Source organism: Pristiophorus japonicus, chromosome 9 (assembly GCF_044704955.1).
Source record: "Pristiophorus japonicus isolate sPriJap1 chromosome 9, sPriJap1.hap1, whole genome shotgun sequence".
NCBI classification, from domain to species: domain Eukaryota; kingdom Metazoa; phylum Chordata; class Chondrichthyes; family Pristiophoridae; genus Pristiophorus; species Pristiophorus japonicus.
In genome coordinates, this window is record NC_091985.1 from 177997321 (window position 1) to 178141499 (window position 144179).

Below are 144179 nucleotides of genomic sequence, written 5' to 3' on the forward strand. Positions count from 1 at the left end.
CGTCTCTCTTTTTCTCTCTTTCTCAATATCTCTCTCTCTCTCTCTCTGTATCTCTCTCACTGTGTATCTATCTCGTTCTCTCTCTCTCTCTCTATATATATATATATATATATATATATATATCAGTCTCTCTCTGAATCATTCTTTCTCTTTATCTCTCCCCCTCTCTCACTCTGTCTCTATTTCTCTGTCTCGCTCTCTCTCCCTCTCCCTCTGTCTCTCTCTCTTTCTATTTCTCTCTCTCTCTATGTCTCTCTAACTCACTCTATTTGTATCTCTTTCTGTCTGTATTTCTCTCTCTCACTCTATGTGTATCCCTTTCTCTCTCTGTTTCTCTCTCTCTCTCTATATATGTATCTCACTCTCTACCTCACTCTCTCTCTGTTTCCCTCTCTCTCTGTCTTTCTCTCTGTGTGTATTTCCCTCTACGTGTATCTCTCTCTCTCTCTCTTTCTTTCTCTCTCTCTCTCTCTCTCTCTCACTCACTATCTCTCTCTCTCTATCTATTTGTTTTTCTCTCTTGCGGTGTCTCTCTCTCCCTCTCTCTCTCACTCTCTCTCTGTGTTCTCTCTCTCTGTTTCTCTCTATCTATCTCTCTCTGGATGTGTATCTCTCTCTCTCAATGTGTATCTCTCTCTGACTCTCTGTCTGTCACTCTCTCTATGTGTACCTCTCTCTCTCTCTATCTATCGCTCTATTTCTCTCTCTCTCTCTCTCGCTCTATCTCTCTCTATCTGTATCTCTCTATCTCTCTCTATGGTTATCTCTTTCTCTCTCTGTGTAGCACTCTCTCTCTATCTGTAACTCTTTTGCTCTCTCTCTCTCACTCTCACGCGCTCTGACTCCCTCTCGCTCTCTCTCTCTCTCAGTATCTCTCTCTCTCTCTCTCTCTATCTCTCTCTCGCTGTGTATCTATCTCGTTCTCTCTCTCTCTTTCTCTCTATCTCTATCTATCTATCTATCTGTCTATCTATCTATCTATCTATCTATCTATCTATCTATCTATCTGTATCTCTGTCTCTCTTTCTCTCTGTATCTTTCTCGCTATGTGTATCTCTCTCTCTCTCTCTGTCTCACTGTCTCTCTATGTGTATCACTTTTTCTTTCTCTCTCTCTCCCTCTCTCTCACTCTCTGTCTCTCTCTCTGACTCTCTCTCTCGCTCTCTCTCTGTATCACTCCCTCTCTATCTCTGTCTCTCCGTATCTCTGTCTCTCTGTCTCTCTCTCTCTTTTTTCACTCCCTCTCTATCTCTGTCTGTCTCTCTCTCTCTCTCTCTCTCTCTCTCTCTCTATCTGTACCTCTGTCTCTCTGTCTCTCACTCTGTATCTATATCTCTCTCTATGCGTATCTCTCTCTCTATGTGTATCTCTCTCTCTGTATATATCTCTCTCTGTTTATCTCTCTCTCTGTATCGCTTTCTCTCTCTGTATCTCTCTCTCTATCTCTATCTCTCTCACTCTCTCTCTCTCTCTATCTGTATCACTCTCTCTATCTCTCTCTCTCTATCTATATCACTCCCTCTATCTCTCTCTCTCTCTCCATCTCTAGCACTCTCTCGCTATCTCTGTGTATCTCTCTCTATCTCGCTGTGTATCTCTCTCTCCCTCTCTCTCTGTATCTCTCTCTGTCTCTCTCTCCCTGTATCTATTTATCTCACTCTCTCTCTCCCTCTCTCTCTCTCTGTATTTCTCTCACTCTCTCTCTCTCTCTCTCTCTATTTCTCTTTTTATGTCTCTATCTCTCATTGTATGTGAATCTCCTGCTCTCTGTATCTCTCTCTCTCTCTATGTGTATCTATTTCTCTCTCTCTGTTTCTCTCTCTCACTCTCTCTCTCTCTGTATATCCCTCTCTACATCTCGCTCTCTCTGTTTCCCTCTCTCTCTGTCGTTCTCTCTGTGTGTATCTCCATCTACGCGTATCTCTCTCTCTTTCTCTCTCTGTCTCTCTCTCTCTCTCTCTCTCTCATCTCTCTCTCTCTCTCTCTCTCTCTCCCTCTCTCTCTCCCTCTCTCTATGTACTCTCTCCCTCTCTCTCTCTCTCTCTCTCTCTCTGTATCTCTCTCTCTGTTTCTCTCTATCTGTCTCTCTCTGGATATGTATCTCTCTCTCTCAATGTGTATTTCTCTCTCTGACTCTCTTCTGTCACTCTCTCTATGTGTACCTCTCTCTCTCTCTCTCTATCTCTCTATTTCTCTTGCTCTCTCTCTCTCGTTCTATCTCTCTATCTGTATCTCTCTCTCTATCTCTATGGTTATCTCTTTCTCTCTGTGTAGCACTCTATCTCTATGTGTATTACTTTTTCTCTCTCTCTCTCACTCTCTCTAGCGCTCTCTCTCTCTGACTCCCTCTCGCTCTCTCTCTCTCTCTCTGTATCACTCCCTCTATATCTATTTCTGTCTCTCCGTACCTCCGTCTCTCTTTTTCTCTCTCTCTCAATATCTCTCTCTCTCTCTCTCTGTATCTCTCTCACTGTGTATCTATCTCGTTCTCTCTCTCTCTCTCTCTCTTTCTCTCTATCTCTATCTATCTATCTATCAGTATCACTCCCTCGCTCTCTGTCTCTCTGTATATCTGTCTCTCTTTCTCTCTGTATCATTTCTCGCTATGTGTATCTCTCTCTATATAGATATATATGTGTGTATTTCTCTATCTCTCTCTATGTCTCGCTCTCTCTCTATGTGTATATCTGTCTCGCTCTCTCTCTCTCTCTCGCTCTCAGTATCTCTCTCTCTCTCTCTATGTATCTCTTTCTCTCTCTGTCTCTCTCTCTATGAATATCACTCTTTCTCTCTCTCTCTCTCTCTCTGTCATGTATGTAATCTTCATGTAACTGTAACCCTCATGTAACAACACTGTACACTGTATAAACCTAAGAAATGCATATCTTGACCACAGGGGGTGAACTTATGAGAGACGCTCCTCACCTGGTCATCCAGGTAAATAAAGGGAGGTCCCATTTAGGGTCACCATTCCTTGGTCCTGTGAATAAAGGTACAGGTCACAGAGTGCCCTTTTCTCCAGTATGTGCCTCGTGTTGATTTACAGTAGAGTGTAAGGACATAACACTCTCTCCGCCCCCCCCACACCTCTCGCTCTCTCTCTCCCTCTCCCTCTCTATGGATATAAAACATTCTCTCTCTACATCTCTATCTGTCTCTCTCTACATCTCTATCTGTCTCTCTCTATCTTCGTGTCTATCTCTCGTTCTATGTGTATCTCTCTCTCTCACTCTCTCTCACTCTCTCTCTCTATTTATATATATATCTGTCTCTCTCTTAATCATTCTTTCTCTTTATCTCTCCCTCTCTCTCACTCTCTCTCTATTTCTCTGTCTCGCTCTCTCCCTCTCCCTCTCCCTCTCTCTCTTTGTATTTCTCTCTCGCTCTATGTCTCTCTAACTCACTCTATTTGTATATCTTTCTCTCTGTATTTCTCTCTCTCTTTCTATGTGTATCCCTTTCTCACTCTGTTTCTCTCTCTCTCTCTATGTGTGTATCTCACTCTCTACCTCCCTCTCTCTTGTTTCCCTCTCTCTCTGTCTTTCTCTCTGTGTGTATTTCCCTCTCCGTGTATCTCACTCTCTCTCTCTCTCTCTCTCTCTCTCTCTCTCACTCACTATCTCTCTCTCTATCTATTTGTGTATCTCTCTGATTCTCTGTCTGTCACTCTCTCTATGTGTACCTCTCTCTTTCTCTCTCTCTATCTCTTTTTTCTCTGTCTCTCTCTCGTTCTATCTCTCTATCTGTATCTCTCTCTCTATCTCTATTGTTATCTCTTTCTCACTCTGTGTAGCACTCTATCTCTATGTGTATCACTTTCTCTCTGTCTCTCTCACTCTCTCTCGCGCTCTCTCTCTCTGACTCCCTCTCGCTCTCTCTCTCTCTCTGTATCACTCCCTCTATATCTATTTCTGTCTCTCCGTACATCCGTCTCTCTCTTTCTCTCTCTCTCTCTCTGTATCTCTCTCACTGTGTATCTATCTCGTTCTCTCTCTTTCTCTCTCTCTTTCTCTCTATCTCTATCTATCTATCTATCTATCTATCTATCTATCTGTATCACTCCCTCGCTATCTCTCTCTCTCTCTCTCTGTATATCTGTCTCTCTTTCTCTCTGTATCTTTCTCGCTATGTGTATCTCTCTCTCTCTATATATATATATATATATATGCGTGTGTGTGTATCTCTCTCTATCTCTCTCTCTCTCTCTATGTCTCGCTCTCTCTCTATGTGTATCTCTGTCTCTCTCTTACTCTCAGTATCTCTCTCTCTCTATGTGTATCTCTTTCTCTCTCTGTCTCTCTCTCTATGAGTATCACTCTTTCTCTCTCTCTCTCTCCCTCTCTCTCTATCATGTATGTAATCTTCATGTAACTGTAACCCTCATGTTACAACACTGTACACTGTGTACATCTAAGAAATGCACACCTTGACCACAGGGGGTGAACTTGTGGGAGACGCTCCTCACCTGGTCATCCAGGTATATAAAGGGAGGTCCCATGCAGGGTCATCACTCCTTGGTCCTGTGAATAAAGGTACAGGTCACAGAGTGCCCTTGTCTCCAGTATGTGCCTCGTGTTGATTTACAGTAGAGTGTAAGGACATAACACTCTCTCCGCCCCCCCCCCCCCACCTCTCGCGCTCTCTCTCCCTCTCTATGGATATAAAACATTCTCTCTCTACATCTCTATCTGTCTCTCTCTGTCTCCGTGTCTATCTCTCGTTCCATGTGTATCTCTCTCTCTCTCTCTCTCTCTCTCTCTCTCTCTATATATATATATATATATATATATATATCTGTCCTCTGAATCATTCTTTCTCTTTATCTCTCCCTCTCTCTCACTCTGTCTCTATTTCTCTGTCTCGTTCTCTCTCCCTCTCCCTCTGTCTCTCTCTCTTTGTATTTCTCTCTCTCTCTATGTCTCTCTAACTCTCACTCTATTTGTATCTCTTTCTCTCTGTATTTCTCTCTCTCGCTATGTGTATCCCTTTCTCTCTCTGTTTCTCTCTCTTTCTCTATGTGTGTATCTCACTCTCTACCTCCCTCTCACTCTGTTTCCCTCTCTCTCTGTCTTTCTCTCTGTGTGTATTTCCCTCTGCGTGTATTTCTCTCTCTCTCTTTCTCTCTCTGTCTCTCACTATCTCTCTCTCTATCTATTTGTGTATCTCTCTCGCTGTGTCTCTCTCTCTCTCTCTCTCTCTCTCTACCAATCTCTCTCATAGAAACATAGATACATAGAAAATAGGTGCAGGAGCAGGCCATTCAGCCCTTCTAGCCTGCACCGCCATTCAATGAGTTCATGGCTGAACATGAAACTTCAGTATCCACTTCCTGCTTTCACGCCATACCCCTTGATCCCCCGAGTAGTAAGGACTTCATCTAACTCCCTTTTGAATATATTTAGTGAATTGGCCTCAACTACTTTCTGTGGTAGAGAATTCCACAGGTTCACCACTCTCTGGGTGAAGAAGTTTCTCCTTATCTCGGTCCTAAATGGCTTACCCCTTATCCTTAGACTGTGATCCCTGGTTCTGGACTTCCCCAACATTGGGAACATTCTTCCTGCATCCAACCTGTCCAAATCCGTCAGAATTTTAAACGTTTCTATGAGGTCCCCTCTCACTCTTCTGAACTCCAGTGAATACAAGCCCAGTTGATCCAGTCTTTCTTGATAGGTCAGTCCCACCATCCCGGGAATCAGTCTGGTGAATCTTCGCTGCACTCCCTCAATAGCAAGAATGTCCTTCCTCAAGTTAGGAGACCAAAACTGTACACAATTCCAGGTGTGGCCTCACCAAGGCCCTGTACAACTGTAGCAACACCTCCCTGCCCCTGTACTCAAATCCCCTCGCTATGAAGGCCAACGTGCCATTTGCTTTCTTAACCGCCTGCTGTACCTGCATGCCAACCTTCAATGACTGATGTACCATGACACCCAGGTCTCGTTGCACCTTCCCTTTTCCTAATCTGTCACCATTCAGATAATAGTCTGTCTCTCTGTTTTTACCACCAAAGTGGATAACCTCACATTTATCCACATTATACTTCATCTGCCACGCATGTGCCCACTCACCTAACCTATCCAAGTCACTCTGTAGCCTCATAGCATCCTCCTCGCAGCTCACACTGCCACCCAACTTAGTGTCATCCGCAAATTTGGAGATACTACATTTAATCCCCTCGTCTAAATCATTAATGTACAATGTAAACAGCTGGGGCCCCAGCACAGAACCCTGCGGTACCCCACTAGTCACTGCCTGCCATTCCGAAAAGTACCCATTTACTGCTACTCTTTGCTTCCTGTCTGACAACCAGTTCTCAATCCACGTCAGCACACTACCCCCAATCCCATGTGCTTTAACTTTGCACATTAATCTCCTGTGTGGGACCTTGTCGAAAGCCTTCTGAAAGTCCAAATATACCACATCAACTGGTACTCCTTTGTCCACTTTATTGGAAACATCCTCAAAAAATTCCAGAAGATTTGTCAAGCATGATCTCCCTTTCACAAATCCATGCTGACTTGGACCTATCATGTCACCATTTTCCAAATGCGCTGCTATGACATCCTTAATAATTGATTCCATCATTTTACCCACTACTGAGGTCAGGCTGACCGGTCTATAATTCCCTGCTTTCTCTCTCCCTCCTTTTTTAAAAAGTGGGGTTACATTGGCTACCCTCCACTCGATAGGAACTGATCCAGAGTCAATGGAATGTTGGAAAATGACTGTCAATGCATCCGCTATTTCCAAGGCCACCTCCTTAAGTACTCTGGGATGCAGTCCATCAGGCCCTGGGGATTTATCGGCCTTCAATCCCATCAATTTCCCCAACACAATTTCCCGACTAATAAAGATTTCCCTCAGTTCCTCCTCCTTAATAGACCCTCTGACCACTTTTATATCCGGAAGGTTGTTTGTGTCCTCCTTAGTGAATACTGAACCAAAGTACTTGTTCAATTGGTCTGCCATTTCTTTGTTCCCTGTTATGACTTCCCCTGATTCTGACTGCAGGGGACCTACGTTTGTCTTTACTAACCTTTTTCTCTTTACATACCTATAGAAACTTTTGCAATCCGCCTTAATGTTCCCTGCAAGCTTCTTCTCGTACTCCATTTTCCCTGCCCTAATCAAACCCTTTGTCCTCCTCTGCTGAGTTCTAAATTTCTCCCAGTCCCCAAGTTCGCTGCTATTTCTGGCCAATTTGTATGCCATTTCCTTGGCTTTAATACTATCCCTGATTTCCCTAGATAGCCACGGTTGAGCTACCTTCCCTTTTTTATTTTTACGCCAGACAGGAATGTACAATTGTTGTAATTCATCCATGCGGTCTCTAAATGTCTGCCATTGCCCATCCACAGTCAACCCCTTAAGTATCATTAGCCAATCTATCTTAGCCAATTCATGCCTCATACCTTCAAAGTTACCCTTCTTTAAGTTCTGGACCATGGTCTCTGAATTAACTGTTTCATTCTCCATCCTAATGCAGAATTCCACCATATTATGGTCACTCTTCCCCAAGGGGCCTCGCACAATGAGATTGCTAATTAATCCTCTCTCATTACACAACACCCAGTCTAAGATGGCCTCCCCCCTAGTTGGTTCCTCGACATATTGGTCTAGAAAACCATCCCTTATGCATTCCAGGAAATCCTCCTCCACCGTATTGCTTCCAGTTTGGCTGGCCCAATCTATGTGCATATTAAAGTCACCCATTATAACTGCAGCACCTTTATTGCATGCACTCCTAATTTCCTGTTTGATGCCCTCCCCAACATCACTACTACTGTTTGGAGGTCTGTACACAACTCCCACTAACGATTTTTGCCCTTTAGTGTTCTGCAGCTCTACCTATATAGATTCCACATCATCCAAGCTAATGTCTTTCCTAACTATTGCATTAATCTCCTCTTTAACCAGCAATGCTACCCCACCTCCTTTTCCTTTTATTCTATCCTTCCTGAATGTTGAATACCCCTGGATGTTGAATTCCCAGCCCTGATCATCCTGGAGCCACGTCTCCGTAATCCCAATCACATCATATTTGTTAACATCTATTTGCAGTTAATTCATCCACTTTATTGCGGATACTCCTTGCATTAAGACACAAAGCCTTCAGGCTTGCTTTTTTAACACCCTTTGTCCTTCTAGAATTTTGCTGTACAGTGGCCCTTTTTGTTCTTTGCCTTGGGTTTCTCTGCCCTCCACTTTTCCTCATCTCCTTTCTGTCTTTTGCTTTTGCCTCATTTTTGTCTCCCTCTGTCTCCCTGTATAGGTTCCCATCCCCCTGCAATATTAGTTTAACTCCTCCCCAACAGCACTAGCAAACACTCCCCCTAGGACATTGGTTCCGGACCTGCCCAGGTGCAGACCGTCCGGTTTTTACTGGTCCCACCTCCCCCAGAACCGGTTCCAATGCCCCAAGAATTTGAATCCCTCCCTGCTGCACCACTGCTCAAGCCATGTATTAATCTGCGCTATCCTGCGATTCCTACTCTGACTAGCACGTGGCACTGGTAGCAATCCCGAGATTACTACTTTTGAGGTCCTACTTTTTAATTTAGCTCCTAGCTCCTTAAATTCTTTTCGTAGGACCTCATCCCTTTTTTTACCTATGTCGTTGGTACCAATGTGCACCACGACAACTGGCTGTTCTCCCTCCCATTTCAGAATGTCCTGCACCCGCTCCGAGACATCCTTGACCCTTGCACCAGGGAGGCAACATACCATCCTGGAGTCTCGGTTGCGTCCGCAGAAACGCCTATCTATTCCCCTCACCATCGAATCCCCTATCACTATCACGCTCCCACTCTTTTTCCTGCCCTCCTTTGCAGCAGAGCCACCTATGGTGCCATGAACTTGGCTGCTGCTGCCCTCCCCTGATGAGTCATCCTCCCCAACAGTACTCAAAGCAGTGTATCTGTTTTGCAGGGGGATGACCACAGGGGACCCCTGCACTATCTTTCTTGCACTGCTCTTCCTGCTGGTCTTCCATTCCCTATCTGGCTGTGGACCCTTCTCCTGCGGTAAGACCAACTCACTACACGTGATACTCACGTCATTCTCAGCATCGTGGATGCTCCAGAGTGAATCCACCCTCAGCTCCAATTCCGCAACGCGGACCGTCAAGAGCTCGAGGCGGACACACTTCCCACACACGTAGCGCCCAGGGACACCGGAAGTGTCCCCGAGTTCCCACATGGTACAGGAGGAGCATATCACGTGACCGAGCTCTCCTGCCATGCCTTAACCTTAGATACCCTTAAATTGGTAATAACAATAAAAATAAAAGAAAAGCTACTCACCAATCACCAGCCAATCACTTACCCCATTGGCTGTGACGTCACTTTTTGATTACTTTCTACTTCTATTTTGCTTTCTCTCCCGCTGTAGCTGCACCGGTACGCCTTTTATAGGCCGCTCCGACACTGCTCCCGCCTCTCCCCAACTGCCGCTGGCTCTCGAGATCCCGCTGGGCCTTTTATCGGCCGCTCCCCTCTCACCAACTGCCGCTGGCTCTCGATCTCCCGCTGGGCTTTTGATAGGCCGCTCCCCTCTCACCAACTGCCGCTGGCTCTCGATCTCCCGCTGGGCTTTTGATAGGCCGCTCCCCTCTCACCAACTGCCGCTGGCTCTCGATCTCCCGCTGGGCTTTTGATAGGTCGCTCCCCTCTCACCAACTGCCGCTGGCTCTCGAGCTCCCGCTGGGCCTTTTATAGGCCGCTCCCCTCTCACCAACTGCCGCTGGCTCTCGATCTCCCGCTGGGCTTTTGATAGGCCGCTCCCCTCTCACCAACTGCCGCTGGCTCTCGATCTCCCGCTGGGCTTTTGATAGGTCGCTCCCCTCTCACCAACTGCCGCTGGCTCTCCATCTCCCGCTGGGCTTTTGATAGGTCGCTCCCCTCTCACCAACTGCCGCTGGCTCTCGATCTCCCGCTGGGCATTTGATAGGTCGCTCCCCTCTCACCAACTGCCGCTGGCTCTCGATCTCCCGCTGGGCTTTTGATAGGTCGCACCCCTCTCACCACCTCTCTCTCCCTCTCTCTATGTATCTCTCTCCCTCTCTCTCTCTCACTCTCTCTCTGTGTATCTCTCACTCTGTTTCTCTCTATCTGTCTCTCTCTGGATGTGTATCTCTCTCTCTCAATGTGTATCTCTCTCTGACTCTCTGTCTGTCACTCTCTCTATGTGTACCTCTCTCTCTCTCTCTCTCTCTCTCTATCTCTCTATTTCTTTCTCTCTCTCGGTCTATTTCTCTCTATCTGTATCTCTCTATCTCTCTCTATGGTTATGTCTTTTTCTCTCTGTGTAACACTCTCTCTCTATCTGTATCTCTTTTTCTCTCTCTCTCACTCTCTCTCGCTCTGTTTATCTCTGACTCCCTCTCGCTCTCTCTCTCTCTCTCTCTGTATCACTCCCTCTATATCTATTTCTGTCTCTCCGTATCTCAGTCTCTCTCTTTCTCTCTCTCTCAGTATCTCTCTCTGTATCTCTCTCGCTGTGTATCTATCTCGTTCTCTCTCTCTCTCTCTCTCTCTCTTTCTCTCTATCTCTATCTATCTATCTATCTATCTATCTATCTATCTATCTATCTGTATCTCTGTCTCTCTTTCTCTCTGTATCTTTCTCGCTATGTGTATCTCTCTCTCTCTCTATCTATCTATATATATATATATATATATATATGTGTGTATCTCTCTCTCTATCTCTCTGTCTCTCTATGTGTATCACTCTTTCTTTCTCTCTCTCTCTCTCCCTCTCTCTCCCTCTCTCTCTCGCTCTCTCTCTGTATCACTCCCTCTCTATATCTCTGTCTCTCTGTCTCTCTCTCTCTGTCTCTGTCTCTCTCTCTTTTTTCACTCCCGCTCTATCTCTGTCTGTCTGTCTGTCTGTCTCTCTCTCTCTCTATCTGTACCTCTGTCTCTCTTTCTCTCACTCTGTATCTATATCTCTCTCTACACGTATCTCTCTCTCTATGTGTATCTCTCGCTCTCTGTATCTCTCTCTCTCTCTCTGTTTATCTCTCTCTCTGTATCGCTTTCTCTCTGTGTATCTCTCTCTCTCTCTGCCTCTCTCTCTCTCTATCTATCTATCTCTTTCTATCTCTCTCTCTTTCTATCTGTATCACCCCCTCTATCTCTCTCTCTCTCTCTCTCCCTCTCTAGCACTCTCTCGCTCTCTCTGTGTATCTCTCTCTATCTCGCTGTGTATCTCTCTCTCCCTCTCTCTCTGTATCTCCCTCTGTCTCTCTCTCCCTGTATCTATTTATCTCACTCTCTCTCTCCCTCTCTCTCTCTCTGTATCTCTCCCTCTGTATCTCTCTCTCTCGCTGCCTCTCTCTATCTAACGTGTAACACTCTCTCTCTCTGTCTCTCTCTCTCTATCTCTCTCTCTCTGTATCTGTCTCTCCCTCTCCATGTATCTGTCTCGTTATGTGTATCTCTCTCTGTATCTCTCATTCTGTGTTTATCTCTCTCTCTCTCTATCTCTCTCTCTCTCCCACTCTCTCTCTATGTGTGTATCTCTCTCTCTCTCTCTCTCTCGCTGTGTCTCTCTCAATCTCTGTATATGTGCATATCTCTCTCTCTCTTTCTCTGTATCTCTCTCTTTCTCTATGTGTATCTCTCTGTCTCTCTGTCTCTCTGTCTCTCTCACTCACTCTCTCTCCACTCTCTCTCTCTCTGTATCTCTATCTCTGTCTCTCTGTATCTCTCTTTCTCTTTCTCTCTCTTTCTATGTGGAGCTCTCTCTCTTTCTCTCTCTCTCTCTCTCTCTCTCTCTCCCTCCCTCTCTCCGTCTCTCTGTGTATCTCTCTCTATCTCGCCGTGTATCTCTCTCTCTCTCTGTCATGTATTCAACCATCATTGTAACCCATGTATAAACTGACCGTAGTTGTGCACTGTGAGAACAATGACCACTAGGTGGTGAACTTGTGGGAGCCACTCCTAGCCTGGACTTTCAGGTATAAAAGGGGAAGCTCCACCCACCTTGACTGCGAGTGAATAAAGGTTACTGGTCACAGGGTGACCTTCTCTCAAGAATGGGCCTCGGGTGCATTTATACTGTATAGCAAGGACGTATTCTTGGCGACGGGAAACTGGGATTTAAACCACATGAGCATGGCCACCAGCAGCACAGACGAGAGGTACTGTGTTGGTGATGATTGGGATGATTGTTTTGAGAGACTACAGCAAAGTTTCGTCACGAAGGAATGGTTGGGACAGGATTCGGCCGACAAATGCAGGGCTCATCTCCTGATGGTTTGTGGATCCAGGACATACTCCCTGATGAAGGACCTTCTAGTGCCACAGAAGCCGGTGGACAAGGCGTTTGAAGAGCTCAGTAATTTAATCGGGGAACACCTTAAAGTGGTGAGCAGCATGCACATGGCGAGACACCGGTTTACAAGCACCAGCGGCGAGAAGGGCAAAGCCTTCCAGACTTCGTGGCAGACCTCTGGTGACTGGCGAGCCTATGTAAGTTCCCAGATGCATGCAGAGCGGAGATGATGCGAGTCTTTTTTATTGAGGGCATCGGGCACGCTGGGGTTTTCAGGAAACTGATTGAGACCAAAGACTTGACCCTGGAAATGGCGGCCTTGATGGCCCAGACTTTTAGCTCAGGGGAGGAAGAGACCAGAATGATGTTTGACAAAAATCTGGCTCAAATGCAGCAAATGGACAGGGAGTCAACATTGTTAAAGCGGCACACAGTTCTCCAGGCAGACAAGGCAATCGGACATGCCCCAACATGCAGTCGAACCCAGAGGGGTAATTCATCAGAGACAATGGATAGCTGAATGGTGATTCATGTCATCGCAAGGGACAATGCGGCCAGTAATGGGGCCTGCAACACCTGTTAATGGTGTGCTTCAGGACTGTTACAGAGATAGTCAGAGACGATCCACTGGTAATGGACCTTTTGTTTCCAACAACGGCTCATGTTGGAGGTGTGGAGGCACACACCCAGCCAGAGTTTACAGGTATCAGCAATATATCTGCAGAAATTGTAACATCAGCGATCACTTGGCCCGCATGTGCAGGAAGCCTGCAGCCAGGCTCATGTATGAGGAAGACGGGCCCGATGTAAGCCTTACAAGGCCAAATGAACACTGGGGGAAATCGCTGGAAGCTGAAGTTCAGCGAGTTCATGTGGAGCACATATACAGTTCTTACACCAGGACACCACCCATAATGATGAAAGTGTTCCTTAATGGCATCCCAGTGTCAATGGAGCTAGACATGGGGACCAGCCAGTCCCTGTTGAGTATCAAACAGTTCGAAAAGTTGTGGGCGTCCAAGTTCAGGAGGTCAAAATTATCGCCGATTGACGCACAGCTACGGACATACAAAAAGGAGATCATTCCAGTGCTAGGCAGCGCCACGGTAGTTGTGACCCACAAAGATTCGGTGAACAGGTTGCCACTCTGTATTGTCCTGGGGGACGGAGAAGTTGGCTTGCTGTCATGAACTGGAAATGGGGCGATGTCAATGCAAGTTCTTCTGTAGCGCGAGTATTATGCTCACAGGTCCTGGTCAAATTTGATTTACTATTTCAACCTGGAATTGGCACTTTCATGGGGACCAAGGTAGTGATTCACATAAACTCGGATGCCAGGCCAGTACACCACAAGGCCAGAGCAGTGCCGTACGTGATGCGGAAAAAGATAGAAGGCGAATTGGACCGCATGCTGAGGTAAGGCATCATCTCGCCAGTCAGATTCAGTTATTGGGCGAGCTCGATTGTGCCGTTACTCAAGGCGGATGGGTCGGTCAGGATATGTGGTGATTACAAGGCCACATTCAATCGGGTGTCACTCCAAGACCAGTACCCGCTACCGAGAGTGGAGGACCTCTTTGCGATGCTATCCGGTGGCAAATTTTTTTCAAATTGGACATGACCTCAGCTTACATGACGCAGGAGCTGGCGAGTGAGTCGAAGAAGCTGACCACCATCATGACACACAAGGGGTTGTTTCAGATGCCCGTTCGGGATTCGTTCGGCCGCTGCGATCTTTCAACGAAATATGGAAAGCCTCCTCAAGTAGATTTCAGGGATCGTGGGTTTTCAAGACGACATCCTCATCATGGGTTGCGATACTGAAGAACACCTCCGCAACTGGAGGTGGTGCTACACAGACTGGACCGGGTAGGGCTGCGACTGAAAAAGGCGAAGTACATCTTCCTAGCTCCAGAGGTAGAATTCCTGGGGATGAGGGTAGCAGCAGACGGGATCAGACCAACTGCGTCCAAGACGGAAGTGATCCAGAGAGCACCCAGACCCGGTAACACGACGGAGCTGCGTTCGTTCCTGGGGCTCCTAAACTATTTTGCTAACTTTCTACCCAAATTGAGCACGCTGTTAGAGCCGGTACACGTGCTCCTAGGCAAAGGTCGCGAATGGGTCTGGGGGGACAGCCAGGAAAGGCCTTTTAATAGAGCACGCAATTTGTTATGTTCCAACAATCTGTTAACGCTATATGACCCATGTAAGAAACTTGTTTTAATGTGCGATGCATCATCCTATGGGGTCGGGTATGTGTTGCAGCATGTTAATGCCAAGGATCACTTACAGCCCGTAGCTTATGCCTCCAGAAATCTGTCCCAGGCAGAAATGGGCTACGGGATGGTAGAAAAGGAGGCGCTTGCATGTGTATATGCAGTAAAGAAAATGCACCAGTACCTGTTTGGCAGGAAATTTGAGCTGGAGACAGATCACAAACCCCTAACGTCCCTTTTGGCCAACAACAAGGCCATAAATGTAAAAGCATCGGCCCACATACAGAGGTGGGCACTCACGTTTGCCACCTATGACTGTACAATTCGGCACAGACTGGGCACTGAAAACTGCGCCGATGCATTCAGCAGGCTCCCACTAGCCACCACTGAGGAGGCTACAGAGCATGCTGCTGAGATGGTCATGCTTGTTCAAGCTTTCGAAAGCGAAGGCTCACCCGTGACAGCCCATCAGATTAAGGTCTGTAAATATAGAGACCCACTACTGTTTTAGTCAAGAAATGTTTCCTGAATGAGGACTGGGCAGCCACGTACGGGGCATGCACTCAGGAATTTAAACCATTTCACAGGCGCAGGGATGAATTCTCATTCAGGCCGATTGCCTACTATGGGGAAGCCGTGTAGTCATGCCCCAGATGGGCAGAGAGGTGTTCATCAGAGAACTCCACAATGAGCACCCGGGCATTGTCATGATGAAGGCAATTGCTTGGTCACACGTTTGGTGGCCAGGGATAGACGCAGACCTGGAGCTTTGTGTTCGCAGGTGCAACACGTGTGCCCAGCTGGGCAATGCGTCCAGGAAAGCCCATCCTTAGCCTCTGGTCCTGGCCCGCCAAGCCATGGTCATGCATCCATGTGGACTACGCAGGTCCTTTCATGGGAAAATTGTTTTTGGTTGTAGTAGACGCCTACTCCAAATGGAATTAGTGTGACATTTTAAATTCAAGCACATCCTCTGCCACGGTAGCAAGTCTACGAGAAATGTTCGCTGTCCATGGTCTACCGGATGTCTTGGTCAGTGACAATGGCCCGTGCTTCACAAGCACTGAATTCCAGGATTTCATGGCAGGCAATGGAATTAACCATGTCAGAACGGCACCGTTCAAGCCGGCCTCAAACGGCCAGGCGGAACGAGCAGTGCAGATAATCAAACAGGGGATGTTCAGAATCCAAGGGGAAAGCCGCTTATCACGCGTCCTGTTGGCCTACTGATCCCGACCACACTCGCTCACAGGGGTTCCACCCGCAGAGCTGCTAATGGAAAGTACGCTCAAAACCTGGTTATCCCTTATACACCCCACCATGAAAGAAATTGTCGAGAGCAGGCGTCAGTCACAATGTGACTACCATGACAGGAATGCGAGTGCACGAGGTATCGATGTCAATGACCCTGTCTTTGTCTTCAACTACCCTGCAGGGCCTAAGTGGCTCGCAGGCATTGTGATTGTCAAAGAGGGGAATAGGATTCCGGTAGTGAAACTGACCAATGGACAAATCTGCTGCAAACACGTGGATCAAACAAAAAGGAGGTTCAGCAACCCCATAGAAGAAGCAGAGGAAGAACACGATGTAGAGTTTACTCCACCACAGGTGACCGAACACCGGAACCAAGTGGAGGAGAGCCCAGTCACTGTGGGCAGTCCAGACAGGCCTGAGGCACTGCAAACAGCAGACACTCAGGCCAGCGCCCAACAACCGGAGCCCCAACTCAGGCGCTCTACAAGGGAGCGTAAACCACCAGAGAGACTCAACCTGTGTTCCCAATAAGACTTTGGGGAGGAGGTGATGTCATGTATTCAACCATCATTGTAACCCATGTAAAAAGTGACCTTAGTTGTACACTGTGAGAACACTGACGACTAGGTGGTGAATTTATTGGAGACACTCCTAGCCTGGACTTCCAGGTATAAAAGGGGAAACTCCACCCACCTTCTTGACATGAGTGCTAGTGAATAAAGGTTACTGGTCACAGTGACCTTCTTTCAAGCATGGGCCTCATGTGCATTTAAACCGTATAGTAAGGATGTATTACTCTCATATCTCCCTCTCTCTCTCTCTCTCTGTTTCTATTTATCTCTTTCTCTCTCTCTCCTCTGTATCTCTCTCTTTCTCCCTCTCTGTATCTCTCTCTCTGCTTTTCTCTATCTAATGTGTAACACTCTCTCTCTCTCTCTCTCTTTGTCTCTCTCTCTCTCTCTCCGTGTATCTGTCTCGTTATGTGTATCTCTCTCTCTGTATCTCTTATTCTGTATTTATCTCTCTCTCTGTGTATCTCTCTCTCTCTCTCTATCTACGTGTAGATCTTTCTCTATGAGTATCTCTCTCTCTCTCTCTGAATACTCCCCTCTCTCTCTCTCTGTATATATATATGCATCTCTCGCTCTCTTTCTGTATCTCTCTCGCTCTCTCTGAGTATCTCTCTCTCTGTGATTATCTCCCTAACTCTCTCTCTCTCTGTATAGCTCTCTCTTTGTTTATCGCGCGCGCTCTCTCTCTCTGTCTATCTATGTGAATCCCTCTGCCTCTCTCTATATGTGTATCTCTCTCTCTCTCTATATTTTTCTCTATGTGATTCTCTCTTTCTCTATCTGTATCTCTCTCACTCCCGGTCTGTGCATCTCTCTCTCTCTATGCTTATCTCTCTCTCTCTCTCTCTCTCTCTATCTCTATCTCAGTATATATCCCTCTCTATGTATATCTCTCTGTGTCTCTGTCTCTCTCTCTGTATCTCTCTCTCCGTGCTTATCTCTCTCTCTCTGTATCTCACTCTGTCTATCTCTCTCTCTATGTGTATCTCTCTGTCTTTCTCTCACTCTCTCTCTCTATCTCTCTCTCTCTCTCTCTTTCTCTCTCTGTATACATCCCTCTTTTTCTATATCTCTCTCTCTCTATCTGTCTCTCACTCGCTTTATATGTATCTCTCTCTCTCTCTCTCTCTCTCTCACTCTCTGCATCGGTCTCTCTGTATCACTCTGTCTCTCAGTATCTCTCTCTCTGTCTCTTTCTCTCTCTTTCTGTGTGTATCTCTCTCTCTACGTGTAACTCTCACTCTATGAGTATCTCTCGCTCTCTCTCCCTGTATACCTCTCTCTTTGTTTATCTCTCTCTCTCTCTTTCTCTCTCTCCATGTCTCTCCCTGTCTGTCTCTCTATGTGTATCTCCCTCTCTTTCTCTCTCTCTTTCTCTCTCTCTCTCTCTATGTGTATCTCTGTGTGTGTCTATCTCTCTCTCTCTGTGTCTGTATGTGTTTCTCTCTCTCTATGTGTATCTCTCTCTTTCTCTCTCTCTCTCTATGTGTATCTCTCTGTCTCTCTCTCTCTCTGTCTCTGTCTGTATGTATCTCTCGCTATGTGTATCTCTCTCTCTTTCTCTCTCACTCTCTCTATGTGTATCTCTGTGTGTCTCTCTCTCTGTCTGTATGTATCTGTCTCTCTCTATGTGTATCTCTCACTTTCTCTCTCTCTCTCTATGTGTGTGTATCTCTGTCTGTCTCTCTCTGTCTGTCTGTCTCTCAGTCTGTGTGTGTGTGTTTGTTTGTGTGTGTGAGTCTCTCTCACTCTATCTCTCTCTCTATCTCTGTCTCTGTGTCTCTCTCTCTGTTTCTCTCTCTCTCTCTCTCTCTCTGTATCTCTCTCTCTCTACCTCTATCTCCATCTCTCTCTCTCTCACTCTGTCTATATCTCTCTCTCTATGTGTATCTCTCTCTCTGTAACTTTCTATCTCGCTCTCTCTCTGAGTATCTCTCGCTCTCTCTCTCTATCTCTATGCATCTCTCTCTCTCCATCTCTCTTGTTGTGTATCTCTCTCTCTCTCCCTATTTGTAGCTCTCTCTCTATGTGTGTCTCCCTGTCTCTGTGTTTGTCTCTCTCACTCTCTTTCCCTTTCTCGCTGTCTATTTCACTCTCAATCTGAATGCGTGCATCTCTCTTTGTTTCACTCCAAGCTATCTCTTCCCCCACCCCACCCCCCCACCCCAAGCTCTCTCTTCTCTTTCACCTCCAAGCTCTCTTCTGCGCCCTCAAGCTCTCCCCTCCCCCCGCTAGCTCTCTCCTCCCTTACCAAGCTCTCCTACCCCCCCAGCTCTCCTATCACCCAAAGCTCTCTTACGCCTTCCCAAGCTCTCCTAACCCCCCAAGCTCTTCTTCCCCCAAGCTTTCCTGCCCCCCAAGCTCTCCTACCCCCCAAGCTCTCCTATCGCCCAAGCCTCCAACCCCCACCCCAAGCTCTCCTACCCCACACCCCAATCTCTGCTACCCCCTCAATCTATCCTACCTCCCCCCCCGAAGCTCTCCTACCCCTCAAGCTCTCCTACCTCCCCAGATTTCTCTCCACCACAGCTGTCGCTCTCCACCCAAGCTCTCTTCCTGCTCCAAGCTCTTTCTCCCCCCCATGTTCTCTCCCCCAAAACTCTCTCTCTCTCCCCCCTCATCCCAAGCTCTCTCTCTCTCCCCCCACCACCCCAAGTTCTCTCTTCTCTCCCCCACTCCAAGCTCCCTCCCTCCCACCCCGCAGGCTCTCTCCCCCACAAGCTCTCTCCCCCCCAAACTGTCTCCCACTTCCCCCTCATCCCAAGCTCTCTCTCTCTCCCCCCACCACCCCAAACTCTCTCTTCTCCCCGCCTCCCCCACAAGCTCTCTTCTCCCCATGCTCTCTTCCCCCCCCAAGCTCTCTCCCCCCCAAGCTCTCTCCCCCCAAGCCCTCTCCCCCCAAGCTCTCTCCCCCCAAGCTCCCTCCCCCGGCAAGCTCTCTTCCCCTCCACCCAAGCTCTCTTCCCCTCCTCCCAAGCTCTTTCTCTCCATGTGTACTTCTCTCTCCCTCTTTTTCTGTCTTTGCCTCTCTCTCTCGCTTTGCTTATATCTGGTTGTGTGCCTCTTTCCCTGTCCCTCGTTTTGTCTCTGTGTATCTGTGATTCTATTTGTTTCTGTCTCTCTCTCTATGTGTAGGGACATCGGGAGAAAGGGAATGTTGGCCTTTATTGCAAGCGGAATGTAGTATAAACGCTGGAAAATCCTCCTACATCTGTGCAGTGTGTCTTATGGGGAAAGGTTGAGTAGGTTCAGTCTATACTCTGGAGTTCAGAAGTATGAGAGATTATCTTATTGAAACATATATGATATTGAAGCGACTCGACAAGGTAGGTGCAGAGAAGATGTTTCGACTCGTGGGGGAACCTAGAACTAGGGGGTATCGTTTCAGAATAAGGGGTCACCTATTTGAAACTGAGATGAGGAGGAATTTCTTCTCTCAGAGGGTAGTAATTCATTGGAATTCGCTTCCCGAGAGCTGTAGAGGCTGGGTCATTGAATAAATTTAAAGTGGAGATAGACAGATATTTGAACGATAAACGAGTCAAGGGTTATGGGGAGCGGGCAGGGAAGTGGAGCTGAGTCCATGATAAGATCAGCCATGCTTTTATTGAACGCCGGAGCAGGCTCCAGGGGCCAAATGACCTACTCCTGCTCCTATTTCTTCTGTTCATATGTTGGAGTTATCGACAGTGCACAGGCCAGCCCGTTATCCTGATTCCGGGCACCTGTTCCAGTGGCACTGATGCTGAATATGACGATGTCCACACAGTTTGCAATTGGTGTTGGACTAAACCTGGAGATTTGGCAACTGGGTCTTGGCCACTGTTTGAAAAGCTCACTTCTTTTCTCCCATGGCTGGTCCCTGGAATTAATGGATGGTCTCCCATCGGTGGATGGAGGAATGTAAGAGCGAAAAGCAGAAAATCTCTCGGAACAAGCTAGTGAAATACATTTTAAGTCGCTCTTTATTTCTGGGTAAAACGGCACGTTACATTTCAGAATAGCCGATTTCTCCCGCAGCCCTGACTTCGAAAGGCAGAGAGGTTGTTGTGTACAATTCTGCGGGCGGATTTTCCTTCGCCTTCTCGAGGGTCCGGTCGATGAGTGGCCTCACTCCGTTAGACTGGCTCTCTCCCTGCTGGGCGCCCCTAGCTCAACCATGCCTCCCCCCTCTCAATGCCCCGACATCCCCTCCCGAAATCCTCCAACTCCCACACCCGCAACACCCTCCCCCACCACCTCCCACCCCCTCCCCTCCCAACACCCTCCGTCTCCCGCACCTCCTCCCGCCACCACCCTGCACTCACCCCTGCTCCTCCCCTCTCCTGCACCCCCTCCCCCTGTAAACCCCAAACGCTGCTGCAATCTCTGTGTCCCATGTACTTCCAAAGCAGCTGTACCCCAGTTTTCCTGTAAACCCCCAGTGCCCCTGAACCCCAGTGCGCCTATACTCCCCCAGAGATCAGCCGTGACCCCTATGCCTCCCGTACCACCCGTGCCTCTTGTACCCCCGGAACCCCCGTAGCCCGAATGCGGTGCTCCCCTAGTTGGTTGTGGAGAAGCACCCCTGGGAGTGCCAGTGTTGGTCACGGATTCTCCGCATGGACTGGATCTGGGGCCGGCGAGCACCCCACTCGTTCCAGTGTCTGTACTCTCCCTTCTCCAGCAGGAACTGGTAGCCACGGTACCCGGGGTACTCATACCCCACCCACCTACCGGGAGAGTGAGAGAAAGAGAGGGGGTTAAACAGTGATCATGTAAAGGAGACAGTGCTGCATGTAAACACACTGGGAATAAAAAGGGGCACCATTTGTCCCTCTGCCCCTGTTTGCGGTGTTACACCTTGTCCATTTTCCTCTGCCTCTGTTTGGGGTCTTATGCTTCACCAATGACCTACCCTCCATCATAAGATCAGAAGTGGATTTGTGTATTGACGATTGCACAGTGTTGCATTCCATGCACAACTGCTCAGCCCGCATGCAGCAAGACCTGGACGATATTCAGGCTCGGTCTAATAAGTGGCAGATAACATTCGCGTCACTCAGTGTCAGGGAATATCCAGCTCCAGCAAGCCAGAGTCTGACCACCCCCGCATGACTTTCAATGGCATTACCATCACTGAATTCCCCCAACATCAACATCCTGGAGGTCAACATTGACCAGAAACTTCATTGGATCAACCACATAAATAACATGGTAACAAGAGCAGGTCAGAGGCTGGGTATTCTGCGACGAGTGACTCACCTCCTGACTCCCCAAAGCCTTTCCATCACCTACAAAGCACAAGTGAGAACTGTGATGGAATACTTGCCACTTGCCTGGATGAGCGCAGCTCCAACAACACTCAAGAAGCTCGGCACCATGTAAGATAAATCAGCCCGCTTGATTGGCACCCCATCCACCACCTTAAACATTCACTCCCTCCACCGTGGCTGTCGTGTGTACCATCTACAAGATGCACTGCAGCAACTTGTGATGGCTTCTTTGGCAGCACCTCCCAAATCCACGACCTCTGCCAGCCAAAAGTACAAGGGGAGCAGGCGCATAGGAAGAACACGACCTCCAAGTTCTCCTCCAAATCATAAACCATCCCGACTTGGAAATATATTGCCGTTCCTTCATCGTCGCTGGGTCACAATCCTGGAATTCCATTCCTAACAGCGCTGCGCGAGCACCTTCACCACACGGACTGCAGCGGTTCAAGAAGACGGCTCACCAACACCTTCTCAAGACAATTAGGGATGGGCAATAAATGCCGGCCATGCAGCTAGAGCACTTCAGTTAGTCCCACTGCCCCACCCTTTCCCCATAGCTCTACATTTTATTTTCCTCAGGTACTTATCCAGCTCCCTTTTGAAATAAGTGGTTGACTCTGCCTCCACCACCCTTTCAGGCAATGCATTCCACATACTAACTACTCGCTGTGTAAAACGTGTTTTCTTAACTTTGGTACTTTTGCCAATCACTTTAAATCCGTGTCCTCTGCCTCTTGATCCTTCTGTCAATGAGAACAGTTTCTTTCTATCCACTGAGTCCAGAACCCTCAAGATTGTAAACATCTCTATCAAATCTCCTCTCAAACTTCTCTGCTCCAAGGATAACAACCCCAGCTTTACTAGTCTCTCCACCTAACTGAAGACCCTCATCCTTGGGATAATTTTCGTAAATCTTTTCTGCATCCTCTCTGAGGCCATCATATTCTTCCTAAAGTCCGTTGCCCAGAATTGGATGCAATACTCCAGTTGAGGCCGAACCATTGTTTTATAAAGATTCATCATAACTTCCACGGTTTTGTATTCCATATCTCTATTCATGAAGCCGAGGATCTGGTATGATTTTTAACCACTTTCTCAACCTGCCCTGCCATCTTGAATGATTTGTGCACATACACCGCCAGGTTTCTCTGTCCATGCATCCCCTTTTGTTTATATTTCCTCTCGATATTATTTCGACCAAAATGTATCACATTGCACATTTAGCTTTATATTTCATCTGCTACGTGTCCACCCATAGAAACATGGAAACATAGAAACATAGAAAATAGGTGCAGGAGTAGGCCATTCGGTCCTTCGAGCCGGTACCGCCATTCAATAAGATCATGGCAGATCATTCACCTCAGTAACCCTTTCCTGCTTTCTCTCCATACCTCTTGATCCCTTTAGCCGTAAGGGCCATATCTAACTCCCTTTTGAATATATCAAATGAACTGGCATCAACGACTCTCTGCGGCAGGGAATTCCACAGGTTCACAACTCTTTGAGTGAAGAAGTTTCTTCTCATCTCAGTCCTAAAAGGCCTACCCCTTATCCTAAGACTGTGCCCCCTGGTTCTGGACTTCCCCAACATCGGGAACATTCTTCTTGCATCTATCCTGCCCCGTCCCGTCAGAATCTTATACGTTTCTATGGGATCCCATCTCATCCTTCTAAACTCCAGTCTATAAAGACTCAGTTGATCCAGTCTCTCCTCATATGTCAGTCCAGCCATCCCTGGAATCAGTCTGGTGAACCTTCGCTGCACTCCCTCAATAGCAAGAACGTCCTTCCTCAGATTAGGAGACCAAAACTGAATACAATATTCCAGGTGAGGCCTCACCAAGGCCATGTACAATTGCAGTAAGACCTCCCTGCTCCTATACTCAAATCCCCTCGCTATGAAGGCCAACATGCCATTTTCCTTCTTCACCACCTGCTGTACCTGCATGCCAACCTTCAATGAATGTTGAACCATGACACCCAGGTCTCGCTGCACCTCCCCTTTTCCTATTCCCCATTCCACCAGCCTCTTGAATGTCCTGACTGTTCACTATCCTTCCAAGTTTTGTTTCATCTGCAAATTTTGAAATTGTGCCCTGTACACGCACATCCACGTCATTAACATATTTCAAATGAATAACTTGTCCCTCCAGTCCGAAAAACAACTACTCTCTGTTTTCTGTCACATAGCCAATTTTGTGTCCATGCTGCCACCCTCCCTTTTATTCCATGGGCTTCAACTTTGCTGGCTAGCCTATTATGTGGCAATTAGTTGAACGCCTTTGGGAAATCCATGTACACCATGTCATGCACAATGCCCTCATTAACCCTCTATGTTACCTCATCAAATACTCAATCAAGTTGGTTCAACGCAATTTGCCTTTAACAAATCCAAACTGGCATTCCTTAATTGATCCACACTTGTCCAATTGACTGCAATGTTGTCCCTGATTCGCTTCCAAGCATAAATTCACTGTCCTGTAGTTTAGACCTACACTCCTTTTCTAAGGCTGTAACATTTCTAACTCTCCATTCCTCTAGCACCTGCGCAGGTACCGGATTGGTTGGTACTCACGTTCCACAGGTCACAGTGATGCTGCCCACTCGATTGGTGAAACCATAAGAATAGAGACTTGGGACATCATCATCCATGATTTCCATCTTCCGACCCTCATACGCCGGCATTTCAAACAGGCAGATCTTGTGCTGTCGCTGATCCTGGAAGAAGGTGGGAAAATTGAACTGGTTAAGGGAATTCGCCTCCATTCTCGGTGTGTGAACGGTCAGTGTCCTAACCACTGCCCCAGAGAGAAAGGGAGGGTTGTAGGGGCTGGAGGAGCTTAGAGATAGGGAGTGGTGCAAAGGCTGTAGGGTGTTCCAGAGATAGGGAGGGCTGTAGGGGCTGGAAGAGGGTAGAGATAGGGTGGTTTATATGTCTGGAGAATTTTACAGAGATAGGGAGGGGTGTAGGGCTGTAGTAGGTTACAGCGATAGGTAGGGACTCGAGGAGGTTGCAGAGATGATGACGTAGGGCTGGAGGAGGTTACAGAGATGGGAGGGTTGTAGGGGCTGGAGCAGGTTACAGAGGTAGGGAGAGTTCTAGGGTCTGGATGAGGTTAGAGAGATAGCGAGGGTTGTAGGGATCGGAGGAGGTTACAGAGATAGGGAGGGTTGCAGGGGCTTGAGGAGGTTACTGAGATAGGGAGGATTCTAGGGATTGGAGGATTTTACAGAGATGGGGGGATACAGGGCTGGAGAAGGTTGCAGAGATAGGGAGGGCTGTAGGGGCTGGAAGAGGTTACAGAGAAACGGAGGGGTGTAGGGGCCGGAGCAGGTTACAGCGGTAGGGAGACTTCTAGGGTCTGGATGAGGTTACAGAGATAGGGAGGGTTGTAGGGATCGGAGGAGGTTACAGAGATACGGAGGGGTGTAGGGGTTTGAGGAGATTACTGAGATAGGGAAGGTTGTATTGGCTGAAGGAGGTTACAGAGATAGGGAGAGTTGTAGGTATTGGAGGAGGTTACAGAGATAGGGAGCGTTGTAAATCTGGGGGAGTTTAGAGAGATAGGGAGGGGTATCGGGCTGGAGGACGTTTCTGAAATAGGGAGAGTTGTAGGGGCTGGTGTAATGTTATGGAGAAAGGGAGGGTTGTAGACTCGGAGGATGTTACAGAGATATGGAGGCTTGTAGGGCTGGAGGAGGTTACAGAGATAAGGAGGTTTGGAAGGTTGGATGATTGTAGGATGTTGGAGATAGGGAGAGTTGTAGGATCTCAAGGAGCTTACAGAGATAGGGAGGTTTGTAAGGGCTGGTTTATGTTACTGAGATAGGGATGATTAGAGGGGTTGAAGGAGGTTACAATGATAGGCGGATAGCTGCTGTTGAGGCATATGAGCAGAAGGTGGGTAGGTTAGGTTAAAGGATTAGGGAGAAGGTCGGTAGGTGGGATTGAGAGTTTACGAGAAGGTGGGTAGGTGAGGTTGAACATACCATACGGATGGGTCTGAATGACATGATGTAGTCATTTCTATAGCTGTTGGACCAGGAGTCCCATCGAGGAAATTCGCCCTTCTCCAAGATAAACATCTCACCAGAGAACTTGCATTTGTCATAGAGAACCCACCTGCAAGCAAAGTAGGAATTCGTGCTAAATCGAATATCTTGCTTCTCACAACACAAGTGAACAGGTGGGGTTGAGGGATGTGAGAAGAAGGTGAGTAGGTGGGTATGAGGGATTGGGGAGAAGGTAGGTAGGTGGGTTTGAGGGATTGGGGAGAAGTTGGGTAGGTGGGTTTGAGGGATTGGGGAGTAGGTGGAGTTGGGGAGAAGGTGGGTAGATGGAGTTGGGGAGAAGGTGGGTAGGTGGAGTTGGGGAGAAGGTGGATAGGTGGGGTTGGGGAGAAGATGGATAGGTGGGGTTGGGGAGAAGATGGGTAGGTGGGGTTGGGAAGAAGGTGGTTAGGTGGGATTCGGGAGAAGTTGGGTAGGTGGTGTTGGGGAGAAGGTGGATAGGTGGGATTGTGGAGAATGTGGGGATGGGGAGAAGGTGGGTAGTTGGGGTTGGGGAGAAGGTGGGTAGGTGGGGTTGGGGAGAATGTGGGGTTGGGGAGAAGGTGGGTAGGTGGGGTTGGGGAGAAGGTGGGGATGGGGAGAAGGTGGGTAGGTGGGGTTGGGGAGAAGGTGGGGATGGGGAGAAGGTGGGTAGGTGGGGTTGGGGAGAAGGTGGGGATGGGGAGAAGGTGGGTAGGTGGAGTTGGTGAGAAGGTGGGTTGGTGGGATTGGGGAGCATGTGGGTAGGTGGGATTGGGAAGAGGTTGGGTGGCTGGGATTGGAGAGAAGTTGGGTAGGTGGGTTGAGGGATTGGGGAGAAGGTGGGTGGGTGCGGGTGAGGGATTGGGGAGAAGGTGGGTGGGCGGAGCTGAGGGATTGGGGAGAAGGTGGGTGGGTGGGTTTGAGGGATTGTGGGAAGGTGGGTGGGTGGGGTTGAGGGATTGGGGAGAAGGTGGGTGGGTGGGTTTGAGGGATTGGGGAGAAGGTGGGTGGGTGGCTTTGAGGGATTGGGGAGAATGTGGGTGGGTGGGTTTGTGGGATTGGGGAGAAGGTGGGTAGGTGGGTTTGAGGGATTGTGGAGAAGGTGGGTAGGTGGGTTTGAGGAATTGTGGAGAAGGTGTGTGGGTGGGTTTGAGGGATTGGGGAGAAGGTGGGTGGGTGGGTTTGAGGGATTGTGGAGAAGGTGGGTGGGTGAGTTTGAGGGACTGGGGAGAAGGTGGGTGAGTGGGTTTGTGGGATTTGGGGAGAAGGTGGGTAGGTGGGTTTGAGGGATTGGGGAGAAGGTGGGGGTGTAAGGTATTGGGGAGAAGGTGGGTAGGTGGGTTTGAGGTATTGGGGAGGTGGTGGGTTTGAGGGATTGGGGAGAAGGTGGGTAGATAGGGTTGAGGGATTGAGGAGAAGGTGGGTGGGTTTGAGGGATTGGGGAGAAGGTGGGTGGGTAGGTTTGAGGGATTGGGGAGAAGATGGGTGGGTGGGTTTGAGGGATTGGGGAGAAGGTGGGTGGGTGGGGTTGAGGGATTGGGGAGAAGGTGGGTGGGTGGGGTTGAGGGATTGAGGAGAAGGTGGGTGGGTGGGTTTGAGGGATTGGGGAGAATGTGGGTGGGTGGGGTTGAGGGATTGGGGAGAAGGCGGGTGAGTGGGGTTGAGGGATTGGGGAGAAGGTGGGTGGGTAGGTTTGAGGGATTGGGGAGAAGATGGGTAGGTGGGGTTGAGGGATTGGGGAGAATTTGGGTAGGATGTTAGTGCTACCTCAGACATCATTGCATCTCCCAAAATAAGAAATATGAGGTTTAGGAGGCCAGACAACCATCAAGCCTGCATCACAGAACATAAGAATGTTTGCAAAACGTATTCGACCCTATAAGGTTTATGACAGAACTCAACCACAAATAGGCTCCTTCTCACAATATCCATTAAACTCACCTATCCAGATTATCAACTTATCTCTCAATTTCACCTAACCACCATATCCCATATCCTCCAAATCCACCACCTATCTTCACTCCATATTCCACATCCCCACCGACCTATCTTCTCCCCATATTCCCCCAAAATACCCACTTATCTCTCCCCATACCCCACAATCCTAGCCACCTATCCCGATGTCCCACAATCCCACCTACCCATCTTCTCTCCATATCCCTCAATCCAATTTACCCACCTTCTCCCTATATACTGTCGGAGGGGCACTACTGAGGGCACACCACACTGTCAGAGGGGCAATGCTGAGAGCGCTGCGTTGTCAGACGAGCAGTGCTGAGGGAGCCCCACATCGTCCGAGCGACAGTACTGAGGGAGAGCAGCACTCTCAGAGGGGGTGTACTGAGGGAGTGCTGCGCTGTCCGAGGGGATGTATGGAGGGTGTGCTAGACTTTCGGAGCGGAAGTATTGAGGGAGTGCTAGACTGTTGGAGGAACAGTACTGAGGGAGTGCTGCACTGTTGGAGGAACAGTACTGAGGGAGTGCTGCACTGTTGGAGGAACAGTACTGAGGGAGTGCTGCACTGTTGGAGGAACAGTACTGAGGGAGTGCTGCACTGTTGGAGGAACAGTACTGAGGGAGTGCTGCACTGTTGGAGGAACAGTACTGAGGGAGTGCTGCACTGTCGAAGGGTCAGTACTGAGGGAGCGCCGCATTGTCAGAGGGGCAATACTGAGGGAGCACCTCACTGTCAGAGGGGCAGTACTGAGCATGCGCTGCACTGTCGGAGGGGCAGTACTGAGCATGTGCTGCACTGTCGGAGGGGCAGTACTGCAGGAGCGCCGCAGTGTTGGAGGGACAATACTGAGGGAGCGCAAAACTATCAAAGGGTCAGTACTGAGGAAGCGCTGCACTGTCGGAGGTGCTGTCTTTTAGTTGAGATGTTAAACCAAATCCATGTCTCTGCTCTCGGGTGGATGTTAAAGATCTCACAGCCACTATTGGAAGATGAGCATGGGGAGTTCAGCCCAGTGTCCTGGGGCCAATAGTTATCCTTCAAACAACATCTCTAAAACAGAAGGCCTATTCATTATCACATTGCTGTTATTGGAATCTTGCTGCGTGCAAATTGGCTAGCGTAATTCCCTCGAAAGTCTGCACTTCTAAAGTAGGTGGTTGGTCGAGAAGCCCATGGGAATACGATAGGCGCATTATATGTGGGAAGACTTTCCCAGCAAACAGTGCATCCCCGGGTCCCTCCCATGCAATCCCAGAGCGCAACGGTTCAGAAGAAGATGTGTCCTTACGGTCCGCAGTCCACACGGACAGATCGCACGTGCTCGAAGCCCATGTCGCAAACGTTCATGCACTCGCCCGAAACTTCCATGCAGCGACCTTGGAAATTCTCCTGCTCAAAGATGAGCATCTAGGGAGGAAGAGAGAAGTCAAGTGATGGTGAGCCATTAACGGAAAATGCAAAATACAGGGCGGGCTCTAGGGGTTGAATGGGCCTCCTCCTGTTACTGTGTAACAGACTGGAGGGGCTGAATGGGCCTTCTCCTGTTCCTGTGTAAGAGGCTCGAGGGGCTGAATGGCCTACCTCCAATCCTGTGTAACAGACTGGAGGGGCTGAATGGGCCTCCTCCTGTTCCTCTGTAACAGGCTCGAGGGGGCTGAATGGGCCTCCTCCTGTTCCTGTAACAGGCTCGAGGGGCTGAATGGGCCTCCTCCTGTTCCTGTGTAACAGACTGGAGGGGCTGAATGGGCCTCCTCCTGTTCCTGTGTAAGAGGCTCGAGGGGCTGAATGGGCCTTCTCCTGTTCCTGTGTAAGAGGCTCAAGGGGCTGAATGGGCCTTCTCCTGTTCCTGTGTAAGAGGCTCGAGGGGCTGAATGGGCCTTCTCCTGTTCCTGTGTAAGAGGCTCGAGGGGCTGAATGGGCTCCCCCTGTTTCTGTGCAACAGGCTCGAAGGGCTGAATGGCCTACCTCCAATCCTGTGTAACAGGCTCGAGGAGGTAAATGGCCAACTCCTGTTCCTGTGTAACAGGTTCGAGGGGCTGAATGGCCTCCTCCTGTGTAACAGGCTTGAAAGGCTGAATGAACTCCTCCTGTTCCTATGTAACAGGCTCGAGGGGCTGAATGGCCTCCCCTATTCCTGCGTAACAAGCTCATGGGGCTGATTGGCCGCCTCCTGTTCCCATGTTTTACACTGTATCTAAGCCGTGCTGTACCTGCCCTGGGAGTGTTTGATGGGGCAGTGAGGAGAGAGCTTTACTCTGTATCTAACCAGGTGCTGTACCTGCCTTGGGAGTGTTTGATGGGGCAGTGAGGAGAGAGCTTTACTCTGTATCTAACCAGGTGCTGTACCTGCCTTGGGAGTGTTTGATGGGGCAGTGAGGAGAGAGCTTTACTCTGTATCTAACCAGGTGCTGTACCTGCCTTGGGAGTGTTTGATGGTACAGTGTAGAGAGAGAGTTATTCTGTATCAAACCCCGTGTTGTACCTGCCCCGGGAGCGTTTCATGGGACAATGTAGAGGGAGCTTTACTCTGTATCTAACCCCGTGTTGCACCTGCTCTGTGAATGTTTGATGGGACAATGTAGAGGGAGCTTTACTCTGTATCTAACCTATAAAGACAGATTGGGATTTTAAATTTCGCTGCTTGAGGGTTGAAGTTTTGAGATTGTGGGATCAGTGCCAGACAGACATTGAATGTGCGGAGGTGCAAAGCCAGCCGCTGCCCAATGACCTACTCACCTTGTAAGGCACCGTTTCAGTCTGGCTCGTTTTCAGTGGAGCCGATTTGCCGTCGGTCTTGCTCTCTATGTCAGCCATGATTGTGTGTGGTTCCTGAGAGGAGAATGAGATTGAGATTATCGATGCTGTTTAATAATTTCACTCTTTCCCCGCACATCAATCCCCTCACCCCCAGCCACTGCCGATGTGTCTTTACGTGAGCCTCGGTTGGTTTGAATGGTGCCTTCACACCTCTGCAATGCCGGAGACTGCTCACATTCTTCACTCAGTGAGAACATAATATTTAGGAGGAGGAGTAGTCTATTCGGCCCCTCGAGCCTGTTCCTCCACTCAATAAGATCATGGCTGATCATCGTCCTCAACTCCACTTTCCCGCATTACCCCCACATCCCTTCAATCCCATAGTACCGAAAAATATATTGATCTTAATCCTGAATATTCAACGACCGAGCCCCACAGCTTCTTGGGGTAGAGAATTCCAAAGATTCACCATCCTCTGAATGAAGAGGTTTCTCCTCATCTGAGTTATAAATGGCCGACCCCTTATTCTGAGACTGTGGCCGCTGGTTCTAAACTCCTTAACCAGGGAAAACAACGTCCCTGTATCTACCCTGTCAAGCCCCGTTAGAATTGTGTCTGTTTCAATGAGAGCACCCATCATTCTTCTAAACTCTAGAGAATATAGGCCAAATCTATTCAATCCCTCCTCATAGGACAATCGCCCCGTCCCAGGAATCAGTCTGGTGAACCTTCGTTGCACTCTCTCAATGGCAACTATATCCTTCCTCGAGCACAATACACCAGGTGTGGTCTTACCAGGGCCCTGTATAATTGCAGTAAGAAGTCTTTACTCTCATACTCAAATCCTCTTGTAATAAAGTCCAACATACTTAATTGCTTTCTTAATTGCTTGCTGTACCTGCAGGTTATCTTTCAGTGATTCGTGTAGAAGGACACCCAGGTCCCTCTCAACACCAACATTTCCCAATCTCTCACCACTTAAAAAAAGAACTCTGCTTTTCTATTTTTCCGCCCAAAGTATATTATCACATTTCTCCACATTATATTCCTGCTCTGTATCGGGGTGGGACGTGGGCACAGCCTGGGCCTCAATCCCACAACAGCAGTCGGTTTACCGCAGGAGGAGCCCCGAATGGTCAGTTGGCCCTCGGAAGTGGTCGCAGCCCTAAACCTTGTTGTTTGCGAAGAAGAAGAAGGCGGTAGGAATGTCAAGCGGTTACCAGATCTGGTGCTGCAGATTCCGAGTGTCCTGGCGTGGCGATGGGTGAACACAGTAATGTGGACACAATCGCTAGCCGGCCTTTTATTCACTGGCTCGCAGCTAGAGAGAGGCCACGGGATTAGCAGCAGACAAGAGGATTTGCAGAATCGACAGTGCGAGAGAGTGAAATGTGCCAGTCATCAAGTAATGAGAGTGAGTGATTGGCTGGAGGAAGAGGGAGAGAGAGAGAGATAGGTAAGCAAAGAGAGTCAGCAAATGCTTGCAAAGCCCTGCTTCAACACATTCCAGGAGAATGGCATCTGGGATATCGACTCTGGTATAAAGGAACATTAATAATTTGCAGAAAATGGATCTGGGCAGCAGGCACTGCATAAAACAAGTAGCCGGCCACATACAGGCCATTTGAGATCATGCACTGAGACTAATCGAGGGGGCTATGCACTGAGGCGTGTGGCTGATTGGGCAGCACCTTGAGTCATAAGGTTGTGGGTGCAAGTCACACTCCAGGGACTTGAGCACGAAAATTTAGGCTGGCACTCCAGTGCGATACTGATGGAGTGTTGCACTATCAGAGGGGCAATACTGAGGGACCGCTGCACTGTCAGAGGGGCAGTACTGACTGAGCGCCGCACTGTCAGAGGGGCAGTACTGAGGGAGCGCCGCACTGTCGGAGGGGCAGTGCTGAGGGAACGCCGCACTGTCGGAGGGGCAGTACTGAGGGAGTGCCGCACTGTCGGAGGGGCAGTACTGAGGGAGTGCCGCACTGTTGGATGGGCAGTACAGAGGAAGCGTCAGACTGTCGGAGGGGCAGTACTGAGGTAGTGCTGCACTGTCGGAGGGGCAGTACTGAGAGAGCACTGCACTGTCGGAGGGGTATTACTGAGGGAGCTCCGCACTGTCGGAGGGGCAGTACCGAGGGAGTGCCGCACTGTCAGAGGGACAGTACTGAGGGGGCGCGGCACAGTCAGAGGGGCAGTACTGAGGAGTGCTGTACTTTCGGTGGTACTTTCTTTCAGGGTGAGACATTAAACCTTGGCCCCGTTTGGTCTCTCAGGTGGACGTAAGCGAACCCATGTCAATATTTCGAAGACGAGCGGGGGTTGTTCTTCCCGCTGTCCTGGGACCAATATTTATCCCTCAATCAACATTACTAAAACAGATTCTCTGGTCATTATCACCTTCTTGTTTGTGGGAGCTTGCTGTGTGCAAAATGGCTGCTGCGTTTCCAACATTACAACAGTGACCACACTTCAAAAGGTACATCATTGGCTGTAAAGTGCTTTGAGACGTCCGTTGGTCATACATGGAGCTACAGAAATGCAACTCTTTCTTACTTTAACTTGTTACTGACAGATTGACGGACCTCGTGTAGCTCGCCTTTGAAGACAAGGCAGGAGCTCAGTGGCCAATGTGCGAGTTAATTAACTGGCAGCTAGAAAAAAAAACCTTGGATCCACACACATTATGCCTGCTCCTTGCCTCAAGGAAAGGCTCTTTCTAACACAATTTTGTGCAGAGGTTCTGCTTTCGGGAGCTTGCAAGTGATTTCTGCAACCCCTGGAGCGACTCTCACCACATTGCTAGTTGCCCTCACTACATTGGAGGATTGCGTCTCTGATCTCCACTTTACCTGGCTTCTATCTGATCAGCATGAGTGCCGCTTATGCTGCCCTGGCTGGCTGGCCTCCCACATTCTACCCGACGTAAACTAGATGTAATCCAAAACTCGGCTGTCCTGTGACCAAGTCACGGTCACACATCACATGCTCGCTGATCTAAATTGGCTTCCATTTAAGCAAGACATCGATTTCACATTTCTCATCCTTGATTTCAAATCACTCCATGGTCTCCTCGCTCCCTCCCTATTTCTCTAAACTCCTTCAGCAATACAGCAGTTTCTATCTCTGTAATCTCCTCCAGCCTTACAATCCCCTGAGATGTCTGCGCTCCCTTAATTCTGCCCTCTTGAGCATCCCTGATTATAATCGCGCAACCATTGTTGGCCATGTCTTCTGTTGCCTGGGCCCCAAGCTCTGGAACTCGCTCCTTAAACCTCTCTCTCCTCCCTTAAAACCAACCTCTTTGACCAAGCTTTTGGTCACCTGCCCTAATTTCTCCTTACGTGGCTCAGTGTCAATTTTTTTATCTTATAATGCTCCTGTGAAGCGCCTTGGTATGTTTCAGTACATTAAAAGTGCTATATAAATACATGCTTTTGTTTTCTCAGCTTGGATTTCAGGCTCAGGACAAGCACCAGCTTGGGCCCAGCACCAACAACACCAGCAGTCTTCTCCTCCCCAACTAAATGATCCACAGGAACATAAGAGTATAAGAATTAAAAAGAGTCGGAAATTTGGCCCCTCGAGCCTGCTCCGCCATTCAATAAGTTCACGGCTGATCACGGTCATCAACTTCCTGTTCCCGCCAGATCTCCATATCTCTTAATTCCATTAGTCCAAAAATCTATCAATCTCAACCTTGAATATATTCAGCGCCTCAGCATCCACAGCCCTCTGGGGCGGTGAATTCCAAAGATTCACAACCGAGGAGAGAGGGGGTCAGCACAGGGCTTCACCGTGCCGGAGGCGATACCCCCAACACAGGATATACAGGCAGAGGATGAATTTCCTCAACATGACTAAGCAGCAGTGCCTCTGAAGGCTCAGGCTATCGCACGAGGTCATGGCGGACCCTTGCAGCTCGCTGGACCAGATATACTGCCCAGAGGACCTCATGAGCACTCTTTGCTGGTGGCTGTCAAAGTCACCACCGCCCTCAACTTCTTCCCCTCGGGCTCCTTCCAGGGATCTGCAGCAGTCATTTGCAGCATTTCGCAGTTCGCCGCCCATAGAGGTATCACCCAGGTGTCCGATGCCGTGTTTCACAAGTCAGCAATTAAATCAAATTTGCCACTAATGAAAGCAGAGTTACTGAGCGGGACTCAGTTTTGCGGCTCTGACTTACTTTCACACAGGTGCAAAAGGCCTCATTGGCTGCACATATATGACCATGAAGGCAACCCGCAGATCATCCAAAAGGGCTACCACACCTGTCAAGGTGCAGCTGGTCTGCAAACATAAAAAGATCACCGTGCATGTGCGTGTGGCAGATTTCTGGAGAGCTGTCATGACTCTTTCATCCCATGCCATTCTACCCTCCCTCAGTGCCTCCAAACACTCTAAGCAGCTGGCTGCTTGGAGACAAGGGCTAGCAACTGAAAGCGTGGCGAAGGACACCCTTGAGGTCGGCCAGGCAATAAACCAAGGAGCGTTATATTGAAAGCCATACGTCGACCCGATGTGTCACAGAGCAAGCAATCAGCTCGGTAGAAAGTTGGGAGGAAGAATAGAAAACCTGAATATATTTTAAATGCTGAGAAACGTTTAAATGTGGCTGTTCAGAGAGATTTGGGGGTCCTTGTGCAAGAAACACAAAGCGAGCATATAAGTACAGCTAGCAATGAGGAAGCTCAATGGCATGTTGTCCTTTATTGCAAGGGTGTCGCAGTATAAGAGTAAGGAAGTCTTGCTACAATTGTTCAGGGCCTTGGTGAGACCACACCTGGAGTACTGTGCACAGTTTGGGTCCCCTTATCTAAGGAAGAGTATACTTGCCTTGGAGGCTGTGCAACGGAGGTTCAGCATATTGATTCCTGAGATAGCAGGGCTACCTTACGATGAATGATTTTGTAGAATATACTCTCTGGAATTTAGAAGAATGAGAATTAATCTCATTGAAACATACAAGCTTCTGAAGGGGATTGACAGGGTAGATGCTGAGAGGTTGTTCCCCCGCGTTGGACTGCCTAGAACTAGGGGGCACAGTCTCAGGATAGGGGGTAGACCATTTAAGACAGAGATGAGGAGAAAGTTCTTCTTTCAGAGGGTTGTGAATCTTTCGAATTCTATGCATCAGAGGGCCGTGGAGGCTGTCTGAATATATTGAAGGCTGAGATAGATTGATTTTTGGAGTCTAAGCAATTAAGGGATATGGAGATCGGGCGGGAAAGTGAGGTGAGGTCGATAATCTTAAGAGCATGCTGGAGGGGCCGTAGGGCCTAGTCCTACTCCTGGTTATCATGTTATTAAGCTGAAGATGCGCTTCAGATGCCTTTGACAGATCTGGAGGAGCCCGTCAGTACGCATCAGCCAGGGTCTGTAGAATGATAATCGTAAACTGCACATTGCACAAAACAGCGCAGAAGCGAGGATCGGAGCTTCAGGAGGAGCAAGGTAATGAGTGCACAACCTCTTTGGAGGAGAGGAGGAGCAGGTGGAACACGAGGAGGAGAAGGAGGAGGAACGTGAAGTGGAGAGGGCACCAGCAGTGGCTCCCACTGCTGCCTGGGAGGTTCGGGATAGCTTCATCATGGCTCAATTTAGTTAATTGCACCAGTGCAACCATCTGGCTCCCAGATGCCGTACACGCGTCCCACCTCCCCCGTCAGAACCACACATCAATACTACAATGACCAATCCATTCCTATCACCTCAAACCCCACCCAGTGCTCAAGGTTAAGTCATGTCTCTCCATTCACTCCACGTGAGAAGGCCACTGTCAAGGTAACCAACGATAATGGATAAGAGGGGAACTTGCTGCAAAGAAATACATTTATATGCATCATAAATCTAACTGAAACTTAACATAGGGCTGGATTTTCAGCGTTTAAGATTTCTGGGCGTTATTGACGGCGGGGCGGTCTTGATACCGCTTGGAAAATGTTTGTGCCTCAGTCAACAAATTTGGGCAGCTGGGCCCTGAGTGTGGGGCAGAGCGCTGAGGGAGGTGTTGTATATATCTCTCAGAGCACTAGACAGGCTGAGCATGCGAAAATCACCAGCTAACCTGACGGCCTGGGAGCCCATGAGAGAGGCCTAGGGTGGAAAAATCCCCACCAAAAACATTCCCAATACATAGCCAACGCCATAACATTAATCGCAAAAAGTTAAAAGAAACCACAATCCCACTTCCCGCAGTTGGACATTACTTATCTCACTGCAGCCAGTATAGGTTGCTGTGCCCATTTTCACAGGTGTTTCCACCAGGGCGCTCTGTGGAGCGCTACAGGAGGGGCGGGAGTGAAAAATCGATCTGATGGCACAACCCAACAAAAGCGTTGCATAACTTCTCGCCTCTTCTGGGCGGTAATGCTCTGCGTCCGGCCGAAACCGGCACAGAATACCCCTGCGGGATGCTGGAAGTGCGCTGCCCACCCAGAAGAGCTCATCGCCACCATTGCCGCCCTTGCGGGACAAAAAGAGAATTAAACATCACTGGAAAATCCAGCCCAAACATTTTGGGAAAAACCTATGTGCCTCTCCGGTTCTGTCACTTTTCCTTTCCGAGCGCTTCTACCAAGTGCAACTCCTGTGGCTACAGCGGAGGTGGAGACAGATGGCTCGTGTTCCTGCTGACTGATTCGACACTTTTGGTGGACGTCCTCTGTGTTTTGAAGCCTGTGAGGGCCCCGCCAAGATTTGCTCCTCCTGAAATTCTGCAAGGGCAGTCACGAGGCAGCATGTGGGGCTCTGAATGAGGGGAAGGCAAGGGGGAGAAGTGGGAACGCTTTCAGCAGAGCCTCCACTTCGATAACCCCCTCTCACCATCATCCCTCTAATGGGCACTTCCCTGCTAGCAAGGTGCTAGAGAGCAGCTTGCTGCACAGCATCATCATCATCATAGGCAGTCCCTCCGAATCGAGGAAGAAGACTTGCTTCCACTCCTGAAGTGAGTTCTTTGGTGGCTGAACAGTCCAATACGAGAGCCACGGACTATGGCACAGGTGGGACAGACAGTCGTTGAGGGAAGAGGTGGATGGGACTGGTTTGCCATACACTCTTTCCGCTGCCTGCGCTTGATTTCTGTGTGCTCTCGGCATTGAGACTCGAGGTGCTCAGCGCCCTCTCGGATGCACTTCCTCCACTTTGGGCGGTCTTGGGCCAGGGACTCCCAGGTGTCGCACTATATCAGGGAGGCTTTTGGGGTGACCTTGTAGCGTTTCTGATTCCCACCTTTGGCCTGTTTGCCGTGGAGGAGCTCTGAGTAGAGCACTTCCTTTGGGAGTCTCGTGTCTGGGGCATGCGGACAATGTGGCCTGCCCAGTGGAGCTGATCGAGTGTGCTCAGTGCTTCAATGCTGGGGATGTTGGCCTGAATGAGGACGCTGATGTTGGGGCATCTGTCCTCCCAAGCGATTTGCAGGATCTTGCGGAGACATCATTGCTGATAGCTCTCCAGCAACTTGAGGTGTCTGCTGTACATGGTCCATGTCCCTGAGCCATACAGGAGGGCGGGCATTATTACAGTCCTGTAGACCATGAGCTTCGTGTCAGTTTTGATTGCATGGTCTTCAAACACTCTTTTCCGAAGGCTGCACTGGCTCACTGGAGGCACTGTTGGATCTGATCGTCGATGCCTGTTGTTGTTGATAGGAGGCTCCCGAGAAAGGGGAAGTGGTCCACGGTGTTCATGGCCACGCCGTGGATCTTGATGACTGTGGACAGTGCTGTGCGGTAAGGACAGGCTGGTGGAGAACCTCTGTCTTACGGATGTTTAGCATAAGTCCCATGCGTTCGTACACCTCAGTAAATATGTCAACTACATCCTGGAGTTCAGCCTCTGTATGTGCGCAGACGCAGGCATCGTCGGCGTACTGTAGCTCAACGACAGAGGATGGAGTGGTCTTGTATCTGGCCTGGAGACGGCGAAGATTGAACAGGTTCCCACTGGTTCTGTAGTTTAATTCCACTCCAGCGGCGAGATTGTGAGGTGGAGAATGGTGGCGAGAAAGATTGAAAAGAGGGTTGCAGCGATGACGCAGCCCTGTTTGACCCCAGTCCCGATGTGGATTGGGTCTGTGATGGATCCGTTGGTAAGGATCACGGCCGGCATGTCATCATGAAGCAGGCGAAGGTTGTTGCTGAACTTTTGGGGGCATCCAAAACGGAGGAGGACGCTCCAAAAACCCTCGCGGTTGACAGTATCAAAGGCATTTGTAAGGTCGAAGAAGGCCATGTTTAAGGGCTGGCGCTGTTCCCTGCATTTTTCCTGTAGCTGTCGCGCTGCAAATATTATGTCTGTTGTGCCCCGTTGGGGATAAAATCCGCACCGTGACTGTGGGAGGAGCTCCTTAGGCACAGGGAGAAGATGGTTGAGGAGGACTCTAGCGATGACTTTCCCAGTGGCTGATAACAGGCAGATTCCTCTGTAGTTGCCGCAGTCGGACCTGTACCCTTTTTAAAGATGGTCACGATCGCTGCACAGCAATGGGGCCATGAATGTCAAAGTCAAGAGAATCCTAGAAATGTATAGCATGGAAGGAGGCCATTTCAGCCCATCGTGTCCGTGCCGGCTAATAAAGAGCTATCCAGTCTGATCACAATTTCCGTCTTTTGGTCTGTAGCCCTGTAGGTTATGGCACTTCATGTGTACATCCAAATACTTTTTAAGTGGTGAAGTTTCCTGCCTCTACCATCCTTTCAGGCAGCGAGTTACATACTCCCACCACCATCTGGGTGAAGAAATGTCTCCTCAAACTCCCTCTAAATCGCCCCCAATTACTTTAAAGCGATACCCTCTGGTTGTTGACCCTTCTGCTGAGGAAAACAGGTCCTTCCTATCCACTCTATCCAGGCCTCTCATCATTTTATACACCTCAGTCAGGTTTCCTCTCAACCACCTCTGTACCAAAGAAAATAGACCCAGCATCTCCAATCTTTCCTCATGGCTAAAATTCTCCAGTCCAGGCAACATTGTTATTAATCTCTTCTGCACCCTTTCCAATGCGATCATATATTTTCTGTAATGTGGAGAACAAAACTACATACAGTACTCAAGCTCTGGCCTAACTACTGTTTTATACAGTTCAAGCATAATCTCCTTGCTCTTGTATTCTATGTCTCGAATAATAAAGTAAAATATTCCATATGCTTTCTTAATCAACTCACGTGGCAGACAAAAACGCAGGAATCTATAGATCAGTTAGCCTAACATCTGTGGTTGGGAAAATGTTGGAGTCCATTATTAAAAAAGCAGTAGCAGGACATTTGGAAAAGCATAATTCGGTCAGGCAGAGTTAGCATAGATTTATGAAGGGGAAGTCATGTTTGACAAATTTGCTGGAATTCTTTGAAGATGTTACGAACAGGGTGGATAAAGGGGAACCAGTGGATATGATGTATTTGGACTTTCAGAGACATTTGACGAGGGCTACATAAAAGGACCCTGCACAAGATAAAAGTTCACGGGGTTGGGGATAATATATTAGCATGGGTATAGGACTGGGTAGATAACAGAAAACAGAGAATCGGGATAAATGGTTCATTCTCGGGTTGGCAATCAGTAACGCGAGGGGTGCTGCAGGGATCAGTGCTGGGACACTATCTATTTATAATCTATATTAACCACTTGGAAGAAAGGACCGAATGTAACGCAGCCAAGATTTCTGACGATACAAAGATGGGAGGAAAAGCAATGTGTGAGGAGGACACAGAAAATCTGCAAAAGGACGTAGACAGGCTAAATGAGTGCGCAGATATTTGGCAGATGGAGTACAATGTTGCAAAGTGTGAGGTCATACACTTTGGCAGAAAAAAATCAAAGAGCAGGTTATTATTTAAATGGAGAAAAATTGCAAATTGCTGCAGTACAGCGGGACCTTGGGGTACTTGTGCATGAAACACTAAAGGTTAGTATGCAGATACAGCAAGTGATCAGGAAGGCCAATGGAATCTTTGTCTTTATTGCAAAGGGGATGGACTATAATAGCAAGGAGGTCTTGCTACAGTTATAGGTATTGTTGAGGCCACACCTGGAATACTGCGCACAGTTTTGGTTTCCATATTTACGAAAGGATATACTTACTTTGGAGGCAGTTCAGAGAAGGTTCACTAGGTTGACTCCGAAGATGAGGGGGTTAACTTATGAGGAAAGTTTGAGGGGGTTAGGCTTCTACTCATTGGAGTTCAGAAGAATGAGAAGTGATCTTATCGAAACATATACGATTATGAGGGGGCTTGACAAGGTGGATGCAGAGAGGATGTTTCCACTGATAGGGGAGACTAGAACTAGGGGGCATAAACTTAGAATAATGGGCCGCTCATTTAAAACTGAGATGAAGAGGAATTTCTTCTCTCAGAGCTTTGTAAATCTCTGGAATTCGCTGACTCAGCGTGCTCTGGAAGCCGGGACATTGAATGGAATTAAGAGAGAGATAGGCAGTTTCTTAAATGATAAGCGAATAAAGGGTTATGGGGAGCGGGCAGGGAAGTATACCTGAGTAAATGTTCAGATCAGCCATGATCGTATTCATCAGAACATAAGAACATAAGAAATAGGAACAGGAGTCGATCCTGCTCCGCCATTTAATACGATCATGGCTGATCTGATCATGGACTCAGCTCCACTTCCCCGCCCGCTGCCCATAAACCCCTGATCCCCTTATCGTTTAAGAAACTGTCGCTTTCTCTCTTAAATTTATTTAATGTCCCAGCTTCCACAGCTCTCTGAGGCAGTGAATGCCACAGATTTACAACACTCTGAGAGAAGAAATTTCTCCTCCTCTCCGTTTCAAATGGGCGGCCCCTTATTCCAATATCGTGCCCTCTAGTTCGAGTCTCCCCCACCAGTGGAAACATCCTCTCTGCATTAACCTTGCCAAGCCCGCTCATAATCTTATATGTTTCGATAAGATCACCTCTCATTCTTCTGAATTCCAATGAGTCAGGCCCCAAATTTCTCAACCTTTCTGCCTAAGTCAACCCCCTCATCCTCGGAATCAACCTTCTCTGAACTGCCTCTAAAGCAAGTATATCCTTTCGTAAATATGGAAACCAAAACTGCACGCAGTATTCCAGGTGCGGCCTCACCAATACCCTGTACAGCTGTAATAAGACTTCCCTGCTTTTATATTCTATCCCCTTTGCCAAAAATGGCAAAAATCCATTGGCCTTCCTGATCACTTGCTCTACCTGCATACTATCCTTTTGTGTTTCATGCACAATATCCCCAGGTCCCGCTGTACTGTGGCACTTTGCAATCTTTCTCCAATACTAAATGGCGGGGCAGGCTTGAGGAGCCTTATGCCTACTCCTGCCCCTATTTCTTATGTTGTTATGTTCTTCTGCTCCTCTAAGATCGGCCTCCGAGGTTCAGCGTCGTATCCAGCTGAGCAGAGCTGGCAGGGTCCCACAACCTCCGCTGAGGAATCTCCACTGCCGCCCCTGTCTCCACCACCTGCTCTTGCTCACTCGTAATGTGTGAGACACCAGGTGAACATACAAACATAAGAATTAGGGGCAGGAGTCGGCCATTCGGCCCATCCAGACTGCTCTGGCATTCAATGAGACCACGGTTGATCTTCTACCTCAACTCCACTTTCCTGCATTATCCCCATATCCCTTGATTCCCTTAATTTCCAAAGATCCATCAATCTCTGTCTTGAATATATTCAACAAATGAGCCTCCATTTTCCTCTGCAGTAGATAATTCCAAAGATTCACTATCCCATGAGTGAAGCAGTACCTCCTCATCTCAGTCCAAAATGGCCACCCCACTCCAAGTTTGCAGATGACACTAAGCTGGGTGGCGGTCTGAGCTGTGAGGAGGACGCTAAAAGGCTGCAAGGTGACTTGGACAGGTTAGGTGAGAGGAAAAATGCATGGCAGATGCAGTATAATGTGGATAAATGTGAGGTTATCCACTTTGATGGCAAAAACACGAAGGCAGAATATTATTTGAATGGTGGCAGGTTAGGAAAAGGGGAGGTGCAACGAGACCTGGGTGTCATGGTACATCAGTCATTGAAAGTTGGCATGCAGGTACAGCAGGTGGTGAAGAAGGAAAATGGTATGTTGGCCTTCATAGCTAGGGGATTTGAGTACAGGAGAAGGGAGGTCTTACTGCAGTTGTACAGAGCCTTGGTGAGGCCTCACCTAGAATATTGTGTTCAGTTTTGGTCTCCTAATCTGAGGAAGGATGACCTTGCTATTGAGTGATTCCCGGGGTATCAGGACTGACATATGGGGAGAGACTGGATCGACTGGGCCTGTATCCACTGGAGTTTCGAAGGATGAGAGGGGATCTCATAGAAAGATATAAAATTCTGACGGGACTGGACTGGTTACATGCAGGAAGAATTCTCCTGATGTTGGGGAAGTCCAGAATGAGGGGATATAGTCTAAGGATAAGAGGTAAACCATTTAGTACTGAGATGAGGAGAAAGATCTTCACTCAGAGAGTTGTTTACCTGTGGAATTCCCTACCGCAGAGAGTTGTTGATGCCAGTTCATTGTATATATTCAAGAGGGAGTTAGATATGGCCCTTATGGCTAAAGGGATCAAGGGGTATGGAGAGAAAGCAGGAAAGAAATACTGAGGTGAATGTTGGTGTGGGCTCGATGGGCCGAATGGCCTACTCCTGCACCTATTTTCTTTGTTTCTATGTTTCTCATTACACAATACCAAATCTAGGATAGCCTGTTCCCTAGTAGGCTCCTCAACATACTAGTCTAAAAAAAACATTTCATATACACTCCAGTATTTCATCTGCCACAGTATTATTACTAATTTGGTTTGGCCAGTCTATATGTAAATTAAAGTCACCTACGATTACTGATGTACCCTTGCTACATGCATCTCTAATTTCCTGTTTGATGCCGTTCGCTACATGGCCACTACTGTTTGGAGGCCTATAGATAACTTCCACCAATATGTTCTGCCCTTGGTGCTTCTTAGTTTCACCCAGACTGATTCTACATCTTGATTTTCTGAGCCAATATCCTTTCTCACTAATGCTCTGTTTCATCCTTTACTAACAACACCACACAACCCACTCTTCCTTTTTACCTGTCCTCCCTAAATATCGAATATCCTTGGATATTCATCTCCCAACCCTGGTCACCCTGCAACCATGTCTCCATAATTGCAACTATATGTATCTGTTTACATCTATTTGCGTTGTTAATTCATCTACCTTATTACGGATGCTCCGTGCATTCAGAAAAAATGTTTTTAGAATTGTCTTTTTAACATTATTAGACATCTTAATATTATTTTGTACTACAGCCCTTAATTGTCCAGGTATTTTGTCTTACCTGGACCCTATTTGCGAGTGCACTCTTTTGTTTTTTGTATGCTCTGTCCCTTCCTGACATAATCTGGTTATCCTTACTTCAATCACTTTCTGCATTGCTTCCTTTTCTTTTCTCTTTAGCGTTCTCGATTGCTCTCTACTGCGACCTCCCTCCCCACGGCCCACGCACCCCGCCCCTACACACTTATTAAGTTTAAAACCCAATAAACCACCCAATTATTTGGTTCGCTAGAACTCTGGTCCCAGCATAGTTCCGGTGTAGTCCATCCCCATGGAACAGCATTCTCTTTCCCGAGTATTGGTACCAGTGCCCCATGAATCGAAACCCACTTCTCTCACACCAAACACTGAGCCACGCATTCATCTCCCTGATTCTGTATTGACCTTATGCCAATTTGCTTGTCGCCCAGTTAATAATGCAGAGGTTATTATCTTTGTGGCTCTGCTTTTCAATGTAGTCCCTATCTGTTCAAACTCTCTCAGCAGAACCCCTTCCTTATTTCTACCTTTGCCATGGCAACTGGATCCGCCCTCGCCCACTCCAAGCTCTTCTCCAGCTCAGGTAGGCACCTGGTGGGCAACACAATCTTCGGGACACACACTCTTGAATGCAGAGAAGCCTATCTGCCCCCCTAACTTTACTGCTCTCTATTACTACCACCTGCCTCTTTACTCCTCCGACGTGAATGGCTTTCTGCACCACAGTGTCTTGGTCAGTCTGCTCTTCCATTCTGCAGTCTGCAGACTTGTCCTCAAGGGTTGCAAGAACCTCAAATCTATTGGACAAGTACAGGGTCTGAGACTCCTGCAATACTACCTCCGGGATCCCCGTACCTGCTTCACTTGCAGTCACACCCTCCTGTCCCTGACCACGTGTCAATTCTAAAGTATTTAATCCAGCGGGTGTGGCTGCCTCCTGGAGAAAAAGTTCCAGGTAACTTTCTCCCTCCCTGATGTCTCGCAATGTCTTTCGCTTGACTCCAGCTCCTCAACTCGGAGCTGAAGTCCGTCGAGCAACAGACACTTACCACAGATGTAGTCGCCCTGGACCAAAACGTCCAGAAGCTACCATGTATTGCAGCAGCAACGCATCTCCTGTTTTCCAATTATATTACTTAATTAATTAGTTTAGCGTTAATCAAGTATTAGTTTATTAAATTAGTTCAACACATAAAGTTTCGTTTTTAGTATTTAGTTATATGCTATATGTTAATTTAAAGAAAAACTTAGCCCACAATCACTACCAATAACTTACCTGCCTTACCTGCGATGTCACACAGCAGAGTTCTCCTCACGTGGAGCCGTGCCTTTTTGAGAGAGACAAAAACCAGACAAAAACCCAAGCCAATTGTGGAAAAAATCTGGGGAAATTCCTCTCCGACCCAACCAGGTGATGGAAACTAGTCCAGGAGGCCACACTGGCCGTATGCTGTGGTCTGCTGTGGCCTATATCCCCACTCTCAGGCCTCAATCTGCTCCCGCACAGGTGTGCCGCTGCTCTGCAGAAAATGTTAGGAAAAACAACGCAAAGCAACACCTCCCTTCCCCACTTCACCGAACTCTCCCACTTACCAAGCTCTTCTTTTCTCATTCTGAGCTACCAGCACTAGCTCTGGGTTGTTAAACTGCTTGTTTGTCAGATGAGTCACCACTCTTCAGTTGTTCAAAGAACCAATTTTAATCAGTTTTAATTAACTGGCTACTTAGCAAGCTGCTGGACAGCTAGCCAGCTAGTTTGTTTCTACTTCAGCCTGAAAGAATCCTAAATATTTAACTGTTAATTTTACTAAGAAGCTACTAGCAATTGCCACTCGCCTCTAAATGGTTTAAAATAGATAAACCTTTAAGAATCTTGCAGTAGCAAACTCTTGTTTTCTCACTCTGAGCTGAAACACCCCACAGAAGGCTGAGGTATGACCCAATCATGAAAGGCTTTCATGGAGCGGGTACAGAGAGAATGTTTCCAATTGGGGCGGAAGAGCATAACGAGAGGCCATCAATATAAGATAGTCACCAAGAAATCCAATAAGGAATGCGGAAGAAACAAGAGGGTGGTGAGAATGTGGAACTCGCTACCACAGGGACTGGTTGAAGTGAATAGTAAAGATGCATTGAAGGGGAGGCGAGACAACTCATGAGGGAGAAAATGAATAGAAGGTTAAGTTGATAGATTTAGACTAGGAAAGACGAGTGGAGGCTTGAATGGATTATAATGTGTGAGTGAGTGTTTAATTATAATGTGTGAGTCAGTGTGTAATTATAACGTGTGGGTCAGTGTGTAATTATAACGTGTGAGTCAGTGTGTAATTATAACGTGTGAGTCAGTGTGTAATTATAACGTGTGAGTCAGTGTGTAATTATAACGTGTGGGTCAGTGTGTAATTATAACGTGTGGGTCAGTGTGTAATTATAACGTGTGAGTCAGTGTGTAATTATAACATGTGGGTCAGTGTGTAATTATAACGTGTGAGTCAGTGTGTAATTATAACGTGTGAGTCAGTGTGTAATTATAACGTGTGGGTCAGTGTGTAATTATAACGTGTGAGTCAGTGTGTAATTATAACGTGTGGGTCAGTGTGTAATTATAACGTGTGAGTCAGTGTGTAATTATAATGTGTGAGACAGTGTGTAATTATAATGTGTGTGTCAGTGTGTAATTATAACGTGTGGGTCAGTGTGTAATTATAACGTGTGGGTCAGTGTGTAATTATAACGTGTGAGTCAGTGTGTAATTATAACGTGTGTGTCAGTGTGTAATTATAATGTGTGAGACAGTGTGTAATTATAATGTGTGTGTCAGTGTGTAATTATAATGTGTGTGTCAGTGTGTAATTATAATGTGAGGGTCAGTGTGTAATTATAATGTGTGGGTCAGTGTGTAATTATAATGTGTGAGTCAGTGTGTAATTATAATGTGTGAGCAGGTCTGTTAGTATAATGTTTCAGCTAGTGTGTCCATGAATTATCAATAGTGATCTCTAAATTGTCCATCTCCCACTGGATGTGCCGTGAAGAATGGAGAGATTGAGTAACACATGAGGCGAGGCAGGACTTTGCTGAATAATAACTTTTGATGCGATTTTTGCTAACTGTGTGTCTCTCAGTGTGTTGTCTGGGGGTGGGGGATGGGGCGAGGTCACCCAGCATAGATAATACATTGTGCTGACTGCACGGCTGACCTTTGGGGCACCAGGGGTCAGAGAGCCCAGTATAAGTAAAGCAGCAATTGCCCAGAGGCAACGTACAACGTTTACTCGATTCGAGCCAATACAGGGGTAAGCGTTAGCCACCATGTACAGCACCGGAGTCCGGTCAAGTCCGTGTCAGTGCAGCACTCCAGGGCAATCTCGAGGGATTGCAGCGAAGGAGACCAATACCGGTGGTACTGAGCCCCCCACACACAGAGCAGGAAAGCCCTGGAGTGGGCTGTATTTGCGGCCTGTGAAACCCACACACACAGAGCTAAACTAATTCTTATTTAAGGAAGGATATATTTGCCTTGGAGCCGGTGGTTCGCTCGATTGATTCCTGGGATGAGAGGGTTGTCTTATGATGAGAGATTGTGTAGAATGGGCCTATACTCTCTGGAGTTTAGAAGAATGAGAGGTGATCTCATTGAAACATACAAGATTCTGACAGGGATTGACAGGGTAGATGCTGAGAGGTTATTTCCCCCGGGCTAGAGAGTCCAGAGCTAGCGGGCACAGTCTCAGAATTTAGTCGGCCATTTAAGACTGAGATGAGCAACGTTAGCACGTTGTGAATCTTTTAAATTATCTGGCCCACAGAGCTGTGGATGCTGAGTGATTATCTTCAAGGCTGAGATTGATAGAATTATGGGTCTAGGGGAATTATGGGATGTGGGGATAGAGCGGCAAAGTGGAGTTGAGTTGATGATCAGCTTTGATATTATTGAATGGGCAACATCTGCTGATATTTCTTATGTTCTTATGTACTGAGTAGCAGGAAAACTCCAGGCTCCATCCTCGGCCTGTGCTGAGTGAGATGATCTCACCCGGGTCAGACAGTGAGGATACTCGATCTGGCCTTAGCCAGCTAAGTGAGTGTTCACAAGGCACACGGGCAGGTGAGTTAGTGGTGAGCAGCTGGGGCTTGTGGAACTCGACCAGCAATGCTAGGTTTGCTCCCCTCGCGAAAGGAGAGTAGGAGAAGGGGAGAGAAGGTGCTGGTTCGTCACACCTCCTACAGCTGATTTTCTCCTTCTTTCCCTTCAGAATCTCTCTCAACGTCCGAAGAGAATGCAGAAATACAACGGCCCCTTGAACCAAGGCTATCCTGGCTACTGGAAGGTGAGATTCGCTTACTGGGACATTACTTGGGAGATAAACACAAACCCTCCACACTCCCATCTCCTACACAAAACTAATGCTAGCAACATTGGAGCAAAAGGAACAGGAGGAGCCCATTCAGCCCCTCGAGCATGTTACACAGGAACAGGAGGAGGCCCATTCAGCCCCTCGAGCATGTTACACAGGAACAGGAGGAGCCCATTCAGCCCCTCGAGCATGTTACACAGGAACAGGAGGAGGCCCATTCAGCCCCTCGAGCCTGTTACACAGGAACAGGAGGAGGCCCATTCAGCCTCTCGAGCATGTTACACAGGAACAGGAGGAGGCCCATTCAACCCCTCGAGCCTGTTACACAGGAACAGGAGGAGGCCCATTCAGCCCCTCGAGCCTGTTACACAGGAACAGGAGGAGGCCCATTCAACCCCTCGAGCCTGATACACAGGAACAGGAGGAGGCCCATTCAGCCCCTCGAGCCTGTTACACAGGAACAGGAGGAGACTATTCAGCCCCTCGAGCCTGTTACACAGGAACAGGAGGAGGCCCATTCAGCCTCTCGAGCATGTTACACAGGAACAGGAGGAGGCCCATTCAACCCCTCGAGCCTGTTACACAGGAACAGGAGGAGGCCCATTCAGCCCCTCGAGCCTGTTACACAGGAACAGGAGGAGGCCCATTCAACCCCTCGAGCCTGATACACAGGAACAGGAGGAGGCCCATTCAGCCCCTCGAGCCTGTTACACAGGAACAGGAGGAGACCATTCAGCCCCTCGAGCCTGTTACACAGGAACAGGAGGAGCCCATTCAGTCCCTCGAGCATGTTACACAGGAACAGGAGGAGACCATTCAGCTCCTCGAGCATGTTACACAGGAACAGGAGGAGACCATTCAGTCCCTCGAGTCTGTTACACAGGAACAGGAGGAGGCCCATTCAGCCCCTCAAACCTGTTACAGAGGAACAGGAGGAGGCCCATTCAGCTCCTCGAGCCTGTTACACAGGAACAGGAGGAGGCCCATTCGGCTCCTCGAGCCTGTTACACAGGAACGGGAGGAGGCCCATTCAGCCCCTCGAGCCTGATACACAGGAACAGGAGGCCCATTAAGATCCTCGAGCCTGTTACACAGAAAAAGGAGAGGCCATTCAACACCTCAAGCTTTTTACAAAGGTCCAAGAGGAGGCCATTCAGTCCCTATGAGCCCGTTAGACAGGAACAGGAGGAGTTCATTCGTCATCCCCGAGCCTGTTGCACAGGATCAGGAGGAGGCCCATTCAGCCCCTCGAGCCTGTTACACTGGAACAGGAGGAGGCCCATTCAGCCCCTCGAGCCTGTTACACAGGAACATGAGTAGGTCATTCAGGCCATCGAGCGCATTGCACAGGAACAGGGTGATGCCATTCAGCCCATCAAACCTGTTACATTAGGAACATGAGGGCATTCAGCCCCTCGAGCGTGTTATTGTGGAAAAGGCAGAGGCCCATACAGCCGCTCGAGCCTGTTACATAGGAACAGGATGAGTCCATTCTGCACCCTTGGGCACGTTACACAGGAACAGGAGGGGGCCATTCATCTCCTCGAACCTGTTACATTTGGAACAGGACGAGGTCATTCAGCCCTCCGAGCCTGTTACAGAGATACTGGAGGAGGCCATTCAGCCCCTCGAGCCGGTTCGACTATTCTGTCTGATGGATGGTGAGTTGTGAAGGTCGTTAAACTGTGGAGACCAGCCTAAGGACTCGGACTCGAGCTACGTCTTCCTGTGATGTTCACAGTGAACAGTCCATCAGTGTGTAACCTTTCTCGCCCTCTCTTTCTCTGTCTCTCTGTCTCTCTGTCTCTGTCTCTGTCTCTCTCTCGCACTCTGTTTCTATCTCTCTCTTTGTCTCTCTGTCTCTCTCTGTCTCTATCTCACTCTGTTTCTGTCTCTCACCCCCGTCTGTCTGTCTGTCTCTGTCTGTCGTTCTGTCTGTCTCTCTCTCTCTCTCTGCCTTTCTCTCTCACTCTCTTTCTCTGCCTTTCTCTTTCCGTCTGTCTCTCTCTGTCTCTCTCTGTCTCTTTCTGTCTCTCTTTGTTTCATGTCTCTCTTTCTGTCTCTCTCTGTCTCTGTCTCTGTCTCTCGCTATCTCTGTCTCTCTGTCTATCTCCCTCTCTCTTTCTATCTCTCACATTCTCTTTCGCTCCCTGTCTTTGTCTCTCTGACTATCTCTGCCTCTCTCTCTATATCCCTCTCTCTCTCTCTCTCTGTCCACCTCTCTCTTTCTCTCTATCTACATGTTTTACAGGTCGTTGTGTGGGAGCGGGAGAATTTCCAGGGCCGGAGGCAGGAATTCACCAGCGAATGTTTCAACATCTCTCAGTGTGGGTTCGACAACGTCCGCTCCATCCGTGTGGAAAGTGGAGCGTGAGTGAATTATCCTTCATCCCTCTATCTCACACTTTCTCTCTTCCTCTTTCTCTCTTGCTCATATTCTCTCTCTCACATTCTCTCACACTATCTCTCTCACACACTCTCACCCTGTCACACGCACTCTCTCTCACATACTGTCTCCCACACACACACTCTCACACACATCCTCACACACAATCTCACATTCTTACACATTCACACACAGTCTCATATACACATATGCTCTCACACACACTCACTCTTACACACACCAATGTATACACACTCTTAAACACACACACTCACACATATGCATACTCACTCACACAATCTCACTCACACACACTCTCACTCCCACTCTCTCACATGTATACTCCCACCCACATTATATCACACATGCACACATGCTCTCACACTCACATACTCTCACGCACACTCTCACATACAGACACACACTCACAGACGTGTGCTCTCACACACAAGCTCGCGAACACACGCACTCTCACACACTCATACTGGCACATACAAATATGCTGTCACACACAAACGCTCTTGCACGCACATGTTCTCACTCACACTCACACACACACACACTCACACACACACTCTTTCTCAAACACTCCCACACACACAGACATTCTCACACGTGCACAATCTGTGTCACACACTCTCTCAAACACACTTGCACTCTCGCCCACAAACACGCTCACACACACGCTCACACACACGCTCACACACACACACATACTCTCTCACACACTCACACACACACAATTACACACACTCACAAAAACTCTCTCACACACACATTCTCTAACACATACTCTCTCTCACACGCACACACACACACACACAGACACACTCACACACATGCACACACTCACAAACACACACACACTCTCATGCAGACTCTCGCACACACATACACACACATGCACTCACACACACACTCTCTCCACATATATACACACTCACACTCTCACCCACATACACAAACTCTCTCACACACACTCACACATACTCTCACGCAGATTCTCGCACACACATAAACACATACACACTCAGACACACACTCTCACTCACACACTCACTCACACAAACTCACACACTCACGCACAAATACACACACTCTAACATTCTATCTTTCACACACTCACACATGACCACAGTCACACAAACTGGGTGGGATATTAAAGCTTATGGTGAGTGAGCAGGAGAGTTAGATTGGACTGGGTGCGATATTGAAGTTCATGGGTAGTGAGCAAGAAAGTGGGATTGGACTCGGTGGGATACTAAAAGGTGTGGGGAGTGAGGGGAGAATGTGATTAGACTGGGTTAGATATTAAACTGTGCGAGGAGTGAGGGGTGAGTTGAATTAGACTGGGTGGCATACTAAACGGTACAGGATGTGAGGGGAGAGAGGGATTAGATTGGGTGAGATATTAAAAGGTTTTGTGAGTGAGAAGGAAAGTGGGATTAGACCGGGTGGAATATTAAAGGGAGCGGAGAGTGAGAGGGAGCATGGGATTAGACTGGGTTTGATATTAAAGGGTTTTGTGAGTGTGAAGGAGAGTGGGGTTAGACCGGGTTTGTATTAAAGAATGTGGGGAGTGAGGGGAAATTGGGATTGGATTGGGCGGAATACTAAAGGGTTAGGGGAGTGAGCAGCAGAGTGCGATTAGACTGGGTGGGATATTAAAGGTTAAGGGGTGTAAGAGCGAGAGTAGGATTAGAATTGTGGGATATTGAAGGCTATCGAGAGTGAGGGGGAGACTGGGATTGGACTGGGTGGCTCATCCTGAGAATTACCACAGTACATATGTGATGGGCCGAATGACCTGCCTCTCTATGGAACATTCGTGGGCTGATATTTGACTCCTTTTCTCTCCTACAGGTGGGTTGGATATGAGCACCATGGTTTCCAGGGGCAGCAGTTTATCCTGGAGCGAGGGGAGTATTCCCGCTGGGAGGCCTGGGCTGGCAGTAACTCCTACCACGTGGAGTGGATGATGTCCTTCAGACCCCTCTACTGTGCAGTAAGTGGCCTCGATACCCTCAGGGGCAGCGTCACGACCAGGGTCAGTGGAACGGTTACAGTTAGGTTCCCACTCAGGCTCAGGGTCAGATACAGGGGTAGGGTTAAAGTTAGGGTCACACTCAGAGTCAGGGTCAGATACAGCGGCATGTTTACAGTTACGATCACTTTCAGAGTCTGTTACTGTGTTAGGGTCACGGATCTGGTCAGGACCGGGCTTACGGTTAAGATCAGGCTCGGTGTCACGATCCCGGTCAAATACAGGGTCAGGGACGGGGTTCTGGTGAGAGTTACGGTTATGCTTTGGGACAAGGTCACCTCCAGGGTCACGGTTCCGGTCAGAGGCGAGTTTATGGTTTGGCTCAGGGTTACAGATCAAGGTTTGGATCACGATAAAGGGTCATGGTCAGGGTCAAGGTGAGTATCAAGGTACAGGTTCATGGTCAGGATTGAGTAATTCCCCTCGAGGGTTGAGCGGGTTTGGTTCTGTGAGACAGACACTCCGAGGGAGGTGACACTCAGCAAGGCTCCGGCCGATGGATTCATCGTCAGGATAGGCTCAACGAATGGGTGGCAGCAGTGGGTAGGGTCGAAGGTCAGGATGAGGTCAGTGAGTGGGGTCGAGGGTCAGAGAGTGGGGACGATGGTCAGGATGGAGTCAGTGATTGGGGTCAGGATGGGGTCAGAGATTGATTTGTTGTGACGATGTCCCCACCACTCTTTCCGACAGAATCACTCCGACTCCTACATGGAAATCTACGAGCGGGAGAACTTCATGGGACGTCACACGGATCTGTGCGATGACTACCCCTCCCTGCAGGCCATGGGTTGGTGCAGCAAGAACGTGGGCTCCATGTTTGTCAAGAGTGGAGCGTAAGTACAGGATTCTACACATTATTCCATTTACCCAAAGGGTTAAAGGTCAGAGCCTGACACTGATCACATCCAGTCCCAGAGGGTGAAAGGACAATGTCTGACTGACTGACGCCACCCAGCCCCATTCGGCTCCTTGAGCCCGCTCCGTCATTCAATAAGCTCATGGCTGATCATCGACCTCAACTCCACTTTCCCGCCCGATCGCCATATTGCTTCATTCCCATAGACCTCAAAAATCTATCTATCTCAAACTTGAATACACTCAACAGCTCAGCATCACAGTCCTCTAGGGCAGAGAATTCCAAAGATTCACCACCCTCTGAGTGAAGAAATTACTCCTCATCTCAGTGTTAAATGGCCGACCTCTGATCCAGAGACTGTGACCCCTGGTTCTAAACACGCCAGCCAGGGGAGACAACCTCTCAGCATCTACCCTGTCAATCCCATTCAGAATCTTGTAAGTTTCAATGATGATTCTTCTAAACTCCAGAGTGTATAGGCACATTCTACATAATCTCTCATCATAAGACAATCCTCTCATCCCAGGATTCAATCTAGTGAACCTCTGTTGTACCACCTCCAAAGCAGGTACATCCTTCCTTAGATAAGGAGATCAAAACTGTGCGCAGTTCTCCAGGAGTGCTCTCAACAAGACCAATGTACAATTGTAGCAAGACTTCCTTACTCTTATACTCCAACCCCCTTGCAATAAAGGCCAGCATGCTGTTTTTGTTCTTTATTGCTTGTTTTACCGGCACGTTACGATTCTGTGTTTCTTGCACAAGGACACCCAAATCTCTCTGAACAGCAACGTTTAATAGTTTCTCACCATTTAAAAATTACTTTGTTTTTCTATGCTTCCTACCAAAGTGAATAACCTCACAGTTCCCACATTATACTCCATCCGCCAACTTACTGCCCACTCACAGTCTCTCTAAATCCTTTTGCAGACAATTTGAGTTCTCACATCTTACTGTACCACCTAGCTTTGTATCATCCGCAAACTTGGATACATTACATTTCGTTCTTTGGGTCAGTGTCTGACACATGACCCCACGCAGTACCGATGGGTGAAAGGTCAGAGCCTGAACCATGACCCCACCAAATCCCAATTGGTGAAAGGTCAGAGACAAACCCATGAGCCCACCCAGTCCCAGAGCTTGAAAGGTCAGAGACAGACCCACTCACCATAACAAGTCCCAGATGGTGAAAGGTCAGAGCCCGAACCATGACCCCACCCAGTCCCAGAGCTTGAAAGGTCAGAACCTGACACACTGAAACCACCCATTCCAAGAGGGTGAAAGGTCAGAGCCTGACACACGACACCACCTAGTCCGAGAGGGTGAAAGCACAGTGTCTGATCCATGATCCCACCCAGTGCCCTGGTCAGAGGATTGGATTTGAACCCATGTCCGGGAGGGTGAAAGGTCAAAGTTACTATTGTTACCCGTTTTGCTGAACCATTTAACACCTTCTTTCCCTGTCGAACCCCACAGGTGGGTTTGTTACCAGTTCCCTGGTTACCGTGGATACCAGTACATCATGGAGTATGATCGACACTCGGGAGAGTTCAAGCACTGGATGCAGTGGGGCTCCCACGCTCAGACTCCACAGGTCCAGTCCATCCGGAGAGTCATGCACTGAGACATCAACTCCATCACCGGCAGACAACCAGCTGCTTTTAACCCTAACTCAATAAAAGAAATCGATTTCTTACCAAACCTCCGCTGGCGATTTGTTCTACAGAGTAACCACCTCGCACACAAAAATAGACTCCCTCCTTAACCAGGGTTCCTGACTGAGAGACTCCCTCCTCAGTCAATCTCCCTGGAGCAACTCCCACTTTAAACAGGGTCTCTGATGGAGAGACTCCCTCATTAAACAGGGTCCCTGACGTAGAGAATCCTTCTTTAAATCTGGTCGCTGATGGCGAGACTGCCACTGTAAACTTTAACGACGTTTCTACATTTAAATATGATAAAGCCCTAAATATCTGCTCTCTAACTATGCTGATCTTATCCAATATTTCACGCTCTTCCTGCAGAACCTCAACGTTGGCAACGTCCAAACGGTCACACTCATCGAGGAACATGCTGCAAGTAGTGACAATAAGGAATACACTGTAATTAATGACATTCACTCAGGAACACCCTGTAAATACTGACACTCACTCAAGAACACGCTGAAAATACCGACACTCACTCAAGAACACCCTGTAAATACTGACATTCACTCAGGAACACCTGATAAATACTGACACTCACTCAGAAATACACTGAAATTAATGACATTCACACAGGAACAACCTGTAAATACTGACACTCATTCAGGAACACCCTGTAAATACTGACATTCACTCAGGAACACACTGTAAACACTGACATTCACTCAGGAACACCTTGTAAATACTGACACTCACTCAGGAATACACTGTAATTAATGACATTCACACAGGAACACCCTGTAAATACTGACACTCACTCAGGAATACACTGTAATTAATGACATTCACACAGGAACACCCTGTAAATACTGACACTCATTCAGGAACACCCTGTAATTACTGACATTCACGCAGGAACATCCTGTAAATACTGACACTCACTCAGGAATACATTGTAATTAATGACATTCACACAGGAACACCCTGTAAATACTGACACTCACTCAGGAATACCCTGTAAATACCGACATTCACTCATGAACACCCTGTAAATACTGACACTCACTCAGGAACACCCTGTAAATACTGACACTCACTCAGGAACACCCTCCAAATACTGACACTCACTCAGGAACACCCTGATACTACTGACACTCACTCAGGAACAGCCTGTAAATACTGACACTCACTCAGGAACAAATTTCAAATATTGACATTCACTCAAGAACATTCTCTAAATAATGACACTCACTCAGGAACACCCTGTAAATACTGACACTCACTCAGGAACACAATGTAACTACTGACACTCACGCAGAAACACCCTGTAATACTGACACTCACTCAACAACACCCTATAAATACTGACACTCACTCAGGAAAACCGTGTATCTACTGACACTCATTCAGGAACACCCTGTAAATACTGACATTCACGCAGGAACAACCTGTAAATACTGACACTCACTCAGGAACACCCTGTAAATAATGACATTCACTCAGGAACAGCTTGTGAACATTGAGACTCACTCAGTTACACCCTGTAAATATTGTCACTCACTCAGGAGCACCCTGTAAATACTGAAACTCACTGAGGAATATCCTGCAAATACTGACACTCAATCAGGAACTCCCTGCAAATACTGACACTGACTCAGGTACAACCTGTAAATACTGACACTCACTCAGGAACATGCTGTAAATACTGACACTCACTCAGGAACACCCTGCAAATAATGACACTCACTCAACAACAACCTTGTAACTACTGACACTCACTCAGGAACACCCTATAAATATGGACACTGACTCAGGAACACCCTGTATCTACTGACACTCACTCAGGGAAACCCTGTAAATATTGACACTGGCTCAGGAATATCCTGTATCTACTGACACTCACTCAAGAACACCCTGTAAATACTGACATTTACTCAGTAACACCCTGCAACTACTGACATTCACTCAGGAACACCCTGTAAATGCCGGCACTGACTCAAGAACACCCTGTAAATACTGACAGTCACTCAGCAACACCCTGTAACTACCGAGACTCACTTAGGAACATTCTGCAAATAATGACATTCACTCAGGAACAGCTTGTGAATATTGAGACTCACTCACAACACCCTGTAAATACTGTCACTCACACAGGAACATCCTGTAAATACTGACACTGACTCACGAACACAATGTAATTACTGACACTCACGCAGAAACACCCTGTAATACTGACACTCACTCAACAACAACCTATAAATACTGACACTCACTCAGGAAAACCGTGTATCTACTGACACTCACTCAGGAACATCCTGTAAATACTGACACTCACTCAGGGAAACCCTGTAAATATTGACACTGACTCAGGAATACCCTGTATCTACTGACACTCACTCAAGAACACCCTGTAAATACTGACATTTACTCAGGAACACCCTGCAACTACTGACATTCACTCAGGAGCACCCTGTAAATACCGGCACTGACTCAAGAACACCCTGTAAATACTGACAGGCACTCAGCAACACCCTGTAACTAACGAGACTCATTTAGGAACATTCTGCAAATAATGACATTCACTCAGGAACAGCTTGTGAATATTGAGACTCACTCAGCAACACCCTGTAAATACTGTCACTCACACAGGAACATCCTGTAAATACTGAACACTGACTCAGGACCACAATGTAATTACTGACACTCATGCAGAAACATCCTGTAATACTGACACTCACTCAACAACACCCTATAAATACTGACACTCACTCAGGAAAACCGTGTATCTACTGACACTCACTCAGGAACACCCTGTAATAACTGAAACTCACTAAGGAATATCCTGCAAATACTGACACTCAATCAGGAACTCCCTGCCAATAGTGACACTGACTCAGGTACAACCTGTAAATACTGACACTCACTCAGGAACATGCTATAAATACTGAGACTCAGTCAGGAACAAACTGTAACTACTGACACTCACTCAGGAACACCCTGTAATACTGACACTCACTCAACAACACCCTATAAATACTGACACTCACTCAGGAAAACCGTGTATCTACTGACACTCACTCAGGAACACCCTGTGAATATTGAGACTCACTCAGCAACACCCTGTAAATACTGACACTCACTCAGGAACACCCTGTAAATACTGACAACTCACTCAGGAACAAATTTCAAATATTGACATTCACTCAAGAACATTCTCTAAATACTGACACTCACTCAGCAACACCCTGTAAATACTGACACTCACTCAGCAACACCCTGTAAATATTGTCACTCACTCAGGAACATCCTATAAATACTGACACTCACTCAGGAACACCCTGTAAATACTGAAACTCACTGAGGAATATCCTGCAAATACTGACACTCAATCAGGAACACCCTTCAAATACTGACACTGACTCAGGTACAACCTGTAAATACTGACACTCACTCAGGAACACGCTGTAAATACTGACACTCACTCAGGAACACCCTATAACTACTGACACTCACTCAGGAACACCCTGTAAATACTGACACTCACTCAGGAACACCCTGTAAATACTGACACTCATGCAGGAACACCCTGCAAATACCAACACTCACTCAGGAAAAACCTGTAAATAATGACACTGACTCAGGAACACCCTGTATCTACTGACACTCACTCAGGGAAACCCTGTAAATATTGACACTGACTCAGGAATACCCTGTATCTACTGACACTCACTCAAGAACACCCTGTAAATACTGACATTTACTCAGGAACACCCTGCAACTACTGACATTCACTCAGGAACACCCTGTTAGTACCGGCACTGACTCAAGAACACACTGTAAATATTGACAGTCACTCAGCAACACCCTGTAACTACCGAGACTCACTTAGGAACATTCTGCAAATAATGACATTCACTCAGGAACAGCTTGTGAATATTGAGACTCACTCAGCAACACCCTGTAAATACTGTCAGTCACTCAGGAACATCCTGTAAATACTGACACTGACTCACGAACACAATGTAATTACTGACACTCACGCAGAAACACCCTGTAATACTGACACTCACTCAACAACACCCTATAAATACTGACACTCACTCAGGAAAACCGTGTATCTACTGACACTCATTCAGGACACCCTGTAATATTGACACTCACTCAGGAACATGCTATAAATACTGATACTCACTCAGGAACACCGTGTAAATACTGACACACACTCAGGAACACCCTGTAAATACTGAAACTCATGAAGGAATATCCTGCAAATACTGACACTCAATCAGGAACTCCCTGCCAATACTGACACTGACTCAGGTACAACCTGTAAATATTGACACTCACTCAGGAACACGCTGTAAATACTGACACTCACTCAGGAACACCCTGTAATACTGACACTCACTCAACAACACCCTGTAAATACTGACATTCACTCAGGAACACCCTGTAAATACTGACACTCACTCAGGAACACCCTGTAAATACTGCCATTCACTCAGGAACACCGTGTAAATATTGACACTCACTCAGTAACATCCTCCAAATACTGACACTCACTCAGGAACACCCTGTAACTACTGACACTCACTCAGGAACATCCTGTGAATATTGAGACTCACTCAGCAACACCCTGTAAATACTGACTCTCACTCAGGAACACCCTGTAAATAATGATATTCACTCAGGAACCGCTTGTGAACATTGAGACTCACTCAGCAACACCCTGTAAATATTGTCACTCACTCAGGAACATCCTGTAATTATAGACACTGACTCAGGAACACAATGTAACTACTGACACTCATGCAGAAACACGCTGTAATACTGACACTCACTCAGGAAAACCGTGTATCTACTGACACTCACTCAGGAACACCTTGTAAATACTGATACTCACTCAGGAACACCTTGTAAATACTGAAACTCACGAAGGAATATCCTGCAAATACTGACACTCAATCAGGAACTCCCTGCAAATACTGACACTGACTCAGGTACAACCAGTAAATACTGACACTCACTCAGGAACACGCTGTAAATACTGACACTCACTCAGGAACATGCTGTAACTACTGACACTCACTCAGGAACACCCTGTAAATACTGACACTCACTCAGGAACACCCTGTAAATACTGACACTCATATAGGAACACACTGCAAATACCAACACTCACTCACGAACAACCTGTAAATACTGACACTCACTCAGGAACACCCTGCAAATATGGACACTGACTCAGGAACACCCTGTATCTACTGACACTCTCACAGGGAAACCCTGTAAATATTGTCACTGACTCAGGAATACTATGTATCTACTGACACTCACTCAAGAACACCCTGTAAATACTGACATTTTCTCAGGAACACCCTGTAACTACTGACATTCACTCAGGAACACCCTGTAAATACCAGCACTGAATCACGAACAGCCTGTAAATATTGACAGTCACTCAGCAACACCCTGTAACTACCGAGACTCACTCAGCAACACCCTGTAAATACTGTCACTCACTCAGGAACATCCTGTAAATACTGACACTGACTCAGGAACACAATGTAATTACTGACACTCACGCAGAAACACCCTGTAATACTGACACTCACTCAACAACACCCTGTAAATACTGAAACTCACTCAGCAACAACCTGTAACTACTGATACTCCTCAGGAACACCCTGTAAATACTGACACTCACTCAGGAACACCCTATAAATACTGACACTCACGCAGGAAAACCGTGTATCTACTGACACTCACTCAGGAACACCCTGGAAATACTGACACTCACTCAGGAACACATTGTAAATACTGACACTCACTCAGGAACACGCTGTAAATACTGACACTCACACGGAAACACCCTGTAATACTGACACTCACTCAACAACACCCTATAAATACTGACACTCACTCAGGAAAACCGTGTATCTACTGACACTCACTCAGGAACACCCTGTAAATACTGACACTCACTCAGGAATACACTGTAATTAATGACATTCACACAGGAACATCCTGTAAATACTGACACTCATTCAGGAACATCCTGTAAATACTGACATTCACGAAGGAACATCCTGTAAATACTGACACTCACTCAGGAATACACTGTAATTAATGACATTCACACAGGAACACCCTGTAAATACTGACACTCACTCAGGAACACCCTGTAAATACTGACATTCACTCAGGAACACCCTGTAAATGCTGACACTCACTCAGGAACACCCTGTAAAAATTGACACTCACACAGAAACACCCTCCAAATACTGACACTCACTCAGGAACAACCTGATACTACTGACACTCACTCAGGAACACCATGTAAATACGGACACTCACTCAGGAACAAATTTCAAATATTGACATTAACTCAAGAACATTCTCTAAATACTGACACTCACTCAGGAACACCCTGTAAATACTGAAACTCACTCAGGAACATCCTGTGAATATTGAGACTCACTCAGCAACACCCTGTAAGTACTGACACTCACTCAGGAACACCGTGTAAATAATGACATTCACTCAGGAACAGCTTGTGAACATTGAGACTCACTCAGCAACACCCTGTAAATACTGTCACTCGCTCAGGAACATCCTGCAAATACTGACACCGACTCAGGAACACAATGTAACTACTTACACTCACGCAGAAACTCCCTGCAAATAATGACACTCACTCAACAAAACACTATAAATACTGACACTCACTCAGGAAAACCTTTATCTACTGACACTCACTCAGGAACAACCTGTAAATACTGATGCTCACTCAGGAACACCCTGTAAATACTGAAACTCACGAAGGAATATCTTGCAAATACTGACACTCAATCAGGAACTCCCTGCAAATACTGACACTGACTCAGGTACAACCTGTTAATACTGGCACTCACTCAGGAACATGCTGTAAATACTGACACTCACTCAGGAACACCCTGTAACTACTGACACTCACTCAGGAACACCCTGTAAATACTGACACTCACTCAGGAACACCCTGTAAATACTGACACTCATGCAGGAACACCCTGAAAATACCAACACTCACTCAGGAACAACCTGTAAATACTGACACTCACTCAGGAACACCCTGCAAATAATGACACTCACTCAACAACAACCTTGTAACTACTGACTCTCACTCAGGAACACCCTGTAAATATGGACACTGACTCAGGAACACCCTGTATCTACTGACACTCACTCAGCGAAACCCTGCAAATAATGACACTGACTCAAGAATACCCTGTATCTACTGACACTCACTCAAGAACACCCTGTAAATACTGACATTTACTCAGGAACACCCTGCAACTACTGACATTCACTCAGAAACACCCTGTAAATACCGGCACTGATTCAAGAACACCCTGTAAATACTGACAGGCACTCAGCAACACCCTGTAACTAACGAGACTCATTTAGGAACATTCTGCAAATAATGACATTCACTCAGGAACAGCTTGTGAATATTGAGACTCACTCAGCAACACCCTGTAAATACTGTCACTCACACAGGAACATCCTGTAAATACTGAACACTGACTCAGGACCACAATGTAATTACTGACACTCACGCAGAAACACCCTGTAATACTGACACTCACTCAACAACACCCTATAAATACTGTCACTCACTCAGGAAAACCGTGTATCTACTGACACTCACTCAGGAACATCCTGTAAATACTGAAACTCACTAAGGAATATCCTGCAAATACTGACAATCAATCAGGAACTCCCTGCCAATAGTGACACTGATTCAGGTACAACCTGTAAATAATGACACTCACTCAGGAACATGCTGTAAATACTGAGACTCACTCAGGAACAAACTGTAACTACTGACACTCACTCAGGAACACCCTGTAATACTGACACTCACTCAACAACACCCTATAAATACTGACACTCACTCAGGAAAACCGTGTATCTACTGACACTCACTCAGGAACACCCTGTAAATACTGACACTCACTCAGGAATACACTGAAATTAATGACATTCACACAGGAACACCCTGTAAATACTGACACTCATTCAGGAAAACCCTGTAAATACTGACATTCAAGCAGAAACATCCTGTAAATACTGACACTCACTCAGGAATACACTGTAATTAATGACATTCACACAGGAACACCCTGTAAATACTGACACTCACTCAGGAACACACTGGAAATACTAACATTCACTCAGGGACACCCTGTAAATACTGACACTCACTCAGGAACACCCTGTAAATACTGACATTCACTCAGGAACATCCTGTAAATACTGACACTCACTCAGGAAAACCTTTATCTACTGACACTCACTCAGGAACACCCTGTAAATACTGATGCTCACTCAGGAACACCCTGTAAATACTGAAACTCACGAAGGAATATCTTGCAAATACTGACACTCAATCAGGAACTCCCTGCAAATACTGACACTGACTCAGGTACAACCTGTTAATACTGGCACTCACTCAGGAACATGCTGTAAATACTGACACTCACTCAGGAACACCCTGTAACTACTGACACTCACTCAGGAACACCCTGTAAATACTGACACTCACTCAGGAACACCCTGTAAATACTGACACTCATGCAGGAACATCCTGAAAATACCAACACTCGCTCAGGAACAACCTGTAAATACTGACACTCACTCAGGAACACCCTGCAAATAATGACACTCACTCAACAACAACCTTGTAACTACTGACTCTCACTCAGGAACACCCTGTAAATATGGACACTGACTCAGGAACACCCTGTATCTACTGACACTCACTCAGGGAAACCCTGCAAATAATGACACTGACTCAAGAATACTCTGTATCTACTGACACTCACTCAAGAACACCCTGCAACTACTGACATTCACTCAGAAACACCCTGTAAATACCGGCACTGACTCAAAAACACCCTGTAAATACTGACAGGCACTCAGCAACACCCTGTAACTAACGAGACTCATTTAGGAACATTCTGCAAATAATGACATTCACTCAGGAACAGCTTGTGAATATTGAGACTCACTCAGCAACATCCTGTAAATACTGTCACTCACACAGAAACATCCTGTAAATACTGAACACTGACTCAGGACCACAATGTAATTACTGACACTCACGCAGAAACACCCTGTAATACTGACACTCACTCAACAACACCCTATAAATACTGACACTCACTCAGGAAAACCGTGTATCTACTGACACTCACTCAGGAACATCCTGTAAATACTGAAACTCACTAACGAATATCCTGCAAATACTGACACTCAATCAGGAACTCCCTGCCAATAGTGACACTGACTCAGGTACAACCTGTAAATACTGACACTCACTCAGGAACATGCTGTAAATACTGAGACTCACTCAGGAACAAACTGTAACTACTGACACTCACTCAGGAACACCCTGTAATACTGACACTCACTCAACAACACCCTATAAATACTGACACTCACTCAGGAAAACCGTGTATCTACTGACACTCACTCAGGAACACCCTGTAAATACTGACACTCACTCAGGAATACACTGAAATTAATGACATTCACACAGGAACACCCTGTAAATACTGACACTCATTCAGGAAAACCCTGTAAATACTGACATTCAAGCAGAAACATCCTGTAAATACTGACACTCACTCAGGAATACACTGTAATTAATGACATTCACACAGGAACACCCTGTAAATACTGACACTCACTCAGGAACATACTGTAAATACTAACATTCACTCAGGAACACCCTGTAAATACTGACACTCACTCAGGAACACCCTGTAAATACTGACATTCACTCAGGAACACCCTGTAAATACTGACATTCACTCAGCAACACCCTGTAAATACTGACACTCACTCAGGAACATTCTGTAAATACTGACACTCACTCAGGAACACCCTGTAAATACTGACACTCATTCAGGAAAACCTTTATCTACTGACACTCACTCAGGAACACCCTGTAAATACTGATGCTCACTCAGGAACACCCTGTAAATACTGAAACTCACGAAGGAATATCTTGCAAATACTGACACTCAATCAGGAACTCCCTGCAAATACTGACACTGACTCAGGTACAACCTGCTAATACTGGCATTCACTCAGGAACACGCTGTTAATACTGACACTCACTCAGGAACACCCTGTAACTACTGACACTCACTCAGGAACACCCTGTAAATACTGACACTCACTCAGGAACACCCTGTAAATACTGACACTCATGCAGGAACACCCTGCAAATACCAACACTCACTCAGGAACAACCTGTAAATACTGACACTCACTCCAGAACACCCTGCAAATAATGACACTCACTCAACAACAACCTTGTAACTACTGACTCTCACTCAGGAACACCCTGTAAATATGGACACTGACTCAGGAACACCCTGTATCTACTGACACTCACTCAGGGAAACCCTGTAAATATTGACACTGACTCAGGAATACCCTGTATCTACTGACACTCACTCAAGAACACCCTGTAAATACTGACATTTACTCAGGAACACCCTGCAACTACTGACATTCACTCAGGAACACCCTGTAAATACCGGCACTGACTCAAGAACACCCTGTAAATACTGACAGGCACTCAGCAACACCCTGTAACTAACGAGACTCATTTAGGAACATTCTGCAAATAATGACATTCACTCAGGAACAGCTTGTGAATATTGAGACTCACTCAGCAACACCCTGTAAATACTGTCACTCACACAGGAACATCCTGTAAATACTGAACACTGACTCAGGACCAAAATGTAATTACTGACACTCACGCAGAAACACCCTGTAATACTGACACTCACTCAACAACACCCTATAAATACTGACACTCACTCAGGAAAACCGTGTATCTACTGACACTCACTCAGGAACACCCTGTAAATACTGATACTCACTCAGGAACAGCCTGTAAATACTGATACTCACTAAGGAACATCTTGCAAATACTGACACCATATCAGGAACTCCCTGCAAATACTGACACTGACTCAGGTACAACCTGTAAATACTGGCACTCACGCAGGAACACGCTGTAAATACTGACACTCACTTAGGAACAACCTGTAACTACTGACACTCACTCAGGAACACAATGTAACTACTGACACTTATAATACGGAAACACCCTGTAATACTGACACTCACTCAACAACACCCTATAAATACTGACACTCACTCAGGAAAACCGTGTATCTACTGACACTCACTCAGGAACACCCTGTAAATACTGACACTCACTCAGGAATACACTGTAATTAATGACATTCACACAGGAACACCCTGTAAATACTGACACTCATTCAGGAACATCCTGTAAATACTGATATTCACGCAGGAACATCCTGTAAATACTGACACTCACTCAGGAATACATTGTAATTAATGACATTCACACAGGAACACCCTGTAAATACTGACACTCACTCAGGAACACACTGTAAATACTGTCATTCACTCAGGAACACCTTGTAAATATTGACACTCACTCAGGAACACCCTGTAAATACTGACATTCACTCAGGAACACCCTGTGAATGATGACACTCACTCAGGAACACCCTGTAAATACTGTCATTCACTCAGGAACACCTTGTAAATATTGACACTCACTCAGGAACACCCTGTAAATACTGAAACTCACTCAGGAACATCCTGTGAACATTGAGACTCACTCAGCAACACCCTGTAAATACTGACACTCACTCAGCAACACCCTGTAAATACTGTCACTCACTCAGGAACATCCTGCAAATACTGACACCGACTCAGGAACACAATGTAACTACTTACACTCACGCAGAAACACCCTGTAATACTGACACTCACTCAACAAAACCCTATAAATACTGACACTCACTCAGGAAAACCTTTATCTACTGACACTCACTCAGGAACACCCTGTAAATACTGATGCTCACTCAGGAACATCCTGTAAATACTGAAACTCACGAAGGAATATCTTGTAATTACTGACACTCAATCGGGAACTCCCTGCAAATACTGACACTGACTCAGGTACAACCTATTAATACTGGCACTCACTCAGGAACATGCTGTAAATACTGACACTCACTCAGGAACAACCTGTAAATACTGACACTCACTCAGGTACACCCTGTAAATACTGACACTCATGCAGGAACACCCTGAAAATACCAACACTCACTCAGGAACAACCTGTAAATACTGACACTCACTCAGGAACACCCTGCAAATAATGACACTCACTCAACAACAACCTTGTAACTACTGACTCTCACTAAGGAACACCCTGTAAATATGGACACTGACTCAGGAACACCCTGTATCTACTGACACTCACTCAGGGAAACCCTGTAAATATTGACACTGACTCAGGAATACCCTGTATCTACTGACATTCACTCAAGAACACCCTGTAAATACTGACATTTACTCAGGAACACCCTGCAACTACTGACATTCACTCAGGAACACACTGTAAATACCGGCACTGACTCATGAACACCCTGTAAATACTGACAGGCACTCAGCAACACCCTGTAACTAACGAGACTCATTTAGGAACATTCTGCAAATAATGACATTCACTCAGGAACAGCTTGTGAATATTGAGACTCACTCAGCAACACCCTGTAACTACTGACACTCACTCAGGAACACCCTGTAATACTGATACTCACTCAACAACACCCTATAAATACTGACACTCATTCAGGAAAACCCTGTAAATACTGACATTCACGCAGAAACATCCTGTAAATACTGACACGCATTCAGGAATACACTGTAATTAATAACATTCACACAGGAACACCCTGTAAATAATGACACTCACTCAGGAACACACTGTAAATACTGACATTCACTCAGGAACACCCTGTAAATACTGACACTCACTCAGGAACACCCTGTAAATACTGACATTCACTCAGGAACACCCTGTAAATACTGACATTCACTCAGGAACACCCTGTAAATACTGACACTCACTCAGGAATATTCTGTAAATACTGACATTCACTCAGGAACACCCTGTAAATACTGACACTCACTCAGGAACACCCTGTAGATACTGACACTCACTCAGGAACATATTTCAAATATTGACATTCACTCAAGAACATTCTCTAAATACTGACACTCACTTAAGAACACCCTGTAAATAATGACATTCACTCAGGAACAGCTTGTGAACATTGAGACTCACTCAGCAACACCTTGTAAATACTGTCACTCACTCAGGAACATCCTGTAAATACTGACACTTACTCAGGAACACAATGTAACGACTTACACTCACACAGAAACACCCTGTACTACTGACACTCACTCAACAACACCCTATAAATACTGACACTCACTCAGGAAAACCGTGTATCTACTGACACTCACTCAGGAACACCCTGTAAATACTGAAACTCACTCAGGAACAGCCTGTAAATACTGATACTCACTAAGGAATATCTTGGAAATACTGACACCATATCAGGAACTCCCTGCAAATACTGACACTGACTCAGGTACAACCTGTAAATACTGGCACTCACGCAGGAACACGCTGTAAATACTGACACTCACTCAGGAACATCCTGTAACTACTGACACTCACTCAGGAACAACCTGTAAATACTGACACTCACTCAGGAACACCCTGTAAATACTGACACTCATGCAGGAACACACTGCAAATACCAACACTCACTCAGGAACAACCTGTAAATACTGACACTCACTCAGGAACACCCTGTAAATACTGACACTCATGCAGGAACACCCTGCAAATACCAACACTCACTCAGGAACAACCTGTAAATACTGACACTCACTCAGGAACACCCTGCAATTAATGACACTCACTCAACAACAACCTTGTAACTACTGACACTCACTCAGGAACACCCTGTAATTATGGACACTGACTCAGGAACACCCTGTATCTACTGACACTCACTCAGCGAAACCCTGTAGATATTGACACTAACTCAGGAATACTCTGTATCTACTGACACTCACTCAAGAACACCCTGTAATACTGACATTTACTCAGGAACACCCTGTAACTACTGACATTCGCTCAGGAACACCCTGTAAATACCGGCACTGACTCAAGAACACCCTGTAAATACTGACAGTCACTCAGCAACACCCTGAAACTACCGAAACTCACTCAGGAACACCCTGCAAATAATGACATTCACTCAGGAACAACTTGTGAATATTGAGACTCACTCAGCAACACCCTGTAAATATTGTCACTCATTCAGGAACATCCTGTAAATACTGACACTGACAGAGGAATACAATGTAATTACTGACACACACACAGAAACACCCTGTAATACTGACACTCACTCAACAAAACCCTATAAATACTGACACTCACTCAGGAAAACCGTGTATCTACTGCCACTCACTCAGGAAGACCCTGGAAATACTGATACTCACTCAGGAACACCCTGTAACTACTGATACTCACACAGGAACACCTGTAAATACTGACACTCACTCAGGAACACCCTATAAATACTGACACTCAATCAGGAACTCACTGCCAATATTGACACTGACTCAGGTACAACCTGTAAATACTGACACTCACTCAGGAACACCCTGTAAATACTGACAGTCACTCAGGAACAACCTGTAACTACTGACACTCATTCAGGAACACCCTGTAAATACTGATACTCACTCAGGAACACCCTTTAAATACAGACACTCATGCAGGAACACCCTGAAAATACTAACACTCACTCAGGAACAACCTCTAAATACTGACACTCACTCAGGAACAACCTGTAAATATGGACACTGACTCAGGAATACCCTGTATCTACTGACACTCACTCAGGGAAACCCTGTAAATATTGACACTGACTCAGGAATACCCTGTATCTACTGACACTCACACAAGAACACCATGTAAGAACTGACATTAATCAGGAACACCCTGTAACTGCTGACATTCACTCAGCAACACCCTGTATATACCGGCACTGACTCAAGAACACACTGTAAATACTGACAGTCACTCAGCAACACCCTGTAACTACCGCGACTCACTCAGGAACACCCTGCAAAAAATGTCATTCACTCAGGAACAGCTTGTGAATATTGAGACTCACTCAGCAACTCCATGTAAATACTGTCACTCACTCAGGAACATCCTGTAAATACTGACACTGACTCAATAACACAATGTAACTACTGACACTCACGCCGAAACACCCTGTAATACTGACACTCACTCAACAACAACATATAAATACTGACACTCACTCAGGAAAACCGTGTATCTACTGACACTCACTCAGGAACACCCTGGAAATACTGATACTCACTCAGGAACACCCTGTAAATACTGATACTCACTAAGGAATATCTTGGAAATACTGACACCATATCAGGAACTCCCTGCAAATACTGACACTGACTCAGGTACAACCTGTAAATACTGGCACTCACGCAGGAACACGCTGTAAATACTGACACTCACTCAGGAACATCCTATAACTACTGACACTCACTCAGGAACAACCTGTAAATACTGACACTCACTCAGGAACACCCTGTAAATACTGACACTCATGCAGGAACACACTGCAAATACCAACACTCACACAGGAACAACCTGTAAATACTGACACTCACTCAGGAACACCCTGTAAATACTGACACTCATGCAGGAACACCCTGCAAATACCAACACTCACTCAGGAACAACCTGTAAATACTGACACTCACTCAGGAACACCCTGCAATTAATGACACTCACTCAACAACAACCTTGTAACTACTGACACTCACTCAGGAACACCCTGTAAATATGGACACTGACTCAGGAACACCCTGTATCTACTGACACTCACTCAGCGAAACCCTGTAGATATTGACACTAACTCAGGAATACTCTGTATCTACTGACACTCACTCAAGAACACCCTGTAATACTGACATTTACTCAGGAACACCCTGTAACTACTGACATTCGCTCAAGAACACCCTGTAAATACCGGCACTGACTCAAGAACACCCTGTAAATACTGACAGTCACTCAGCAACACCCTGAAACTACCGAAACTCACTCAGGAACACCCTGCAAATAATGACATTCACTCAGGAACAACTTGTGAATATTGAGACTCACTCAGCAACACCCTGTAAATATTGTCACTCATTCAGGAACATCCTGTAAATACTGACACTGACAGAGGAATACAATGTAATTACTGACACACACGCACAAACACCCTGTAATACTGACACTCACTCAACAAAACCCTATAAATACTGACACTCACTCAGGAAAACCGTGTATCTACTGCCACTCACTCAGGAAGACCCTGGAAATACTGATACTCACTCAGGAACACCCTGTAACTACTGATACTCACACAGGAACACCTGTAAATACTGACACTCACTCAGGAACACCCTATAAATACTGACACTCAATCAGGAACTCACTGCCAATATTGACACTGACTCAGGTACAACCTGTAAATACTGACACTCACTCAGGAACACCCTGTAAATACTGACAGTCACTCAGGAACAACCTGTAACTACTGACACTCATTCAGGAACACCCTGTAAATACTGATACTCACTCAGGAACACCCTTTAAATACAGACACTCATGCAGGAACACCCTGAAAATACTAACACTCACTCAGGAACAACCTCTAAATACTGACACTCACTCAGGAACAACCTGTAAATATGGACACTGACTCAGGAATACCCTGTATCTACTGACACTCACTCAGGGAAACCCTGTAAATATTGACACTGACTCAGGAATACCCTGTATCTACTGACACTCACACAAGAACACCATGTAAGAACTGACATTAATCAGGAACACCCTGTAACTGCTGACATTCACTCAGCAACACCCTGTATATACCGGCACTGACTCAAGAACACACTGTAAATACTGACAGTCACTCAGCAACACCCTGTAACTACCGCGACTCACTCAGGAACACCCTGCAAAAAATGTCATTCACTCAGGAACAGCTTGTGAATATTGAGACTCACTCAGCAACTCCCTGTAAATACTGTCACTCACTCAGGAACATCCTGTAAATACTGACACTGACTCAATAACACAATGTAACTACTGACACTCACGCCGAAACACCCTGTAATACTGACACTCACTCAACAACAACATATAAATACTGACACTCACTCAGGAAAACCGTGTATCTACTGACACTCACTCAGGAACACCCTGGAAATACTGATACTCACTCAGGAACACCCTGTAAATACTGACACTCACTCAGGAACACCCTGTCAATACTGACACTCACTCAGGAACACCCTGTAAATACTGACATTCACTCAGGAACACAGTGTAAATATTGACACTCACTCAGTAACATCCTCCAAATACTGACACTCACTCAGGAACACCCTGTAACTACTGACACTCACTCAGGAACATCCTGTGAATATTGAGACTCACTCAGCAACACCCTGTAAATACTGACTCTCACTCAGGAACACCCTGTAAATAATGATATTCACTCAGGAACCGCTTGTGAACATTGAGACTCACTCAGCAACACCCTGTAAATATTGTCACTCACTCAGGAACATCCTGTAATTATAGACACTGACTCAGGAACACAATGTAACTACTGACACTCATGCAGAAACACCCTGTAATACTGACACTCACTCAGGAAAACCGTGTATCTACTGACACTCACTCAGGAACACCTTGTAAATACTGATACTCACTCAGGAACACCTTGTAAATACTGAAACTCACGAAGGAATATCCTGCAAATACTGACACTCAATCAGGAACTCCCTGCAAATACTGACACTGACTCAGGTACAACCAGTAAATACTGACACTCACTCAGGAACACGCTGTAAATACTGACACTCACTCAGGAACATGCTGTAACTACTGACACTCACTCAGGAACACCCTGTAAATACTGACACTCACTCAGGAACACCCTGTAAATACTGACACTCATGCAGGAACACCCTGAAAATACCAACACTCACTCAGGAACAACCTGTAAATACTGACACTCACTCAGGAACACCCTGCAAATAATGACACTCACTCAACAACAACCTTGTAACTACTGACTCTCACTCAGGAACACCCTGTAAATATGGACACTGACTCAGGAACACCCTGTATCTACTGACACTCACTCAACGAAACCCTGCAAATAATGACACTGACTCAAGAATACCCTGTATCTACTGACACTCACTCAAGAACACCCTGTAAATACTGACATTTACTCAGGAACACCCTGCAACTACTGACATTCACTCAGAAACACCCTGTAAATACCGGCACTGACTCAAGAACACCCTGTAAATACTGACAGGCACTCAGCAACACCCTGTAACTAACGAGACTCATTTAGGAACATTCTGCAAATAATGACATTCACTCAGGAACAGCTTGTGAATATTGAGACTCACTCAGCAACACCCTGTAAATACTGTCACTCACACAGGAACATCCTGTAAATACTGAACACTGACTCAGGACCACAATGTAATTACTGACACTCACGCAGAAACACCCTGTAATACTGACACTCACTCAAAAACACCCTATAAATACTGACACTCACTCAGGAAAACCGTGTATCTACTGACACTCACTCAGGAACATCCTGTAAATACTGAAACTCACTAAGGAATATCCTGCAAATACTGACAATCAATCAGGAACTCCCTGCCAATAGTGACACTGACTCAGGTACAACCTGTAAATAATGACACTCACTCAGGAACATGCTGTAAATACTGAGACTCACTCAGGAACAAACTGTAACTACTGACAGTCACTCAGGAACACCCTGTAATACTGACACTCACTCAACAACACCCTATAAATACTGACACTCACTCAGGAACATCCTGTGAATATTGAGACTCACTCAGCAACACCCTGTAAATACTGACTCTCACTCAGGAACACCCTGTAAATAATGATATTCACTCAGGAACCGCTTGTGAACATTGAGACTCACTCAGCAACACCCTGTAAATATTGTCACTCACTCAGGAACATCCTGTAATTATAGACACTGACTCAGGAACACAATGTAACTACTGACACTCATGCAGAAACACCCTGTAATACTGACACTCACTCAGGAAAACCGTGTATCTACTGACACTCACTCAGGAACACCTTGTAAATACTGATACTCACTCAGGAACACCTTGTAAATACTGAAACTCACGAAGGAATATCCTGCAAATACTGACACTCAATCAGGAACTCCCTGCAAATACTGACACTGACTCAGGTACAACCAGTAAATACTGACACTCACTCAGGAACACGCTGTAAATACTGACACTCACTCAGGAACATGCTGTAACTACTGACACTCACTCAGGAACACCCTGTAAATACTGACACTCACTCAGGAACACCCTGTAAATACTGACACTCATGCAGGAACACCCTGAAAATACCAACACTCACTCAGGAACAACCTGTAAATACTGACACTCACTCAGGAACACCCTGCAAATAATGACACTCACTCAACAACAACCTTGTAACTACTGACTCTCACTCAGGAACACCCTGTAAATATGGACACTGACTCAGGAACACCCTGTATCTACTGACACTCACTCAACGAAACCCTGCAAATAATGACACTGACTCAAGAATACCCTGTATCTACTGACACTCACTCAAGAACACCCTGTAAATACTGACATTTACTCAGGAACACCCTGCAACTACTGACATTCACTCAGAAACACCCTGTAAATACCGGCACTGACTCAAGAACACCCTGTAAATACTGACAGGCACTCAGCAACACCCTGTAACTAACGAGACTCATTTAGGAACATTCTGCAAATAATGACATTCACTCAGGAACAGCTTGTGAATATTGAGACTCACTCAGCAACACCCTGTAAATACTGTCACTCACACAGGAACATCCTGTAAATACTGAACACTGACTCAGGACCACAATGTAATTACTGACACTCACGCAGAAACACCCTGTAATACTGACACTCACTCAAAAACACCCTATAAATACTGACACTCACTCAGGAAAACCGTGTATCTACTGACACTCACTCAGGAACATCCTGTAAATACTGAAACTCACTAAGGAATATCCTGCAAATACTGACAATCAATCAGGAACTCCCTGCCAATAGTGACACTGACTCAGGTACAACCTGTAAATAATGACACTCACTCAGGAACATGCTGTAAATACTGAGACTCACTCAGGAACAAACTGTAACTACTGACACTCACTCAGGAACACCCTGTAATACTGACACTCACTCAACAACACCCTATAAATACTGACACTCACTCAGGAAAACCGTGTATCTACTGACACTCACTCAGGAACACCCTGTAAATACTGACACTCACTCAGGAATACACTGAAATTAATGACATTCACACAGGAACACCCTGTAAATACTGACACTCATTCAGGAAAACCCTGTAAATACTGACATTCAAGCAGAAACATCCTGTAAATACTGACACTCACTCAGGAATACACTGTAATTAATGACATTCACACAGGAACACCCTGTAAATACTGACACTCACTCAGGAACACATTGTAAATACTAACATTCACTCAGGAACACCCTGTAAATACTGACACTCACTCAGGAACACCCTGTAAATACTGACATTCACTCAGGAACATCCTGTAAATACTGACACTCACTCAGGAAAACCTTTATCTACTGACACTCACTCAGGAACACCCTGTAAATACTGATGCTCACTCAGGAACACCCTGTAAATACTGAAACTCACGAAGGAATATCTTGCAAATACTGACACTCAATCAGGAACTCCCTGCAAATACTGACACTGACCCAGGTACAACCTGTTAATACTGGCACTCACTCAGGAACATGCTGTAAATACTGACACTCACTCAGGAACACCCTGTAACTACTGACACTCACTCAGGAACACCCTGTAAATACTGACACTCACTCAGGAACACCCTGTAAATACTGACACTCATGCAGGAACATCCTGAAAATACCAACACTCACTCAGGAACAACCTGTAAATACTGACACTCACTCAGGAACACCCTGCAAATAATGACACTCACTCAACAACAACCTTGTAACTACTGACTCTCACTCAGGAACACCCTGTAAATATGGACACTGACTCAGGAACACCCTGTATCTACTGACACTCACTCAGGGAAACCCTGCAAATAATGACACTGACTCAAGAATACTCTGTATCTACTGACACTCACTCAAGAACACCCTGTAAATACTGACATTTACTCAGGAACACCCTGCAACTACTGACATTCACTCAGAAACACCCTGTAAATACCGGCACTGACTCAAGAACACCCTGTAAATACTGACAGGCACTCAGCAACACCCTGTAACTAACGAGACTCATTTAGGAACATTCTGCAAATAATGACATTCACTCAGGAACAGCTTGTGAATATTGAGACTCACTCAGCAACATCCTGTAAATACTGTCACTCACACAGGAACATCCTGTAAATACTGAACACTGACTCAGGACCACAATGTAATTACTGACACTCACGCAGAAACACCCTGTAATACTGACACTCACTCAACAACACCCTATAAATACTGACACTCACTCAGGAAAACCGTGTATCTCCTGACACTCACTCAGGAACATCCTGTAAATACTGAAACTCACTAAGGAATATCCTGCAAATACTGACACTCAATCAGGAACTCCCTGCCAATAGTGACACTGACTCAGGTACAACCTGTAAATACTGACACTCACTCAGGAACATGCTGTAAATACTGAGACTCACTCAGGAACAAACTGTAACTACTGACACTCACTCAGGAACACCCTGTAATACTGACACTCACTCAACAACACCCTATAAATACTGACACTCACTCAGGAAAACCGTGTATCTACTGACACTCACTCAGGAACACACTGTAAATACTGACACTCACTCAGGAATACACTGAAATTAATGACATTCACACAGGAACACCCTGTAAATACTGACACTCATTCAGGAAAACCCTGTAAATACTGGCATTCAAGCAGAAACATCCTGTAAATACTGACACTCACTCAGGAATACACTGTAATTAATGACATTCACACAGGAACACCCTGTAAATACTGACACTGACTCAGGAACACACTGTAAATACTAACATTCACTCAGGAACACCCTGTAAATACTGACACTCACTCAGGAACACCCTGTAAATACTGACATTCACTCAGGAACACCCTGTAAATACTGACATTCACTCAGCAACACCCTGTAAATACTGACACTCACTCAGGAACATTCTGTAAATACTGACACTCACTCAGGAACACCCTGTAAATACTGACACTCACTCAGGAAAACCTTTATCTACTGACACTCACTCAGGAACACCCTGTAAATACTGATGCTCACTCAGGAACACCCTGTAAATACTGAAACTCACGAAGGAATATCTTGCAAATACTGACACTCAATCAGGAACACCCTGCAAATACTGACACTGACTCAGGTACAACCTGTTAATACTGGCATTCACTCAGGAACACGCTGTTAATACTGACACTCACTCAGGAACACCCTGTAACTACTGACACTCACTCAGGAACACCCTGTAAATACTGACACTCACTCAGGAACACCCTGTAAATACTGACACTCATGCAGGAACACCCTGCAAATACCAACACTCACTCAGGAACAACCTGTAAATACTGACACTCACTCCAGAACACCCTGCAAATAATGACACTCACTCAACAACAACCTTGTAACTACTGACTCTCACTCAGGAACACCCTGTAAATATGGACACTGACTCAGGAACACCCTGTATCTACTGACACTCACTCAGGGAAACCCTGTAAATATTGACACTGACTCAGGAATACCCTGTATCTACTGACACTCACTCAAGAACACCCTGTAAATACTGACATTTACTCAGGAACACCCTGCAACTACTGACATTCACTCAGGAACACCCTGTAAATACCGGCACTGACTCAAGAACACCCTGTAAATACTGACAGGCACTCAGCAACACCCTGTAACTAACGAGACTCATTTAGGAACATTCTGCAAATAATGACATTCACTCAGGAACAGCTTGTGAATATTGAGACTCACTCAGCAACACCCTGTAAATACTGTCACTCACACAGGAACATCCTGTAAATACTGAACACTGACTCAGGACCAAAATGTAATTACTGACACTCACGCAGAAACACCCTGTAATACTGACACTCACTCAACAACACCCTATAAATACTGACACACACTCAGGAAAACCGTGTATCTACTGACACTCACTCAGGAACACCCTGTAAATACTGATACTCACTCAGGAACAGCCTGTAAATACTGATACTCACTAAGGAACATCTTGCAAATACTGACACCATATCAGGAACTCCCTGCAAATACTGACACTGACTCAGGTACAACCTGTAAATACTGGCACTCACGCAGGAACACGCTGTAAATACTGACACTCACTTAGGAACAACCTGTAACTACTGACACTCACTCAGGAACACAATGTAACTACTGACACTTATAATACGGAAACACCCTGTAATACTGACACTCACTCAACAACACCCTATAAATACTGACACTCACTCAGGAAAACCGTGTATCTACTGACACTCACTCAGGAACACCCTGTAAATACTGACACTCACTCAGGAATACACTGTAATTAATGACATTCACACAGGAACACCCTGTAAATACTGACACTCATTCAGGAACATCCTGTAAATACTGATATTCACGCAGGAACATCCTGTAAATACTGACACTCACTCAGGAATACATTGTAATTAATGACATTCACACAGGAACACCCTGTAAATACTGACACTCACTCAGGAACACACTGTAAATACTGTCATTCACTCAGGAACACCTTGTAAATATTGACACTCACTCAGGAACACCCTGTAAATACTGACATTCACTCAGGAACACCCTGTGAATGATGACACTCACTCAGGAACACCCTGTAAATACTGTCATTCACTCAGGAACACCTTGTAAATATTGACACTCACTCAGGAACACCCTGTAAATACTGAAACTCACTCAGGAACATCCTGTGAACATTAAGACTCACTCAGCAACACCCTGTAAATACTGACACTCACTCAGCAACACCCTGTAAATACTGTCACTCACTCAGGAACATCCTGCAAATACTGACACCGACTCAGGAACACAATGTAACTACTTACACTCACGCAGAAACACCCTGTAATACTGACACTCACTCAACAAAACCCTATAAATACTGACACTCACTCAGGAAAACCTTTATCTACTGACACTCACTCAGGAACACCCTGTAAATACTGATGCTCACTCAGGAACATCCTGTAAATACTGAAACTCACGAAGGAATATCTTGCAATTACTGACACTCAATCAGGAACTCCCTGCAAATACTGACACTGACTCAGGTACAACCTATTAATACTGGCACTCACTCAGGAACATGCTGTAAATACTGACACTCACTCAGGAACACCCTGTAAATACTGACACTCACTCAGGTACACCCTGTAAATACTGACACTCATGCAGGAACACCCTGAAAATACCAACACTCACTCAGGAACAACCTGTAAATACTGACACTCACTCAGGAACACCCTGCAAATAATGACACTCACTCAACAACAACCTTGTAACTACTGACTCTCACTAAGGAACACCCTGTAAATATGGACACTGACTCAGGAACACCCTGTATCTACTGACACTCACTCAGGAACACCCTGCAACTACTGACATTCACTCAGGAACACCTGTAAATACCGGCACTGACTCATGAACACCCTGTAAATACTGACAGGCACTCAGCAACACCCTGTAACTAACGAGACTCATTTAGGAACATTCTGCAAATAATGACATTCACTCAGGAACAGCTTGTGAATATTGAGACTCACTCAGCAACACCCTGTAACTACTGACACTCACTCAGGAACACCCTGTAATACTGATACTCACTCAACAACACCCTATAAATACTGACACTCATTCAGGAAAACCCTGTAAATACTGACATTCACGCAGAAACATCCTGTAAATACTGACACGCATTCAGGAATACACTGTAATTAATAACATTCACACAGGAACACCCTGTAAATACTGACACTCACTCAGGAACACACTGTAAATACTGACATTCACTCAGGAACACCCTGTAAATACTGACACTCACTCAGGAACACCCTGTAAATACTGACATTCACTCAGGAACACCCTGTAAATACTGACACTCACTCAGGAATATTCTGTAAATACTGACATTCACTCAGGAACACCCTGTAAATACTGACACTCACTCAGGAACACCCTGTAGATACTGACACTCACTCAGGAACATATTTCAAATATTGACATTCACTCAAGAACATTCTCTAAATACTGACACTCACTTAAGAACACCCTGTAAATAATGACATTCACTCAGGAACAGCTTGTGAACATTGAGACTCACTCAGCAACACCTTGTAAATACTGTCACTCACTCAGGAACATCCTGTAAATACTGACACTTACTCAGGAACACAATGTAACGACTTACACTCACACAGAAACACCCTGTACTACTGACACTCACTCAACAACACCCTATAAATACTGACACTCACTCAGGAAAACCGTGTATCTACTGACACTCACTCAGGAACACCCTGTAAATACTGAAACTCACTCAGGAACAGCCTGTAAATACTGATACTCACTAAGGAATATCTTGGAAATACTGACACCATATCAGGAACTCCCTGCAAATACTGACACTGACTCAGGTACAACCTGTAAATACTGGCACTCACGCAGGAACACGCTGTAAATACTGACACTCACTCAGGAACATCCTGTAACTACTGACACTCACTCAGGAACAACCTGTAAATACTGACACTCACTCAGGAACACCCTGTAAATACTGACACTCATGCAGGAACACACTGCAAATACCAACACTCACTCAGGAACAACCTGTAAATACTGACACTCACTCAGGAACACCCTGTAAATACTGACACTCATGCAGGAACACCCTGCAAATACCAACACTCAATCAGGAACAACCTGTAAATACTGACACTCACTCAGGAACACCCTGCAATTAATGACACTCACTCAACAACAACCTTGTAACTACTGACACTCACTCAGGAACACCCTGTAAATATGGACACTGACTCAGGAACACCCTGTATCTACTGACACTCACTCAGCGAAACCCTGTAGATATTGACACTAACTCAGGAATACTCTGTATCTACTGACACTCACTCAAGAACACCCTGTAATACTGACATTTACTCAGGAACACCCTGTAACTACTGACATTCACTCAGGAACACCCTGTAAATACCGGCACTGACTCAAGAACACCCTGTAAATACTGACAGTCACTCAGCAACACCCTGAAACTACCGAGACTCACTCAGGAACACCCTGCAAATAATGACATTCACTCAGGAACAACTTGTGAATATTGAGACTCACTCAGCAACACCCTGTAAATATTGTCACTCATTCAGGAACATCCTGTAAATACTGACACTGACAGAGGAATACAATGTAATTACTGACACACACGCAGAAACACCCTGTAATACTGACACTCACTCAACAAAACCCTATAAATACTGACACTCACTCAGGAAAACCGTGTATCTACTGCCACTCACTCAGGAAGACCCTGGAAATACTGATACTCACTCAGGAACACCCTGTAACTACTGATACTCACACAGGAACACCTGTAAATACTGACACTCACTCAGGAACACCCTATAAATACTGACACTCAATCAGGAACTCACTGCCAATATTGACACTGACTCAGGTACAACCTGTAAATACTGACACTCACTCAGGAACACCCTGTAAATACTGACAGTCACTCAGGAACAACCTGTAACTACTGACACTCATTCAGGAACACCCTGTAAATACTGATACTCACTCAGGAACACCCTTTAAATACAGACACTCATGCAGGAACACCCTGAAAATACTAACACTCACTCAGGAACAACCTCTAAATACTGACACTCACTCAGGAACAACCTGTAAATATGGACACTGACTCAGGAATACCCTGTATCTACTGACACTCACTCAGGGAAACCCTGTAAATATTGACACTGACTCAGGAATACCCTGTATCTACTGACACTCACTCAAGAACACCATGTAAGAACTGACATTAATCAGGAACACCCTGTAACTGCTGACATTCACTCAGCAACACCCTGTATATACCGGCACTGACTCAAGAACACACTGTAAATACTGACAGTCACTCAGCAACACCCTGTAACTACCGCGACTCACTCAGGAACACCCTGCAAAAAATGACATTCACTCAGGAACAGCTTGTGAATATTGAGACTCACTCAGCAACTCCCTGTAAATACTGTCACTCACTCAGGAACATCCTGTAAATACTGACACTGACTCAATAACACAATGTAACTACTGACACTCACGCCGAAACACCCTGTAATACTGACACTCACTCAACAACAACATATAAATACTGACACTCACTCAGGAAAACCGTGTATCTACTGACACTCACTCAGGAACACCCTGGAAATACTGATACTCACTCAGGAACACCCTGTAAATACTGACACTCACTCAGGAACACCCTGTCAATACTGACACTCACTCAGGAACAACCTGTAAATACTGACACTCACTCAGGAACATCGTGCAAATAATGACACTCACTCAACAACAACCTTGTAACTACGGACACTCACTCAGGAACAACCTGTAAATATGGACACTGACTCAGGAATACCCTGTATCTACTGACACTCACTCAGGGACACCATTTCAATACTGACACTGACTCAGGATTACCCTGTATCTAATGACACTCACTCAGGAACACCTTGTAAATAATGACACTCACACGGGAACACCTTGTAAATAATGACACTCATGCAGGAACACCCTGCAAATACTAACACTCACTCAGGAACAACCTGTAAATAATGACACTCACTCAGGAACACTCTGCAAATAATGACACTCACTCAGCAACAACCTTGTAACTACTGACACTCACTCAGGAACACCCTGTAAATACGAACACTTACTCAGGAATACCCTGTATCTACTGACACTCACTCAGGGACACCCTTTCAATACTGACACTGACTCAGGATTACCCTGTATCTAATGACACTCACTCATGAACACCTTGTAAATAATGACATTTACTCAGGGACAGCCTGTAACTACTGACATTCACTCCGGAACACCCTGTAAATACAGGCACTGACTCAAGAACACCCTGTAACTACCGAGACTAACTCAGGAACACAATGTAAATACTGACACTGACTCAGGAACACAATGTAACTACTGACACTCACTCAGAAACAACCTGTAATACTGACACTCACTCAACAACACCATATAACTACTGACACTCACTCAGGAAAACCCTGTAACTACTGACACTCAATCAGGAACAACGTGTAAATACTGACATTCACTCAGGAACACCCTGTAAATAATGACATTCACTCAGGAACCCCCTGTAAATACTGACATTCACTCAGGAACAACATGTAAACACTGACACTGACTCAGGAACAACCTGTAAATACTGACACTCACTCAGGAACAACCTGTAAATACTGACACTCACTCAGGAACAACCTGTAACTACTGACACTCACTCAGGTACAACCTGTAAATACTGACACTCACTCAGGAACACCGTGCAAATACTGACACTGAATCAGGAACAACCTGTAACTACAGACACTCACTCAGGAAAATACAGTAAATACTGACACACACTCAGGAACACCCTGTAAATACTGACACTCACTCAGCAACACCCTGCAACTACTGACACTCACTCAGGAACACTCTGTAAATTCTGACACACACTCAGCAACACCCTGTAAATACTGACATTCACTCAGGAACACTCTGTAACTACTGACACTCACTCGGGAACACCCTGTAAATACTGACACTGACTCAGGAATACCCTGTATCTACTGACACTCATTCAGGGACACCATGTAAATACTGACACTCACTCAGGAAAACACTTTAATACTGAGACTCACTCAGGAACAACCTGTAAATACTGACACTCACTCAGCAACACCCTGTAACTACGGACACTCAGCAACACGCTGTAACTACCGAGACTCACTCAGGAACACCCTGTAAATACTGACACTGACTCAGGAACACAATGTAACTCCTGACACTCACTCAGAAACACCCTGTAATACTGACACTCACTCAACAACACCCTGTAACTACTGAAACTCACTCAGGAAAACCCTGTAACTACTGACACTGACTCAGGAATACCTGTATCTACTGACACTCACTCAGGAACACCCTGTAAATAATGACATTTACTCAGGAACACCCTGTAACTACTGACATTCACTCCGGAACACCCTGTAAATACAGGCACTGACTCAAGAACACCCTGTAAATACTGACAGTCACTCAGCAACACCCTGTATCTACCGAGACTCACTCAGGAACACCCTGTAAATACTGACACTGACTCAGGAACACAATGTAACTCCTGACACTCACTCAGAAATACCCTGTAATACTGACACTCACTCAACAACACCATGTAACTACTGATACTCACTCAGGAAAACCCTGTAACTACTGACACTCAATCAGGAACAACCTGCAAATACTGACATTCACTCACGAACACCCTGTAAATACTGACATTCACTCAGGAACAACATGTAAATACTGACACTGATTCAGGAGCAACCTGTAGATACTGACACTCACTCAGGAACAACCTGTAAATACTGACACTCACTCAGGAACAACCTGTAACTACTGACACGCACTCAGGGACAACCTGTAAATACTGACACTCACTCAGGAACACCGTGCAAATACTAACACTGAATCAGGAACAACCTGTAACTTCTGACACTCACTCAGGAAAATACAATAAATACTGACACACACTCAGGAACACCCTGTAAATACTGACACTCATTCAGCAACACACTGCAACTACTGACACTCACTCAGGAACAACCTGTAAATACTGACACACACTCAGCAACACCCTGTAAATACTGACATTCACACAGGAACACCCTGTAACGATTGACACTCACTCAGGAACACCCTGTAAATACTGACATTGACTTAGGAATACCCTGTGTATACTGACACTCACTCAGGGACACCATGTAAATACTGACACTCACTCAGGAAAACACTTTAAATACTGAGACACACTCAGGAACAACCTGTAAATACTGACACTCGCACAGGAACACCTTGTAAATACTGACACTTGTGCAGGAACACCCTGCAAATACTAACACTCACTCAGGAACAACCTATAAATACTGACACTCACTCAGGAACAACCTGTAACTACTGACACTCACTCAAGAACACCGTGCAAATACTGACACTGAATCAGGAACAACCTGTAACTACAGACATTCACTCAGCAACACCCTGCAACTACTGACACACACTCAGCAACACCCTGTAATACTGATATTCACTCAGGAATACGCTGTATCTACTGACACTCACTCAGGAACACCATGTAAATACTGACACCCATTCAGGAAAACACTTTAAATATTGAGACTCACTCAGGAACAACCTGTAAATACTGACACTCACACAGGAACACCTTGTAAATACTGACACTCATCCAGTAACACCCTGCAAATACTAACACTCACTCAGGAACAACCTGTAAATACTGACACTCACTCAGGAACACTCTGCAAATAATGACACTCACTCAGCAACAACCTTGTAACCACTGACACTCACTCAGGAACACCCTGTAAATACGAACACTTACTCAGGAATACCCTGTATCTACTGACACTCACTCAGGGACACCCTTTCAATACTGACACTGACTCAGGATTACCCTGTATCTAATGACACTCACTCATGAACACCTTGTAAATAATGACATTTACTCAGGGACACCCTGTAACTACTGACATTCACTCCGGAACACCCTGTAAATACAGGCACTGACTCAAGAACACCCTGTAACTACCGAGACTAACTCAGGAACACAATGTAAATACTGACACTGACTCAGGAACACAATGTAACTACTGACACTCACTCAGAAACAACCTGTAATACTGACACTCACTCAACAACACCATATAACTACTGACACTCACTCAGGAAAACCCTGTAACTACTGACACTCAATCAGGAACAACGTGTAAATACTGACATTCACTCAGGAACACCCTGTAAATAATGACACTCACTCAGGAACACCCTGTAAATACTGACACTGACTCAGGAATACCCTGTATCTACTGACACTCATTCAGGGACACCATGTAAATACTGACACTCACTCAGGAAAACACTTTAATACTGAGACTCACTCAGGAACAACCTGTAAATACTGACACTCACTCAGCAACACCCTGTAACTACTGACACTCAGCAACACGCTGTAACTACCGAGACTCACTCAGGAACACCCTGTAAATACTGACACTGACTCAGGAACACAATGTAACTCCTGACACTCACTCAGAAATACCCTGTAATACTGACACTCACTCTACAACACCATGTAACTACTGATACTCACTCAGGAAAACCCTGTAACTACTGACACTCAACCAGGAACAACCTGCAAATACTGACATTCACTCAGGAACACCCTGTAAATACTGACATTCACTCAGGAACAACATGTAAATACTGACACTGATTCAGGAACAACCTGTAGATACTGACACTCACTCAGGAACAACCTGTAAATACTGACACTCACTCAGGAACAACCTGTAACTACTGACACGCACTCAGGGACAACCTGTAAATACTGACACTCACTCAGGAACACCGTGCAAATACTAACACTGAATCAGGAACAACCTGTAACTTCTGACACTCACTCAGGAAAATACAATAAATACTGACACACACTCAGGAACACCCTGTAAATACTGACACTCATTCAGCAACACACTGCAACTACTGACACTCACTCAGGAACAACCTGTAAATACTGACACACACTCAGCAACACCCTGTAAATACTGACATTCACACAGGAGCACCCTGTAACGATTGACACTCACTCAGGAACACCCTGTAAATACTGACATTGACTTAGGAATAACCTGTATCTACTGACACTCACTCATGGACACCATGTAAATACTGACACTCACTCAGGAAAACACTTTAAATACTGAGACACACTCAGGACCAACCTGTAAATACTGACACTCGCACAGGAACACCTTGTAAATACTGACACTTGTGCAGGAACACCCTGCAAATACTAACACTCACTCAGGAACAACCTGTAAATACTGAGACTCACTCAGGAACAACCTGTAACTACTGACACTCACTCAAGAACACCGTGCAAATACTGACACTGAATCAGGAACAACCTGTAACTACAGACATTCACTCAGCAACACCCTGCAACTACTGACACACACTCAGCAACACCCTGTAATACTGATATTCACTCAGGAATACGCTGTATCTACTGACACTCACTCAGGAACACCATGTAAATACTGACACCCACTCAGGAAAACACTTTAAATATTGAGACTCACTCAGGAACAACCTGTAAATACTGACACTCGCACAGGAACACCTTGTAAATACTGACACTCATCCAGTAACACCCTGCAAATACTAACACTCACTCAGGAACAACCTGTAAATACTGACACTCACTCAGGAACACTCTGCAAATAATGACACTCACTCAGCAACAACCTTGTAACTACTGACACTCACTCAGGAACACCCTGTAAATACGAACACTTACTCAGGAATACCCTGTATCTACTGACACTCACTCAGGGACACCCTTTCAATACTGACACTGACTCAGGATTACCCTGTATCTAATGACACTCACTCAGGAACATCTTGTAAATAATGACATTTACTCAGGGACACCCTGTAACTACTGACATTCACTCCGGAACACCCTGTAAATACAGGCACTGACTCAAGAACACCCTGTTACTACCGAGACTAACTCAGGAACACGATGTAAATACTGACACTGACTCAGGAACACAATGTAACTACTGACACTCACTCAGAAACAACCTGTAATACCGACACTCACTCAACAACACTATATAACTACTGACACTCACTCAGGAAAACCCTGTAACTACTGACACTCAATCAGGAACAACCTGTAAATACTGGCATTCACTCAGGAACACCCTGTAAATAATGACATTCACTCAGGTACCCCCTGTAAATACTGACATTCACTCAGGAACAACATGTAAACACTGACACTGACTCAGGAACAACCTGTAACTACTGACACTCACTCAGGAACAACCTGTAAATACTGACACTCACTCAGGAACAACCTGTAACTACTGACACTCACTCAGGTACAACCTGTAAATACTGACACTCACTCAGAAACACCGTGCAAATGCTGACACTGAATCAGGAACAACCTGTAACTACAGACACTCACTCAGGAAAATACAGTAAATACTGACACTCACTCAGCAACACCCTGCAACTACTGACACTCACTCAGGAACACCCTGTAAATTTTGACACACACTCAGCAACACCCCTGTAAATACTGACATTCACTCAGGAACACGCTGTAACTACTGACACTCACTCAGGAACACCCTGTAAATACTGACACTGACTCAGGAGTACCCTGTACCTACTGACACTCACTCAGGGACACCATGTAAATACTGACACTCACTCAGGAAAACACTTTAATACTGAGACTCACTCAGGAACAACCTGTAAATACTGACACTCACTCAGCAACACCCTGTAACTACTGACACTCAGCAACACCCTGTAACTACCGAGACTCACTCAGGAACACCCTGTAAATACTGACACTGACTCAGGAACACAATGTAACTCATGACACTCACTCAGAAACACCCTGTAATACTGCCACTCACTCAACAACACCCTGTAACTACTGAAACTCACTCAGGAAAACCCTGTAACTACTGACACTGACTCAGGAATACCTGTATCTACTGACATTCACTCAGGAACACCCTGTAAATAATGACATTTACTCAGGAACATCCTGTAACTACTGACATTCACTCCAGAACACCCTGTAAATATAGGCACTGACTCAAGAACACCCTGTAAATACTGACAGTCACTCAGCAACACCCTGTATCTACCGAGTCTCACTCAGGAACACCCTGTAAATACTGACACTGACTCAGGAACACAATGTAACTCCTGACACTCACTCATAAATACCCTGTAATACTGACACTCACTCAACAACACCCTGTAACTACTGATACTCACTCAGGAAAACCCTGTAACTACTGACACTCAATCAGGAACAACCTGCAAATACTGACATTCACTCAGGAACATCCTGTAAATACTGACATTCACTCAGGAACAACATGTAAATACTGACACTGATTCAGGAACAACCTGTAGATACTGACACTCACTCAGGAACAACCTGTAACTACTGACACTGAATCAGGAACAACCTGTAACATTTGACACTCACTCAGGAAAATACAATAAATACTGACACACACACAGGAACACCCTGTAAATACTGACACTCACTCAGCAACACCCTGCAACTACTGACACTCACTCAGGAACAACCTGTAAATACTGACACACACTCAGCAACACCCTGTAAATACTGACATTCACACAGGAACACCCTGTAACGATTGACACTCACTCAGGAACAACATGTAAACACTGACACAGACACAGGAACAACCTGTAAATACTGACACTCACTCAGGAACACTCTGCAAATAATGACACTCACTCAGCAACAACCTTGTAACCACTGACACTCACTCAGGAACACCCTGTAAATACGAACACTTACTCAGGAATACCCTGTATCTACTGACACTCACTCAGGGACACCCTTTCAATACTGACACTGACTCAGGATTACCCTGTATCTAATGACACTCACTCATGAACACCTTGTAAATAATGACATTTACTCAGGGACACCCTGTAACTACTGACATTCACTCCGGAACACCCTGTAAATACAGGCACTGACTCAAGAACACCCTGTAACTACCGAGACTAACTCAGGAACACAATGTAAATACTGACACTGACTCAGGAACACAATGTAACTACTGACACTCACTCAGAAACAACCTGTAATACTGACACTCACTCAACAACACCATATAACTACTGCTACTCACTCAGGAAAACACTTTAATACTGAGACTCACTCAGGATCAACCTGTAAATACTGACACTCACTCAGCAACACCCTGTAACTACTGACACTCAGCAACACCCTGTAACTACCGAGACTCACTCAGGAACACCCTGTAAATACTGACACTGACTCAGGAACACAATGTAACTCCTGACACTCACTCAGAAACACCCTGTAATACTGACACTCACTCAACAACACCCTGTAACTACTGAAACTCACTCAGGAAAACCCTGTAACTACTGACACTGACTCAGGAATACCTGTATCTACTGACACTCACTCAGGAACACCCTGTAAATAATGACATTTACTCAGGAATACCTGTATCTACTGACACTCACTCAGGAACACCCTGTAAATACTGACACTGACTCAGGAACACAATGTAACTCCTGACACTCACTCAGAAATACCCTGTAATACTGACACTCACTCAACAACACCCTGTAACTACTGATACTCACTCAGGAAAACCCTGTAACTACTGACACTCAATCAGGAACAACCTGTAAATACTGATATTCACTCAGGAACACCCTGTAAATACTGACATTCACTCAGGAACAACATGTAAATACTGACACTGATTCAGGAACAACCTGTAGATACTGACACTCACTCAGGAACAATCTGTAAATATTGACACTCACTCAGGAACAACCTGTAACTACTGACACGCACTCAGGGACAACATGTAAATACTGACACTCACTCAGGAACACCGTGCAAATACTGACACTGAATCAGGAACAACCTGTAACTACAGACACTCACTCAGGAAAATACAGTAAATACTGACACACACTCAGGAACACCCTGTAAATACTGACACTCACTCAGCAACACCCTGCAACTACTGACACTCACTCAGGAACAACCTGTAAATACTGACACACACTCAGAAACACCCTGTAAATACTGACATTCACACAGGAACACCCTGTAACGATTGACACTCACTCAGGAACACCCTGTAAACACTGACATTGACTTAGGAATACCCTGTATCTACTGACACTCACTCAGGGACACCATGTAAATACTTACACTCACTCAGGAAAACACTTTAAATACTGAGACACACTCAGGAACACCTTGTAAATACTGACACTCGTGCAGGAACACCCTGCAAATACTAACACTCACTCAGGAACAACCTGTAAATACTGACACTCACTCAGGAACAACCTGTAACTACTGACACTCACTCAGGAACACCGTGCAAATACTGACACTGAATCAGGAACAACCTGTAACTGCAGACACACACTCAGGAACACCCTGTAAATACTGACACTCACTCAGCAACACCCTGTAAATACTGACACTCACTCAGCAACACCCTGCAACTACTGACACACACTCAGCAACACCCTGTAAATACTGACATTCACTCAGAAACACGCTGTAACTACTGACACTCACTCAGGAACACCCTGTAAATATTGACACTGACTCAGGAATACCCTGTATCTACTGACACTCACTCAGGAACACCATGTAAATACTGACACCCACTCAGGAAAACACTTTAAATACTGAGACTCACTCAGGAACAACCTGTAAATACTGACACTCACACAGGAACACCTTGTAAATACTGACACTCATGCAGGAACACCCTGCAAATACTAACACTCACTCAGGAACAACCTGTAAATACTGACACTCATTCAGGAACACCCTGCAAATAATGACACTCACTCAGCAACAACCTTGTAACTACTGACACTCACCCAGGAACACCCTGTAAATAATGACATTTACTCAGGAACACCCTGTAACTACTGACATTCACTCCCGAACACCCTGTAATTACAGGCACTGACTCAAGAACACCCTGGAAATACTGACAGTTACTCAGCAACACCCTGTAACTACCGATACTCACTCAGGAACACCCTGCAAATACTGACACTGACTCAGGAACACAATGTAACTACTGACACTCACTCAGAAACACCCGATAATGCTGACACTCACTCAACAACACGCTGTAACTACTGAAACTCACTCAGGAAAACCCTGTAACTACTGACACTCAATCAGGAACAACCTGTAAATACTGACATTCACTCAGGAACACCCTGTAAATCATGACATTCATTCAGGAACCCCCGGTAAATACTGACGTTCACTCAGGAACAACATGTAAATATTGACACTGACTCAGGAACAACCTGTAAATACTGACACTTACTCAGGAACACCGTGCAAATATTGACACTTAATCAGGAACAACCTGTAACTACAGACACTCACTCAGGAAAATACAGTAAATACTGACACACACTCAGGAACACCCTGTAAATACTGACACTCACTCAGCAACACCCTGCAACTACTGACACTCACTCAGGAACACCCTGTAAATACTGACACACACTCAGGAACACTCTATAAATACTGACACTCTCTCAGGAACACTCTGCAAATAATGACACTCACTCAGCAACAGCCTTGTAACTACTGACACTCACTCAGGAACACCCTGTAAATACGGACACTGACTCAGGAATACCCTTTATCTACTGACACTCACTCGGAGACACCCTGTAAATAATGACATTTACTCAGGAACACCCTGTAAATACAGGCACTGACTCAAGAACACCCTGTAAATACTGACAGTCACTCAGCAACACCCTGTAACTACCGAGCCTCACTCAGGAACACGATGTAAATACTGACACTGACTCAGGAACACAATGTAACTACTGACACTCACTCAGAAACACCCTGTAATACTGACACTCACTCAACAACACCCTGTAACTACTGACACTCACTCAGGAAAACCCTGTAACTACTGACACTCAATCAGGAACACCCTGTAAATACTGACATGCACTCAGGAACACCCTGTAAATAATGACATTAACTCAGAAACCCCCTGTAAATACTGACACTCACTCAGGAACAACCTGTAACTACTGACACTCACTCAGGAACACCGTGCAAATACTGACACTGAATCAGGAACAACCTGTAACTACAGACATTCACTCAGGAAAATACAGTAAACACTGACACACACTCAGGAACACCCTGTAAATACTGACACTCACTCAGCAACACCCTGCAACTACTGACACTCACTCAGGAACACCCTGTAAATACTGACATTCACTCAGGAACACCATGTAACTACTGACACTCACTCAGGAACACCCTGTAAATATTGACACTGACTCAGGAATACCCTGTATCTACTGACACTCACTCAAAGACACCATGTAAATACTGACACTCACTCAGGAAAACAGTTTAAATACTGAGACTCACTCAGGAACAACCTGTAAATACTGACACTCACTCAGCAACACCCTGTAACTACTGACACTCAGCAACACCCTGTAACTACTGACACTCACTCAGCAACAACCTGTAACTACTGACACTCAAACAGTAACACCCTGTAACTACTGATACTCACTCAGGAAATCACTGTAAATACTGAGACTCACTCAGGAACAACATGTAAATACTGACACCGACTCAGGAACACCCTGTATCTACTGACACTCACTCAGGAACACCCTGTAATGCCGACACACACTCAGCAACACCCTGTAACTACTGATACTCACTCAGGAACACCCTGTATATACTGACACTCATTCAGGAACATACTGTAAATAATGACACTCACTAAGGTACATCCTGTAAGTACTGGCACTCTCAGAAACGCACTGCAAATACTGACATTCGCTCAGGAACATCCTGTAAATACTGACACTCACTCAGAAACACCCAATAAATACTGAAAATAACTCAGGAACATCCTGTAAGTATTGATACTCACACAGCAATAGCCTATAAATACTGACACTCACTCAGGAACACCATGTGAATAATGACACTCATGCAGGAACAACGTGTAAATACTGACACTCACTCAGGAACACGCTATAAATACTGACACTCACTCAGGAAAATACAGTAAATACTGACACTCCCTCAGGAACAACCTGTAAATACTGACACTCACTCAGGAAAATACAGTAAATATTGACACACACTCATGAAACCTGTTCAAACTGACACACACTCAAGAACACCCTGTAAATACTGACACTCACTCAAGAACAACCGTCAATTACTGACACTCACTCAAGAAAATTATCCAAATATTGACACTCACTCAGGAACACACTGTAAATACTGACACTCACTCAGGAACAAACTTAAAATAATGACATTCACTCAAGAACATACTCTAAATACTGACACTCACTCAAGAACACCCTGTAAATAATGACATTCACTCAGGAACATCCTGTGAATATTGACACTCACACAGGAACACCGTATAAATAATGACACACACTCAGGAACACCCTGTAAATGCTGACACTCACTCAAAAACATTCTGTAAATACTGACACTCACTAAAGTACACCCTGGATGTACTGATATTCTTAGGATCATAGTGCAAATACCGACACTCACTCAGGATCACCCTCTAAATACTGTCACACACTCAGGAACCCACTGTAAATATTAACACCCAGGAACATCCTGTCAATACTGGCATTCACTTGGGAATATCCTGTAATATAGAAACATAGAAACAGAGAACATAGGTGCAGGAGTAGGCCATTCGGCCCTTCGAGCCTGCACCACCATTTAATATGATCATGGCTGATCATGCATCTTTACTACCCCATTCCTGCTTTCTCTCCATACCCCGTGATTCCTTTAGCCATAAGGGCCACATCTAACTTCCTTTTCAATATATCTAACGAACTGGCCTCAACAACTTTCTGTGCTAGAGAATTCCACAGGTTCACATTTCTCTGAGTGATGAAGTTTCTCCTCATCTCGGTCTTAAATGGTTTACCCCTTATCTTTAGTCTGTGACCCGAACATCGAGAACATGCATCCTGCATCTAACCTGTCCAATCCGGTCAGAATATTATATGTTTCTATGAGATCCCTTCTCATTCTTCTAAATTCCAATGAACATAAGGGTGGTTGATCCAGTCTTTCTTCATATGTCAGTCCTGCCTTCCCGGGAATTATTCTGGTGAACCTTCGCTGCACTCCCTTAATAGCAAGAATGTCCTTCCTCAGATTAGCAGTCCTAAACTGTACAAGTGTGGCCTTACCAACGCCCTGTAGTGCTGCTGTAAGACCTCCCTGTGCCTATACTCAAATTATCTCGCTATGAAGGCCAACATGCCATTTGCCTTCTTCACCGCCTGCTGTACCTGCATGCTAAATTTCAATGACTGATGCACCATCATACTCAGATCTCGTTGAACCTCCCCTTTTCCTAATCTGTCACCATTCAGATAATATTCTGCATTTCTGTTTTTGCCACCGAAGTGGATAACCTCACATGTATCTACTTTATACTGTATCTGCCATGCATTTGCCATCTCACCTAACCTGTCCAATTCATCCTGAAGCCTCTTAGCTTCCTCCTCACAGCTCACACTGCCACAGAGCTTAGTGTCCTCCGCAATCTTGGAGATATTACCTTCAGTTCCTTCGTCTAAATCATTAATATTTATTGTAAATAGCTAGGATCCCAGCACTGAAACTTGTGGTTCCCCACTTGTCACTGCCTGCCATTCTAAAAAGAATCTGTTTATCACGACTCTCTGCTTCCTGTCTGCCAACCAGTTCTCTATCCACGTCAATACATTACCCTAATACCATGTGATTTAATTTTGCACACTAATCTCTTGTATGGGATCATATCAAAAGCCTTTTGAAAGTCCAAATACTCCACATCCACTTGTTCTCCCTTGTCCACTCTATTAGTTGCATCCTGAAAATATTTATGATGATTTTTCAAGCATGATTTCCATTTCATAAATCCATGCTGAATTGGACCTATCCTGTCACTGCTTTCCAAATGCGCTGCTATTATATCTTAAATAATTGATTCCAACATTTTCCCCACTACTGATGACAGGTTAACCGCTCTATAATTTCCTGTTTTCTATCTCCCTGCTTTTTAAAACTTGGGGTTACGTTAGCTACACTCCAGTCCATAGGAACTGATCCAGAATCTATAGAATGTTGGAAAATAACCATCAATGCATCCACTATTTCTAGGGCCACTCTGCAATGCAGACTATAAGGCCCTGGGGATTTATTGTCCTTCAATCCTATCAAATTCCCTAACACAATTTCCTGACCAATAAGGATTTCATTCAGTACCTCCTTCTCGCTAGACCCTCGGTCCCCTAGTATTTCTGGAGGATTGTTTGTGTCTTCCTCAGTGAAGACAGAAACAAAGTATTTGTTCAATTTGGCTGGCATTTCTTTATTCCCCATTATAAATTCACGTGATTCTGACTGCAAGGGACCAACATTTGTCTTCACATTTTTTTTCTTCACATATCTATAGAAGCTAAATATTGACACTCACACAGGAAACCCCCATTAATATTGACAAGCACTCTGGAATACCTTGTGAATAATGGCACTCATGCAGGAACACCCTGTAAATACTTACACTCACACAGGACCGCCATGTAAATACTGACATGCACCCAGGAATACACTGTAAATATTGCCACTCACTCAGGAACAACCTATACATTCTGTGAATAATGACACTCATTCAGCAACACCATGTAAATATTAACACACCCCCGAGAACACACATTAACGATTGACATTCAGGAACACACTGTAATTACTGACACGCACCCAGGAACATGCTGTAAATACTGACACCCAATTAGGAACACACTAAATACTGACACTCACTTAGGAACATACTCTTAATACTGGCACTCACTCAGCAACATCCTGTAAATAATGACGCTCACTCAGGAATAGAGTTAACATGCTGATGCTCACTCAGAAACATCCTGTAAATACTGACACTAATTCTGGTACATCCTGTAAGTACAGACAGTCATTCAGGAACAACATGTGAGTAATGACACTCACTCAAGGAACACCCTGTAAATATTGACACTCACTCAGGAACAACCTATACATTCTGACACTCACTCACGCATAGACTGTAAATATTGACAAGCACTCATTAACTCACTGCGAATAATGACATTCACTCAGGAACACACTATAAATAATGATACTCACACAAGAACATCCTGAAAATAGTGGCACTTACTAACGAACACCCTGTAAATACACACACTCACAGGGGAACACCATGTAAATATTCACACGCACCCAAGAACACACACTGCAAACATTGACACTTACTCAGGTACAACCTGTAAATACTGAGACTCACTCAGGAACACAGTGTAAATACTGACACCCTGGAACCTCTTGTAAATACTGAAACTCAATCAGGAACACCCTGTGTATACTGACATTCACACAGGAGCATCATTTAAATACTGACACGCTCCCATGAACACATATTAATTATTGACACTCACTCAGGAACACACTGTAATTATGACACGCTCCCAGGAACATGCTGTAAATACTGACACCCAATCATGAACACACAGTAATAGTAACACTCACTTAGGAACATACTCTAAATACTGGCACTCACTCAGCAACATCCTGTAAATACTAACGCTCACTCAGGAACAGATTTTATATGCTGATACTCACTCAGAAACATCCTGTTAATACTGACACTCGCACAGGAACACCGTGTAAATACTGACAAACACTCAGGTACATCGTGTAAGTAATGGCACTGTAAGGAACACACTGCAAATATTGACACTCACTCAGGAACACCCTGGAAATACTGACATTCACTATCGTACATCCTGTAAGTAAGGACATTCGCAGGAACACCTGTAAAGACTGACACCCAGGAAAATCCTGTAAATACTGACGCTCACTCATGAACAGAGTTTATATACTGATATTCACTCAGAAACATCCTGTAAATACTGACACTCACTCTCGTACATCCTATAAGTACAGACAGTCATTCAGGAACAACATGTGAATAATGACACTGACTCAGGAACAATCTGTAAATACTGAAAGTCACACAGGAACACACTGACAAACACTCAGGTACATCCTGTAAGTAATGGCACTGTAAGGAATACCGTGTAAATACTGAGGCTCACTCAGGAACAACCTGTGCATAACAACACTCACACCGGATCACGATTTAAATACTGACACGCTTCCAGGACTACACTGTAAATATTGACACTCACTCTGGAACAACCTATAAATTCTGAAACTAACTCACGCACAGACTGTAAATATTGACAAGCACTCATTAACTTGCTGCGAATAATGACACTCACCCAAGAACACCCGTATAATATTGAAACTCACTCAGGAACACACTGCAAACACTGACACTCACCCAGGAACAGAATGTATATACTGAGGCTCACTCAGGAACACAGTGTAAATACTGACACCCTGGAACCTCGTGTAAATACTGAAACACAATCGGGAACACGCTGTGAATAATGACGCACACAGGAGCACCATTTAACTATTAACACGCTCCAATGAACACACATTAAATATTGACACTCAGGGACACACTGTAATTACTGACACGCTCCCAGGAACATGCTCTAATTACTGACACCCAATTAGGAACACACTGTAATAGTGACACTCACTTAGGAACATACGCTAAATACTGGCACTCACTCAGCAACATCCTATAAATACTGACGCTCACACACGAACAGAGTTTAAATACTGATACTTACTCAGAAACATCCTGGAAATAGTGACACTCATTCTGGTACATACTGTAAGTAAGAACACTCACTCAGGAACAGCATGTGAATACTGACACTCAGAGGAACACCGTGTAAATACTGACAAACACTCAGATACATCCTGTAAGTAATGGCACTGTAAGGAACACACTCCAAATATTGACACACACTCAGAACCACCCTGTAAATACTGACACTCACTCAGGAACACCCTGTAATTACTGTTTCTCACTCAGGTGCATCCTGTAAATACAGACACACACTCAGGAACACCCTGTCAATACGGTTTCTCACTCAGGTACATCCTGTAAGTAAGGACATTATCAGGAACACCTGTGAATATTGGCACCCAGGAACATCCTGTAAATACTGACACTCACTCAGGAACAACCTGTAAATACTCACAGTCACACAGGAACACCCTGCAAATACTGACGCACACTCAGGAACACCATGTAAATACTGACACTCACTCAGGAACACCCTGTAAATACTGATACTCACTCAGGAAAATACAGTAAATACTGACACTCACACAGGAACACCCTGTAAATATTGACACTCACACAGGAACACCCTGTAAACACTGACACACACTCAGGTACATCCTGTATGTAATGGCACTCTAAGGAACACACTGCAAATATTGACAAACACTTAGGAACACCCTGTAAACACTGGCACGCACCCATGAACAACCTATAAATAATTAGGCTCACTCAGGAACACAGTGTAAATACTGACACCCAGGAATATCGTCTAAATACTGAAAGGCAATCAGGAACACCCTGTGCATAATGACACTCACACAGGAACACTATTTAAATACTGACACGCCCCCAAGAACACACATTAATTATTGACACTCACTCAGGAACACACTGTAATTACTGACACGCACACAGGAAAATGCTGTAAATACTAACATTCACTCAGCAACAACCTATAAATTCTGACACTCACGCACGAACACCGTTTGAATAATGACACTCGCTCAAGAACACACTGTAATTACTGGCACGCACCCAGGAACAACCTGTAAATACTGACACCAAATTAGGAACACACTGTAATAGTGACACTCACTTAGGAACATACTCTAAATGCTGGCACTCACTCAGCAACATCCTGTAACTACTGACGCTTACTCAGGAACAGAGTTTATATACTGATACTCACTCAGAAAAATCCTGTAAATACTGGCACTCACTAAAGTACATCCTGTAAGTACTGACACTCACTCACGAACAACATGTGAATAATGACACTCACTCAGGAACAATCTATGAATACTGACACTCAAACAGTAACACCGTGTAAATACTGACACACACTCAGGTACATCCTGTAAGTAAGGAACGCACTGCAAATATTGACAAACACTTAGGAACAATCTGTAAATACTGACACACACTCAGGTACATCCTGTAAGGAATGGCACTGTAAGGAACACACTGAAAATGTTGACACACACTTAGGAACAACCTGTAAATACTGACACTCACCCAGGAACATCATGTAAATACTGAGGTTCACTCAGGAACACAGTGTAAATACTGACACCCAGAAACAGCGTGTAAATACTGACACGCACTCAGGAACACCATGTGCATAACGACACTCATACAGGAACAGGATATAAATACTGACACGCCCCCAGGAGCAGGCTGTAAATATTGGCACTCAGCTGGAACAACCTATAAATTCTTACACTTACTCACGCACAGACTGTAAATATTGACAAGCACGCATTAACTCAATGCGAATAATGACATTCACTCAGGAACACACTGTAAATAATGATATAAACACTGGAACACCCTGAAAATATTGACACTTACTCACGAATACATGTTAAATATTGACACTCGCTTAGGAACACACTGTAAACACTGGCACGCACCCAGGAACAACCTGTAAATAATTAAGCTCACTCAGAAACACAGTCTAAATACTGACACCCAGGAATATCGTCTAAATACTGAAACGCAATCAGGAACACGCTGTGCATAATGACACTCACACAGGTACATCATTTAAATACTGACACGCCCCCAAGTACAAACATTAATTATAGACACTCACTCAGGAACACACTGTAATTACTGACACGCACACAGGAAAATGTTGTAAATACTAACATTCACTCAGCAACATACTGTAAATACTGACACGCAATCAGGAATACTCTGTGAATAATGACACTCACATAGGAACACCATGTAAATAATGACACGCACCCAGGAATACACGGTAAATATTGCCACTCACTCAGCAACAACCTATAAATTCTGACACTCACGCACGAACACCCTGTGAATAATGACACTCACTCAGCAACACCATGTAAATAACAATACTCACACAGGAACACTCTAAAAATACTGACACTCACTCAGGAACACTCTGTAATTACTGACACGCACCCAGGAACATGCTGTAAATACTGGCACCCTATTAGGAACATACTATAAATTCTGACATTCACTCAGCAACATTCTGTAAAGACTGACGCTCACTCAGGAACAGAGTGTATATACTGATACTCATTGAGAAACATCCTGTAAATACTGACACTCACTCGGGTACGTCATGTAAGCACGGACACTCTCATAACTCTCTGTAAATAGTAACACCCACTAAGGAACAACCAGTAAATACTGACACCCAGGAACATCTTGTAAATACTGACAATCACTCAGGAACACCCTGCAAATATTGGCACTCACTCACGAACACCCCATAAATGCTGAAAATCACTCAGGAACAGCCTATAAATACTGACTCTCACTCAGGACCAATCTGTGAATACTGACATTCAGACAGGAACACCTGTAAATACTGACACACATTCAGGTGAATCCTGTAAGTAATGGCTCTCTAAAGAACACGCTGCACATACTGACACACACTTAGGAACACCCTGTAATTACTAACACTCACCCAGGAACAACCTGTAAATACTGACGCTCACCCAGGAACACAGTATAAATATTTACACCCAGGAACATCGTGCAAATACTGACACGCACTCAGGAACACTGTGTGCATAAGGACATTCACACAGGAACAATATTTAAATACTGACACGCACCCAGGAACACGCTGTGAATAATGACATTCACTCAGGAACATACTATAAATAATGATATTCACAATGGAACACCCTGAAAATACTGACACTCATTCACGAACACCCTGCAAATACACACACTCACACAGGAAAACCATGTAAATATTGGCACGCCCTAAGAACACACCTTAAATATTGACACTCTCTCAGGAACAACCTGCAATCACTGACACGCACCCAGGAACATGTTGTAAATACTGACACCCAATCAGGATCCAACTGTAAATATTGGCACTCACTCAGCAACACCCTGTAAATACAGACACTCACTCGGGTGCATCCTGTCAGTACAGACACTCTCAGGAACACCTGTAAATACTGACATCCAGGAACATCCTGTAAATATTGACACTCACTCAGGAACACCTGTAATTACTGATACTCAGTTAAGAACAACCTATAAATACGGACACTCACTCAGGAACAACCTGTAAATACGGACACTCACAAAAGAATACCATGCAAATAATGACACACACCTCAGGAACATACTATATATACTAACACACACTGTAAATACGGACACTCACTCAGGAACAAGATGTGAATAATGACACTCACTCAGGAAAAACATGTGAAGAATGACACTCACTCAGGAACACCCTGTAAATACTGACACTCAATTAGGAACACCCTGCAAATACTGACACTCACACAGGAACACCATGTATAGACTGAAAAGCACCCAGGGACACATTTTAAAGATTTACATTCAGCCAGGAACACCCTGTAAATACTGACACTCACACAGGAACACCCTGTAAATACCGACACTCTCAGGAACACTCTGTAAATACGGACAGTCACTCAGGAACATCCTGTAAAGAATGGCAGTCACTCAGGAACATCCTGTAAGTATTTACACTCACACATGAATACCCTATAAATACTGACACATACTCAGAAACACACTGTAAATAATGACACTAACACAGGAACACCGTGTAAATAATAACACGCACCCAGGAATACAGTGTAACTAACGACACCGACTCAGAAACACAATGTAAATAACAGCATTCACTCAGGAACACACTGTACGTGTTGACGCACACTCAGCAACAATGTGTAAATACTGACGCTCACTCAGGAACGCAGTGTAAATACTCACACTCACTCACGAACAGACTGTGAATACTGAAATTCACTCAGGAACATACGGTAACATATAACCAGAGAAAATAGGTGCAGGAATAGGCCATTCGGCCCTTCGAGTCTGCACCACCGTTCAATATTATAATGGCTGATCATGCAACTTCAGTACCCCATTCCTGCTTTCTCTCCATACTCCTTGATCCCTTTAGCCATGAGGGCCACATCTAACTCCCTTTTGAGTATATCTAATGGCCTCAACAACTTTCTGGGGTAGAGAATTCCACAGCTTCACAATTCTCAGTAAAGAAGTTTCTCCTCATCTCGGTCCTAAATTGCTTACCCCTTACGTTAGACTGTGACCCCTGGTTCTGGACTTACCCAGCATCGGGAACATTCTTCCTGCATCTAACCTGTCTTATCCCGTCACAATTTTACATGTTTCGTTGAGATCCCCTCTCATTCTTCTAAATTCCAGTGAATATAAGCTTAATCGATCCAGTCTTTCTTCATATGTCAGTCCTGCCATCCCGGGAGACAGTCTGGTGAACCTTCGCTGCACTCCCTTAATAGCAAGAACATCCTTCCTCAGGTTAGGAGAACAAACTGTACACAATATTCAAGGTGTGGCCGCACCAACGCCCTGCACAACTGCAGTGAGACCTCCCTGCTCCAATACTCACATAGATTCTAAATACTGGCATTTTCTCAGGAACACCCTGTAAATACTGAAGTACTGGAACATCCTATAAATACTGACACTCACTCAGAATCACAGTGTAAATACTGAGCCTCTCTCAGGAACACCCTGCAAATTCTAACACTCACTCATGAACATACTGTAAATATTGACTCGCACCCAAATACATGCTGTAAATACTGACACCCACTGAGAAACAAAATGTAAATACTGACACTCACTCAGGAAAACCCTGTAAATAGAGACACTCACCCAGGAACAGACTGTACATACTGACACTCACAAAGGTACACAGTGTAAATATTGATCATCACACAGGAAACATAGAAACATAGAAAATAGGTGCAGGAGTAGGCCATTCGGCCCTTCTAGCCTGCACCACCATTCAATGAGTTCATGGCTGAACATGCAACTTCAGTACCCCATTCCTGCTTTCTCGCCATACCCCTTGATCCCCCTAGTCGTAAGGACTACATCTAACTCCTTTTTGAATATATTTAGTGAATTGGCCTCAACTACTTTCTGTGGTAGAGAATTCCACAGGTTCACCACTCTCTGGGTGAAGAAGTTTCTCCTCATCTCGGTCCTAAATGGCTTACCCCTTATCCTTAGACTGTGGTTTTAGACTTAGATTTTTCCGGTCTATTATTTTTGTATATTTGCAGTTAACATTTCTGGGTGTGTTGCACCAAGTTCAAGTTGGGCTAGGATGCTCCTCCATGGTGAAACAGCCTGCCAACACTCATCACACATGATGGAATACACTTGGATTATGTGCTAGAGGGCTGCTGGTGTCCCTAGAATCATGATTATCTTCAGAACAGGAGGGATCAACAATTAGAAAAATAAGCACTAGCAGTCAGTCGAGGAGGCGGGAGCTCGGAGCAGCGCGAGTCCGGGGTCGGCGAGAGGCCTATAAAGGCCAGCGGGAGTCGAGCAGTTCGAGCAGTCAGTCGAGGAGGCGGGAGCTCGGAGCAGCGCGAGTCCGGGGTCAGTGAGAGGCGTACCGGTGCAGCTACAGGGAGAAGGCAAAGAAAGAAACAAAGGTGACGTCACAGCCTAGGGGGTAAGTGATTGGCTGGTGATTGGTGAGTAGTTTTTATTTTTCTTCTTATATTAGTCAGTAACTTTTAACATTGTTGTTGCCAATTTAAGAGTATCTAAGGGTTAAATCATGGCAGGAGAGCTCGGTCGGGTGTTATGTTCCTCCTGTACCATGTGGGAACTCAGGGACACTTCCGGTGTCCCTGACGACTACGTGTGCGGGAAGTGTGTCCACCTCAAGCTCCTGACTGTCCGCGTTGCGGAGTTGGAGCTGAGGGTGAATTCGCTCTGGAGCATCCATGATGCTGAGAATGACGTGAGTATCACGTGTAGTGAGTTAGTCTTACCGCAGGGAAAGGGTCCACAGCCAGCTAGGGAATGGAAGACCAGCAGGAAGAGTAGTGCAAGGAAGGTAGTGCAGGGGTCCCCTGTGGTCATCTCCCTGCAAAACAGATACACTGTTTTGAGTACTGTTGAGGGGGATGACTCATCAGGGGAGGGCAGCAGCAGCCAAGTTCATGGCACCGTGGCTGGCTCTGCTGCACAGGAGGGCAAGAAAAAGAGTGGGACAGCAATAGTGATAGGGGATTCAATAGTGAGGGGAATAGATAGGCGTTTCTGCGGACGCAACCGAGACTCCAGGATGGTATGTTGCCTCCCTGGTGCAAGGGTCAAGGATGTCTCGGAGCAGGTGCAGGACATTCTGAAATGGGAGGGAGAACAGCCAGTTGTCATGGTGCACATTGGTACCAACGACATAGGTAAAAAAAGGGATGAGGTCCTACGAAACGAATTTAAGGAGCTAGGAGCTAAATTAAAAAGTAGGACCTCAAAAGTAGTAATCTCGGGATTGCTACCAGTGCCACGTGATAGTCAGAGTAGGAATCGCAGGATAGCGCAGATGAATACATGGCTTGAGCAGTGGTGCAGCAGGGAGGGATTCAAATTCCTGGGGCATTGGGACCGGTTCTGGGGGAGGTGGGACCAGTACAAACCAGACGGTCTGCACCTGGGCAGGACCGGAACCAATGTCCTAGGGGGAGTGTTTGCTAGTGCTGTTGGGGAGGATTTAAACTAATATGGCAGGGGGATGGGAACCAATGCAGGGAGACAGAGGGAAACAAAAATGAGGCAAAAGCAAAAGACAGAAAGGAGATGAGGAAAAGTGGAGGGCGGAGAAACCCAAGGCAAAGAACAAAAAGGGCCACTGTACAGCAAAATTCTAAAAGGACAAAGGGTTTTAAAAAAACAAGCCTGAAGGCTTTGTGTCTTAATGCAAGGAGTATCCGCAATAAGGTGGATGAATTAATTGTGCAAATAGATGTTAATAAATATGATGTGATTGGGATTACGGAGACGTGACTCCAGGATGATCAGGGCTGGGAACTCAACATTCAGGGGTATTCAACATTCAGGAAGGATAGAATAAAAGGAAAAGAGGTGGGGTAGCATTGTTGGTTAAAGAGGAGATTAATGCAATAGTTAGGAAAGACATTAGCTTGGATGATGTGGAATCTATATGGGTAGAGCTGCAGAACACCAAAGGGCAAAAAACGTTAGTAGGAGTTGTGTACAGACCTCCAAACAGTAATAGGGATGTTGGGGAGGGCATCAAACAGGAAATTAGGGGTGCATGCAATAAAGGTGTAGCAGTTATAATGGGTGACTTTAATATGCACATAGATTGGGCTAGCCAAACTGGAAGCAATACGGTGGAGGAGGATTTTCTGGAGTGCATAAGGGATGGTTTTCTAGACCAATATGTTGAGGAACCAACTAGGGGGGAGGCCATCTTAGACTGGGTGTTGTGTAATGAGAGAGGATTAATTAGCAATCTCATTGTGCGAGGCCCCTTGGGGAAGAGTGACCATAATATGGTGGATTTCTGCATTAGGATGGAGAATGAAACAGTAAATTCAGAGACCATGCTCCAGAACTTAAAGAAGGGTAACTTTGAAGGTATGAGGCGTGAATTGGCTAGGATAGATTGGCGAATGATACTTAGGGGGTTGACTGTGGATGGGCAATGGCAGACATTTAGAGACCGCATGGATGAATTACAACAATTGTACAATCCTGTCTGGCGTAAAAATAAAAAAGGGAATGTGGCTCAACCGTGGCTATCTAGGGAAATCAGGGATAGTATTAAAGCCAAGGAAGTGGCATACAAATTGGCCAGAAATAGCAGCGAACCTGGGGACTGGGAGAAATTTAGAACTCAGCAGAGGAGGACAAAGGGTTTGATTAGGGCAGGGAAAATGGAGTACGAGAAGAAGCTTGCAGGGAACATTAAGGTGGATTGCAAAAGTTTCTATAGGTATGTAAAGAGAAAAAGGTTAGTAAAGACAAACGTAGGTCCCCTGCAGTCAGAATCAGGGGAAGTCATAACGGGGAACAAAGAAATGGCAGACCAATTGAACAAGTACTTTTGTTCGGTATTCACTAAGGAGGATACAAACAACCTTCCGGATATAAAAGGGGTCAGAGGGTCTAGTAAGGAGGGGGAACTGACGGAAATCTTTATTAGTCGGGAAATTGTGTTGGGGAAATTGATGGGATTGAAGGCCGATAAATCCCCAGGGCCTGATGGACTGCATCCCAGAGTACTTAAGGAGGTGGCCTTGGAAATAGCGGATGCATTGACAGTCATTTTCCAACATTCCATTGACTCTGGATCAGTTCCTATGGAGTGGAGGGTAGCCAATGTAACCCCACTTTTTAAAAAATGAGGGAGAGAGAAAACAGGGAATTATAGACCGGTCAGTCTGACCTCAGTAGTGGGTAAAATGATGGAATCAATTATTAAGGATGTCATAGCAGTGCATCTGGAAAATGGTGACATGATAGGTCCAAGTCAGCATGGATTTGTGAAAGGGAAATCATGCTTGACAAATCTTCTGGAATTTTTTGAGGATGTTTCCAGTAAAGTGGACAAAGGAGAACCAGTTGATGTGGTATATTTGGACTTTCAGAAGGCTTTCGACAAGGTCCCACACAAGAGATTAATGTGCAAAGTTAAAGCACATGGGATTGGGGGTAGTGTGCTGACGTGGATTGAGAACTGGTTGTCAGACAGGAAGCAAAGAGTAGGAGTAAACGGATACTTTTCAGAATGGCAGGCAGTGACTAGTGGGGTGCCGCAAGGTTCTGTGCTGGGGCCCCAGCTGTTTACATTGTACATTCATGATTTAGACGAGGGGATTAAATGCAGTATCTCCAAATTTGCGGATGACACTAAGTTGGGTGGCAGTGTGAGCTGCGAGGAGGATGCTATTAGGCTGCAGAGTGACTTGGATAGGTTAGGTGAGTGGGCAAATGCATGGCAGATGAAGTATAATGTGGATAAATGTGAGGTTATCCACTTTGGTGGTAAAAACAGAGAGACAGACTATTATCTGAATGGTGACAGATTAGGAAAAGGGAAGGTGCAACGAGACCTGGGTGTCATGGTACATCAGTCATTGAAGGTTAGCATGCAGGTACAGCAGGCGGTTAAGAAAGAAAATGGCATGTTGGCCTTCATAGCGAGGGGATTTGAATACAGGGGCAGGGAGGTGTTGCTACAGTTGTACAGGGCATTGGTGAGGCCACACCTGGAGTATTGTGTACAGTTTTGGTCTCCTAACTTGAGGAAGGACATTCTTGCTATTGAGGGAGTGCAGCGAAGATTCACCAGACTGATTCCCGGGATGGCGGGACTGACCTATCAAGAAAAACTGGATCAACTGGGCTTGTATTCACTGGCGTTCAGAAGAATGAGAGGGGACCTCATAGAAACGTTTAAAATTCTGACGGGTTTAGACAGGTTAGATGCAGGAAGAATGTTCCCAATGTTGGGGAAGTCCAGAACCAGGGGTCACAGTCTGAGGATAAGGGGTAAGCCATTTAGGACCGAGATGAGGAGAAACTTCTTCACCCAGAGAGTGGTGAACCTGTGGAATTCTCTACCACAGAAAGTAGTTGAGGCCAATTCACTAAATATATTCAAAAGGGAGTTAGATGAAGTCCTTACTACTCGGGGGATCAAGGGTTATGGTGAGAAAGCAGGAAGGGGGTACTGAAGTTTCATGTTCAGCCATGAACTCATTGAATGGCGGTGCAGGCTAGAAGGGCTGAATGGCCTGCTCCTGCACCTATTTTCTATGTTTCTGTTTCCCCTGGTTCTGGACTTCCCCAACATTGGGAACATTCTTCCTGCATCGAACCTGTCTAAACCCATCAGAATTTTAAACGTTTCTAAGAGGTCCCCTCTCATTCTTCTGAACTCCAGTGAATACAAGCCCAGTTGATCCAGTCTTACTTGATAGGTCAGTCCCGCCATCCCGGGAATCAGTCTGGTGAACCTTCGCTGCACTCCCTCAATAGCAAGAATGTCCTTCCTCAGGTTAGGAGACCAAAACTGTACACAATACTCCAGGTGTGGCCTCAACAAGGCTCTGTACAACTGTAGCAACACCTCCCTGCCCCTGTACTCAAATCCCCTCGCTATGAAGGCCAACATGCCATTTTCTTTCTTAACCGCCTGCTGTACTTGCATGCCAACCTTCAATGACTGATGTACTGAACATCCGATAAATAATAACATTCACCCAGGAACATAGATCAAATACTGATACTCACACGGGAACATCCTGTAAATACTGACACACACTCAGGTACATCCTGTAAATACTGACACACACTCAGGTACATCCTGTAAATGCTGACACTCACTCAGGTACATGCTGTAAATCTTGACACACTCAGGTACATCCTGTAAATACAAACAACCAGGAATATTCTGTAAATAATGACACTCACACAGGAGCACACTTTAAATGCTGATACTCACTAAGAAACATCCTGTAAATGCTGACACTCACTCAGATACATCCTGTAAGGATCGACACTCTCAGGAACACCCTGTAAATACTGACACTTACTCAGGAACATCCTGTAAATGCTGACACGCACTCAGGAACAGGCTGTGAATAATGACACTGACACAGGAACAACATGCAAATACTGACACCAACCCAGGAACACACTGCAAATAATGTCACTCATTCACAAACACACTGAAATATTGACACTCACTCAGGAACACCCTGTAAATACTGACACTAACACAGGGGCACCCTGTAAATAATGACACTCACTCAGGAACAACCGGTAAGCACTGTAACTCACAAAGGTACACAGTGTAACTACTGATACTCAAACAGGAATAACCGATAAATAATGAGATTCACCCAGGAACACAAGGTAAATACTGACACGCACTCAGCAACATCGTGTAAATACTGACACGCTCTCAGGAACACCATGTAAATACTGACTCTCACTCAGGAATAATCTGCAAATACTAACACTCACTTAGGAACACCATGTAATTACTGACACCCACACAGGAACACCATGTAATTACTGATTCTCACTCAGGAACACCCTGTAAAAACTGATATTCACTCAGGAACACCCTCTAAATACTGCCACGTACACAGGAACAGCCTGTAAATACTGGCACTCACTCAGCAACATCCTGTAAATACTGACACTCACTCAGCAACATAGTGTAAATACTGATACCCACACAGGATCAACATGTAATTACTGACATTCACTCAGGAACACCCTCTAAATACTTACACTCACTCAGGAACACCCTGTAAATAATGACACTCACTCAGGAACACCCTGTGAATAATGACACAAACACAGGAACATCCTGTAAATACTGACACGAACCCAGGAACACACTGTAAATAATGTCACTTATTCAAGAATACACTGTAAATAACGAAGCGCACCGAGGAACACCCTGTAAATAATGACACCTACTCATGAACAAACTGTAAATAACGACAATAACTCAGGAACATATTGTAATTACTGACCCTTACTCAGGAACACTCTGTAAATACTGAAACCCACTCAGGAAGATACTGTAAATACTGACACGCACTCATGAACTGCCTGTAAATAATGACACTCACTCAGGAACATCCTGTAAATAATGACACTCAGCCAGAAACACAAAGTAAATATTGACACTCACTGAGGAATAACCTCTAATTATGGACACTCATTTAGGAACACACTGTAAATACTGAAACTCACTGAGGAACATACTGTAAACACTGAAACTCACTTAGGAACAGAGTTTAAATACTGAGACTCAATCAGGAACAACCTCTAAATACTGAAATACTGACGCGCATCCAGGAAAGCCCTGTAAGCAATGACACTCACACTGGAACACACTGTAAATACTGATACTCACTAAGAAGCAACCTGTAAATACTAACACTCACTCAGGTACATCCTGTAAGTACTGATACTTTCAGGAACACGCTGCAAATACTGACACTCACTCAGGAACACAATGCCGATACTGACACTCACCCAGGAACTCACTCTAAATACTGACACACACCCGGCAACACCCTAAAAATATTAACACCCACTCAGGAACATACGTTAGATAATGACACTCACTCAAGAACATTCGGTAAATACTGACACTCACAAGGGAACACCTTGTAAACACTGACACTCACTCAGGAACACCCTGTAAATACTGGCACCTAGGAACATTCAATAAATAATGACTCCCACACAGTAACACTCAATAAAACTGACACTCACTCAGGAACATACTGTAAACACTGAAACTCACTCAGGAATATCCTGTAATACTGACATTCACTCAGGAACATCCTTTAAATATTGACACTCACTGAGGAACACCCTGTGATTACTGACACTCACGTAGGAACAACCTGTGAATAATAACAATCATTCAGGAACAACATGTAAATTTCTGACGCTCACTCACGAACATACTGTAAATAATGACATTCACTCAGGAACACCCTGTAAATACTGACAGCCGCTCAGGAATATCCTCTAAATAATGACACTCACATCGGAACATCTGGTAAATACACTCACAGAGGAACACACTGAAAATACTGACACGCAAGAACACACTTTAAATACTGATACTTACTCAGGAACACAGAGAAAGTCAGGATCAATCTGTAAACACTGACATCCACAAAGGAATTGCGTGTAAATACTGATACTTGCAGAGGATCATGTAATTAATGACACTCACTCAGGAACATCGTGTAAATACAGAAACTCGCTCAGGAACACATTTTAAATATGGCACTCACTCAAGAACAACCTGCAAATAATGACAGTCACTCAGGAAATATCTGTAAATACTGACACTCACTGAGGAACACACTGTAAATACTGACACTCAATCAGGAACAACTCGGAAATACTGACACTCGTTCAGGAATAGACTGTAAATACTGACACTCACTCAGGTACACCCTGTAAATACTAACATTCACTCATGAACATACTGTAAATATTGACACGCACCCAAATACATGCTGTAAATACTGACACCCACTGAGAAACAAAATATAAATACTGACACTCACTTAAGAACAAAGTGTAAATATTAAAACTCACTCAGGAACAAACTTTAAATATTGACACACAAGAACACACGTTAATTACTGAAACTAACTCAAGAACTCACTGTAAATACTGCCACGCACCCAGGATCAATCTGTTAATACTGACACCCACTCAGGAACACTGTACCTACTGGCACTCACAAAGGAACATACTGTAAATACTGGCACTCACTCAGGAACAAACTGTAAATATTGACACTCACTCAGGAACAAACTGTAAATACTGACACTCACTCAGGAACACCATGAAAATACTGATACTCACTCAGGAACACACAGTAAATACTGACACTCATCGGCAACTTCCTGTAAATACTGATAAACTCTCAGGAACACCCTGTAAATAGAGACACCAAGGAACATCCTGTAAATGCTGCCACACATTCAGGAACACGTTGTAAATATTGACACCGAGGAACATCCAATAAATACTGACACCCATTCACGAATATCTGGTAAATACTGACACTTACTCAGGAATATCCTGTAAATGCTGACACAATTTCAGGAACATGCTGTAGTTATGGACACTCACTCAGGAATATCCTGTAAATACTGACACACAGGAATACTATGTAAATACTGATACTGACCGAGGAACATCATGTAAATACTGACACCCGCTCAAAAACAGGCTGTAAATATTATCACTCACTCAGCAACATACTTTAGATACTAACACTCAATCAGGAACGAACTGTAAATACTGACACGCAAACACACGCGATAAATACAGACACTCACTCAGGAACAAAATCTAAATACTGACACTAACTCAGTAACAACCTCTAAATACTGACACTCACACCACAACATACGGAAATTCTGACACGCATACAGGAACATTCTGTAAACACTGACACTGACCCAGGAACATCCTGTAAATACTGACACTCACTCTGAAACACACTGTAATTGCTGACACTCGCTCAGGAACATGCTTTAGATACTGATATTCACTCTGGATCAAACTGTAAATACTGACACTCACTCAGGAACATACGTTAGATACTGAAACTCACTCAAGAACAAAATGTAAAATCTGACACTCATTCAAGAACACCGTGTAAGTATTAAAACTTAATCAGGAACAGCTTGTAAATACTGACACTCACAAAGGAACAGAGTGTAAATACTGATACTCACTCAGGAACATCTTGTAAATAGCGACACTCATTCAGGTACAACCTGGTAATGAAAACACTCTCAGGAACAGCCTGTAAATACTAACACTCACAAAGGAACAGTGTGTAAATACTGATACTCACTCAGGAACATCTTGTAAATAGTGACACTCATTCAGGTACATTCTGGTAATCAAGACACTCTCAGGAACATCCTGGAAATACTGACACCTAGGAACATCCAATAAATATTCACACCCATACAGGAACACACTGTAGTATTGACACTCATTCAGAAACTTACAGTAAATATTGACATCATATTGAATATCCTGTAAATACTGACACACAGGAATACCCTGTAAATACCGACACTCACTGAGGAACACTCTGTAATTACTGACACGGATTAGAAACACACTGTAAATACTGACCCTCACTTAGGAATATCATGTAAATACTGACACTCACTCTGGAATATCATGTAAATACTGACACCCACTCAGGTACATACTGTAAATACTGACGCTCACTCAGGAGCAAACTGTAAATACTGACACCCACTCAGGAACACGGTGTAAATACTGACACGCACTCAGGAATATTCTGTAAATACTGACACACACTCAGGTACATACTGTAAATACTGACGCTCACTCAGGAGCAAACTGTAAATACTGACAAATCACTCAGGAACACGGTGTAAATACTGACAAGCACTCAGGAATATCCTGTAAATACTGACAATCACACAGGAACAAACTATAAATATGGACACTCACTCAAACACACTGTAAATATTGACACTCACACAGGAATATCTGCAAATACTGACACTCACTCAGGATCAAACTGTAAATACTGACACGCAAGAACACATGTTAATACTGACACTTACTCAGGAATAAACTGTAAAATACTGACATTCACTCAGGAACACACTGTAAATACTGACACTCACACAGGAACACAATTTAAATACTGACACTCACACAGGAACAAGGTGGAAATGCTGACACTAACTCATGAAAACCCTGTAAATAGAGGCACACACTCAGGAATAAAATGTAAATATTGACACTCACTCAGGAATAAACTGTAAATACTGATGCTCAGGAATAAACTGTAAATACTGAAACTCACTCAGGAACAAACTGTAAATACAGACACTCACTGAGGAACGACCTGTAAATACTGACATGGAATTAGGAACAAACTGCAAATACTTACCCTCACTCAGGAATATACTGTATATACTGACACTCACTCAGGAATATCCAGTAAATACTGCCACACAGGAATACCCTATAAATACTGACATCACAGAGGAACATCCTGTAATTACTGACACTCACTCAGGAATTATATATACTGACACTGACTGAGGAACATCATGTAAATACTGACACCCGCTCAGAAATACACTGTAAATACCGACACTCACTCAAGAACAGAGTGTAGATATTAACACTCACTCAGAAACACACTGTAATTAATGACATGCAATAACACACTTTAAATACTGACACTCACTAAGAAACAGAGTGTAAATACTAACACGCACACAGGAACAACCTGTAATTACAGACACTCACTCAAGGACCGAATGTAAATATTAACACTCACTCAGGAACACACTTTAATTAATGACACGCAAGAACACACTTTAAATACTGACACTCACTAAGGAACACAGTGTAAATACTGATACTCACTCAGGAACGACCTGTAAATACCGACACTCATCTAGAAACACAGTGTAAATATTGAAACTCACTCAGGAATATAGTTTAGATACTGACACTCACTCAGGATCAAACTGTAAATTCTGAAACAAACTCAAGAGCCCAGTGTAAATATTAAAACTCAATCAGGAACACACTTTAAATACTGACACACAAGAACCCAGGTTAAATACTGACACTCACTCAGGAACAAAGTGTAATAGTGAAGCTAACTCTGGAACACAGTGTAAATACTGACACTCACTCAGGAACATCCTGTAAATACTGACACTCACTCAGGAACAAAGTGTAAATAATGGCGCTCAGTCAAGAACACAGACACTCACTCAGGTATATGCTGTAAATGCTGGCACTCTCAGGACCACCCTGTAAATACTGACACCTAGCATCATCCAATAAATGCTGACACCCATACCGGAACAGACTGTAATACTGACACTTACTCAGGTACATCCTATCAATACTGACACTCAGGAATACCCTGCAAATACTGACACTCACTGAGGAACGCCCTGTAAATACTGACACGGAATTAGGAACAAACTGCAAATACTGACCCTCACTCAGGAATATACTGTAGATACTGACACTCACTCGGGAATATCCTGTAAATACTGACACTCACTCAGGAATACTCTATAAGTACTGACATCACGGAGGAACATCCTGTAATTACTGACACTCACTCAGGAAGACATTATAAATACTGACACTGACTGAGAAACATCATGTAAATACTGCCACCCGCTCAGGAACATACTTTAGATACTGACATCCAATCAGGAACACACTCTAAATATTGGCACTCACTCCAGAACAAAGTTTAAATATTAACACTCACTCAAGAACAAACTGTAATTACTGACACGCAAGAAGAAAGTGCAAATACTGACACTTACTCAGGTACATCCTGTAAATGCTGGCACTCTCAGGAACACCCTGTAAATACTAACACCTAGCAACATCCAATAGCACTTAGGAATACACAGCACACACTGTAATACTGACACTCACTCAGGAACTTACTGTAAAAACTGACACTCATAAGGAATACCCTGTAAATAATGACACACGGGAATACCTTGTAAATACTGACACTCAGTGAGGAACACCCTGTAATTACTGACACTCACACAGGAACACGCTGTGTATAATAAAAATCACTGAGGAACCCGTGGCAATTACTGACACTCACCCAGGAACATACTGACATTCATTCAGGAACAAACGGTAAATACTGACACTCACACGGGAACATCCTGCAAATACTGACACTCATTGAGGAACAATCTGCAATTACTGACACTCATTCAGGATCACCCTGTAAATACTGACACCCACTAAGGAACAAACTATAAATACAGGCACACACACACAGGAACATCCTGTAAATACTGAAACTCTGTCAGGAACATACTGTAACCAGTGACATGCACTCAGGTACAAACTGAAAATACTGACACTCACTCAGGAAAAAACTGTCAACACTGAAACTCCCTTAGGAACACACTGGAAATAATGACACTCACACAGGAACACATTTAAATACTGACACTCACTCAGGAACAAGGCGCAAATGCTGACACCGACTCAGGAACACCCTGTAAATACTGATACTCCCAAAGGAATAAACTGTAAATACTGACACTCATTCAGGAACATACTTTAAATACAGACAGTCACTCAAGAACAGAGTGTAAATATTAACACTCACTCAGGAACACACTGTAATTAATCACACCCAAGAACACACTTTAAATACTGACACTCACTAAGGAACACAGTGTAAATAACGATACTCACTCAGGAACAACCTGTAATTACAGACACTCACTCAAGAACAGAGTGTAAATATTAACACTCACTTAGGAACATACCATAATTAATGACACCCAAGAACACACTTTAAATACTGACACTCACTAAGGAACACACTGTAAATACCGACACTCACCTAGAAATAAACTGTAAATACTGACACTCACTCAGGAACATAGTTTAGATACTGACACTGACTCAGGAACAAACTGTAAATACTGAAACACACTCAAAAAACAGCGTATAAATATTAAAACTCATTCAGGAACACACTTTAAATACTGACACGCAAGAACACAGTGTAAATACTGACACTCACTCAGGAGCAAAGTGTAAATAATTTCACTCACTCAGGAAGATCCTGTAAATTCTGACATTCACTCAGGAACATATTGTAAATACTGACACTCAATCACTAACATCCTGTAACTACTGACACTCACTCAGCAAATTCTCTAAATACTGACACTCACACAGCAACACCAAGTAAATACCGACACTCAATCACTAATATCCTGTAACTACTGACACTCACTCAGCAACCCCCTCTAAATACTAACACTCACACAGCAACACCAGGTAAATACTGACACTCACAAAAAACACAGATTAAATACTGATACTCAAACAGAATAATCCGATAAATACTGATACTCACTCAGCAACATCCTGTAAATACTGACACGGACTCAGGAACATCCAGTAAATACATCACCCACTCAGGAATATCCTGTAATTACTGACACTCACACAGGAACACTCTGTGTATAATTTTTAAAATACACTGAGGAACACGCTGCAATTAAAGACACTCACTCAGGAACAAACTGTAATACGGACACGCACCCAGGAACACATTTTAATACGGACACCCACTCAGGAACACACTGAACTTACTGACATTCACTCAGGAACACACTGTAAATATTTTCACTGACCCACGAACATCCTGTAAATACTGACATTCACTCATGAACAAACGGTAAATATTAAAACTCACTAATGAACACCCTGTAATTACTGACATTCACTCAGGAACATACTGTAAATACTAACATTCAATCAGGAATAAACTGTGAATACTGACACTCACTGAGGAACAACCGAAATTATTCACACTCAATGAGGAACAAACTGTAATTACTGACACTCACTCAGGAAAAAACTATTCGTAAAGACATGCACCCAGGAACAAGCTGTAATTACTGACAGGACTCAGGAACACACTGTAAATACTGACACTCACTCAAGAACACAGTGTAAATATCAACACTCACTCAGGAAAACACTGTAATTACTGACACGCAAGAACGCACTTTAAATACTGACTTTCGCTCAGGAACACAGTGTAATTACTGACACTAACTCAGAAACACGCTGTAAATACTGACACTCACTAAGGCACACAGAATAAATACTGATAGTCACTCAGGAACTCCCTAAATACTGACTCTCACTCAGGAACAATCTGAAAATACTGACACTAACTTAGAAACACCCTGTAAATATTGATACTCACAACAGAACACAGTGTAAATACTGATACTCACAAAGTAACACACTGTAATTACTGACACTCGCAACAGAACACAGTGTAAATACTGATACTCACACAGGAACACACTGTAATTACTGACACCCACTCAGGAATATCCTGTAAATACTGACACTCAAACAGGAACATACTGTAAATACTGACAACCATTCAGGAACATCCTGTAAATACAGACACTCAAACAGGAACAATCTGTAAATACTGAAACTCACTCAGGAATATACTGTAAATACTGACTCCCACTCAGGAATATCCTGTAAATACTGAAAGGCAAAGAAACAGAAATATCTGTAAATACTGACATTCACTCAGGAACATACTTTAGATACTGAAACTCACTCAGGAATAAACTGTAAATGCTGATACTCACTCAGGAATACAGTGTAAATATTAAAACTCACTCAGGAACGAGCTGTAAATATTGACACAGGAACAAACTAATTATTGACAGTCACTCAAGATCACACTGTACATACTGACACTCACTCAGGAACATGCTGCAATACTGTCATTCACTCAGGAACAAGCTGTATATATTGACATTCACCCAGGAACAAACGAAATATTGACACTCACTGAGGAACAACCTGTAATTATTGACACTCATCAGGAACACGCACACATGCACATCTTGAAATTAATGTCACGGACTCAGGAACACACTGTAAATACTGACTTTCACTGAGGAATATACTGTTGATATTGACACTCACTCAGAAATATCCTGTAAATACTGACACTGAAACAGTGACATATTTTAGACACTGACACTCACTCAGGAAAATATGTAAATACTGAAACTCACTGAAGAACTCAGTGTAAATATTACAACGCATTCAGGGACACACTGTAAATACTGACATGAAAGAACACACGTGAAATACTGACACTCACTCAGGAATGAAGTGTAAATTCTGAAACTAACTCAGGACCACGCTGTGAATAATAACACTCATTTAGGAACAACCTGTAAATATTGACACTCACAAAGGAAAACCCTGTAAATATGCAAGAACTTGGGCTGGGGAATGGGCAGGAACGGTCTGCGGCATGGGCAGTGACAAGGGCTGGGAATGGGCAGAAACGTGGCGTGGGGATGGGCATGAAATTGGGCTGGAGGATGGGCTGGATCTTGTGCTGGGGGATTGGGCATGAACCTGGGCTGGAGAATGGTTTAGGAAATTGGGCTGTGGGATGGGGCAGGAAATTGGGCCAGGATGTCTAGTAACTTGGGCTGGGGATGGGCAGGAACTTGGGCTGGGGGATAGGGCAGTAATTTGGGCTGGTGGATGGGGCAGGAACTTGGGCCAGAATTGGCAGGATCTTCAGCTGGGATGGACAGGAACTTGGGCTGATGAATGGGCAGGAATGGGCTGGGGGAAGCCAATGAACTTGGGCTGCGGGATGGGCAGGATCGGGCTGGGGCATTGGGAGGAACTTGGGCTGGGTGATGGCTAGGAAATTGCACCAGGAAATCAGGCAGGATCTTAGGCTGGGTAATTGAGCAGGAATCTGTCCTGGGGAATCTTTCAGGAACTTGTTCTGGGGGATGTCAGGAAATTGTGATTGGGGATGGGGCAGGGACTCGGATGGGGAATGGGCAGGAAATTCGGCTGGGGGATGGGGCAGTAAATTGGGCTGGGTGATCGGGCAGGAACTTGGTGAATGAGACAGGAGCTTGGGCTGGGAGTAGGGGTGGGAATTTGGGCTGAGCGATGGGGCAGGATCGGGCTGGGGGATGGCGAGGAACTTGGGCTGGGTGATGGTAGGAACTTGGACCTGGAAATCGGGCACGAACTTGGGCTGAGTGATGGAGAAGGAACTTGTGCTGGGGGATGGGCAGGAACTTGGGCTGTGGGATTGGCTGGAAATTCGGCTGGGGGATGGAGCAGGAAATTGGGTTGAATGATGGGCAGGAAGTTGGGCTTGCGGATTGGCTGGAACTTGGGCTGGGATGGGGCAGGAACTTTGACTGGGGGAAGGGGCAGGTGCTTGGCCCCGAGGCTGATGATATTGATTAAGGCTGCTGCGGTGCTCGCTTCTAACCCGTAAAACAGGGCCCCAGTTATACTTTGGGAGTCATTCTAATCTGTGCGCCAAATCAACCCCGATCATTTGTCTTAATTTTGGCGGGCTTGATAATTTTTCATCATATTTTGGTGGGCTCGTTAATGGTAACCTTTTTCAGATGTGTCGATTTGTCTAATTCGTTTTTTGATTTGGGAGATTGAGTTTTGGTATTTAAGTTGTCTGCCTAGGCCTCGGTTTTCCATGCGAGCTGGATGGGCTGTTGACATTATGCATGCGCTGGATGGATTTCCTGCTTAGAGCTATGGCTGGCCATCTCTGGATCGATTGTTGCTATGTTAATGTCTCCTGGGAAGAAGCGTTTTCGAGTTTACACAATTCTCCAGACAATTTGTTTAGCTTCAATACCCCCAGGCGGTTTCAATACCCAAATACTGGCTTCTATAGAGGCTCGTTGCAGTCCTTTTCCACACGGACCCAATATGCCTTTTAAAATCCTAAACTTGTTTAAAATTCATACTTCCTTCCACATGCATTGTAGGATCCCATCTTTCTGACTGATAGTCCCAAATTGAATTTGCTTTCCAATGAGTCCAAACACGGGGGTGGGGGTGGGGGTTCCACGAATTTTGCAACCCTACAGGCCTGGCAATCGGACAGGAACTTGGGCCGGGGAATGAGGCTGCAACTTGGGCTTGGGCAAGGGCAGGAATTTGGGCAGGGGAATTGGGCTGGAAATTGGAATGGAGGATGGTGCAGGAACTTGGGCTGGGGGATGGGGCGGAAACTTGGACTGGGGGATGGGCAGGAACTTGGGATTTCGGATGGGCAAGAACTTGGGCTGCAATAGAGCAGGAACTTGGACTGGGGGTGGCAAGAATCAAGCTGGGAGATGGCAAGGAACTTGGACTGGGTGAAGGTAGGTACATGGGCCAGGAAATCGGACAGGAACTTGGATTGGGTGATGGTGCAGGAACTTGGGCTATGGTTTGGGGCTGGAATTTGACCTAGGGATGGGCAGGAAGTTGGGGTGGGCGATGGGCAGGCAGCTGCGCTGGGGGATGGGAAGAAACTTGGGCTGGGGATCGGCCAAATCTTTGGCAGGGGTTTGGTGCAGGAACGTGGGCTATGAATGGTTCAAGAAATAGTGCTGAGGATGGGGCAGCGTCTACGGGTAGGGGAGGGGGCAGGAACTTGGGCTGGGGGATGGGCAGGAACGGCCTATGGAATTGAGCTGGAACTTGGGCTGGGGGATGGGGCAGGAAATTGGGCTGGGTAATGGGCAAAAACGGTCTGGGGCATGAGGAGTGATAAGGACAGGGGATGGTCAGGAACCTTGGCTGGGGGATGGGCAGGAACTTGGGTTGGGGTTGGGCATGACATTGGGCTGGGGGATGGGCATGAAATTGGGCTGGGGGATGGCGAGGATCTTGGGCGGGGTGATGGGTAGGAACTTGGGCCTGGAAATTGGGCAGGATCTTGGGCTGGGGGCTTGAGCAGGAACCTGTCCTGGGGAATCGTTCAGGAACTTGGGCTGGGGGATGGACAGCAACTTGGGATTTCGGATGGGCATGAACTTGGGCTGCGATGAGGCAGGATCTGGGGGCTGGCGAGAACTTGGGCTAGGTGTAGGGTAGTATCTTGGGCCTCGAAATCGGGCAGGAACTTGGGATGAGTGGTAGGGCAGGAACTTGGGCTGGGGATGGGCAGGAACTTGGGCTGTGGGATGGGCAGGTACTTGAGCTGGGGATGAGGCAGGAACTTGGGCTGTGGGATGCGACAGAAACCTTGGCACCCTGATGGGCAGGAACATGGGCTGGGGGATGGGCAGGAACTTGGGATTGGGGATGGGCAGAAACTTGGGATTGGGGATGGGGCAGGAACTTGGAAAAGAGTATGGGCAGGAAATTCGGCTGGGGGATGGGGCAGGAAATTGGGCTGGGTGATCAGGCAGGAACTTGGGTTGGATGATGGGCAGGAAGTTGGGCTTGTGGATGGGCTGGAATTGGGCTGGAATGGGGCAGGAATCTGGGCTAGGTGATGGGTAGGAACGTGGCCACAGGGATGGGACAGGAACTTGGGCTGATGAATGGAGCAGTAGCTTGAGCTTGGGGAAGGGGCAGGATCTTGGGTTTGGGGAAGGGGTAGGAATTTGTGCTGGGGGATATGCAGATATTGGGCTGGAGATGGCCAGAAACTTTGGTCGGGGGATGGGCAGGAGCTTGCGATTGGGGATGGGGCAGAAACTTGGACTGGGGGATGGGCAGGAAATTGGGCTGGGTGATCGGACATGAACTTGCGCTGGTGAATGGAGTAGGAGCTTGAGCTGGGGGAAGGGGCAGGATCTTGGGCTGGGGAATGGGCAAGAACTCGGGTTGGATGATGGACAGAAAGTTGGGCTTGCGGATGGGCTGGGACTTGGGACTGGAGATTGGGCAGGAACTGGTGCTGGTGAATGCGGCAGGAACTTGGGCTGGGGGATGGGGCAGGATCTTGTCCTTGGGGATGGGTAGGAACTTGCGCTGGTGTGTGGGCAGGAACTTGGGCTGGGGGATGGGCAGGAATTTGGTCTGGGGTATGGGCAGGATCTTGGGCTGGGGGAGTGGGATGGAACCTGGGCTGGCGATAGATTCTGGAACTTGGGAGGGTGGGGCAAGAATTTCAACTGGGGAATGGGCATAAACGCACTGGGGGATGGGCAGTATCTTGTGCAGTGTGATGGGGCATGAACTTGAGCTGGGTAATGAGACATGAAGGTGGGCTGAGGATTGGCAGGAACTTGGGCTGGGGGATAGGCAAAAACTTGTGTTGGGGGATGGGTCAGGAACTTTGGCTGGGGGTTGGAACAGGAACTTGTGTTGGGGAATGTGCAGGAATGGGCTGGGGGATGGACAGGAAGTTGGGTTTGGTGATGAGCACGAACATGGGCCGGGGAATGGGGCTGGAACCTGGGCAATGGGATGGGGCAGGAAATTGGGCTGGAGAATGGGCAGGTACTTGAGCTGGGGGATGGGCTGGAACTTGGTGTTATGTCTCGAATAGAGCAATGTAACTGAGTACTGCAGACATGAGTAAGTGTGACCTTAGTCTCTTTATTCCAACTCCAGAATGCCGGTACAGCATGGGAGGCCTGCTTATATATGGTGCTTCAAAGGGATGCTGGGATCCCTTGGGACTCCAACAGATACACCCTCTGGTGGCGGTAGAATGCTGGTTACGTAGTGTTGCATACATAACATCACTCCCTCCCAAAGTCAATAGTAAACCTATTTACAGAGTGAGACGATCTGGAGCTGTAAGAGCAGCACATTTGGAAAGAGGTGCCATGATAGGTCCAAGTCAGCATGGATTGTGAAAGGGAAATCATGCTTGACAAATCTTCTGGAAATTTTTGAGGATGTTTCCAGTAGAGTGGACAAGGGTGAACCAGTTGATGTGGTGTATTTGGACTTTCAGAAGGCTTTCGACAAGGTCCCACACAAGAGATTAATGTGCAAAGTTAAAGCACATGGGATTGGGGGTAGTGTGTTGACGTGGATTGAGAACTGGTTGGCAGACAGAAAGCAAAGAGTAGGAGTAAATGGGTACTTTTCAGAATGGCAGGCAGTGACTAGTGGGGTACTGCAAGGTTCTGTGCTGGGGCCCCAGCTGTTTACATTGTACATTAATGATTTAGACGAGAGGATTAAATGTAGTATCTCCAAATTTGCGGATGACACTAAGTGTGAGCTGCGAGGAGGATGCTACTAGGCTGCAGAGTGACTTAGATAGGTGAGGTAAGTGGGCAAATGCATGGCAGATGAAGTATAATGTGGATAAATGTGAGGTTATCCACTTTGGTGGTAAAAACAGAGAGACAGACTATTATCTGAATGGTGTCAGATTAGGAAAAGGGGAGGTGCAATGAAACCTAGGTGTTATGGTACATCAATCATTGAAGGTTGGCATGCAGGTACAGCAGGCGGTTAAGAAGCAAATGGCATGTTGGCCTTCATAGCGAGGGGATTTGAGTACAGGGACAGGGAGGTGTTACTACAGTTGTACAGGGCCTTGGTGAGGCCACACCTGGAGTATTGTGTACAGTTTTGGTCTCCTAACTTGAAGAAGGACATTCTTGCTATTGAGGAAGTGCAGCGAAGGTTCACCAGACTGATTCGCAGGATGGCGGGACTGACATATCAAAAAAGATTGGATCAACTGGGCTTGTATTCACTGGAGTTCTGAAGAATAAGAGGGGATCTCATAGAAACGTTTAAAATTCTGACGGGTTTAGACAGGTTAGATGCAGGAAGAATGTTCCTAATGTTGGGGAAGTCCAGAACCAGGGGTCACAGCCTAAGGATAAGGGGTAAGCCATTTAGGACCGAGATGAGGAGAAACTTCTTCACCCACAGAGTTGTTAACCTGTGGAATTCTCTACCACAAAGAGATGTTTATGTCAGTTGGTTAGATATATTCAAGAGGTAGTTATATATGGTCCTGACTGCTAAAGGGATCAAGGGGTATGGAGAGGAAACAGGAAAAGGGGTACTGAGGTGAATGATCAGCCATGATCTTATTGAATGGTGGTGCAGGCTCGAAGGGCCCAATGGCCTACTCCTGCACCTATTTTCTATGTTTTTATGTTTCTACTGGTCCTGCAGCAAAAAATGGTTAATCATTATTTTATAGTCCTCACAAATTCTGACCGTGCCATCACCCTTGACAACCGGAACAATCGGACTGGCCCACTCGTTGAACTCAACCGGCACGATGATGCCCTCTCTTTGCAGTCTATCCAGCTCGATCTCCACTTTCTCTCGCATCATGTGTGGCACCACACGTGCCTTGTGGTGGATAGGTTGTGTACCGGGACCAAGTGGATTTGCACCTGGGCCCCAGAGAAATTTCCGATGCCTGGCTCAAACAACTATGGGAATTTGTTCAAAACCTGGGCACATGAGGCGTCGTCGATGGATGAAAGTGCCCGGATGTTGTCCCAGTTCCATTGGATTTCTCCCAGTCAGCTTCTGCTGAACAGTGTGGGACCACCTCCTGCTACAATCCATAGGAGTAGTTCATGCACCGCTCCACCATAGGAGACTTTTACTGCTGCACTGCCAATTACAGTGATCAGCTCTTTAGTGTAGCTTCTCAGCTTGGTAAGAAAAGGGCTCGGCTTGGGCCTTTGTGCCTTGTTGCACCACAGCCTTTCGAAGGCCTTTTTGCTCATGATAGTCTGACTCACACCTGTGTCCAATTCCATGGATACTGGAATTCCTTTCAGTTCAACTTTTACCATGATTGGTGGACATTTTGTGGTGAAGGTATGCATCCCGTACACTTCTGCCTCCTTGGTTCGAGTCTCTAGTTCAGTTTGATCTGCCATGGATCAGTCTTCCTCTGCAACGTGATGGTTTGCAGGGTTTGCAGCTCGTCTGCACATTGGCTGCAGGTGTCCCTTTGTTCCACAGCCTTTGCACGCATAGTGTTTGAAGCAGCATTGATGGGTTCGATGATCACCTCCGCAGTGCCAACAAGGTGTTAATTGCCTTACATTCACACTTGATGGCAGACTCAGTCATCTGCCGTCGTGCAGGCTACAGGCGTGTACGTTCTGACATATGCATTCCTGCCTGAAAATGATGTTACTTTGTGTACAGTACTGGCTGATGCACCTTTATGTTGCAAAATTTGTTTGGTGTTAACGCTGTTGGACATAAATGCCTGGACTATCGTTATGGCTTTGCTCAGATTCGGTGTTTCAACAGGCAATGGTTTGTGAAGGATAACCTCATGGCCAATTCCAAACACAAAAATGTCTTTTAGCATTTGATCGAGGAATCCACTGAATTAGCAATATCCTGCAAGGCGCCTTAGTTCGGTGACGTCACTCGCCACTTCCTGGCCTTCAGACCGTTGACATATATAAAATCAATGCCTTGTCTTCAGAACGCTTTCCTTCAGATTTAGGTGCTTCCGGACCAGCGTACACAGTTCTTCATACATTTTGGTTGTTGGTTTCATCAGAGCAAGAAGATTCTTCATGAGGCCATGAGGTGCTGCCCCACAGATGGTGAGGAGGATTATCCTTCGTTTCACTATGTTCTCATTCCTTTACAACTCGTTGGCAACGAAGTATTGGTCGAGTCACTCCACGAAGGCTTCCCAATCATCACCTTCTGAGAATTTCTCCAGGATACCAACAGTTCTCTGCATTTTCACGTGATGGTTCATTATCTATTACTCATCGCCAGTTTTTATGTCTCATATAAAGAAAAGTGACTGAGTACTGTAGACTTGAGTAAGTGTGATCTTAGTCTCTTTATTCTGACTCCAGAGTGCTGGCATAGCATGGGAGACCTGCTTATATTCTGGGCTCCCAAGGGATGCTGGGATCCCTTGGGACTCCAACAGGTGCACCCTCTGGTGGCGGTAGAATGCTGATTACACGGGTTGCATACATAACACATTCCAATGGCTCTGCCGGGATCGAAAGCACGACCTTGGCGTTCGTAGCACAATAATCTAACCAACTGAGCTGAAGGCCTCAAAGTGTATTATAGATGCATACCAACCTAGCCTGAGAGGATTGTGTTTCTGACTCACACTGGGTGTACAGAGTTACTGCACAAATATTTAACACATCATATCCCTTAAACATTGTTCACTATTCATATATAAAACTGGGCAGAGTGCAAATAGAAAATAACAGAAAAAGAGCTCATGTTTCAAACACAATTCATTCTAAAAATTATCACATCTGAATTGACCCTCCCTCAAACACTTTCCAGATGCAAAACGAGCCTCTCCCCTTAAAATTAAGAGAACACAAAATAACCAGAAACTGCCGAAACCCGGGATTGAACCAGGGACAATCTAACACTTTGCCAATTGAACTATGTCGACAAACGAACCAAAACGTTCTTTTATCTAATGCCGGGAGGCATTGTCCTGCCCACTCAGAACTCACTTCGGGGCAATGTGTCCCGACCAGATTTCGGAGTTCAGGTTGTGTTAAAGTTCTGCTGACGTGTTCATACAGTTACAAAGCTGACTCAGCAGGGAAGACCTCATGTTGCTGGACAGAAAAGTTACAGAACAGAAAATGTCAGCAAAATTCCTTCGTTTTCTCAGCACTGAGGGGTTGTGAGGGGAAGATGTGCCAAAGTCACACTGAGCCGCACTGACCCTGAGCCAAAGTGAAATTATATCAAGTTCATTCTTCAGCAGCAAGATGCTGAAGAAAGAGAAGTTTTGCAAATCAAGGAGAGATTTTCCCATACTGATCGTGAATCTCATTAATATTAAACACTCCATGAAACTCTTTTTGGAGTTTATCTGCAAAACATAAAACATTAAACCGTGCCACCCGACCTGGGTGACACACCAGACATTTACAAGGCCCTTTTTTTTCCTTTTTTTGGTTTTTTTTGTTGTTTTTTTTTGTTTTTCTTTTTTTGGTTTTTTTTTTGGGCACTAAAATCACAATTTTTCCACTCTGCTGGGGAATTCACAGCTGAGGAATCACCTGTTAATAAGCTTCAAAATGTGAAACTACAACCTCAGTCTCTCCTCCCTGTTCATTATTGCAGGGAGACAGCTGTTGGCTGCGCCCCAGGGGCTCAGCTTGTGTGAAGAGTTTGCATATCTCACACGGTGTGGTACTGAGACCCACATAATGCAATGTGTTCAGGTTCATTCCTCGGCCTTACGTATGTTAATTCATTGCATGCGGTGCGCTATGAGTGCCACACAGAGCAGGGAAAGCCCAGACTCCATTCCCACCTGTGGTATGTTACTCTATCACCCAGTGTGGTACTGAGACCCACACAGAGCAGGGAAAGCCCAGACTCCATTCCCACCTGTGGTAAGTTTCTCTATCACCCAGTGTGGTACTGAGACCCACACAGAGCAGGGAAAGCCCAGACTCCATCCTCACCTGTGGTATGTTACTCTATCTTACCCAGTGTGGCACTGAGCCCCACACAGAGCAGGAAAATCCCAGGCTCCATCCCCACCTGTGGTATAGATAGTAAAAGATTTTACCGATATATAAAACAGAAAAGAGTGAATAAAGTACATGTTGGTCCCTTAGAAGATGAAAAGGGGGATTTAATAATGTGAAATGTGGAAATGGCTGAGACCTTAAACAATTATTTTGCTTCGATCTTCACAGTGGAAGACACAAAAACCATGCCAGAAATTGCAGGTCACGGGAATGTGGGAAGGGAGGACCTTGAGACAATCACTATCACGAGTGGGGTAGTGCTGGACAGGCTAATGGGACTCAAGGTAGACAAGTCCCCTGGTCCTGATGAATTGCATCCCAGGGTAGTAAAAGAGATGGCGGAAGTTATAGCAGATGCATTCGTTATAATCTACCAAAATTCTCTGGACTCTGGGGAGGTACCATCGGATTGGAAAGCAGCTAATGTAACGCCTGTTTAAAAAAGTGGGCAGACAAAAGACAAGTAAATATAGGCCGGTTAGTTTAACATCTGTAGTGGGGAAAATGCTTGAAGCTATCATTAAGGAAGAATTAGCGGGACATCTAGATAGAAATAGTGCAATCAAGCAGACACAACATGGATTCATGAAGGGGAAATCATGTTTAACTAATTTACTGGAATTCTTTGAGGATATAACGTGCATGGTGGATAGAGGTGTATCGATGGATGTGGTGTATTTAGATTTCCAAAAGGCATTCGATAAGGTGCCACACAAAAGGTTACGACAGAAGATAAAGGTCCGCGGAGTCAGAGGAAATGTATTAGCATGGATCGAGAATTGGCTGGCGAACAGAAAGCAGAGAGTCGGGATAAATCGGTCCTTTTTGGGTTGGAAATCAGTAGTTAGTGGTGTGCCACAGGGATGGGTGCTGGGACCATAACTGTTTACAATATACATAGATGACCTGGAAGAGGGGACAGAGTGTAGTGTAACAAAATTTGCAGATGACACAAAGATTAGCGGGAAAACGGGTTGTGTAGAGGACACAGAGAGGCTGCAAAGAGATTTAGATAGGTTAAGCGAATGGGCTAAGGTTTGGCAGATGGAATACAATGTCGGAAAATGTGAGGTCATCCACCTTGGAAAAGGGAATATTATTTGAATGGGGAGAAATTACAACATGCTGCGGTGCAGAGGGACCTGGGGATCCTTGTGCATGAATTCCAAAAAGTTAGTTTGCAGGTGCAGCAGGTAATCAGGAAGGCGAATGGAATGTTGGCCTTCATTGCGAGAGGGATGGAATACAAAAGCAGGGAGGTCCTGCTGCAACTGTACAGGGTATTGGTGAGGCCGCACCTGGAGTACTGCAGTTTTGGTCACCTTACTTAAGGAAGGATATACTAGCTTTGGAGGGGGTACAGAGACGATTCACTAGGCTGATTCCGGAGATGAGGGGGTTACCTTATGATGATAGATTGAGTAGACAGGGTCTTTACTCGTTGGAGTTTAGAAGGATGAGGGCTGATCTTATAGAAACATTTAAAATAATGAAAGGGATAGACAAGATAGAGGCAGAGAGGTTGTTTCCACTGGTCGGGGAGACTAGAACTAGGGGGCACAGCCTCAAAATACGGGGGAGCCAATTTAAAACCGAGTTGAGAAGGAATTTCTTCTCCCAGAGGGTTGTGAATCTGTGGAATTCTCTGCCCAGGGAAGCAGTTGAGGCGAGCTCATTGAATGTATTCAAATCATGGATAGATAGATTTTTAACCAATAAGGGAATTAAGGGTTATGGGGAGCGGGCAGGTAAGTGGAGCTGAGTCCACAGCCAGATCAGCCATGATCTTGTTAAGTGGCGGAGCAGGATCGAGGGGCTAGATGGCCTACTCCTGTTCCTAATTCTTATGTTCTAAAGCCCAGGCTCCATCCCCACCTGTGGTATGTTACTTTATCACCCAGTGTGGTACTGAGACCCACACAGAGCAGCATGGGTCAAGGGTCCATTACAGGCCTGTTGTTCGTTGTTGCCAGTCTGTGAGTTACTGAACCCCATTTCGAGCAGAAAGAGCAATGTCCCATCATTGGCCTTGGGCTCTAGAATGTCTGGTTCCCAGGGCATCCAGTTGTTAGTGTGAATGTTTTCTCGCAAGAATCACTCAACACTCGGGATCAGTTCCAACGCCAAAACGGCCTTTATTACGCTGGCGGTGAGGAAGCCTCTGGTCTAAGTCCAGGCACCTCTCTCTGCCGAACATGGAAAACCATCAATATTTATATGTTTTACAGCAGTTAATTCCAGTTACTCAGCCCACATCGGCTGGACACAATCCAATCATAACGATTATAGATTACATATCGGTTTCATTAACCCAATAGAATTCCCCTGGTACATCGGGGGGCTGTATGTTCAGTTCCTGTCAGCTCGGGCTGATTCATGACCCTGTGATGTGATGCAGGCCCCCTTATCTCTGTTACTCGGGGGCTCTGCTGTGACCTTGTTGAGCTATCTCAACATGGTTGCTAAGCACTCCATCTGGAGTCATCGATTAAGCACTATAACGGTTTGTTATGGTTATCTTGTCTCAAGCTGTTGATCCAAGACATTCCTGGTACCAGGCCTCACAGGGTCATTGCTCAGTCAGCCTCAGTCAGCAGTTCATTGCTTGACTAACTGAGTTCCCATCGTGCTTGGAGGAGCCCCCTGACAGCCATTTTATATTTAGCTACCATTTTAAACACATACATGTATATATATATATACATAATCAGCAGGTGCCTAATGCCCGACAACAATTCCCCCCTTTCGGTAAAGGGACTAATCCTAGTCCCTCTTTAACTGACCGCCCTATCTCCATCCCTAATAGATTTTGTGCACGGCCCGGTACTCCCTGCCTCAACGTGCTGGCCAGTCACGCGGTTTCAGGAGTCCCGGTTGCTTAGATCAAATTGATAAAGGCCAAATCCTCCTGCCCCTCTGTTAGACAGGCTTTTTTAATATCCAGGGACCTGGCATGGGTCCTTCTTCGTTGTGCATGGTGCCTGAACGCCTGGCAGGCTATTTAACCCCATGTTATTGCTAAGATCAATTGTATGTGTGAAATTATTCGAATCCAAGGATGGATGTTCACATTCATTCCCCAGTCCCAGATCTTTCTCCACCAACTCTGATTTTGTAAGTCTACATCGATATCTTCTTCCAGTACTTTGATTTCAGTTTGCAGTTGGTGGTAGAGCTTTACGGATTGACCCACCCTGAGCCTCAATTCCCGTAATACTTCGGTTAGATGTGGGATGGGGACCTGGTCTGGCTCGTCATAATCCTGCAAATGATCATGGAGCTGATCGGTTACATTAATACCTTCGGGCTTCCGGCGCCTAACCTGGGTGACATGCGCTTGCCCAATCATGACAGTTCGTAGTGGCGCAAAGCGAAAGTTCGGCTGTGGTATCGGGCACTGCAGGTCATTATACTGGTATGAACGCTCGGTAGTAGAGACGCAGTACCTTCCCTTCCCTCCGTAGCCTGCCCTCGCAAAGTGCATGTGTGCGGGCACTATTTCTAGTACACATCCGTTGGTTCGGTTCAACCCGCACTCATCTAGCTCCCCTCGGCCCACTGGGTGAGGGCATACTGTGATCTCCCCCCTTTGCTTGCATCCTGTTCGGGAAATCCCGGTAAGTATGTCGTTTCGGTGAACGGCGGAGGTGGTGGTCAGATAGTAACGTATGGAGACATTTTCCCGTATTACTCCGATATTTTCTAGTTGGTACAGGTGGAACGGCCCTGAGTCCAGCTTGGCTATAGGGATCATCAGGACTATCCCTATCCCAGTATTCATACCCATCTGGCAATCTGCAATCGCTGGGTATACTCGGGTCAGTCCCTTCAGAGTACAATTATCCAGTGTCCCCCTCTGGTTGGCCAACTGAGCCAAATGTGAACTGTCTATCCAATCGGGTACCTCCCCGCTTTGGATCTGATCGAGATTGTCTGTCCCACCATCCACAGGCCATAAGCGTGATAGAGTTGCCCCTGTCTTTGTCTTCCTGTATCTTCTCTTTCTCTATCAATGAGGTGATTGATGGTTTTGGCGTGAGCTTCCAGGACTGAGATGCCATCCAACTGGATTTCGGCACCTTCTTTTCCTACGTTGGCTTGGTCTTCCTGGTTTTGATCCACATTTTCTAATAACCCATTCATTAACCTTTTAAGCTGTTCCAGCCTTTTGTTTAACCCTTGTATCTCTAGCGAGTTTACTACGGAGGTTCCTGCATTGAAGCCGGTAGCAACATCATTATCTATTCCCCTCTTATCCTGGGGGCTGACTCTTGTCCTCGGAATCTAGGCACCCATTGCATTGGCAGCCTGCTGTATTACAACTTCACTTAATACATTATACATTTTCCTTGACTGTTCTGTACAATACTCCAGCATCTGGATGCCTGAAATATTGATCAGGACAGGCACAATTTCATGCTTAACATTATCATACAACAATTCCGCTTCGTTGTACAGTACGATCCCATTTTCTGGCCCCTTGGTATTTGTCAGACAAGGCAGTTCCTCGGGCAATGTAGTGGTTCGTATGGGGCGAGGTGTCGGTGAATGTGAAAAGCACACATACAGTGATATTGCAGCCGCTCCCACCGTAGTACCCACACAGCCCCACTCCCTTTTTGCGGATGACTGATTTCTGGGACTGCTCCGGAGGAGCGCAAATTATGCCGAAGGTACATTCATCGGGCCCTTTGTCATCCCTCTGTTTAATGCAGCTGCCCCTTGTACCCGTGGAGCACTGTACACATACCCGGTTCTTATTGGGATTCACTTGCAACCATGCTTTAAAATAAGTCCTGTCCTTGCTCCAATCCTTAGTCGCTGGGATGCACACTCCGTCCGTCACATTGAACAAAACTCCATAGTTCATGTGATTGTTTATTTCCAGCATGCTCTGCTGTCCGTTGCTGTCGTCCATGGTATGTGTATGTCTCAGGGCTATCCATATTACGAGTAGCATCATTCGTATTCCCATTCTGGTAAGTATTATCTGTAATTTTAAACAGACGGCCTGGTCGTCACCAGGGGTTACGTTCTGCTCTATGAGTATCCTCGGCACCCTGCAAAATCAGAATTACAAGGTTATAGTCGAACCATTTCGAGCTGAATCTGTAGGGCGTGAGCCCATGCCTTTGCCCACTTAAATATTACCCAAACTCCTATCACCACCAAGACCAAAGCTGTTCCCCCGAATACCCCTTCCAAAAGGGTATCTAACCACTCCTGGTATTTTGTGGCATACTATTCTCTCTCATTTAGGCATATCACCCTGGGTTCGGCCATTACCCTTCTGAGTTATACCTTTTTAATTGCGACCAATGCTTCCACCGGCCTTTCCCTCTCATGTCGACACATGCACACGTGTCGCGAGTCAAAATGATGTCATATGGTCCGGTCCACCTTGGGGCCAATCCCGTCCTGTCGGGGGTGACTTGAACCAACATTTTGTCACCTACCTGTGGGAGGTGTGCGTCGGCCTTTCCTTTGTTTTGGATCTCCAAGCCCCGTATGGTCTGTTGCTCTACCACCTCTTTTCTTAGTTCCTTCAGCTGTGAATCTAATTGTTTTACATATTGTTTCATCCGATCTCGTAAAGGTCCCATGTCCTCTCCCCCCGCTATGATAAATTCGGGGAGTCTCATGGCCCTCCCCGTCATTAATTCAAAGGGGGTCAGACCTGTGGTCCGGTTAGGGGTGGCCCTAAGTCTCATTAGTATACAGGGTAGAACGTCCACCCATCCCTTCCCGGTTTCAGTTATGGCTTTGGCAATTGCTGTCTTAAGGGTACGGTTCATTCGCTCCACCATTCCCGAGCTCTGTGGATGGTACGGGATGTGGAACCGTTGTCGGATTCCGAGCAGACTGCATGCCTGCTTCATGATCTGTCCCGTGAAGTGTATCCCCTGGTCTGAGTCAATTTGGAGGGACACTCCCCACCGTGGGATTATATCGAATGCGAGAATCTGTGCTACCGTGGATCCTCCGAAATCCCGGGTGGGAAAAACCTCAACCCACCTGGTAAATTGATCAATAATGACCAGGCAGTATTTCTTTCCCCGACTGTTGGGTAGGGGCCCTGTGAAATCAATCTGTAGATTCTCCCACGGGCCCCTGGGACGTGTCTGATGTGCCATTTTGACCTTTATGGGTCTGCCTGGATTATGCTGTGCACATGCTATGCAGCGCCCTACCCCGGCCCACCACCAGGCTTTGAGTAGACGGCTCAGCATTCCGGCTTGCCCAGTTTGGTCCGGCTCGTGGTGTAGCCGGAGTAGTTTGGTCTGGATAGAGGACGACTACTTGTAGTCCCTTTCTCCACACCCTGTCTTCCCCAATGCTGGCCCCCTGGCTCTCCCATAGCGACCGTTCCTCCGAGCTACTTTCTTCCTGTACCTTACGGATATTCAGCTCTCCTGGTCCTATCACAGCTATTTTGATTATCTGGGGCTCATCTTCTCCCGCTGCGCTTCTGGCTGCTTGATCTGCCAGCATGTTTCCCCGCTGTTCCCTGGTTTCTACCTTTTGATGCGCCTTGATCTTTATTACAGCTGCTGTAGCGGGTCTTTTAACGGTTTTACCAACTCCCGAACTATATTCTCGTGTTTAATGTGCCCCCCTCCTGAGGTTATGTACCCACGTCTGCTCCATGCTATCATGTAGTCATGTACTACCCCGATCGCGTACTGGCTGTCGGTATAGACATTTACACGCTACCCCTCTGCCAATTTAAGGGCTTCGGTCAAAGCCACGAGCTCCGCTACTTGGGTGGACACTGGTCCTTTCAGTTCCCCTAGCAGGAGGGTGTAACCGTCCTGGTCTACCACGCCCCATCTGGTGCGGAATTGTCCGTCAATATACCGTCGGGACCCGTCAACGTAAAGGGTTAAATCGGGGTCACCCAGAGGTTTATCGGCTATCCCCCCTTCCGTTCCTTTGTCTATCTCAGTTTTGCAACTATGGGGTTCGCCTTCGGTCACTATTCCCTCCGCGGGATTAAAACCTATATCCCTGATTATTTGTAAGGACTGGTCTTTGGGCAATAGTACCACCTCCCAGGTAGCTCGTCGGGCATCCGACACCGTTTGTACCTCCCAGTGTTTAGTAATTCCACTATGGTGTGCTTCGTGTGTAAGATTAGCTGTCCCGACATCATCACTGGTTCGCATATTCTTGCAGCCCAAGCGGCACAATCGAGGATAGCCATACACCGATGAAGCCCCTTCGCTACCGGGGACTCTTGTGTTGAGTAATACGCTACTGGTCTCATTACCCCTCCCTTTTCCTGGGTTATTACGCCGCTGTAGAAACCCCCCTCGAGATTGTAATATCCATGGAACGGCTTAGTCATGTCAGGTAGCTTCAGCACCGGGGCTGCCAACAATTTAGCTTTTAATTTCCCATAGGCTGCTTCTTGCTCCAATCCCCACTCTACCCGTTCCGATCCTGGTTTTCCTCCCCTCATTAGTCACTGAATGGGTTCGGCCATATTCGCAAATTGAGGAATGAAATTCCTGCAATAGTTGAACAAGCCCATCACCCGCCGCACTCCCCGCACCGTTGTTGGTCGGGGCATATCAGCGATGGCTGTCTTCCGGTCTGTCGGAAGGGTCTTTTTTCCCTGATTGATATTGTGTCCCAAATATCGAACCATGGCTTGCCCGATGGACATTAGCTTGGATGATGTGGAATCTATATGGGTAGAGCTGCAGAACACCAAAGGGCAAAAAACATTAGTGGGAGTTGTGTACAGACCTCCAAACAGTAGTAGTGATGTTGGGGAGGGCATCAAACAGGAAATTAGGGGTGCGTGCAATAAAGGTGCAGCAGTTATAATGGGTGACTTTAATATGCACATAGATTGGGCTAACCAAACTGGAAGCAATACGGTGGAGGAGGATTTTCTGGAGTGCATAAGGGATGGTTTTTTAGACCAATATGTCGAGGAACCAACTAGGGGGGAGGCCATCTTAGACTGGGTGTTATGTAATGAGAAAGGATTAATTAGCAATCTCGTTGTGCGAGGCCCCTTGGGGAAGAGCGACCATAATATGGTGGAATTCTGCATTAGGATGGAGAATGAAACAGTTAATTCAGAGACCATGGTCCAGAACTTAAAGAAGGCTAACTTTGAAGGTATGAGGCGTGAATTGGCTGAGATGGATTGGCGAATGATACTTAAGGGGTTGACTGTGGATGGGCAATGGCAGACATTTAGAGACCGCATGGATGAACTACAACAATTGTACATTCCTGTCTGGCATAGAAATAAAAAAGGGAAGGTGGCTCAACCGTGGCTATCAAGGGAAATCAGGGATAGTATTAAAGCCAAGGAAGTGGCATACAAATTGGCCAGAAATAGCAGCGAACCTGGGGACTGGGAGAAATTTAGAACTCAGCAGAGGAGGACAAAGGGTTTGATTAGGGCAGGGAAAATGGAGTATGAGAAGAAGCTTGCAGGGAACATTAAGACGGATTGCAAAAGTTTCTATAGATATGTAAAGAGAAAAAGGTTAGTAAAGACAAACGTAGGTCCCCTGCAGTCAGAATCAGGGGAAGTCATAACGGGGAACAAAGAAATGGCGGACCAATTGAACAAGTACTTTGGTTCGGTATTCACAAAGGAGGACACGAACAACCTTCCGGTTATAAAAGGGGTCGGGGGGTCTAGTAAGGAGGAGGAACTGAGGGAAATCCTTATTAGCCGGGAAATTGTGTTGGGGAAATTGATGGGATTGAAGGCCGATAAATCCCCAGGGCCTGATGGACTGCATCCCAGAGTACTTAAGGAGGTGGCCTTGGAAATAGTGGATGCGTTGACAGTAATTTTCCAACATTCCATTGACTCTGGATCAGTTCCTATGGAGTGGAGGGTAGCCAATGTAACCCCACTTTTTAAAAAAGGAGGGAGAGAGAAAACAGGGAATTATAGACCGGTCAGCCTGACATCGGTAGTGGGTAAAATGATGGAATCAATTATTAAGGATGTCATAGCAGTGCATTTGGAAAGAGGTGACATGATAGGTCCAAGTCAGCATGGATTTGTGAAAGGGAAATCATGCTTGACAAATCTTTTGGAATTTTTTGAGGATGTTTCCAGTAGAGTGGATAAGGGAGAACCAGTTGATGTGGTATATTTGGACTTTCAGAAGGCGTTCGACAAGGTCCCACACAAGAGATTGATGTGCAAAGTTAGAGCACATGGGATTGGGGGTAGTGTACTGACATGGATTGAGAACTGGTTGTCAGACAGGAAGCAAAGAGTAGGAGTAAATGGGTACTTTTCAGAATGGCAGGCAGTGACTAGTGGGGTACCGCAAGGTTCTGTGCTGGGGCCCCAGCTGTTTACACTGTACATTAATGATTTAGATGAGGGGATTAAATGTAGTATCTCCAAATTTGCGGATGACACTAAGTTGGGTGGCAGTGTGAGCTGCGAGGAGGATGCTGTGAGGCTGCAGAGCGACTTGGATAGGTTAGGTGAGTGGGCAAATGCATGGCAGATGAAGTATAATGTGGATAAATGTGAGGTTATCCACTTTGGTGGTAAAAACAGAGAGACAGACTATTATCTGAATGGTGACAGATTAGGAAAAGGGGAGGTGCAAAGAGACCTGGGTGTCATGGTACATCAGTCATTGAAGGTTGGCATGCAGGTGCAGCAGGCGGTTAAGAAAGCAAATGGCATGTTGGCCTTCATAGCAAGGGGATTTGAGTACAGGGGCAGGGAGGTGTTGCTACAGTTGTACAGGGCATTGGTGAGGCCACACCTGGAGTATTGTGTACAGTTTTGGTCTCCTAACCTGAGGAAGGACATTCTTGCTATTGAGGGAGTGCAGCGAAGGTTCACCAGACTGATTCCCGGGATGGCGGGACTGACCTATCAAGAAAGACTGGATCAACTGGGCTTGTATTCACTGGAGTTCAGAAGAATGAGAGGGGACCTCATAGAAACATATAAAATTCTGACGGGGTTAGACAGGTTAGATGCAGGAAGAATGTTCCCAATGTTGGGGAAGTCCAGAACCAGGGGTCACAGTCTAAGGATAAGGGGTAAGCCATTTAGGACCGAGATGCGGAGGAACTTCTTCACCCAGAGAGTGGTGAACCTGTGGAATTCTCTACCACAGAAAGTTGTTGAGGCCAATTCACTAAATATATTCAAAAAGGAGTTAGATGAGGTCCTTACTGCTAGGGGGATCAAGGGGTATGGCGAGAAAGCAGGAATGGGGTACTGAAGTTGAATGTTCAGCCATGAACTCATTGAATGGCGGTGCAGGCTAGAAGGGCTGAATGGCCTACTCCTGCACCTATTTTCTATGTTTCTATGTTTCTATGATATGTGCCTTTTTTGGATTTATTTTAAAACCTGCCTTGTCTAGAGTCCTTAAAACCATAGCTACAGCCCCTAAGTGTTCTCGGTCGCTTGCCGAGGCTATCAAGATGTCATCCACGTACTGAAGGATTGTGCTGTTGTAAGGGGTTAAGTCACACTGTTCCAAGGCATTGCTCATGACTCGGTGGAAAATGTTCGGACTATTATGGAACCCCTGCGGGAGTCGGGTCCACGTGTATTGTCTGCCTCTGGAGCTAAATACGAATCTTTCCTCAGATGCAGGGTCCAGTGGGATCGACCAAAATCCGTTAGCAATATCTAAAACGGTGAAAATCCTGTGTTCCGGATTTTGACCGTTGAAGATAGTTGCTGGGCTGGCCACAATCGGGTGTTCCCTGGGCGTTACTTTATTTAGTGCTGTATAATCTATCGTTAGTCGGTAACTCTCATCCAGTTTCTTCACTGGCTACATCAGGGAGTTCGTAACTGATACTGTCTGTCGTAATATGCCTTGGTCTACCAGGGCTTCTATTATTTCCTCAGTGGCCCGCATGGCCTCTGGTTTAATAGGGTATTGTTTGTGGGGAGGATGTACCGGTCCCGTGACCTTCTCCGGTGTGATATTAATGAGCCCACAGTCCTGTTTGCTTATTGCCCAAACTCCCGGGATAGCCTGACACAGTAATCCCAACATCCCGTCCTTAGACCAGTCTCTCGTCAAGGTGCTTGTTTTACCTAACGTGGCTATATTTTTTACTAGGGCCCATTTCCCGGCAACTTTATCCTTATACCCTTTCTTGGCTTTCCAGGTTACCTGCCTTCGCCGTGCGTCCACTATGGTGCCCAGCTCGCGGAGTAGGTCCATCCCTAGTATAGTGCCCTTTGTATTTTGACATACCCAGAACTGGACCGGTACCATTATATCGTCTGCCTCGAGCACTTGTGTTTCGCATTGATACGCCGTGATCCTGTTTCCCCCGACTCCTTGGATTATAATGGATCGCCGGGTAGTGGGTAGATCGAGATTGGTGAGGGACACCGATGCCCCACTGTCTATCAACATGTCGCATCGCTGGCCCCCTAACGATGCATTGATCCACATGCGGGGATCGGGTTCTTGGCTGGGGGCCGATGCGATTCATTGGGGTTTCGTCTGCTTCTGGGTCAGTTGCTGTATAATGTCCAGCAGCTGCTGATTTCCGAGCGTACTGACGTCTGGGGTTCTTTCATTGGGATCTTGTCCCTTTTTAGATCCCCGTTGTGGTCCCTTCCCTTCCTGGCCACCCCCTTTTGCCCAATAGTCCTTTGACTCGTGACCTGATTGGTCACAGTTCCTACACCTTTTGCGTCCATCACGTTTTGGGGCTCTGCACTCGGCGCGGCGGTGTTCCGTCTTGTTGCAATTATAGCATGTCTCAGCCGCCTTTTTGTCAGTGGCCGCGCAGACCTCAGCTGTACTGGCGGCTATTTTGGACCTTTGTTGATTGTCTACCGAGGTAGCCCAACTTTCCAGGTCATCAAAGTTATTATATGCCACTCAGCCTGTTTTTAGGATGGCTTGGTGGGCGGAGCTTAGTCCGTCCTTATACAACTTTATGAAGGCTGGGTTCTGCCGGTCTGCGTCCGGTACTCCGCTATGTGCCAAGAGTGCCTCAAATTTCCTAAGCCCGTACTCTTGTGCCCGTTCGTCCTTCTTTTGTATTACTCCCACTATAGAGTTCCAGTTTATGGGAAACTGGCCTAAGACGAGTGTCACGTTCGCTTTGAATGCTATCATGCTCGCCTCCTGTTGTTGCCTAGTAGCAGATAGGTCGTTACACCAGGTACCGCTTCGGTAATCATTCTGTAGTCTGTCCCAGTAGTTTTCTGGCATTTTAATTCTAACTATAGCAGCGATATCTTGATTATGGAGCTGGTGGCAAATTTTAATTTCCTTGAGCTTCTGCCAGAAGGTTGCATTGCTATGGCAATGTATTAGGGGTGACAGCTTGTCTAATAACTGCATCGTGTCCCCGGGGGATAACGATGTGTATGTTAATCGTATTTGTGGCGGTCGGGCGGGACTACCTTTACGCCCGTGTCCTGCTGGGATCCTGGGTATGCGTTCCACCTTTACAGGCGCGGTCTTGACCGGGTTTATTGTGGCATATGGGGGTGGCAGGGCATCCCCTTTAAACGAGTCGCAACAACCTGTTTCATTCCCTAGGCACTCCCAATCTTCCTCACTAGGTGGCGCACTTGGGCTACTCATGGTTAGGACTGGCAAAACTGTCAGTCCGGTCTCAGCAGTCACTTGCTTTCTTTTTGTTTGCACATACTGGTTTACTTTCTCTGTTAACTTTACATGGGCTCGCAGTATTAGGACCACTGCCTTTTCATCTTTGTCTTTCCTTTCCTTCTCTCACCATTGCCGCTGGTCTGCTAGTGGGTCCTGAGGATCCCATCATGCTTTAATCATTCTCTCGATTAGTTTATTTTGTTTTTCCACCAGGTGGCGGGTAAGGGAGCCTTCCGGCCCCCACTCGAGTTTATCTGCCTTATTGGCCATTCCTGAGTAGGACTAGAACTGTTAGGAATCTACTCTCAGAGGTTTGCCTTTTACCTCGCACAACTTGTAGTAGACCATCTCCGGGCTGCTGTCAGGTTACAGGTCTGTTTTTACACAAACTTATACAATTCTTAAAACATGTTTAAGCAATTCCCGACAGCGCTCTACGTATCCTTAATGACTACCTACCACCGTTTTGCCCGTTGGTCCGACCCTGTTCACAGATCAGATTCCGTTGGTCGCGGTGCACCACCTGTCCCCCCGGGGTATATTTTAAATCACATTACTGGGTCCGGAAGATGTCGTTCGGTATCACGATCCCACAGTCTAAATGTGTTCCCAGCACCTACTTAGTTCCTGGCCGTCACGTGGGACAAAGTCCTCTTAATGCAGGCTCAGGCTAGGTGTTTGAGATATTAGACCGTCTCCTCGTGGCGATCAACTGGCATCCACCTTCAGCACCCGTTATAAATTTTGTTTTAGGTATACTCATCCGGTTTCTCCAAGGGCGCTCAGCGACTTCGGAATCCTGCCGACTACGCCACTGTTAGCGTGAATGTTTTCTCGCAAGAACCACTCAACACTCGGGATCAGTTCCAACGCCAAAACGGCCTTTATTACGCTGGCGGGGAGGAAGCCTCTGGTCTAAGTCCAGGCACCTCTCTCCGCCGAACAAAGAAAACCATCAATATTTATATGTTTTACAGCAGTTAATTCCAGTTACTGACCACATCGGCTGGACACAATCCAATCACCACGATTATAGATTACATATCAGTCTCTTTAACCCAATAGAATTCCCCTGGTACATCGGGGGGCTGGATGTTCGGTTCGTGTCAGCTCGGGCTGATTCATGTCCCTGTGATGTGATGCAGGCCCCCTTATCTCTGTTACTCGGGGGCTCTGCTGTGACCTTGCTGAGCTATCTCAACATGGTTGCTAAGCACTCCATCTGGAGTCATCGATTAAGGACATTCCGTACCAGGCACTAACGGTTTGTTATGGTTATCTTGTCTCAAGCTGTTGATCCAAGACATTCCTGGGTCCAGGCCTCACAGGGTCATTGCTCAGTCAGCCTCAGTCAGCAGTTCATTGCTTGACTAACTGAGTTCCCATCATGCTTGGAGGAGCCCCCTGAGAGCCATTTTATATTTGGCTACCATTTTGAACACACAGCAGGTGCCTAATGCCCTACAACACAGTGAAGCAAGCATGTGTATATATGATCTCTACAGTGCAGAATAAATACAGTAACAAAATAACTCGTGGGAAGATTTCAACATTTGTGAGTAAACCTGATACCATGTTAATTGGTTGATGAACCATTCTAATAGCTGAACGCAGGATTTCTGGTCAATTTGTTTCAGGTATTTTCTGACACCAACCATTTGCATGTTCCCTTTTCGACGTGGAAGCAAGTCATCCTCGTTTCGAGGGACTGCCTATGATGATGATGATGCATGTTCCCACAATGAGTGCTATGTTAATTGGAATAAGTAAACAGATAGGGACAGCTGCTATTTTGCTCACTGTGATCTCAAGTTATAGCTTGGTCACATCCTCTGTTAGCATATGTTTTTGTCGATAACTCAATAAGTCTCTGTGGTGCATTGGTTAGCACATTTGGCTATTAAACAAAAGTTTGGTGGATGTCGGAAGAGTTCTGGTTCAGTCTGGCATAGGGGAGGGTGAGGGTCTGGGTCAGTCTGGGACAGGGGAGGGTGAGGGGATCTGGGTCAGTCTGGGACAGGGTAGGGTGAGGAGGAGGGGTCAGGGTCAGTTTGGGACAGGGGAGGGTGAGGGGATCTGGGTCAGTCTGGGACAGGGTAGGGTGAGGGGGGGGGTCAGGGTCAGTTTGAGACAGGGGAGGGTGAGGGGTGTCTGGTTCAGGGGAGGGTGAGGGGGGTTCTGGGATAGTCTGGCACAGGGGAGGTTGAGGCGGGGCCTGGGTCAGGGAAGTCTGGGTCAGTCTGGGACCAGGGAGGCTGACTAGGGGTTCTGGGTCAGTGGAGGATGAAGGGGGATCTGGGTCAGTCTGGGACAGGGGTGGGTGAAGAGGGGTTCTGGGTCAGTCTAGGACAGGAGAGGGTGAGGATGGTCTGGTTCTTGGTCAGTCTGGGACAGGGGAGGGTGAGGAGGGGGTCTGGATCAGTCTGGGACTAGGGAGGGTGTGGGGGGTTCCTGGGGCCGTCTGAGACAGCAGAGGATGAAGCGGGATCTGGGTCAGTCTGGGACAGGGGTGGGTGATGGGGGGTTCTGGGTCAGTCTGGAAAAGGGGAGGGTGAAGGTGGTTCTGATTCAGTCTGGGATAGGGGAGGGTGAGCGGGGTCTGGGGAAGTCTGGGACAGGGGAGGGTGAGTGGGATCTGGGTCAGTCTGGGACAGAAGAGGGTGAGCGGGGTCTGGGGAAGTCTGGGTCTGGGGAAGTCTGGGACAGGGGAAGGTGAGGGAGATCTGGGTCAGTCTGGGACAGGGGAGTTTGAGCAGATTCTGGGGCATCTGGTGAGCAGAGGGATCACTTTCTCTGTGTGGCGACCCAATGTCCCAGGTATGTGAGCCAAAGCTTGGAGTTCTGATGAAGAGGGGCAGAGGGATCGCTGCCCCGTGTGGAGACCCAATGTCCCAGGTCTGTCGGCCACAGCTG

The 144179-nt window shown here is 45.7% G+C and overlaps 2 protein-coding genes and 1 pseudogene across 2 annotated transcripts; 1 reads left to right on the plus strand and 2 right to left on the minus strand.

Annotated features, from left to right (window-relative positions):
* Positions 1 to 20867: 20867 nt before the first annotated feature.
* Positions 20868 to 100493, minus strand: LOC139272761 (beta-crystallin B1-like). Its single transcript, XM_070888874.1, has 6 exons — positions 100454 to 100493; positions 30305 to 30397; positions 28857 to 28975; positions 25570 to 25702; positions 24155 to 24297; positions 20868 to 21036 (listed from the first exon to the last, which is right to left on the minus strand). The coding sequence occupies exons 2-6, from the start codon at positions 30380 to 30382 to the stop codon at positions 20868 to 20870; spliced, it is 642 nt and encodes a 213-aa protein (XP_070744975.1). The 5' UTR covers positions 30383 to 30397; positions 100454 to 100493.
* On the plus strand, positions 45599 to 54884 carry LOC139272762 (beta-crystallin A1-like). Its single transcript, XM_070888875.1, has 6 exons — positions 45599 to 45691; positions 47873 to 47947; positions 50226 to 50344; positions 52224 to 52365; positions 53095 to 53237; positions 54737 to 54884. The coding sequence occupies exons 2-6, from the start codon at positions 47897 to 47899 to the stop codon at positions 54882 to 54884; spliced, it is 603 nt and encodes a 200-aa protein (XP_070744976.1). The 5' UTR covers positions 45599 to 45691; positions 47873 to 47896.
* Positions 100494 to 142126: 41633 nt separating the features above from the next.
* Positions 142127 to 144179, minus strand: part of LOC139273969 (zinc finger protein 420-like) — a 15453-nt pseudogene continuing 13400 nt past the window's right edge.

Excerpts from the sequence above, each read along its gene's own strand:
- LOC139272761 (XM_070888874.1), bottom strand. The coding sequence starts at position 30,382 with ATGGCTGACATAGAGAGCAAGACCGACGGCAAATCGGCTCCACTGAAA. Across the intron at positions 25,703-28,856 it reads GTCCGTGTGGACTGCGGACC|GTGGGTTCTCTATGACAAAT; the intron begins GTAAGGACACAT and ends CTTTGCTTGCAG. Across the intron at positions 21,037-24,154 it reads ATCACTGTGACCTGTGGAAC|GTGGGTGGGGTATGAGTACC; the intron begins GTGAGTACCAAC and ends CTCTCCCGGTAG.
- LOC139272762 (XM_070888875.1), top strand. The coding sequence starts at position 47,897 with ATGCAGAAATACAACGGCCCCTTGAACCAAGGCTATCCTGGCTACTGG. Across the intron at positions 50,345-52,223 it reads ATCCGTGTGGAAAGTGGAGC|GTGGGTTGGATATGAGCACC; the intron begins GTGAGTGAATTA and ends TCTCTCCTACAG. Across the intron at positions 53,238-54,736 it reads ATGTTTGTCAAGAGTGGAGC|GTGGGTTTGTTACCAGTTCC; the intron begins GTAAGTACAGGA and ends CGAACCCCACAG.